Below are 144,179 nucleotides of genomic sequence, written 5' to 3'. Positions count from 1 at the left end.
AATCCCAAGCACACAGAGAAAGGCCGGTTCCTCGCACATATCACATTCCCTTCTCTTCCTTTCTTACCTCTGGCAAAGATGCTTTTTATTTGCCTTTCCCAACTCTGAGGGTATTTAGTTACTGGGAGCAAAAAGGTGGTTAAAACACTACTTTTGTTTAGTGCAGTGTGAGAACTGGCCTTTGGGCCCCAAGTTTGCAACAAAGAACAAAGACAGACAGACAAAGCTGCAGAGATCAATCCGTTGTTGTTTGCAATACATTCACGAGCAGGGGACGTGTACACGAGCTGCCAGCTACGAGTTTTATCGCAGCATCTGCCAAAGCAACCGGCATTTCCCCAGCACCGCATTTAGCGTTTCTGCTCAGAAATGAGCCGTACTTCTCCAGCCGTGTCGTCAGAACATCAAGATACCGTAAAAAAACATCTGAGAGATTCTGGAGGCAAATGTAACCGTTACAAATAGACCTTTAGAAGAAAGATCATTTTTGCCAGTGCTAGGCAGAAGGGGAAAGAGTGACAACAGTCGCCCATTTCGCCAGCGTGCCGGGATCTTAGCAAGATCGGTCTGGCTCTGCTCATCTGTTACTCCTTTTGTAAAATGTATGAGGAATAATTATATCCAGTTTTAAAACCAATTTGACATCTTCATATGAAAAGCACTATGGTAATGGCAAATATTTTTATTTTTAGAATGCTTAATCTCTGAAGATGCGTAGGCGTGCCAACAACAATAAAACCAGAAAATCTTATAAAAACCATAGCCAAAAGCAACATAGACCAATAAATAAATCTGTAAATAATTTGGTGTGGAAATAACATAATCTCTGTGCAGCATGCAAAGGCACACATCTTTGCATGGAGAAACTCAAAGAGTGGTTACTGCAATCTCCAGAATCATCCAAATGTTTTCAAAGTTGCTCTGAGTTTTGCAAACATTCTCCCTCTAATTTAAGCTATTGTTTTTCCAAGAGAATTTGAATTTAAAACATGGTTTTCTTAGCTAAATATAAGTCCATTGTGCACAAACAATGACAATCTCTTTTAAAAACAATCCTTATTCTACATGCCAAGGGTCATACAATCAACCTCAAATAGTGTGAATCCTTCTGCGTGGTTTCACTCAGTGAAAAGACTATTCTGACAATCTAAAAACCAGATAAGGATCAGATATGAAAAACTCCGGCTTTTATTCTATATCTTACCCGAATTCTTTCAGGAATAGAGCCTAAAAGTTACGATAGAGTGGGGGTTTTGGAGCTTGAGAATAAATTTAAAACTTTTGGAGAATATTCTCCTTTTTTATTATTACTGGAACCCATTCTCTCTGGACAGAGATTTCTGCACACAGTGAGACAAGTTTTGGTTAGAAGCACAAGAAGCCTGGGCTAGTGCATCAGAGATTTAGATTGAACCATGTTAGCAAAGGAACTAGAAATCGATTGGTCTGCTTCCAAGATGCAGTCTCAAACTGCTTTCACATTTGTTTTCAGCAACCAGAAGCCATCACAGCTGCCAAAAGAAGCAGTTCAACATTTCCTCCACCACTGGGCTTTCATTCCTGCCCCCACGCATCTCCTCTCTCGTGTCAGCACCAGCATCCGTACAAGCACATGGGAAACAGCTTTCCCAGTCTCTCCTCCCGCAGCAGCTGCTCCACGCCCATGGTCGGGTTTGGTGCCCAGCTCTGTGCCGCCGCAGCCCCCACTGTGTTTCTGAGATGCAGAGAACCGCATGCCGTAGCGGCAGTGGGGATGCTCTGAGCATTTATGTAAGCAGCAAAATCCTACCCTATGTCTCCTTCTCCATTCCCCTCCTGAGGACACCCAACATTTTGTTGGCTTTTTTTGCTGCTGTTGCACACTGAGCTGATGAGTGTGAACTGCCAGTGATGACGCCAAGGCCTCTTTCCTAATTTGTGAGTGCCACGTCCAAGTTCAGCGTCATTTAAGCATAGTTTATATTCTTTTTCTCTAGACCTTACATTTATCTAGACTAAAGCTCATCCATTGATTTTATGTGCCCTCACTCACTTTGCGAGGTCCTTCTGGAGTTCCTCAGCTCTGGCACAACATTTGGTTACCCAAAAGGACTTTAACTATTGTTTCTGGTGATTGTGTTGCCTCTCTTTTGTAGCAAGCCAGCAGATCTGTGTTCTTCTAGGAACGTCTTTGCTCATATACAATATTGTCCATGATCTTGCTTAACTTACCTGGCTTTTTTTCCTGGGCTGAAACTCCTCTGGCCACCTAGAAGCTGATAGATATATTACTGTTTGTTTTTATAGGAGGACTGTTCTGATGAATACTTTTATATTACTCACTAACACATGCTTTTAATAGCAAGTGGTAACAAAGGTTCCAACATCCTACACTTAGAGGCAGACAGCTACATACTGCTGCTGGCTAATCCCAAAATTTATAATGTGTCCAGCTCAATAACACATTTCAAAGTGCCCCGATAATTGACCACAAGATTTTGAGCATTTTCCTATACCTCCTCTCATTTTCCCTCTCCTTACAAAACTTCTGTGAGATTAAAGCACTCTGGTAATGAAATTTCCTGGAAAAGATTTTTCAGTGTTTGGGTGTTTGCAAAAATGTGGAAGCAAATTTACACTGGAAGATTTGAAAACCATTCACATAGGAGCCATGTCCCAAAAGACACATGACCTGGTGGCTCCCTCCCAGTACCATGAGCTGGGTCGCCCTCCAGACATTGTGTTCCACCTCTTCATCAGCTGACTGTCATGATGGTCAAAGTAATAGCACTTGGTGCTTAGGCAGCAACTCTGCACAAATACTGTTCCAGAAGTAGTTTTTAGAGGGCAAACAGAGCCTTAGAAAAGTGACACATCCATAAATCTTCTGAATCTTGTGCTTATTTCACTGGACTGCACCAAAGCTGGATTTTTCTAAAGCCCGTTCACACTCAGCACGTCCTCTGCGATGCTGGCGAGGAAATTGAGATCATTTGACAACCTGGGCCCCAGCGCTTTGGGGAGGGGTGGTAATCTAGAGACCTGCCCTGATTTCCCATCCTCTTGTGCTAGCTCGCAACTGTTCCCCTGGCATCTAAAACCTGCTGGGGAGAGCTCATGTGTGTGCTGTGACTGAAAGCAGCTGGGCAGATAAAGCCTTTTTGGTGGCTGCACCCTCTGTGTAATGAGCAGTGCCTACCTTCTGCCCGCTAGGAGTGTACAGAAGACAGGAAAAATCTGCATCCTCAGCTCTCCATGATCTGGGGGGGGGGATTAGCTGCGGTGCCACTTTCCGTTAATATCCATGGCTCCCACACAGCGTGACGGAGTACACGTCTCAGAAGTATGCTGCCTGCACCAGGCAGGCTCGCCTCGTCCCACTGCTGCCTAAAGCTGCTCCTGCCCCTTGCAGACCTCTTTTGAGAAGTTTTTTGAAGATGAATGCTCTAACTATGTTTTCTGTAGTTTAATTTACATCTGGTTTATATTATTTGCAGGTTTGCTTTATCTGGGTCATTCCCTCCCCACTGCTCTTCCTTTTTTCTTCCCTCCCCATTATCCTTGATAACTGAGAGTTGATTGTACCTAGTGTACGGTTACATGCTGTCATCCCAACAGACCTTGCAGCCGCCAGCTGTCTTAAAACTATGCTGGTTTTTCCTATAGAAGTCATTCTTTCTTCATTCCCTCTGTCTGGCTCGCCCCGTTGAAGGATACCAAGTCCTCCTCAGCCTTCCCAAGTCTGTCGCCAGCCCTAAATTCACTTTTCCATGTTTGGAGAAACTGCAGTGTCCCAACCCAATGCTAACCCACATTCCAGAGGGACATTAAGACTAACAACATGCATAAACCAGCAGATCAAATGTATCCTGGAGGTTACATATGTGAGCTAGTATTTTGGAATAACCCACAGCTGCCTGAAAACTGGGGGGGGGGGGAAAAATGTGTTTGTTTTCCTGAAGAGGAGTGTCCCATCAGCTTCAGCACACTGAAGGGGCCCAACTGCAGGACACAATAGGACAGGGAGAACAACAGAGCATGGAGTTGGAGCCAATTGAAAATGCAAAGAAACTAGGCAGGCAGAACGGGATTATTCAAAGTGGAGTTAGAGCAGAGCATGGGGGTGACTGTATCTCGCTGAAAACACTACCGTGATGACTGTAAAACAGAAGAATCTCTTTTTAGCAAAGAGCCAAGGGAGAGCACATAAAGCAGGCAGCAGGGAGATAAAGCGGGGAGAGCGAGCGAGGGAGCGTGGTCGGTGGAGGCACACGCTCTCGGTGCCCGGCTGGAGGAATGTCATGGTTTCACTTGTGATTGGCTGGGGAATGGAGGAGTCAGTTTTCACGGGGGCTGATCAAAACGTTCCCTTTTGCTTTCCAAAGTTGCTGGCTGAGCAGAGGCATTGGGAAGAGGAGGCCAGTCGCTCTAACATTCCTCAGGAAAGCTACTTAAATGAAATGAGAAGGATTCGCTATCCAAGGATATACAGCCAAGAACAGACGCCGAGAAGCTGTGTTCCTTCTTTTCTCCCCCAACTCCTACTGGAGTTGAACAGCTCTCATTTCTGGCATGCGTCTCATCTCTCAGGATACTATGTCACAGTATTCTACTAACTTTCTCTTGCTTCCCATACCAGAGTATCCTGTATTAGATTGCGTGCCCAACAAAATCATCAAGCTCGTGGTACTGGGTGGCAGTAGCGTTGGCAAGACAGGTAAGTCCACAGGTGTAGTTCTGTGGTTTTTCTTGCTGCTTTACTTAACGGGCTTGTTTGCAGCTCAGATAGACCCAAGGCTGTGAAAACTCTTAACTGTTGCAGCTTGAACATTTTAAGCTGTGGGGTTTTTTTGTTTGTTTGTTGTTTTTTTAAATGCACTGAATAATTTGGGAGGCAGATTTGCTGTAGGTCAGGGTGAGCAGCCACTGTGAGGTGGCAGTTAAGAGGAGAGGGCACTGTGTTGGGAGCTGCATACTCACAAATGATTCTACCTGGTCTTGTCCAAATTATTTCACCATGTCTAAATTTCCACACCCCAGAAATGGGAGTATTGGGTTTTATTCTCCTCTTGTAAATATTTTATGCTCTGCAGACAAATAACAGCATACAAGATGTGTCTTCCTGTATTATTCTCCAAAGAAGAGAAGAAAAGAGGGTAAAGCAAACATTATTGCTTTTGAATATATGGTTCGTGCTTTCAGAAATTATAAAGGTCAGATCTGGTTTACTTCATCTGAGGTTCCACAGCACTCAGTAAAGTGTCTGATTGTTTTTCATTTGAAGCAGCCACATTTTCATATTATTTTTAAGTAGTTTGTTGAAGTTAGCTGCACAGTAAATGTCATTTAAGAGCACTAAAGAAGTGACCCAGTATCCACTGTGAGAAAAAATATTATTTTAAATTAAATCTGTGATAGAGTTGTTTGCAGAATAAAACCTTTTTTTTAGCTATCAACTGGTTATGCAAATGATTAGGAGTCTGCTGTGATGAAAGCACCACAGGAATATATTACTGTTGCCATGACAGGATTTTAAGTGTTATTAAGTGATCAAGAAAAAGGAAAACATTCTAATCCAACAGTGTAAGAAAGCACCGCAGGTTAAGGTGAATAAGAAGGCCCAGGGCACCACAGCATGATCCATGTGTGCAGAGCACATGCAGTTTGTTTGCCGGATGTGATTAGATATCCCTAATGGGTTTCATGAGGTGGACTGAGGACTTTAAAGGCTGGGAAGAACCATTACATCCATCAGCCTCACCTTATATGACATAGAGGCCTTAAATTTGGTATTAGGATTAATTTCAGTTTACTGGCTTGTTACTCTTTTTCTAAATTATTACAAACCAAAGGTCAGATTGTTATACCTGCAATCACAACAAATAAACCTCCATATCCTACGTGGAATAGCCATGCTGTATCTAAGGGATAATTTCCAATACAAGTTGCTAAAAATTCTCCATTAGGTATCAAAGCCTGGCCCCAGGTCTTTTTCTGTGGGTGTTGAGAGAAGCATTTGCAGGATAATATGTGAGCAATTCAAAGATTAACTTGGTTTCATATTATACTGACTCTTCCAGTAAGATATTACATGTGTTCTGCAAAGACTGGTTTTGGTTCACATTAAAGACCCGTATTTTTTTCATTGTTTTATAGCCCTGGTTGTGCGCTTTCTCACAAAGAGATTTATTGGAGACTATGAAGCCAATACTGGTGAGTCTGCTTTTCTACTGCAGCTAGCTTAAAAAGAAATCTACTCTATTTTGTGACTGGTGCATATTACAGGAAAGCCAAGCAGTGTTAGATGTCCATAAGGTGCATATTTTCAGTTAATAGCCTCAAGCTATGAAAGCAATAAATCAAAAGCTCATTATTTATGATCCTTTTAGCTTTTTTTTTTTCCAACTTGATGGAAAAGGATCAGAGTACAAGGTTTGCTTAGGGACATACCTATACTAAAATGCAGACTCAAGGAACAACTTGCGTATCGACTAAACCGCGGAAACCCAATGCTGCTCGCTCTGCAACCCCAGGGAAGCCAGAGGAATTCCAAAGTGCGTAAAAGGCAGTTTTGAACTTTTCCTGTGTACTCCCTTTTTTCAGTGGCTTTTATGACAAGGGAGACTTCCAAATCGAAGTCTTCTTTCCATAAGATAAGCAAAGTGACCATGCAAACTGCTTCTACTGCATTTCTTGTTTAGTCCTGACACCGCAGAGGATGTGTTCATGTGAACTGTTTAATTCACAGCCTCTGTTCCAAGAAAGTGCCAACTGTATTTGCCAGTGTTGTAGAAAGGATCTATGTACACCGTGCGCAAACCTACTAGCACATCCCACACGTAGGCCATCTCACAGCTTTTGGATGGAGGACAGGATTCAAAGCAGTGATTGCTACACTTTGGAGATGCATGCTGAATTTAGAATGATGAGTTAGGAAAGGAGATGGCAGTACAAGACACCTTTGATCTCTGCCTGTCTGATGAAATACAACCTGAAAGCTCCTCCTTACAGCTCCCTCTCGCTGACCCTAAGTAACCTTGATGGTTGGCTGCACTATTTCTCTTTCTTTTCCTTCATCTCTTCTATGGGAGACTGTACATCAAGTTAGACTTCTGAGCTTTGCAATGGATTGCTGCCAGAGACATTGCTGAGAACCACATGCTTTTCTCATTAAGCTACCAGCCCAACAGCCATGCTGTAGAAGAGGCAAATATGCCAGAAATAAGAAACAGGTGGCAGTGTATTTGTGATCATTCAACCATGCTTCTCCTTCAGTGGGTATAAGGCAAAGCACAGTCAGTATCTGGAAGTACCTGCTCTTTTTTCTGCAATGATGTATTACAGGGTAGGAATAATATGTTGTCTGGTCTGGGTTCAGGGGTGCAGTATCTTCCCATGAAACAGTAACATCTTTTCAGCTTAAAATCTGATATGTTTTTTTAAAAAAAAATATCCCAGAAGGGCTGTATCACCTCACAGAGTCGGTATTAAAACATAGTATGATAATGTTGGATTCAGATGCAGCAAACTTTGCCATACTGAATTTCCTTATATTTTAAATGTTTTTATGAGCTCAGACTCTTTTCCACTGGAATAAAAACATCTGTTTCCTTGAACCAAAGATGATTTTCAGAAGTGTGGCATTGTTGTCACTAACTGACCTCCCTGTTAATCTGAATTCTTTACTCTCCAATAGATGGGATTTCTCTACATTTGAGATGAAGTGCAGTGTTTTGGAGGCAGCAGTGACAATTGTATTTGGATGAGACTGAAAGGTTCTACACAACAGCTGTGGATATAGCATTTCTTCACATGTCCATGTGACTTGTATTAAGTTCTAAAGTAAAATGATGATGACATCAATCTCTGAAGCTGTCCTTGTCACAACCATGGCTAGTTCGTAAGATCTAAAGATCAAAACTTAAATTTCATTGTCACTTAACCCACACTCCAGCAACAAAATAAAGCTCAAGCCCAGAATAGTGATGGTCTTATTAGAGCTGGCTCAATCCTAGATGGTTTGAACTAGCATTTGACCTTGAATACGTGTCATTCAGATTAACCAAAACTCAGATTCAAAGTGTCCGGTCTTTGAGGATTTCAACCAAACTCTGACTGCTAAGGCCACACAAATTCCAAAGAGCATCTAGGTGTTTTGTATACAGTCGCTTACTCTGTGTCCAACTTGAGAATACATTCCTTTTTTAAAAACTTTCAGAAAAATGCAATAGGAAACGGCTCACTTGTTTTGCAGACAACTCCTGGGTATATTGGTCTGAGATTAAAAATATATGCAGTGCACATTTGAAAAAGTTAATGATGTGGATTGAAAATCTGAATGGGATTTATGTGCCCACTTTAACTATTTGATTAAATACAAAGTGCCACCTTTTCCAGATACCATCCTAGGTATATATTCAAAACATCTGACCACATAGCAAATACAAAACCACTTTACTTAAGTAAACAGTCACACAACCACTCTGGTGCCATTCGCTTTTTCTATAAGCAGCTACATATCATAAGCCTCAAAAATCTGGATTTCACCAGTTCCATTTTGCCTTTATGTACTCTTTCTTCTTTGTTACAGACACTGATTCTTATGATCTTACTTTTCCACCAGGTGCTTTGTATTCAAGAAAGTTCACCATAGATGGGGAACAGATCTCTCTACAGGTGCAGGATACGCCCTTTGTTTCATTGGAGGTAAAACATCTGCTCAGTGCATCGGTACTTTACTGTCTCTTTTTTGTTGCCAGCACTTCCATCTGTAAGTAACTCCCCTTAGCAGAAATATACCTGGGCTCAAACCCAAATGAAGACTAACGGAGGTACCTTAAACCCTGCCAAAACGAGCCTTTGAAGAGGTTAAATCAGGCTTCTTTAAGAGTAACTCAGGATTGAAACAAATCTATTTCAAATGCATTACTGCATCCCAAGCTTAAATAGCAGTAAAATCATAGTCTGGCTCATTCCTGCCAACTCCGTGATTGTTTTATTTCCTGTCAAATGGTTTCTGTCCCTGCATGGCAGAAAACACCTGTAGAGGCCCAACTGGCTCAGCTTAGACCTTTACACACACCCAGAATCTCTCTTCTCTAAAAAGATGTTTCTTTCCAAGGGGACAGGCCTCACAGCAGTTGTCATTTCCAACTAGGGTACTTTTCGGTGCTTTCCTTACTTTAAAAAAAAAAATATTTTATTTATTGCTTATTTTTAAGGTGTTACCATTTATCTACACCCCTCTTTCTATCAGTGTTTTAGATATTCTAGATTTAATATTTGACTAGGAACCTGTTCCTAGAAATATTTTTCCAAGCAGGACCTAAAATTAAGATGCCTTTTTTTAAATACCTGCTTCACATGCAGGACAAGAGGCTGAAAACGGTGCCAAGGCAGCAGGAAATGCAATGAAATTTGGTTTTACATGAGCGGTGGAAATCTCATGAGAGTAATAATCCCTATAGAATTGCTGAGGTTTCATGATATAATTTGGTATCCTCTTGTCACCATCGAACCTAAACTTCTAGGTTTGGCCTTAACCTCAGTCTCTGACTTGGCCAAATATATGTCTGGATGGGAGCATGGGAACACCACCTTCTCTCATCCTCTTTCAGGCTAGTCCTGGACAGATTTATATACCTTGTTTTGTCTGCACAGACCCACGTGTGCATGGGTTCATTTCTGTGCTGTAGAACTGTTCCATCCTGAGCTTAAAGAACAGGATAAGCAAAGCTCCCCCAAGCTTCGGTTTCCATTTCCATTTTCTCTGATGACTGGAAGTAGATTTAGGCAGAAAGCTTTGACAAAGTTACACACTCTCTGCTGTGGCCGGGCGTGTGCAGAGCAGTGGAGAAACCCCTCATTTACTCTAGACACTAAAAAGCAAACAAAAGCTGCTATGGAAGTCCTCCAAATACTCAAGTGGAACTTTAATAGTACAAAGGCCCTCTGCCAGCTTGCTTAGAGAGGACCTGCTAAGAGACGCTGTGGGTGGTGATTAGGCACAACTGGGACTGCCTGATAAACACTTAACAACGGGAATCCCCTCTCTGTTCTATCCCATGGAGAAGGGAGGGAGCAAAGGAATTTAATTCCCTCTTTCACACCAGATATATGTTTATTTTCCGGTTTCCCTGTTTCAGTTAAGACTGTGCTCTAAAGTTCTCTGACTGTAGACACAGCTCCCCAAAATTTACTAATGCCAACAGTTGAGGTTTCTTAGTCATAAATGATTTTAATTTAGTTAGGAAGGAGTTTCATTTTCTTTGTCCCTGGCAAAGGTCTGCACTGTTTCAACAGTTCCCACAGACACGCTTATCTCAGGCTGTGTCTCTGTTTGCATCAAATGATGTATCTGCAATCATTTGAAGGGACTGTTCCTGACCAGGACTTGTTAAGACTGAGAATAGGTTGGACTTTCTGTTAAAATCCTTAAGGAAGAGTTTCTTGCACTCTGCAGAGCGAGTACAGTGTTTTGGGAGGAAGTCATGTGGAATCACTCAGGGTTTTAGCCACACCGGAAATGTTAATGTTTAAGAGAGAAACAGAAGCAAACAGATAACTGGGTTTGTTAGGTGATTCATTGCTGCTTGCTCTATACATGGCAAATGACTGTGTGTTTCAAAATTCATTCTGGAACAGAGATTTCCATTTAAAAAGTAGCCCATTAGCCTTTGATTTTCCTGAATAAAGCATTCCTTTGGGGATTATCCATCCATCTCACCACTGGGTGGGCCTAGCTGGAATAACTGAGAATTTCTGCTCATTAGGGCTCTCTGAATGTACACCTTCTCCAAAAACATTTTCAAATGCTTGCCAGAGCAATTAGTTCTTTTTCCCCCATGAAAGGATTTTGCTGGTGAAAAGAGGCTAGCAGGAGATGAAGGGTGGCTAATTATCTACAGATTGGATACAACCCAGACACCAACAGTCCAAATTGCCCTTCTTCCCACAGTCTGCCCTGTCCTGGCTTGAGTTCGCTCTCATTAACCTTTTAAACAAGGCTGCTAGGGAGGATCCCTCTTCATTCCATGTGCACCTCTGTTGGGCTTTTGGGTTTGAGGGTTTTGGGGAGGGAGAGGAGTGATAAGAGCATCTGTTAAACAATTTCACTGCTAACAGGATTTAGCGTTACTGTGAGCTGGCAAGGGCAAAGAACTACTAGGTATGATGAGCCAGTGCCTCTGTGGGCAATACTGAAGTATTTACAAAGGGCAGTTAGTTAGCAGAACTCCTGTTGGAAGTCGTAAGCCTAATTTATACTCTGAACCTTCAGAAATTATGCTTCCTTCCTCTCACAGAAGAGCCTTGTCAGTAGTCCTTTCTTTACTGTCTGATCTACCATGAAAGAACTGATCAGTTTTACTCATTGTTTTCCATCTCTGCTTCCTGAAGTTAGGCTTTGTAATTCATATTTAGGTGTCGAAATAAAAGTGATCTATTTGGGAGATTGCTGAGCACATGCAAATTCTATTAAAATGCGTGTGAATGGCAGATATATATTCTATAGATAAATAGATAATGGAACATATGTCTTACTGAAGTTGATGAAGATTTCTTGAATAGAATTTAGCAATAGTAATAAAAGTTTGGGCTCTGTATTCATGATATTGAACTCCTAATATACACAAAAGCCTCTAATTCCTACCACCTTCATCAAGAGCTGAATACTGAATATGCTTAGTGCCTCATTGGATATGAAATTACAAAGTTCCAGAAAGCCTGTAATATTGACAGGAATGTCAGTTTTTATAAACCAAGCATACTGGCAATAACTGCAGCAGTGGTCTCCCTTTCTGGTTGGGTTACACGCCAGCACAGATTACAAAGAGTGGAGGATTAGCTGAAAATAGTGAGCTGATCTTTTTTTCAAGCCCCACAGTATTGTATTCAGTTTTATACTCCCAGTCATGCCTGTCTGAGTAGGAGTGGTGATGGACTGAACAAATGTGTGACCAGCAAAACAATAATATAAACCCATTGCTGCTCTACAAGTGAGCAATGAGATTTCACCTCATTTTCAGTTACATGGGTTATTTGTAACAAATTGCTTCTTCAAAGTAACTTTGCCTTTGACTATCTGGAGATCTACATGGCAGAAAAACCTGTCAGGCTTCACCAAACAGAGTTAGTGAGAACTCCCATCCATGGAGACACTGAAAACAGAATTGGAAAAAGCCCTAAAAGAACACCTTGGGGGACAGCAGTTCACTTGCAGTAGTTATGATTAGCCTGCTGAATTCTATAATGCTCTTACCGTGCCCATCACAATTTTATTCACAATAAAAGTGCGGGTTTCTGTCACGCTGGTTTAGTACAATAGAATATAGACAAACTTTTCAATATCAGTATTTTGGCTGTTCTCTTATTTTCAACCAATTTGCTCTGACCTCTCTCCACTCCACATTACTGCTTACCTGTAATACGTTACTGACACAGTGGAAATTTCTCCTGCCCCTGCTACATTTCCTGGCAGTCAAGAGAGGTTTCTGCCTGTACACTGAGAGACAGCCACACATTAAAACAAAGTTCCGAGTAGCCAATAGTGCTGCATGACTGTTTGCTCTGTCTGCTCCCTGTTCTCAGTTTTCTAATCATCTCACACCTCTTGGTTTTGACGGCAGGATGACACTGACAGCATATGCTGCCAAGAGCAGATAAACCGTTCAATCTACTGGGCAGATGGCTTCGTTTTTGTTTACTCCATCACAGACTACGAGAGCTACCGAGTCATCCGTCCCCTGCACCAGCACATACGCAAGATTCACCCGAACGCTAACATCCCCCTGCTTCTGATGGCAAACAAAGGAGACCTCCTGCGAGCCAGGCAGGTGTCCTCCAAAGAAGGACTCCAGCTGGCCAGTGAACTGGGAGGTACTTACTATGAAGTCTCAGCCCGGGAGAACTGTGAGGGAGTGCACGAAGCCTTCCAGCAGCTTTGCCAGGAGGTCAGCAGGATAATCGGGAGCTGCAATGGAGAGAAACGAAGAGGCCTCCACCTTGTCCGACCCAAGTCTCCAAACATGCAGGACTTAAAGAGACGTTTGAAACAGGCTCTGACTTCCAAAGGGAAATCTGCCACTACACTTTGATATAGCCAACAGAAATTGTTTTCCACAGCCCTGAAAAAAAGGCAAGAAAATAAGCTGGCAATAAGGGGCATCGCTGAAATTGTGTGAGAGGCTCTTTCATTTTGTCTTTACATCTTCCTTAAAAATCCCTTGCTCATTCAGCAAAGGAACTTGCAGAATGTGCTCTTTGGGGCAAGAATTTAGAAACTGTGATTTAAGAAATAGATTGTCCCAAATTATTTCCTTCTTGAAAGGGACACAGTCAAATAGTTTAGGCTTAAAAATGTAGATTTTATTAATAAAAATAATTAAATCCTACTTTTAAGAAAAGCGGCTTCTCTTGGTAATGGTTGTATACCCAAACATAGGCAATAAGCTACAGCAAAACGTGAGGAGAGTAACGTGAGCTATACTGAGCAAGTAAAATTTACCACATTTGCTTAGTCACAAGACTGGAAAATAAAGGCAAAAAGTAAATGATGAGCATAAACAGTGAAAAGTAGTAATTGAAAGCTTTTAAATTGCAGTTTAGAAAGCATTCTTAGCAACTTGCTGAGAGATTTGTTCATATGCAAGCTTTAGCCTTACAGTATCTCTTTAAAGGAAGATTTTTCTATTTTTTGAGATTATTTTTCTTTAAAAGCATATTGGCCGTTTCTGAAATGGACAAAATACATACTTGTAGCAGCATTTTGTAGTCAGTTTCTCAATGGCGTACTTCTATTTTTTCTGTAGGTTTCCTACGTGTCAATGAGAGAGGGACAAGTAGAGCAGCGTGGTTTAAAACCTGCAAAAAACTGGACTGTATTAATCAAGAGCAAGGAGGTGACCTAAAACTGTTTAACTTTTTTTTTTTCCAAACTAGTTAGATTTCAAGTTCAAGATGCTGTTTTAAAAAAACAAGGCCTTCACATAAAGTATATTTAATTCATTAGATTTATTTTTTTTTTAAGAAGAAAATGTTTTATGATGCCTGAAATGTCCAGCTTCAGGAATTCATAATTTTGTTATTTGCCTTAAGACCAGACTTTACTCAATACCTCGCAATGCATCCAAATCACCAGTCTATCAGTACATATTTCACTGGCAGCATCTCACTGCACTGTGTCTCAGCATGTACAGAGGGATTTGAAGCTGTATCCCGTGAGCTGGCCTGTTTTATGGTTGTAATAACAACAATGTGAAGCATCCATCATCCTATTCTCAGTGAGAGTGGAAAGAAACTGGGTTGGACCACGTAAAAGTCATGATGCAACAATCTTTTCTTTAAACAGACCATATGAGCAATTCACAGGACCATGAAATGAACTAAAGCTCAATGATTTACACTCAGGAACACAGAAAGGAAAACCCTAGTTTGATGGATACAGAAAAATACTGCCAGCTGTGGTTTCAGCTGGCAATACTGAGCTAAATCAACCTTTTCCTCATTATGAGCAGCAGAAATGTAAATTAAGTCTGATGTGTATTTATGTAGCTCAGGGCTCGAAAATGTATTTTATATTTTTCTTGTCCCTCTATTAGACAACTCTAGTCATGATTTTCCTTATCACCTGGATTTGCCTATCTGCAGTTCACTTTCTGTTTTATTTATTGTTTTCCACAGCTGGTCATCTGACAATGTCTTGTGTTCTGATTAGTTTAAAATTCTTTTATTCACACAAAAGAACTGCACCTTTTTTAAAAATTAGTTTCAAGTGTTAGTAGGAGGGGAAAAGGAAAGGCAGGTCATCCAAACAGGGACTCAAAAAATATCAGAGGATTTCTACTTTAGAATCACAGAATGGTTTGGGTTGGAAGGGACCTTAAAGATCATCCAGTTCAACCCCCCTGCCCTGGGCAGGGACACCTCCCACCAGCCCAGGTTGCTCCAAGCCCCGTCCAACCTGGCCTTGAACCCCTCCAGGGATGGGGCAGCCACAGCTTCTCTGGGCAACCTGGGCCAGGGGCTCACCGCCCTCGTGGTGAAGAACTTCTTCCTAACGTCCAGTCTTCTTATGATTAATTAATAATGTATGTGATTAATTTGATGTTTGAGCAGTGCCATTATTCATTGAAGGCACCCTGGTATGACGTTTATTTGCACAGAATTTCAGTATTTTAAATTACTAATAGCATAGCTCAAATATCCAATCTATAGATTCAATAACATGAAGTAGAGCAAAAAGTTTGCAAGACACACACAAACTGAAAATTGTTTACATTGGAAAAATGATCACCAATTTTGAATAGCAATTAAATATTTTACTATCCCAGTACTGTATATAACAAGGGCTAAAATTGCTGAAGACAATTTGCTGACAACATTTGTTTTCATAAGAGCCTAAGACAATTAGGTGCTCTGGCTTGTTAAATTTCTTTGTAACTTACTCTTTCAGCTCTAATCCTTTCTTATTTGGGAAGACAGTTCAACAAATCTCAAACCTGTCAATGTTCTATTTTCAATAGTGATTAATAAAAACATGCAAGGTCTTTCCCGAGTAGTGTACAAAATGGCTCTTTTACGTCTCACGTCTTTAAATGTTCCTTGTTTATACTAGACTAAAAATATATTTTTTCCCTTCTTATAACCAAATACCCTGCTTTGGAAGTATACACAAGTATTGCTACTTTTGTACTCCTACATAATAAGTATTCCCACATTCCTGCAGCACTGGTGGGGAAAAAAGTACATTTTAGCTAAGGCCAAAAAATATTGAAACATTTAAGTCTTCTCCTAAATACTAACATGTGGCAAACATTTATTCTGCTACAGAAACTTGAGTATAGTATTTCCTTTGTTCATTGACCAGCAATACAAATCCTGTAATAGCTTTGATACTGGTTTTAAGCCAGAACATACCGTCTACAGAAGACAATAGAGCTCAGCATTTTGATTAGCAGTGCAGTACTTCTGCACCAGAACACACCGCTGTGCCACTGAAGCTAAGCAAGGCTGAGGAAGCAGGGAAAAGAGAACACTGTAGAATTAAGTGCCTAAAAATAATCATGCAAAATATCAAAAATTAGTCATGTAGAACCTGATCCTGAATTAGAATCTTTAGGCGGCCAGGGAAAAACACGTCTTCTACTGAAGGTTTAAAATGAAGCCTCTAGAGAGAAGGTACTTGACACAAAGTCAAGAGAGGAAAGGAAAAAAAAAAGATTTGAGAGTGAAGGGGGTTTTGGATATCAAGGCAAATTCTCTTCTCAGTTATACTGCTTAAGTCCAGATTAACTCCATTGGAAGCAATAGCAACAAGCTGTAAAATTCACTTTTTTCCATCCTTCTTCATTCTCCTGAGCAGTTTAAATCTTGTACACCATCTGGTTTTCAAGATGGTTTACAGCTGGGTTTATTTGGGCACAAAGCAGTTGAGTGATTTGCCCCAAGGTTACACAGCTGAGCAAGTACTTGAGAGGAACTAAAAAACTCTGTCCTTTGTAATTAATTCCCAACTCTTCACAACAACTACCAGACCATACCACCTCCCTCAAGGTATGAACAAAGCACAGTGAGTTGTATTACACAAGAATGTAATTAAAAGTTGGAAAAAATTACTTAAATTACAAGCTATGTTAGGAACTGACTGAGCAAAGTATTACTGACGTGCACAATTACAGTAATACTAAGACTGGCTTATGAGTTATTGAAGATATTTGTAAATGGTTATTTTCTGCAGTATTTCTGTCAGTTGCATTTCTCACACGTTTCCAGTGGTTCCCTGTGGAAATACAGTGAGACTGGGGAGATGAGAAAATCAGGCTCCATTTTTAACTTTTCCTATGACTTGCTTGATGATCTTGGCCAGATGTCTTAATCAAAATTACTGTGTCTGTAAATAAGAGGAAGGATACTGACACATATTTGCCATGCACTTTAGCATCCACAGGAGGGAATCACCAATGAGAAATAAAGGAATTGTCCGCGTTTGCAGTAGGGATGGCCTAAATCTTAATATCTGAATTCATATCTTGATTCCGGATTCCTTAAACTCGGAGTTGCTTGGATCCCGCCTTTACATTTGAAACATAGGAACGAAACAGAAAATTCAGATCTCGATTTCAAGGAACAGCTCAGACAGAAAGAGTTGTGTCTGGGTGTACAAATGAAGAGGTAGGAGTAACTTTCTGGGACATCGAAAGAAACTTAGCCTGTACCAGAAAACAGTTGTCTAATTGCTTTACAAGGCAAACTGGAAGGCTGCCAGCTTATTGTTACTGCTGGATTTCCCTCTGCCCACTGGCAAAGCTAGAAGACGGGGTCAAAATCACACTGACTCTCTAGAGCTGCAGCTATGTTTGCAGAGCCAGCACATGACCCTGAAGCAGCAGAACATAATGACATATTTGCTAATATTTAGTTGTTCATGTATTTTCAGAGTTCTCCTGAGCTGTCCCTGTCTCCTTTGGGGTAGCACAGGAAAGCCATGCAATTGAAAGTTAAAAAAGATCTCCAGTTTCACTCTAAAAACCTCAAAAGCAGGGACAATGGTGCAAGAAAAGACGATCCAATCTATCACCTCTGGAGACAAAGCAGGAGTCTTCCTTTGATAATTTTTCACCCCTGTTCTCACTGACTCTGCCCTTCCTTGTCCCTCTCCATTCATGCCTTTGTTCTCATTTAATTTAGCAAGAAAAAGCTTCTGTAATTGTTCTTCTGTAAGCTTAAAAATACATTTTTTGCTGTTTAGTTTTAAATTTATTTCCAAATATTTTAATTCCAAACATGGTTTATACCAAAAGAAGAGTGTCTACTTAGCCTTTTGACCTTATTTACCTAAAGCATTTTAAAGCACATCTAAAATGAAGTCAGTGCAATTCTGTATTTAGACAAACCTTTGAATTCATGCCATTTCTCCCCAAGTACTCTCACTGGCTTAGCCCAATATTTCCTTCCCTTGTTTTATCCTTACAGTGTTGAGCTCATTTGTTGCATAGTCATTGCTTGCTTAAACCTATTTAGTTCTTGTAAAGTTTTGCTGCTCTTCTCTGAAATCTCTTTGGTTTAACCAAGCATGTTCTCTCTTCTAAGAAGCTGTGCAAGTGGTAGATGAGCTCAGAACAGCTGGTGATTTTCTGCTCTGTCAGAATTTTGCCCATTATTGAAGATTTTGGAATAAACAGGAGCATGGAGAGCGATGCAGCAAACCCAGCTCTAGTCTGCCTTCATCTGTTAACCTCCTTTGGTGCCAATAATTTTATCCATCACAAAGTGGACAAAGTTGATCCTAAATTATAGTGTTTCAGCATGGGTTCCTACAGATGGGAAAAACACCAAATATGAAGCAGAGAGAGGAGCTGATAGGCTCTGTAAACCCTAGGATCCAATTCATTCAGGAGCTGTCATACCAATCTTCTTTTCTTTAGAAGATACATTTTTTACATTTTCCTTTTTATCCAAATGGGTTTCAAGACACAGCCTCTGGATCTCGTCACACAGACACTTACTGTCTCCTCTGTAGCAGGTCCAGGGGAAGCTGCACATTTTCTAAATATGATGGGTGAAAGTATGCATGCCTTGTGCTGTTATTATGGATGATTGTGGAGACTGTTCCTAAGGATAATGTTTTTCTTCTTTCTGGGCAATAATGCAGAACACTAGCAACCAGTAACTGGTCGTTTTGAAAAAATAATAGTTTTGTTTGCTGAATCTGGAGACACACTGTACCTTCTGTGCTGGTTAGAAAGCTCACCAGATAAGCAGGAGTTGGGCTTTTTCTGATGTAGCCTTTGAACTCTCACAGAGCGTGCTGAATTATGTCATTTTTTGACTGTGATCCAGGTTTCCAGACGCTTGCAGGAGCCACCACTCTTCACAGTGTTCTGCACTGTATTTCACTTCAAAAGTCTATATTTTCATATGCCACGATGAAAAAGAGAAACAACTTCGGAATATCACACTGAAGCGCAACAACCTATTCTCTTGCCTCACTATTTTTCGTTAAGATCATGGGTGTCTGAGCTGGTTTTACATTTCTCGGGGACTAGAACTCATACTCAAGCAAAGGTGTTTATCATTTCAAACGAACAAGACTCTTCATTATTTAACTAGCAGAACAAGGTATACTGTCGTACACCTCAGCAGTTCTGTGAACGTCAGTAAAGAGCAGTGGGATAGGGAAATGAAAGAGAGGCATAAAAACTTTAAATTATGCTCCTATGTGCATTTGATTTTCAGTAAGAGAGACGGACTCTCCCTCAAGCACTGGGAAAGGTGATGGGCTGGTGGCAGTGCTGAATATAGAGAAAGCAGTAATGGAGATTTTGGCTCAACAGTCTGTGCTCCAATCCCTCCGTTTGGGCATGATTGGAGAGGTCAACAAGTACCTTCCAAGTACACAAAAAGGGCTTACTGGGAAACTACGGGTTCTCTGAGGCAGAACCAAAATGACGTTTCTGTGAACTACACATCTGGAGGTGCTCTGCTGAAATGGAAAACCAGAATCCAGGCCCTGGAGATCCATTAGCATTTCCCATCTACATCCTTTCAGAGAAGTGGTGAAAACCCCACGTCTTTGTCACGTTCCAGCCCATGTGGTTACATTATGCCTATGTCAAAGTCACTTCTCCTAAAGGGCTACAGTAATATTGCTGGTGTCAGTGTAGATACTGGTACAGCTCCAGCAATGAACAGAGGGTTTGAGTCGCCATTCTTATCCAGCCTTTTAACTGCCAAGACCACCTATGAAGTCCAGAGTCCAAGAGCTAGTACCAAATATCAAATATATCTGACTAGTGTTCATCAGTCTGTGCTGGAGAGCAGTAACTGGCTCTCAGGAGAGCCATAATCTGCCAAAAGAGCAGCTTTTAAAACCCAGAAAACATATTTGTGTCAGGGCTGTGAAGTGATACATTTTGTATGTAAGTGCTATTCTGCTAGCATCATTTATTAGGCAGCTTTGAAGAAAGCAAGAAGTTTTGTTTCTAAATCCTGAGTGCTAATCATTGAGATTCCTCATTTTATCTATTTTTGTATTCTTAATTTTAGCCATTTGCACTTATGAACCTCACACTGGGGAATGAAGCGAAACAAATGGAGCCAAAGGTTCATCTCTTTATATCTTTGGCAACGCACATTTTCCCCACACTGCAAATACGTCTCAACACTGGAAGAACCAAGAATCATGAACAGGGCTGAGAGGGTACACTCAGTTTGCAAAGCCCAGGCCCCCCTCGGTCCCTGTGCTGTGGCTACTGGTAAGAGCCACTGGTAAGACAAGAATACACATCTAAAAAGCATCAGTGCTCACCACCCATTTACACATGGTTTGCAAGGAACTTTAAAACCAAGGCTTCACAGGACGAGGGGAGAAGGCTGTCAAAGGGTTAAATGTTTCCTGCCTTTAATCTAGAATCACGTAATGTGGAATGAATGTTTCAGCTCAAACTGTTTCCTCACGCTGTCAGTTTCATGGTGTGAGGTCAAAGTGTGGGAGAGATGGAGAGAAAAGAGGGGGAGCATGGAGCGGTGAGCTAGCAAACCCAGAGAAACACACAGACACCCAGAGAAATAAAAAGGATGGTTTCTCAAGCGGGTCAAGGGCTGTGATGGAGCCATAGGCAAAGTGTGTATGGCTTTAAGGACTTCCTGCTCTGGGCTGCCTCTGCTTCTCCCATGTGTGCTGCTTCTGCTCTGGGCACAGTTCCCACGCTACATTGCAAAACGCGCCTTGAGTTTCTCACAGTATCTCTGCCCAGACACAAACTGCAGCTTCAGTCCTGCCTGCACCCTGCAAATTCAGGAGGTGGGACCCCTCTGGGGGTACTGCTCACTATATTTACTTTTTCCTGCCTGTGTGGATCTTTTCCTATGCTCCTGGATCTGTTTCGTACACCAAAGGGCTCTACCCAACCCAGCAAACTTCCATTTAAAAACTCATCAGATTTGAAATTAGTTTGATTTTTTTGACCAACCTGATCTCAGATCACTTCTTACAGGAACAGAGACTGGCCTAGTTTGATTTCATTTGCCGGCCTTCCTACAAGGACAAAGTAATCACTCATTCATGACTATCACGATGTCAAAATATACTTCTGCAGTTCAGTGCATCATATGTCTGTCTGTTTCCCTTGTAGTTTCCACCTCCTCTGCTGTGGGCAAAAGTTTCCTTTTGGGGAATTTTTACTTATCTAATTTCTTGCCAATTAACATAAGCTTCTTATCACTTATACAGTGATTGAGAAAAAAGAAAACATAAACAAGTACACAAACACTTAAATAAATACATTTCGTTACCCCTTCCCCTTAAGCCAAGCACAAGTGTCTCGACCTTCTTGTTTTCACCCTGGGTTACACTCTGTCCACCCCAGTTCCTCGCTTCTCTTTCTCAAAGACATCTGAGCAAGAGCATCACATGCTCCTTTGGTGGGCTGATGTTTTGGCATGCAACGGGGTGTTGCACGGGTGTCAGAGCTTCTAGTGACAGGTACATGGGACTTCATGGTCGTCTCCCCCATGGGTCACCTCTGCAGCCCCTGGCATGCGCTAACCGGGCACTTACACACACATCGATGCAGTAAACACTACAATTTATGACAAATACACTCCTCCCAAGTAGCAAAGATAAGGACATCCCCCTTCCCAAATGATGGCAGTAACACAAAGAGGTTTGGTAGATCAGTCTGCTGCTGAGAATAGTAAATTCTGCATCTTCCCACCAAATGATAACAAACGTCTGAAGGGAATCAGCTGACAAATCCTCTTGCTCAACACCACTTGCCCCTAAGCTGCATGAAGAAAACAAACTCCTTTCATGGCAGGAAATCCTCAGGCCAGTTTGTCACCAGGATTCAGAAAGATTTAAATAACAGAGCTACAAACAGCAGATTTTGGCTGGTGAATGATACAGGCAGAAAAGCTGGTCAGCAAGCATTTCTGGGGGCTGAGAGGGACAAATCCTATTTTAAGGCTATCGGGCAAATGTGGGTTCTAATGCTTTCAGGATAAAGATGCAGGGTCCTCCAAGGAGGATGACTCTAGAACTCTTTTTAGGAGTTCTACATAAAAACAATTTCTTGTGATTTAGAATAAGGTCAAACTCCTACCCACAACTCCAAACATTTTCTTTCTAAAACGGTCCACATGGAAATTCCCTGGGTCAGACCTACCAGTGTCCAGCATGCAGTTTCAGCCTTTGAACTGAACTGCAAGATCATAATTTAAGTCTCTTCCTTAATGCTACTACGTGTATTTTCAAACATCCTCTGTGGGACACTACCAGTTCCTCTAATCCCGTATGTTCACACTCCCTGTCTCTCGGGCACGCTTTCCTGCTAGTGCAAGACGTAATGTAACCTACGGGACCAAGAACACTGCAGGGTGTTGCTCAGGTTGTCCCACCCTACGCTTCAGTTCCCATAAAATTAAAATTATACTTCCTTCCTTTGTAAAGTGTTTTGAGATCTACTGATTAAAACTGTGCGTAAACCAGGTGTCATACTGTTTTCAATATTCTGTTGCTGCACCCTTGTGTGGAGAAGAGCTGATGGTTTGTTATTAATAGAGCAGGAAGCAGGGATTAAACTTTGCTCTCTAATCACAAATAAAAGCTACGAGAGCTCTGTAGCTTCTGGGTAAACTTAGGAATGAACAACTGTTTCTAAGGAAAGTGAATCCCAGAAGTAGAAACCCAGATTGATGTCTCAGAGGGAGCTGAACTAAAACAAGGTCAGGCTTGGCAGCCTGCCTCCTCTTCACCTTGTGAATGTTCTCCAAGGGACGGATCTGGAACATAACTGTTTTGACACAGGGTTTCCTGTTGCAAATGCGGTGTGCAGGCTCCCCATCAAGCAGTTGGGATTTTTTTTAATATGTGCCTAAGCCACATTTTCAAGTCGTGTAAATTGCCATAGCACCATGAGAGTCTTGCGGATCAAAAGAAATCCAGCTGTCAGTTTTTATTAGCTGAGGATTCAACCCAGCCTCAAAATCACCCACAGAAAAACCCCAAATCCATTTCTGAGACTAGGAAGGTAGTTTCACATATACAGACCAAGTAGGACAGCCATCTTTTCAAAGCCCAGGTTACCTCTGCAATTGCAGAGAAAGCTTTGCAGAGTTAGCCTTTGTGTCTACTGGTTGTCTCCATTAAGTCATACGGAAAAAGTTTTGAGAGTTGTGTAAACAAAAGCTCTGCATATTTAGTGGCCCTCTGATTTGCTTTAAACTCCTCATGCATATTTTGCATTCACTTTCCAGGAATAGCCCAGTGAGATTCATCCTGGCACAAGAGTTCCTAGCGACTGGGATTGATGTCCTTAGGATATCAGTTACCCTGTTGTGCAGCATCAGACTACTACGATGCGTGTGGGAGTCCTGATCCACCTGTGGGCTACCGGATTATGATAAAACAAATATGATATTACAGCAACAACCAAATAGGTTATTTATAGATGCATCGGTACCTTCTAGCACAGTACAGAACATCATGAGCTACCACTGGCCATGCCGGTACATCCAGATAGCACAGCAATTGCCTCCGCAGCCAAACCAGACCCAGATGTGAAAGCAGCACAGCTCTGTTAGCACAAAGCTGCATTCTAGCTAATAATCCCTGCTTAACTGCAAAAATGCAGCACTATGCTAACACAGCCCTGCTGCTTCCAGTTTTGGAGCTGGTTTGGTCGGCATTAACTGAGGACTCACCGCCCCACACTCTATTGTGTGATGTGGACATGCCCTTAGAGTTATACAGCTGGGTATTTGTTCTGGAAATGCTCGTATGCTCACCCACTCAGCACAGAAACAATGCAATGTGGGGGGTTTTTTCTAAGTGGTCATAGTTAACAAAGCACAACCCATGTAATCATACGGCACTGCTCAACATCGTTGGAGAAACACACAGAAAAAGAATTACCACCCCACTGCTTTTGAATAGCACAAAAAACTAAATAACCTTACCACAAGAATTCAGCGAGCAAAACAAAGCCTAAATTCATCAGCAGTATCATCTCCACGCCTTTAAAGTTCAAGCAGTGTTTAATAAATGCTCTATGGTATGACCAGCCTTTACAATTGCTGCACACTTGCTGTGCTGTGAATTGGAGATGTGACAGACAGAGTGTTCTGTAAACATCTAAGCTCACCAAAGCATGTTCATTTATTATAACATCAGTGGTGGCAGCAGCTAAGCCATTGCAGTGCATGCCCAGAAATCCAGGTCTAAGAAAGAGCTATCACATAAAAATAAACAGGACTCTAGTCCAGTTATTTAGCAGGGCATAAAAGCAATTAAAGAGATACTGAGGAAACCAGTCATGGAAAAATCAGGTCAGACTATTTAAATTCAGTTTTATGGTTATTTTCCTTCTTTAGTGTGTTTTCCTCCCTGTGCTCTACTGTTGTTTCTAAAGATGATGGCAGCTACATAAGCATCAAGGTTTTTTAGTGCTCTTCTGACTATCAGTGTCCAATTTACCCTTCAATGTTCCAGTAAGTCCAGATGCCCCAGTAAAGATATCATCACTACCTGTAAAGTACGGAGCAGGAAATAAAATGAACTATAAGGAGCCACTCAGCATAGATCCACTATGTGAGTTTTATAAAGTCACACAATTTTAAATACAAAATGTAAATTTAGTATCAACATATTTCAAGCAAATTTAGAGCAAAAAAAGAGCCTTGCCACTGTAAACCCGTTTTACTAATACTAGTACTTCAGTATGCATGAGATTTTCCATTTGATTTCAATGGATCACCTTGTTGAATAACTTTTTTGCCTTGAAATTCTAGCCTCTTTTAAGGAAGATACTTTAACCTCAGTTCTGAGGGAAAAGGAACTTGAACATTATCTAGTGCTATAGCTGTGGTTCCCTGATCACTGATGGTTTACAAGGCCTGCAGCTGCCGTGCAGAATCACATCGTCTTTTTCAAATTCTCAACTGAAAATGCCGGGTGGGTGCATGGCAATCTGCAGTCATTTCCTCATGGCTAACAGCAGTCTACAGCCCCAAAAGTCTGGGAATTGGCACTCTAAACTAGATTAGATTTTAAAGGAAGGATGACAGCAAGTTATTTTTGCATTCTACTAAGCCAGTTAATACATTATGTAATAAATGATAATTCTTGGTTCTTCATTTGTACCTCATTTCTTTAACATACTCTTTATGTGCTCTATGGAGGCAGTTAGGTGCCATTGAAAACTTGGGTTTATATTATACCACTTTTGAGTGATGGAAGGGCTGTGTGGAGGAGTGTGCTTTATACCAGACTTTAGGGCCAACATTTTCCACTACCAAAGTCTCAAACTACATGCTTTAGCTGCCCCTACTCAGGCATCCAAATAAGCATCTGGGGATTTAATAAAAGAGGATGGCTGTTCACCACATGTCCGTGGACATAAAATTGATCTAGGCTATATGGACATTGGTGTAGAATTTGGCGAAATATCAGCTGGGAAATTAGTAGTTAAACCACAGAAAACAAGGCTTCGTATAAGGATTTTGCTGTAAATAGAAAACTATTTAAAAGAGAAATGTCAGAATGGACTGAAAAGGATTGGACTGGTATGGGTTAAATACTAGAATTTATGAAGAATCAGACTTGCAACCAGTCTTGTTAAATATTTTTATGAATGACTCCGGCACAAACCATCAGAACGTGCAAGTAAAACTTGATGATGTAAAGCTGGGAGGCAGCATCAATATACAGGAGTGCCCAACAGGAAGAATGGCATTCCTCTGAGGAATTGAATCATAGTAATAGGATGCAAGAGCAAACGCCTAGGGACCGAGAACAAGAATTTCTCCTCTAATCAGTCAGAAGCAACACAGGAAGAGAAAGGCCCAAGTATATTACAGTAGCATGTATGGATATCAGCGTGTTGCAGCTGTGAAACAGGAAATGTGATCTGAGGATGTGTCGGGCAAAATAATTACAGCAAAGGCCGGGCGTATGAGTGGCACCGTACATGGGCTGCCTGAGACCTTCCCCTGAGCACTGCACAGAGCCCTGGTCACTCATAGAGTACAGGCAGGCAGAGGAATTATGAGGGCAGGAAACCTGTCATAGTAGAGGAGGCAGAAACTGCGATTATATTTTTATATCTCTGACCTCCAAAGATCCTGGAGCAGCCTACAAATGTGGTTTTTATGTCCACATGGCATAGCACATTGCACGAGGAAATATTAGCTCAGATGTGACTGGGCGTTTGGTGGTAGGGCTACACACACAGTCCCCGTGCCCCTGCTGGAGGCTCCGTTTTCTTGTTCTTGTCCCCCAGGCTGCTTCTCTCCGTCGTGCTGACACAAACATTTCTGCAGTCACCTGGGAACTGAGTCAGAAAATTGATCCACCCAAAGAACAATGCGGCAACAATAAAAAGGTTATTTTTTGACATCAGGTCTCCAGACAGTCAAATATGTCTGGACTTCTTTGAAAACTGAGATTTGCTCAGTCAGTGGTGACTTGTGAATCTTGGGGAAATTGTATTTTCATTGTAGAGACAAGTCTTCACAAAGGTGCCTTATTTGGGCTTGTGGAAAGTATACTCCGAAGAGACAAAGTTACTCACTACACATCCATTACAGTGGTGAAGAAAAATTTATGAGCTAAGGAACAACACTGAGCAGCAGTTACTGAAGAAAGTGGCTGTGAATTCCCACTAGTCTGGGAATTAGAAGCTGGTTTCTATCCATTGGAGCAGGTGAAGATCTGAAAGATCCTTCCAGCTTTAACTGGTTTTAAGAGGACGTTTGTCCCTCAGGGACTGTACAAGGCAGCTTTAAAATAGTTGGAAGTGTTATTCATGTCCAAAGAGGTCCCTTCCAGTGACCTGGCACATACAGAGACAAAAGTTAAGTACCCTCCTCCAACAATCTCTGTCACGGGATACAGTAAAATGTGTGGCAAAGCACACTACGTTTGTCTACACAAATAAAAAAATCTTTGCCATTTCTTTCCACTTTGTACCTTTGCAATGCAGTGCAAATTTCACCACTATTGCTTATCAGCACTTTTCACTCAAATATCTCAAGAAAAATCAACCCACAATGTGCAAGACAGAAGAACAAGGCTTGAGAGACTTCCTTCTTGGAAGGAACAAGTCCTAAAGTAAGTGGGAGAAGGGCATATCCTAGTCTTTTATGCTGAACTGTTGCACAGAATTCATCCCCATACCATTCTTCACCTTAATATGAAAGTTTCCCATCCTGGGCAGGTTGACTCCAAGGGTTTTAAATACACAGAAAAGAAGAGCTGGACACTATGGCTAAAAAGAAATAGTTGTAATAGGCATGACTGATCCTAACAGAGAAAAATTCAACTCAAAATGATAGATGAAGCATAATTCTTCTGCATCACTCTGCAGCTGCAGCATAAAGTTGGAATGATGCAGGGGTTTCCTTTAGTGCATGCCTATCCAAGAAGCATGGCCACGGCTTGGGTGCATCTCACAAGTGCAATGAATTCCCATTGTCCGCAAACCTGCAATGACACCTACTGGTAACCAATCAAAGATGTTCCTGCTTACAAACAATGTGAGCCTGCATGTTTCCAAATGTAAAAGAGATTTATTTTTATATCCCGTCTTTCCATCATCAAGGTTCTCCACAGCGGTTATGTACCACTGTGCAGGAAGCTGGGCTCTGTTTAGCCTGGCTTATTTGCAAACCAGCATTTTATCATTTCTGTCTTCTGTTCTGAGCTGAATAATCCATGCTGGAACACGTCAGTGTGTGTGCCTAATGTGTGTGGGCATTGGGACCTCATTACTCCCCTCACCTTGGTCGAGGTCTATCAGGTGTGTATGGCATGGACCTTTCATGGACCACTCCTATACCTCCACACTAACAGTTCTGTTATCCTACAGGACAGTAGTTGCCCTTAAACTGCATTCCTTTGCACCCAGCACCTAATCAACTGCTCTCTGAAGGCCTTGGAAGGTGACCCTCTTTATATGCAGTTGTCAGCGATAACATCTAGAAGTTATCTAGGTTATAGATAACACCTAGAAGATCACTCATGAAGTGGTGAAATGAAGCAAGCATCATTTCAAATAAAATAGTCCCACTTCAGACAGCAAAGGAAACCAATGGTATTGGATAAACGTCTCATTTTAGAACCTAACACTGGAAAGTTTCAGGGCCAGTGATAGTACATTTCCTTCAAAAACCTTTGTTTTCTCAACTTAAAATTAAGACTTTGACAAAATACATCCAGCAAATCTGTGAAGGACTGATGGTATGCTAAGCACTTCACAAACCAAAGGAAGGCAGGAGACGTGACCAAACTATGAAAAGTCTCAACCCTCAGCTCAGAGTTATCATTAGGCTTCCTAATTTTGAAGAAATAACATGGCAGGAAAGGGAGGAGTGGGGAGGAAGAAACTGCATATATTCTGAAAGCTGGATGGGTTTTAATATGTATTCTCTCAGCCTGCTGGAACACCACGGAATGATTAACGCTTGTACAGGGTGCCATAAATTACAGGAAAAATACAAGCAAAGTAATTAGACTCAGAGATGAGTCTACACATGAGCTTTTCTTACTGAATTCCTCACATTTGTCCCAAATTTTAAACTGTCTCCTTTGTCTTTTTCTAACATATTTCTGTGTGGGACTACAGCTATGCGTAAATAATGAAAGTTCCCCAAATTATTTCTAAGACTATAACAGTTGATTGAAATTATTCATTTGCATTAAAGAAAATGCACAGTGAGAATGTTCTGTATTTGTAAATAAGTAAAGAGTTGGACAGACAGATTATCTGTTGGCATCCCTGAAGAGTGCACAGCCTAGATTAATCTCATTAACTCCAGATATCTCCAGAGTAGACATAAATATCTGAGGGCTAGTTTTCCAACTTCTCTCTACAACTATGAGAAACGAGTACTTGAAGGGCACACTTTGTCTCATCCTAGACATCTGGAAATATCTCTGCCAAGGTGAGGTGAATTGTGCCTCAGAGAACGTATTTTTCCCTTATATGGAGACACCATATATATCAACCTTATACAATACATATAAAAACCTTGTATAAAAGATCCTATAAGGAGAGTCCGGACAACTATCTGGTGTGGCAAATACCTGGCAAATATCTAGTGTGGAGAGATGAACTGTCTGCCCTCACGTTAAAAGACAGCCTTGCAACAGCCTTTGCTGTGCATCGCATGAACTTCTACCGCAAAGGCATAATGAGAGGCCTTGTCAATTCCTTTTATGAAGGATTTATGATTTTTTGATTAAATTTTCAACTGAAGTAGCTATTCTGTTGTGATATCTTATGATCACATTAGCCCACATATTTTAAGGCTTACCTTTACCTCTTTGATTAACACAAATGAGACAAATAACAGCCATAACAACGGATGGTCCAAGCCCTCAGTGTCTCTTGCAGTGGCACAAAACCGCTCAGCCAAGGGTGTACCAATGAGTTGTCAGAGTGGCAGCCCCAGTGCCTGATGAGGGGTGCAACTACTGCAGCCCATTTTGTTTACATCATACTTGTCTTTTTTTTTTTTTCCTATCAAATCACCCCATGGTTAAGGGTCACTTTTGTTTGAGACATCAGGAGCAAAGTCAACCGTAGGTGTAACTCCCTACAGCAGTTCCTACAAGTTTCCCCTTGCACTAAGCATAGTGCTTCTGGGAGCCATATAACTAGTCACTGAGGGGCAATTCCTACCCAGCGTGGAAAGCCAGCACAGACTGCAGAGCATCATCTGAGCCCTTAATTCGGGCATAAGTAGCATTTTGCTCATCCACAACCTTCTCTGGTAAAATGGCGTGTAGAACTCACTATCTTTTTATGTGTCTCTAGGAAACAATTATGTTCCAAATGGACTAGTTTGTCCATGGTTATAACAGACACTGAGAGCTAATACAGTATTTACTTAATTTGGCAAATTTTGAAATCTTCCTTTAATTAGAGCTAAATACAGTCTGTTCTTGAAATTCATTTATTTATACTACTAGGCGTCCCCACTGATATAATCAAATGAGAATTCTGCCTGCAAATATGTTTTTCCTCCTGCATTTAGAGCTCACGGCATTCCACAACACTTTGAGGCCAAAGTCTGCGACTTAAGAGAACCAATTCTTTGGCAGGAGTCACTTCTTGTGAAAATATTTTTGGCCCAGAATGACAAGGCTTATGTAGCTCCCCACAGTTCCCTATCACTAAAATACCAAGAGCTATTATGGAATGAAAAGGAGTCACAAGGTTAAGCCAATGTCCTCTGGATCACTGAAAGTTCGAGAAGCTGATCCAATTTAAGAGTCTGTCCTAAGAAAAGATGGATCTCTTTTCCCCCCAAATCACATTATCATTTAAACTTGACTAGCCACATAAGACGATAGCATCTTGAAGGGTGAAAGAATAACACTACCTATTACCTCACCTGATGAATTGCCAGAATTCAAATGCTTGTTTTCACAACAACAGTTAGCTTGAAAACGAGCAGTCAGCATCAAAAAACACTCAAGATACACAGTGGGGTTTAATTAGCTGTACAGAAAGACTGGATTAGCAGCCCTACTGAATTAGCAGCTGATGAGCTATTACAACTTGAGCTGGTGCATCCCACTGTGTGTAGCACTTGAGCTTGAATTCCCCTCTCCAACAGGCTAGCTGGTGCAAGCTTAAAGGATCAACTAATTTGGACTAGAGCTTAATGTGGGGACAGGGTGTGGGTTAGTATTACAGCCAGCTCAGGTGCCTGCACAAGCCACTACTGTCATTTCAGGGATCATAGGATAAATGTGAATGAAAACAAGAGTATGACAGGGAGGTAGCTGTGTCAGGGGGCTGAAAAGATCGTGGGTTTAGTCCTAATGTCACTTCAATGAGAGTTGAAGATCTTGAAAAGTTTTCTCCAGAGATCTACTAGATGTGAATTCAGTGTTCTCAGGGTTTAGGAGACAAATATCCTTCACACAGAACTCATCAGGACTAATGCTGTTAAAGAGTGAAAGCACCTATGTAAGGGAAAAACTCAGGGGGTTTGGGTTTTTTTTTTTAAAACTACTGCAGAGGTGTTTCTCTTCAAATCAGTTCCTGAAGCACGTAAATAGAGGGATGCCCAGCTACCAATCCTGCGCCTGACTGGGATAGCCAGGAGATGCCAATCTCATGAATTTACACATGGCACCAGCATTCTCACACATACACAAGGCCTGCAGGGAAAATGAGTATGTTTCTAACATTAGGCAACAGCCTAATGCCCTGGAATGTGGCAACACCTCCAAAGAAACTCTGTGAAAAGTCTTATTAGAGGCCATATAGCATAGCATCCTGAGGCAGACTACGAAAACAAACAAGTGATTCAGGAGAACCGGACATTATTTGGCAAAGGCCAGTAATTCACATAGCGCAGCACGTGCCTCCAATCTTTTTCAGGTATTTTTTTCCCCTGAGCATTATTCTTTTGCTTTGTTGTAGATAGAAGGATGGTGTCCCTTAATGCTGCCGTATACAAATATATGCAGTTTCTGGACTTTCTCAGGGTGCAAGACTTGGCACAGAAAAACCTAACATGCAGAAGTCCCCTTTCCTCCACCTTTTATAATCATTTATACCTGTATAAAGAAGGCAAAACAAATGAAATTTCATCAAAACAGCACTGTGTCATTTTATAGCCTTTTAGTGATGTAAGTAGCATCAGAAAGTTTTGGAAAACAGAGAATCAAAGCTGCTGGATGCCAATATGCAATTAATCTGTTTTCATTTGCCTCCTCACGTTTTATTAATATAACAGAAGAAGAATCAGGGGATTAGAGCTGAATCAAACACTTCACACCAAGAAGATTCAGAATTTTTTTCTGAAGTCTTGTAATTTCCGAGCATACAATAGAAACCAAATGTCTCCATCAGGATTAGGCCATAAACCACAAAAAAAAATAAGCATTACCAAATATAAACTGTCCCAATTCTTTTTTTTTTTTGTCAGCAAACAAAACACCATCAGCTTGTTTACACAGAACAGTAACTAGCTTTGCAATTAAGCGAGGCAAAAATTCAACAGCTGATTTGCATTATTTTCCATGCAAATGGAGCATTTATGAAGCCGGCAGAAAGGTAGGAACAGCTGATTCTCTCCAAGGAACAACGCATGGCATGTTAAATTGCATTGCTTGTTGATATATAAAGAGGAACCACAAGAAAAGAGCAACGCAATATGAAGGGCCAGCCATTTCCCTTTTACTCTGAGAAGCTATTAGTATAAATTAGAAACTGTTAGTCACCGTGATGTGTGGGTGCGGGACCCAGAGAATAATCAAGATCACTTTGAGTGAGAGCTTTTCTGAATCCGTAAACAAATGTATTAAAAAGTCAGCTCCTTACCCAACACTGGAACTGCAGTGCGAAGAATAACTGCTTTGCATGTAAGTGACCCTGATGCCAGCCCTGGGTGAGGCACGGTGATTTATTCTCTTTTTAAGCTACTACCTGTTGAAGCCAGGGTTTGTCTTGATCCCTGTCTCAGAATGCATCAAGCACAGTGTTGGCATTCATGTAATAGAGAATGATGGTTAAAATCCCAGAAAACTACTATAAATATTGGGGAAAACCCATTTGATGTCAGGACAACTGGGTACTCCCATCAAAGGTAGATCAGCCAATATAGGAAATGACAGCTCAGGGTCAAAGACTCTCTACTTCTGAAATGTGATGCATTAGGATTTAGCTTATTAAGGAGAGATTTCAACTGCAGGCTAAGATGTAAGCACAGTTTGCTTAGGGATCAAACTGTTGGATTAGAAGTGTTTCAATTATTTCTAGCCATTTTTTCATAAAGCCTCAGTTCTATGGGCATTTGTTCTGTGTGTTTTTATGTGGAATCAGGACCAATTTAAGATTATGACACATAGTTAAGCTTTGTAGTAAGGGCATATTGCTATTGTTTGGAGAAATGCTTGCTCACCCAATTTAAAGAAATCCAACATTAAGTAAATCAATATGGTGTTAAGAAAATTTCAGTTTCAAAAGATGAGATCATGTAACCTTAACTTTTCTGTCTGTTATTTACAGTGGGTAGGCAGAATTCTCGCAGTTGTGCTTTTCGACAGCCTTCATATATTTAGTCAGAAATCTTTGTTTCTGGAATCTCTCTGTGTTGTCATGGAAATTATCACCATGTCCTTAAGACTAGGATAACAATTTTATGACAAATTACAGGAGATAGGGAAGGAGAATATTTTGGCATAAGACAATACTTACAAGGAAAAAAAATTCACACAACATTTTTGCACCCTTAAAAGGCATCCAATTAAAGATTACACTCTAATCTCTGCCCATTCTTTACAACTAGGCAAGTACAAAATCTAGCAATCTGCAGAAGATACTTTTTTACAGCATTCACTATCGGGCAGCCTGTGCAGTCCAGGGAGGATTGGCCAGGCCATCTCAGGCTGCTTCCAACCATTCGTCCTAAGCATCATGCACCAAAATCTAAGAACAAAGCATAGCAGAACATAAAGATCTCTTTCTGACCATTTTAATATCTGAATCTTGCAGACTGTGTCTGTCATAGACACCTTGTGCAATCACCAGGTGTCTAAAAATGTATTAAATTGTTCCTACACAAAAAATCATCTGAATGGTACCCAACATAGATTTTTAACAGGGGAAACTTACTACATAAGGAAAGGGATGTGGAAACCGATTGTAGCAGAGGAGAGAAAGATGCTTTCCCCCCTTATTGCTGCACTATAAATTTTGCAGAGGTGTCCAAGGCATCTGGCAAGCAAAGAAGAAAGATCTAGAAGGCAGAAACCTGTTGTTCAGGGCTGTATTCTAGACCATATATGCTGCCCTGCTAGCTCTAAAGAGACAAATGTCGGAGGATTCATTACAGACACATTTTCTCAAGGAAGGTGATTCCTCTTCTATGAAGGAACCATGTCCACAAGCAACTTCCAAAGCAAAGCACGACAATTTTTGTCTTGCCACTGTAAGTTAGATAAATAGATCGTTTGGGCTAAGAATGGCTTTCAGGGGGTCATTTTGAGTTGCCAGATCTAAAGCAGGTTTCTGCTGCTCCACAAGACAAGCTCCAGAAGCCAGAGCACAAAGAGAGCCGAAAGCCAGCTTTGCCTTCACCAGGTCTATCAGATATGGGAACCAAAATGTTGATTGCGATAAGATACAAAACTATCTATCTCTTTCTAAAACTTCAACCCTGCTGCGTTTCACAGTTACCTGGACTCACTGACTGCAATACTAAAGAATGCAAAATTTCTGCTACTTCCCATTTAGGGCACAATTAATTGACCTACAAACAAAAATATCAGTTCTGCAGCTGTCTAGAAAACAAAAATACCTAAGATGATTCATATAAACAGAATCGATATTTCTGATATTTTTTAAGTGAAAAACAAACATGAAAAATGGAACTTGGAAAAATGTCCAGATTTTTTTTTGTTGTCTTTTTCCTTTCTTTTCTTGAGAGACATTGTTGATTATTTCGGTTTTCAGACTATTTTTTAAAATTAAATTAATCTCAAATTATTTCTTATTTTGCAGATAGCACAACACAGCAGTATGTGTAATCAAAGTAAAGGTATTTCAACCTTTTGCTGGTGGCATATAGCCAGAGGACAACTTCGTGTAATATGCACTGGAACACGCTGTCCAGGGAAGTGGTTGAGTCCCCATTCCTGGAGGTATTTAAAAGATGTCTAGATGTGGCACTTAGGGACATGGTTTATTGGTGGACTTGGCAGTGGTAGGTTAACAGTTGGACTCTATGATCTTACGGGCCTTTTCCAAACTGAACTATTCTGTGCTTCTATGTCTGAGCTGCTTTCAGTGCAGTTCTTGGAAAACCTATAAACAGACTCGATGAATGACATCCTGGATAAAAAAAGCTCTTAGTAATGAATTGAAAATATTTTTCTTGTTGTTTTTTCTAATATTGGTATTCAAAACTGTAACTACTTCGAGAATTTGGAGTTTCAAAATTTGATTTTCCTCACTACTTTCTAATTAACAAAAACACTTCTTCCATTTATAAAAGGAAAGATTTTTCACATTAAAAGAGATTTGCCAAAGTCAGACTGTCTTAAAATAAAACACAAAAAATCCCAGGTGCTTTGCGTTTCTGCTTTCAAGACGTGATGACGTGCTCCAGTAGCAATTTCAACCATTTACCAGTAGAGGGCAGACGCTGACAATAATTTGAGGACACAGCCCTACCGCCACAGCAAGCTTTTGGTTAATTAAAGCGCTAAAGCCGAGAAAAGGAGTAGGAAGCAGTTTAAGACCATCACTTACTAATGCGTAAGTATGATAAAAGCTCTCCAAAGGGCAATCATTGCAGCTGACATAAAAGAAGGAAGCTCACTGCTGGGGGACGAAACCTCCTTCTTAAAAAACAAAACAAATCCCTTATTTTCTTCCTGTTGGAGAGTAACTAATTTCAGTCCAATTATTGATTTCAAAAGAATAAAGAAACCTCCATGTCTGAAAACCACACAGAAAAGTGGTTCAACACAAAACACCCTAGCCCTGGTAATGGTGCCAGCTCCAAAGAAGAACCGTTGGGGTTAGGGTGGCTTTGAAGATCCGAATGGCTGGTTAAAGGCCTGCACAGAAGGACCAGGGAAAGACAAACAAGCCTCAAAGGCACAACACACACCCCCAGACCTGATAGCATCCTTTAGCCACTTCAAAAGAGTGCAGGTCTGTTTGATATTCACTTTTCCTCCTTGAATTTGGAAACATGTAAACAGAGAGCCCGGCCAGCAGCCTTGAGCTGAATGCAGGAGCCGCAGAGGGAAGTGGGAGGGGTCCACAGCACAGCTGGCCAGGCCTGGCAGTTGTCAAACGGGAAGGTCTATCTGGTGCTGGCCCCTGGAGATCAAACAAAAGACACAACCCCTTTGAGAATATATTACTATATACATTTGGGAACTTCCTGGCCTGGCACAAGGTTACTGTATAGGATTTCGCGCCAGACCTCCTTTGCTGCTTGTCGGGATTTTGTTGCAATTCTTGAGAGTCGTCCAGCTTCTCTGGATGACCCTACTCCTGGAATTTGCTGTGCATGTGCAGTCCTCAGCCTTTGTAATACGGAGTACACTTTAAACAGCCGAAGAAGAAAAATGAAAAACTGTAACCCTAAAGGATGCAAATCCAGGAAGAAAGCAAAAATAACGCAGTGTTTATTATTTTTAGGTTAGTGAGAATTTTATGAAACATCTCGTAGTTGGGTGCCTGACTCATGATACTTAAAAGCTTGAGGATGTCAAACCTATAATTATTTACCACTGGAAAATCAAAGAGAAACACCAATTTTCATAAACCTCGAGCTTCAGAACGCAAGCCAATCTCTGCACCAAGAGCCTCTTTTTGAAGTAGGTTATTTTAGAAAGGCTCTTTATGGAAATTCCTCTGAAACACCCTGTCCTGACGTTTGCTGGAGATGGCAAACAAGAGTAAATGAGCCACCGGTCAGATGGGTTAGCAGTTCCTCAAGCAGTAAGGTGCCTGCTGACCAAAATATGCGGTCAGCAAAACATTGTGAATAATTCCTCAACAGGCTCACTCAAGCCACCCTTGTCAATCCTCTGGTGCCACCGCTTCTGTTGCTACTCTGTTAGAAAACAAGGGGTGAAAAAAACACTTTGTCTGAGCTTCCATGAGTTGATATTCCTCCCCAAAGCCCTTCACCAAGAGAAATTTCTCATCATGCCACCAACACTCTCCGCAGCCCTCACTCGGGCGGCCAGCCTACCTTTAAAGTACCTTTTTACAGGTCCCACAGAACTTTTGGAAGAGTTCTTACTCTGGAGAACAAATTCCTGTTGCCCTCTCGCCCTTGCTCTGCTCTCCAATCAGATCCCACCTCCTTTCTCGCTTAAAATTGGGGTCACTTTGCCCATTTCCCGATAGTGACATTGCAGAGCAGGGCTTCTAAATCCCATCACTGGCATCAAAAAGATTCCAGGGACCAAACAGCTAAGGGAAAAGGCATCTTAGGTTAGTGAAGTTTTTCCCTTCCCCCAGTTTTTGAAATTCAGGTGGGATGAGCTTCCAGGCTCATCGCTGAATGCAGTGACTTGTGCAAACAGGGCTCTACTGCAAAGCAAAGGAGAAGGATAGAAACAAGAGATCTAAAGGCTCCTGTCTGTATGTTCTCAAGCTTCTTCCCTTTGCTTTATCAGGGTGCCTGACATTAAAAGGAATCTTGCAGTTTAAAGGTCTTGTCGGTCTGCAGCTGGCTATGAAAAGCTCACCATGAAAATACTTCAACAGTGAGTGAGTGACTGGGTGGAGATGGCCTATGCACAGCCCCTCTGCAGCTATTGTTTGGCAGCTTGTCTGAATAGGTTTGGAAGCCTCTTCCATGAAGAGCTGATCTTTTCTCCTCCTCTGCTACTTACTTCTCCCACTTTCATGTTTTGTACTTCAGAGCTGTGCTGCTTTGCTAGCCAGGGTCAGCACAAGGTCATGACTTGTGACATGAGGTTAATGTAGTTGTTAAGTAACAACATGAGTCTTTTCAATGGCATGAATATTCCACCCCACCCTCTCCCAGACACACACACGCTTTCTGTCTCCCGGCTGAAGCCTCAGTTGCATACTTGCTTAATGTAAGGGTGATCACGCGACTCTCTTGGACAATATGCAGTGCAGTTATACTTCTTTCAATTACCACATACCCAGCAAAACAAGGTATTTAATATGGAGCATTGAAAGATTTCACATCACTTTTAAAAAGTTGGGCAAATATTGTGACTGCCTTTTGATAGCTGAAAATGAATGATGAATTTTGACTGTACTGTTGACACCACATTGTGAACAAGAACAGAAAAGTGCAGGTTGATCCAAATCTCTAAATTTGCTGAACATCCACAGTACTCATTTACTTTAAAGGGGCTGCATATGCTTAGGAAACAGCTTAGGTGATCCGTCTGAGACTTTTGGAGCTGGAGATGTGAAAATCATGGAATTGTATTTCAAGCTTGCAAATTTTTGCAGTCAAAGCACTTTGATGTGAGGGTTGTCTTTAGGGGGATGAGAAGAAAGAGGGAGATGAAAGAAGGTTTTAGAAAGTGTCAAGCCAAGATGCACCAAATTTTTTTTCTACCCTCTTCTGACAAACCACTAACAAATGCATTATTGGACCAATATCTTAATAGATATTTCCTCTTTCTATTTTCTGTACTTCAGTTGAACATACTCCATGTAGTCTGTAAGTGTCCAACATAAATGACAGCAGGATACTGGATCAGATATTAGCATCATAATATGGTACAAGGCCCCTGTTCGATAACCACATGCAAGTGTGAAAGGGGCAATAGTTAGGGCTGGAGAGGAGAAATCCCACGACTGTCTGCTTTGCTAATGACACAGCTTTGTCTGTGTGTCTGAATTCTGAAAGCGGACTCAGAATAGATATTTACCTACCTCCCTTAATCTGATGGGAACCTTTTGATCTCAGCTGGATCTGACCACTCACTTTACAAAGTACAATTAAAGACAGATAAAGCCTCTTGAAAACAAATCATTCAAATAAGAAGACCCTAGAAAAGAAGCCGAATGATCTAAAGTCAGAAACCTGCAACTTTAGTGACTGATTTTGAATCCAAGATCACCCCTGAAAGAGAAAAGAGCTGAGGCGAGCTATATTTGATGTCTGGCTCTAAATATGAATGAGAGCAGCAAGGCAAAGCAAACCAAACAGTACAACTTCCCTCCAGGAAAGAGAAATGAAATATCCAAATCTACTAGTTTAACAGACTTCTCTATCTTCAATAATCACACAGCTGCAGACTTGCAAACTCTCACTACTGTGTTGGATTTGTAAACCACCAGGTACTTCACAGCTACATTTCACAGTTTGACAAGGCTATCAGGAAAAGAAAGCAGATCTCGTTTCTCCAGAAAAGTAGATGTAAAAGCATTTTGAAATGGTTATTATTGCCAAAATTGGGAATACAATGCAATTTTGAACTGCAGTGTAAATTGCAAAGCTATAACTTAGCGTTTATAGCCAATACTAACCAGTAGAAACACAGACATTCAGAACTGAATTCCTCTTTGATGCAAGTCCCTCTGGAGGTGCTGTACTCAAGAACTGCTGTCTCTTAAGGTGACACATCCAAGCAGGGCCATGCTAGTCATCAGAGATCTCCCAGGTGTCAAGGACAGGAAAGGAAATCAAGCTGTGTTGTTTTTCTCTTCAGTTCAGTTATTACCCAATTGATGGGTGCAGTGGTGAAGCTATGGAATAAGTCCCGAAGGACTGGCATCTCTCAAGCACTGCCTTGCTTTTTTTTTCAGACCTCCAAAGGACTACTTGAGATGAACACAGAAAATAAATACATTAATCTAATATTTTGTGTACAGCCTAAAATGTTATGTCATAATCTCTTCTGTGTTGCTTGCTCAGTGATAGCTTTATTGTTCTAGATGGGTCTGATGTTTTACGGAAACCAGAGGTACCAGGTTTTGCTTTAGACAATTGTCACTAAAGTAGCTTTAAAAGCAACTGTCATGGTTTTATGTGGGTTTCCATGAACTCACGACAGCTGTCCAGTTATAAAGCAACCTACAAAACATCTGTGAGAGGCCCCAGAGAAGGCAATTGGCTCCTATATACCACACACAAGTAGACAGCAGGCGAGTTCACAGAATCACAGAATCTTCATGGTTGGAAAGGACCCTTAAGATCATCGAGTCCAACCAAACAACCTACAATCTCTGCCCTTCAGAGCATGCCCTGAAGTGCCACATCTAGACGTTTCTTAAATACCTCTAGGGATGGTGACTCAACCCCCTCCCTGGGCAGGCTGTTCCAGTGCCTGACCACTCTTTTAGTAAAGTCATTCTTCCTAATATCTAATCTAAACCTCCCCTGCCGCAGCTTCAGACCATTTCCTCTGGTCCTGTCATTATTACCTTGGGAGAAGAGGCCAACACCCACCTCTCTCCAACCTCCTTTCAGGTAGTTGTAGAGGGCAATGAGGTCTCCCCTCAGCCTCCTCTTCTCCAAGCTAAACATGCCCAGCTAAACATGCCAGTTAAACACAGCAGGACAATTAGGGGTGCAAGGGAACTTGGGCTTTTCTTTCTTAAAGATGTAGTGAACTGTTTATGAGAGGGAACAGCTAGAACCAGATCTGGGGCAAACTACAGCCAGCACAACCTCTGTCTCCTTCTCTGGTGCTCTGCAGGGGATTTCTAGCCTTGACTTGCAGCTACTCCTTTCCTCCAGCTATGTTAACTTTCCATTGTATTCAAGACTCACCAAAGGGCTCGGACCCCAGGGTCTCCTCTCTGAATTCAAGCTAAGAAGGACTAAAGAGGGCCTGGATCCATCAGCTGAATATTACCTCTAGCTCATGACAATTTTTTCTTCCCAACCTTTTCTCCAGAAGAGCAATTTTTCTTTGCCATTTACTTTCTTGGTAGAAAGTAAGACAATGCTTATCCCCCTCCCCCTTATATTTCTCTTGCCAGATTCTTCCTCAAGACTCTTACTGTTGATCTGTGATCCCTGCAAACTATCAGCATTGCATGTAACATGCATGGTATCGAGTATATCAGTACTTAAAAACAAATGATAATATGTTTTGTCCAAGTGCTGATTGTTGGGGAAAATATTTATGTCAAGGATCTAAACACCAAGCAAGGAAAGAAATTACTTACAATGACCTATATGCATCACACTATGATAAAAAAAAAACATTAAAAATTAGGAAAAAAAGGAAAGTTTATGATCTTTTGAAAAGAGGCTTGGCTAATTAGGAAAAATACCAAGATGTAGTGAAGCTATGCAGGGCGAAAATTAGAAGGGCCAAAGTTCAAGCAGAACTCATCTTGGCCACCACAGTTAAGGATAACAAGAGGTTCTTTCAGTATATCAATAGAAAAAAAGAAGACTAGGGAAAATGTAGGCCCACTAATGAATGAGATGGGCGCCCTAGTGGTGGAAGACACAGAGAAGGCAGAGCTACTGAGTGCCTTCTTTGCTTCAGTCTTCACTGCTAAAGCTGTCCCTCATGAATCTCAGACCCTGGAGGCAAGGGGGAAGGTCTGGAGAGAAGAAGAGTTTTCCCCAGTAGAGGAAGATCAGGTTAGAGACCACTTGGCCAAACTAGACATCCATAAGTCCATGGGCCTCATGGGAGATGCACCCGTGAGTGCTGAGAGAGCTGGCAGATGTTATTGCTTGGCCACTCTCCATCATCTTCGAAAGGTCATGGAGAACAGGAGAGGTGCCTGAGGACTGGAGGAAGGCCAATATCACTCCAGTCTTCAAAAAGGGTAAGAAGGAGGACCCAGGGAACTACAGATCAGTTAGTCTCACCTCTGTCCCTGGGAAGGTAATGGAGTGACTCATTCTGGATATCATATCCAAGCACATTCAGGAGCAGGAAGTTATTGGAAGTGGTCAACATGGATTTACCAAGGGTAAATCACACTTGACCAATCTCATAGCCTTCTATGATGTTATAACTGGTTGGCTGGATGAGGGTAGAGCAGCAGATGTCATCTACCTTGACTTCAGCAAGGCTTTTGACACTGTCTCCCATAACATCCTCCTTAGGAAACTGAGGAAGTGTGGACTAGATGAGGGGACAGTGAGGTGGATTGAGAGCTGGCTGTGTGACAGGACTCAGAGGGTTGTAATTAATGGAGCAGGCTCGAGTTGGAGGCCTGTAACCAGTGGTGTCCCCCAGGGGTCAATACTTGGACCAGTATTGTTTAACATATTCATCAACGACCTGAACAAGGGGACAGAGCGTATCCTCAGCAAGTTCGCTGATGATACCAACTGGGTGGGGTGGCTGACACCCCAGAGGGCCATGCTGCCATCCAGCATGACCTAGATAGGCTGGAGAGCTGGGCAGAGAAGAACCTAATGAGGTTCAACACGGACAAGCGTAGGGTCCTGCACCTGGGGAGGAAGAATGTCAGGCACCGACACAGGTTAGGGGTGGACCTGCTGGAAAGCAGCTCTGAAGAAAAGGACCTGGGGGTCTTGGTAGACAGTAAATTGTCCATGAGCAAGCAATGTGCCCTTGTCGCCAAGGCCAACAGAATTCTGGGCTGCATAGGGAAGAGTGTGGCCAGCAGGTCAAGGGAGGTCATTCTCCCCCTCTACTCTACACTGGTGAGGCCACACTTGGAATACTGTGTCCAGTTCTGGGCTCCCCAGTTCAAGAGAGACAGGGAACTCCTGGAGAGAGTCCAGTGTAGGGCAACAAAGATGACTGAGGGACTGGAGCATCTCCCTTACGAGGAAAGGCTGAGAGAGCTGGGACTCTTTAGCTTGGAGAAGAGAAGGCTGAGGGGAGACCTTATTAATGTTTACAAGCATCTAAAGGGCGGATTTAAGGAGGATGGAGACAGACTCTTTTCAGTGGTTCCCAGTAACAGGACAAGGGGTAACGGGCACAAGTGGAACATAAGAAGTTCCAATCAAATATGAGAAAAAACTTCTTTACGGTGAGGGTGATGGAGCACTGGAACAGGCTGCCCAGGGAGGGTGTGGAGTCCCCTTCTCTGGAGACTTTCAAGACCCACCTGGATGCAGTCCTGAGTAACGTGCTCTGGGCAATCCTACTTTAGCAGGGGAGTTGGACTAGGTGATCTCTAGGGGTCCCTTCCAACTCTGAAATTCCATGATTCCATGAATAGTAAAACTTACTAAAGTACAAAAATGCCTCCAAAGTGTCCAAACACTGATGTTATTTTGAATAGCATCTTTCATAATATAGTAGGACATCACCAAACTTTTGAACAAATACATTAAAATACTTGTGTTTGTTGGTTGTTTTTTTTTAAATAATGAAGAGAAATGAAGACAGAAAATAGCTTTTCATGGTGAATACTTTAAGTAAAGATAAAATTTTGTTACTGAACTAAATTTCCAAAAGTAATATATAAAGATAAGGGTAACTGGGTAATGTACTATGCATTAATGCAACCAGGCAGAAGAGCTCCAGGACAGAGCCCAGTACAAAAACATGCCAGCAGAGGGTACTCATACTTTGAACATCCCAGCGCCCGGTGCACTGTAATGCTCCTGAGGGCTGGAGGGAGAGCTCTGGAGGACAGTAGGGGACCTTCAAGAATAAGGAAAGTCCTGAAGTGAATGAAAGAATGCCCACGGCTGCTTACCACTCTCCTGTCACTAAAGAGCTTCATTAGGAGCAGCTGTGAGTAATGTAGCACGAAAAAGAACATAAATCAAACTTTGAAAATGTTGCCAAAGACCATGATTTATAGGTTGTTTCCAAAAAGCTGCTCTTTAACCCTCAGTCTTCTAGGACAAGCAGAAGGTCGTAACTATTACAAAGCAGCTAGATCAATTAAACTATCAATCATACACATATTTGTTACGCTACTGTAGCTAAAATGTTACAGCTAAGGGAATACAAGTCCAAGTGTAAGTAATATTATCAGTGTATACGTGCTTATACCAATACAGGACTGGAAAATAAACAACAGAATATAAGCACGCTTTACCTGTATATGCTTGTATGCATTAATTGACATGAAAAAAACCAACCAAACCCCACAAATCTTTTCGCTGAAGCAGTGACACCACTATGAAACCTGGGTTTGAGCAGGGCTTATTCTCCAGAAGACCCTAACTTCCATGACACGGATAGGTATGGAGCTAGGAGTAGCCAGGATATTCAGCAAAAAGACAGCCATTCCTCAGGGAAAAGGGAAATTAAGCACTGAGATTTTTTTATTATAAAGGCAGTTTGAGAGCAGAGAGTAATAAGAAAAGTTCATGCTTCAACTATCACATGATCTATACCTTTAAGACCAACTTGGAATTTAGCTGCCACATTTAAAGTGCTTAATTTGTTGTAGTCTGACCACACATGGTAAGAGCTCGAGGACTCTTTCTAACTTAGCTTGGTGTCATATAAGGACAGGTATTTAACCTGCTCCTTAACTTACTACACAGACTTATTTGCAATGTTGTTTTAGTCAAGCAGAGAACATATCAGTTGCAGAGGTACCACTGTATTGGACAATTTAGCAAATTCTAATTTAAAAGTAGCAGAAATTTGTTGAACATCCAGTACTGGAAAGAAGAGGAGGGAAGTCTATTAGTATCAGCATTTTTGTGTGTGCATAGACAACTAACCATAATTAATATAGTTGTCCCTGCTTTTATTTTATTATTATCTGATTTGAACCAAAATACTGTTCGGATTCCTACTCCCCACCTTTGTTTTTACTTTGGACTGCAAAAAGATGGAAGACACACACTGGTCTGTGCTGAGATAAATGAAAGAACACCTTGACACCAAGATTCCTTGTAAAAAGGAGTTTCCCTATGATGTATTTACAAGATAGCCTTTTAAGAAATGAACTTTCATAACCAATATTTAATAATACAAAATTGCTGAGCACCAAGTTGCCTTTTACCTTGTTTTGAACCCTGAGCACCAAATTAGCTGCTACTATAACATCAGTACTGCAACTTAGAGTCATATCAGAGATAAATATAGCATGCCTGTCTTTGACTTGGGGCCTTATCTGGCAAACTCTTCAAAAAATTCCTCACATGAGCCTTCCTCTCCCCAGCAGCAAATTAGGAAGCCTTCCTTTTTGTAGACAGACAGACGACTGCTGTACCAATTTTCACAATTATCAAAAGAATAAAGAAATATACAAGCTGATGTAAATAAGAATAAAAGCAGCCCCTTGAGTTTTAATAAACACAGACTTTCCTTGTAGTGCTATAGTGACTAAACTTGTATGTGCCTCAGTTTCTAAATCGGTAGTATGAATTATAAACTAGGAGACTGCCAGGAGGCAAATCTGCAAATTAATATCTGCAAAGTGCTTTTTGATGATTAGGTAAAAAGAAATTAAGAAGGACCAAATACTATGAGTAGAGAAGGCAAACTTGCTAGTGGACTCATCAGCAGAGGGGAACTGCCATGGAAGATGAGGAATGTAGTTAGACCAGAAATCAAAAGATGTCATGTGAGCTGCAAAACTGAAAGAAAAGCACCTTCAGCCACAGGAGAGAATTGCTGTATCCATGAGATGGAGCAGCCAGTGGAAAATATTGTTTCTGCTAATATATTCTGGTAATATTCTGAGTTATATTTCAGCCCTACAGTTGAAGAAGTTCTTAACTAGTTAAAACTTAGTATAGAGATAAATAATTTGGATGTCCCACACTCAAGCAGGGATGCAGCATTTATAGCTTTGCCTTTTTTTTTTTTAATATACAAGGATCGTTACTTTGACCATTGAATCTTCTGAAAAATGTAAAAGGATAGTACTAGAAGTGAGTGCTGCTTTCTGGTCTCGATAGTTGAATAGATTCAATATGAGTTCCCTTCATGTCAGAAAACACAGTAGGATATATACCAGACAACATTCCCAGAGCAGCTAGTTCTTAAATGCATCTTCTTTGAGGAGGACCAACAGTGTAGCTATTGCATTTCTTATGAACTCAGAGCAGGGCTACAGATTTCAAACAAAAGTGAATCTTAAAGTGGGCTATGACCAAAAGAGCAGTTTTAATTTCGATGCAAGGTATGTATTTCAATGAATATTATATGATAGATCTGTGTTCTGTTTCACCTGACTTCTCTCAAGTTTCTATTAAAATGCTTATTAAAGGTATTGCTTGAGTACAGGTAGCAAGATTTGTCTTACTGTATACACTAATGAATCTCATTCAGGAGAGAAGGACTGTTTTCGCCAACTGGCATGGAGCAGCCTCCTTTCAGAGTTAGGTCCATCATAGGAACATGGTAGTCAAAATGCAAATGAAAGCTCTTCCAGTGAAGGTCTATTTAAAATATCTGACTGCACTCACAGATACATTCTATTTCTTAAAGTAACTGATTCATATCAGATTCCTTCATTTTTTTCTGGTAAAAGTATTTTTACTTCTTTCAGTATTTTGAAGCTCATACAAGCATGGGTGACTGAGCTGAAGGGAGTCATGCCTTACCCAAAACTCTTTTATTATGTTCAGACTGCAGAGTCTTACTAACTTGAGCCAAGCAAATTATTCATAGTAAAAAACCACCTGACTTAGTAGCATTTTTACTAACATTCTATAGATGTGTGTTTTCTTATGTTAACTCACCACTGGAATGTATTTAACAAGGTCCTTCTCCCTAAGTCATGCATAGCTTAAATTCAAGGCAGGCTGCTAAAACTGGTCAGAACAGTCTCTTGGGGCTGCTTACGTTGTTTGACAAGATGAGCCTATAAAATACCGGTCAGTATTCTTGTGTACAGAAACACAAAACAGTTGGTTTCTGCAAATCATGACTTGAGTGCTCAGGGAGAGAACTGGCTGGAAGAGAATTAGTATTGGAATATTACGTGTCAAATGGAGGTACTTTATATTTACTGAACTTAGGACCTGCATCAGAATTCAGCTTAATGGAGAAGTACAACAGAGGACTTCCGTTACTGCAAAGATTCATAATTAGGTCAAGAAACTCATGTACCACATCCATAAAAACTCTCAGAAAATCTGAGGCATCTGGTCTAGAATTTAAGGTGGCAACTCTGCAGAATTACATTTCTCCAGAAAAGAGCCTAAAGTACATGTTACAAAAGCATGTAGCACTGTAGGACTTAACAACTGGGTCTGCAAAAAAACCAGCCTGGTAACCGTTCCAAGTTGTGGCAGAATTATTTTAAAAAATAAAGTATTCCTAGGAAAGGTGTGTACTATTTTCATAGCTGTATTATTGTTGTGACACTTTAGATTTCTATTCTAGAGTTCACCCAAAAACCGAGAAGTATTCTACAAGCACAAATAGTATGGAAAGGCCTATGGTCAGGGTTGTGGTGTCCTTTCCAAGCCAGCATCAGGGATGCAACCATCAAAGTTGTGTGTGCTGACCATAAGCTCTCCTTCCCACATTATCTCCAGTGGCACTGCAACAAGCGGAAGAAAACAGCTAGAGTTGCATGTCCCCTGGGAGGGTCTGCAGAGTTCCTAACTGTCAGCTAAAAAAATGTAACCTCATGATTTGGATATGGAGTAGCTTGGTCTAGGAATGTGAGAAATAACTCACACTAGATGCCACAATGGCATTTTCAGAAAAGTCTGATTAATGGTATAATTGTATTTTAAGCAGCTATATTGCTTATTTCTCTGATCTCTTTCTCAGTGCTGTGGCACTGTGAATTCTTGTGGATTAGCTTGTTAATAGGTAATCCTATTTAGTGGGTATCTTTGCTGCAAGGCAAACGGCTTCCCACCCATTCAGTTAGGAATGTTTATATTTAGCTATTTTCTGGAAACAGAGCTCCAGCTGCAGCACATAGCAATTACTTTAGATAGATCTTGTTTTTCCTCAGGACGTGTCTTTTTCTTGGTGTAGGCTGAGCAGTCTCACTAGAAATATGTCATTTTGCTTGAACAGAGGTTTGAAGAACAAATACGTTTAACTAGTATGGGTCCAGCTTTGTGTTAGATCTTGATGAGACTTGCAGCCATCCCACATTCTTCTTTTCAGTCCTTTTGGGTGTATATTGTTGTTATTAAAAATTGATTGTTGTAAATACCAAAGGTATTCTAAGGCAATTTTAGTAACTAACAGCTCCAGGAAGAAGAAAAATTCCAAGGTATCTCAGTACATTTGCCTCCTTAACGTAGAATCATAGAATTGTCTAGGTTGGAAGGGACCTTTAAGATCATTGACCCCAACCATCAACATAACAAGACCACCACTGAACCATGTCCCTCAGCACCACATCTACCTGTTTTTAAATAGCCCCAGGGATGGGGACTCCACCACTTCCCAGGGCAGCCTGCTCCAGTGCTTGACAACCTTTTAAGTAAAGAATTTTTTCCTAATATTCAATCTTAACCTCCCCTGGAACAACTTGAGGCCTGATGTTGAGATGCGTCACTCTCTTGTAGGATGGATACTGTTAAATAGAGGAACACTGAGTCTCATCTTCCATTCCAGAAGCGGGTGCAAATCAGGCAACAATGCAGTAATCCCTATGGAGATATTTTCTACATACACACTTAAATTGCTTTGGCACCTGCTGTGCTGAACAGCTTGCAGCAGGCTGGCAATAGAGAGCTGATGAATGTAACCTGCCAGTTTTTATGAGTTTTAGAATCTTCATTTTTATTCTTCAACATTCTTTGCATAGCTATCAAAGTACACCGTCCCACTGATGATGGCTAGTTTGACATGTAGGATTTGATGCACCACTTTCACGAACCCAGGTGCAGATCACATCTGTATGGCCAGGTGAAATACAACCAAAAATAGACACTTTTTGAAATACACTGCTCTTCAAAAATATTTGAAAGGTGTTGTGGTGGCATGAACCAAGGGGATCTCTGGTTTAGTTTGCTAGCAAGATATCTGTATTTGGAGAAAAACATTGTATGGCCAAGCAGAATATAAAAGGCCTTTGTTCTAGAAGTAACCTTGCTGAAGCAGACAGCACACCTTGTAAGACTGGAAGGGGACTGGTCCTATGCTTATCCGAAGAGTAGCCACTAGCAGACAATTCAACATAAAAGGTGATTAAAATCCCCAAACTCCTATCTACCAAGTCTTTTACACTTATGCTGGAGAAATAAAAAGGCTCCATTCAAGATCCACCTTGAAATAATTAATGAACAAGACCCAAACGTACTCCAGAAAGACCACACCATGCTCTGTATTCCATAACTCAGACATACTCACTGCTGCTGCTACTAAACCCTTGTGGCAGAGAGTTTATGTACACTTGGAGTAGAGCTGCAGACTTCCTGTGGCTCCTGCTTCTCCAGGAAAACTGCAGCAAGCTGCTGCAGTCTCACTTGGGACTTTTAAGGGGAAGAGTTTCCTGTTAGGGACAGGATAATACCCCTTGACATATACAGCCTTTTCCTCTGACCCAACTGTCCAAGAAGCAGTGTTCATAAACACAGACGGCAGAAAGTCAGCATTTGTTTTTGAACAGTTAACAGAACAAAAGCGTCTAGAGGTCAAATTCTAAACCCTGCAGAAACACATTATTTAGTTAATACTCTATATCAGAGAGCAGCAGTACCTCCCAGGCACAAAATTATGCAGATTATACTCCTGAATTGGATCAGGTTTACTTAGTATCTGTTATCAGTTTTAACTAAGAGAACAGTGTTGCAATTACAGGCTATAAAGTAAATTGAACATCATACTTGCTTTATGAAAATAATTGCTAGAAACTTGAAGGTACCTTATCTCTTTTCTTCAATAAGTTAGTAAGGCAGGGGAGTCAAGGTATTTGGGCTCAGCATCAAAAGAGATCAAATCCAATCCTGTAAAATAATAACGGAAAATTCAGTGGGACCTGAAATTGGCCTAATGAAACATTATTTTATCTATTGTTACAATATCTTTCCTGGTAGGTGTTATCTTTCTGAAGTCTCATTTAAAATACTGCAACAGAAGCATTGTGATAAAAAGAAATCTGTGTTGGTTATAGAGCAACTGCCACATTTCAACAATATCATTTAAAAATTATGAAATAGCGATTGATATCACTCACAACAGCAAATCAGGAAAGCTATTTTCTTCATGTAACTTATTTATTTTTCTTATATTTTCATATCTGCTCCACTGTAAAAAGCCAGATAGGTTATGCCCCTCCTCAGAAAAGCCAGATGCCCTCTTTATTTCGCCAACATACTGTTTTCTATAAGCACAGAATCAAGATGTTTATTTCTAATGAAAACATTCAACAGATCCATCAAATAAAGTACTCCAGCATTAATAACTGACCACTGTTAATAAAACACCACAAGGAAAGATAATGTAACATAGTCCTAATTCATTACTAACATATACAAGATTCTTAAGCTATATTTCTTAATATTCTGTTTGATCCCATTTACCAAACACTGGGAATCTGACTACTTCCTATAAATATACAATATGCAATGCATATGTAGAAATAATTTGCAGCAAACATAACAAAATACTGCAGAAGGAAAACAGAAGTACTATAAAATATGGCAGAATGAATCCAAACAATGTGCTTAGGGTCTGAGATTTATCAGAATCCACTGTGTCTTCATGTATGCGTACTTCCATTGCTCTGCTTTCCACAAAAGGGAGATTCCAGGCCATTTAATCATAAATTCCTGGGATGACTCTCTCTCCTTGTTTGTGGGATTTGTTTTTTAATTGTGTTTACATTCTTGTGTGTGGGTTGGGAATTTAGGTTTGTTTGTGATGAAACATCAAAGTTGAGTCCCAAATTAATACCGTGCAGTCATATATTCTTTGCACCTTCCCACAAGAGGACAACAGAAACACACACGGTTACCAAATTGTATGCAACATTAATGGGATTAAACTAATCTGCAAACCTTTGTGTGATGTGATTTTACTTCCCCATTCAATTTTCCTACTGTTATTTTTCCTATTGTTTTCTTATTGATTTTCTATTTTCTTTTCAAGATTTTACAAAAAAAAAGCTTTCTTAATCTTCATGTGAAAAAAAAATTATTAATATTCTGTAAACATGAAAGTATTTTTAATTGATATATCTAATTCTGTTTGTCAGAAAGTGGCATTTTAATCGTGACATATACATTGCACAGGTATGTGGCCCATAATCTTTCTCCACATAGTATCACAGCTGTTACTGTAGGAATTACACCATCACACGCAGGAAATTATCAGCAGTTAGAGCAGATAAAAGCTCAAACTGAGATTGCTGTATTTTTTTATAGAGTTGTCTTGGTTATCAAAAGCTACACAAGTAATGTAGCAGAACTGCTAGTAAATAAAAAGCCCTTGAGTTCCGCAGAATTTTGGTGTTTCAAAGTCAATAGAGAGTGAAGACCAACAGATTGTGGGCTTTGCAAGAGGTGCCAGTGAAGAGACAGCAGACTGAGATTCTCTTCAACATAAAGTCAACCGAAGTTATAATTTGAGTGTTACACCAGAAACTATTTCTCTCCCAAATGTTGAGATGTTTTTCAGGCAAAATGTTTAGGTCTGAAACCGCATGAGCTGCTATTCAGATTTACACAAGACATTAACTGCTAGCGCAACAACAGAGTGGAGCAATCCATTTATGCCTTGCAGACTTAATATTTAGCTGTGGTTTGGGATCCTTCTTCACCAGGATCAGTTTCATATTTAGCCACTTTGCTCTTCTGACTGCTTGCTTCTGTACTAGCAGAGAAGAATACCATCCATCCATAACCTCTGAATTATAAACTAGATTGGGGAACTGATCTATCTGGCTTTAAAAAATAATGCATCTACTTTAAATATGTTTATATATTTTAAATAGAATATATTTATAGAAATTTTCACCTGGTTTATTTTTCAGATGAATCAGTATCCTGATGTGGTTCACAGTTCATCCACACAAAGAGCTGCAGACACAGCTAAGGCTTGGTGTGCTGTGTTGCAAGGGCAGGAACAAGGAGCGGGTAGGAACCAGTAATACAGCAAAGGCTTCGTGTCATCAAGCCACAACCTTATTTACGATGTGGCTGCTTTTGCCTAGACTAGGAAAGAAATTAATTTCAGTTCTTTACATTTGTGTTAGCTCTGCAGAAGAGACCTGTATCCTCCATAAGTCCATTTAGTAACCATGACTCAGTGTGATTCCTTTATTGCAAAGCCAAACCAAAATTCCAGCACACTTATACAATAAACTTTCACCATATCTTAATTATATATGGGCACACTGTCCACTCAGAAAAACAGGTCAACATACGTGATAAAAATCTCCAGCGAGTGCTAACTAGACAGAATTCCTAATTTTAGAGATTTGCATCCATTTGAAATTTCCCTGGGGTTTGTCTTCCTAATACCCCAGGTTCGCCCACACATTTCCTGTCCTCACCGATGGAGCTGCAGGCTGCACGAAGGAGAGACTGGTTCCATGCGAAGGTTTAAACCTCCACCCTCAAGAGTGCTCCAGCTCCACAGAGCTTAGCCTAAGCCTTTGCCTTTTTACACGCAAGCCAGTGTTCAAGATAAATGAGGTCGGGCTTAATGAGTACAGGCTCTGGTGTGAGGTTGGGCTGTCAGTGCAGACACAGCTTGATGTCTCTGCACCAGACTCTAGCACTTGTGTCTGAGCTGGCAATGCCTTTCCAGCTGTTACACAGCTATGGCCTGTCGCTGACTGCTACTCCTTCCCCAAACAAGAGCTTAATTACAGTCTCAGACCAGTAAAACACTTTGTTGCTAAAATATTCTTTTGTTCAGAATGGTCTGAGAATATGATACTATCTATTCTTCTCAGCAATCTCAGCCGTGGTGCTTCAGAGGAAATCCTATCAAACAATTAATTTAGTCTAGCCAAAATCAATGGTTTTGCAAGTCTAGATCCCAGATCTCAGCCAAGCCCTACAAAAATACCTTACATTTCATGTCCTGTAGTAACATGGATCTCATTGAGCAAAGATGCGTTGCTGGCGTGCCTTGGATTTTCAACAATGTTCTGAATGAAAAGAAGAAAAGACCTTGCTGCATTTTCAGTACATGATGCATCTCCTACAGTCTCACCTTTGCAACACAAAGATCCTCTCACACACTAACAAATACAGCCCCTCACTGAAAGACTTCAACAGACAGAAATAGGGAACAGAAGGATTTTCTGAGGTAGCAAAGACCCAAAAAGATTACATAAGAAATTTAACACAGGATGGGTAGATTGAGCCAAATCAGTCCACATCTGAAATAAGAGACAATCTCTCCCCTCTGCACCAACATTTCTTGAGTAGTCTTACTTGAATAACACAGATCCCTAGCCCTACTAAAGCTGAGAAGGTGTTTTCAAGGCATTGAAAGCACATCCTCCTCTCTCCATTTAGGTCTACTTCAGCAACCACGGGGCATGCCTGAATGATCAGATGCAGACAGGTGTGTGCTAGTTCCATCTGCAATACGTATTACCTACGTTAATGTACAAAGGTTTCCTTCCTAATAGATCCTCCTCTAAAACTATGGTTTAATGTTCTTTTTTTTTTATTGTCAGAAATGTCATCTTCTTTATTACTTCATGACCTTCTTGACTCAGTAAGAGTAATTCCAAGGCTGTGCAATGAACCAGAGAAGGAAATTATAACCCAGAAAATACAATGGGTTGGTTTTTTGAGGATTGTTTTTTTTGGTTGCTTTTTTTTGGCCTGAAAGAGTTCTAGTTCACTGTGTGGACCTGAATGGGACCTGGCACAAAGAAAGTCACGATACACATCCAGGAAGATCTCTTCCTTTGGGAGAAGTTCCTAGCTTGGACCTAGTGCCAACAGAGCTTGCCAACTTTCAGACCCCACCTGGTATGGCATTTGGCTGGTTTGAAGCATAAGAGTTACAGGGAGCTGCCTAAATCTGTACACTGGCAACTGGACCTATTAACAGTTTATAGTAACAGCAGAGAAATTATCACTCTGTGGTCTCCAGTGCCATCCCTTCCCTGGCTCTTCCTGGCCACAAAGCAGCGCAAAGCGCCCCATAGCCCCACAGCACCAGGGACTCCTCCCGTGGCATGACAGCCGGCTAACTAATTTCCTAGACTTTTACCTTGCCTCGCCAACAAATTAAAATGCAATCAATCACAAGCTGAATACTTCCGAATTGTCAGTATTTCTGTTTATCGCCCAGAAGAGCGGGCAGAATGTAAACACAGAAAATAATCTCCCCTCAATTTCTGTGGGTTTTGTTTTTGGTTTTTTTTCATCCGGCTGAACTACAATTTGCTCCTTGCACTCAGAACAGCATCAGGTTTTGCTCTTTATTCTATTTGACAGGGGGTTTTTGGTGAGGCAGAGGCCTAAGGCCACTGGTAGGAGGGGAAATGTGCCCAGGGGTCAGCAGAATCACCTCAGAAAGCAGGTGGAGAGACCTGCTTTGCTCTTTATTCCATTTTACAGGTTTTTTTGGTGAGGCAGAGGCCTAAGGACACTGGTAGGAGAGGGGGTGAGCAGGATCACCTCAGAAAGCAAGCGGAGAGATCTGCTTTGCTCTTCATTCAATTTTACAGGGTTTTTTTGGTGAGGCAGAAGCCTAAGGCCACTGGTAGGAGAGAAAACATGCTTGGGTGTGAGCAGGATCACCTCAGAAAGCAAGCGGAGAAATTCCCAAAGGAGCAGAGAGACCGTTCCCCTCAGGGCCGAGGGAGCCGGGATGAGCAGCCGGGGACGGGGGTCCTTCTCCTCAGGTGAGTCCCCGGCCCCGCCACCCGCTGAGGCGACCCGGGGCGGGCGGCCCCTAAGGGGAGCGAGAGGCCTCGAGGCGGGCGGCCCCTGAGGGGAGCGGGAGATCCGGGGCGGGCGGCCCCCGAAGGGAAGAAGGTGCCCCGCGACGCCGCGGCGCCCTCTGTCAGGGCGGGAACGGGGCCGCCGGGGGTGTGGGCGGCCCGGGGCCGGCCCGAGGAGGAGGAGGGGAGCGCGGCGGTGGGGAGGGGAGGGCCGGGTTGAGGCCGTGCCGGGCGGGCGACACCTGGGCGGCTGCGCTGCCTCCTCCTCCCTCTCACGTAGGTTTCGACTTTCTTCCCCGCCCGGAAACTTGGTGGAGGAACCCGCGTTATTGCCGCCGTCGCAGGCCGAGTTGGCGCTGGGCTTCCCTCGCCTCCTCCCTCCCCTTCCTGGGGGCCAGCGAGCCCCCCTTCCCGGCGCTACAGGTGAGCGGTGCGGGGCGGGGGAAGGCGGGAGGGGAGCGCGGTTCCCGCCGCCGCTGCTGCTGCTGAGGCGGCCGCTGAGGGGCGGGAGGCCGCGGAGGGGGGGGTCGGGGATCAGCTGTGGAAGCGGCTGAGGGCGGCAGCTCCTGCCCAGGCGTCCCGTTCCCTCAGCTGAGGGTTTCTCGGCCATGACCGAGCCGGGCTGGAGAGCGTTTTATCGTGACACAGGGCAGTAAGTAGGGCTGGGCAGGTGAAGGCTGACTGACTGCCTACCCCAAGGGTTTAACTCTTCAAAGGTCGCTCTCTGAGGCTTGCAGCACTGGGGCCTGCGCAGGGCACCCCAGACTCGGCGCTTTTCGCCGCTTGTGTGGGTCGGAGGGAGGCTGCGGGGGCAACATTTTTGTGCTCGGAGATGGGGAAGTACTAAGTTGGCAAGTTTCTGGTGCTGTGCTGGTAATTAATGCGGAAAAAAGCCTATAAATAGAAGTTGAGATAACAGGCAAAGGAGAGCAATGTGACTCTCTGGATGTTTTGGAAATGCCTTAAAGGTAAGAAATACAGGTGATGTTAAATATGAGGTAATGCTCTGGAGAGGTTTCTAAAAGGCTTGGAAAGAAGTGTTTAAGGGATGCTATGTCACTGGAATGCTTTCATTTTATTTCAGAAGTTTTTCATGAGGGGTTTAAAGCAGGGTGAGGGTGTGTGCTGCTGAAGGGGCAGTCCCGCTCTGGCTCGCTGCTTGGTTGTGTGCGCTTGACATCGCTCTACTTCTGACATTAGCCTCATTATCTGATTGAAAACGAAGAGAACAGGCAGCAGCCAGCTGATGCCAGCATCAGAGGTGGCAGGGAGAGTGGGAGTGCCCCTTTCGGTGGCAGTGCAGGCTTAGTTTGCTTTAAGCCATGCTTGAAACTACACTTTCAATTCATTGAGCGATTTTTTTTTTTTTTTTTTTTTTTGGTCCTACTTTACCTTGGTAAAGTAAGGAATGCCAAATGAGTATTTCCCTGTTGCTTAACCCAAAAAAGGTTATATTTTCACTGTCTACTCCTGTTTTTTAGCCAAGGTGAAAGGACCAGAACTGTATAAGGGCTCTGTAGGAAACAGGACTCCAGCTAAAGCACAGATAATAAGTGTTAGGGGAGGTCTCTGCTGTGCAAAAAGTATATCAGGCCAGGGTCACAGCATATAAACCTATGGAGATAACAGGCAGCCCAGGGAAGTTTCTGTCACACGGCCCCAGAATTGTCCAGTCTAGTCTTTTAGCCTCTAGAGACTCCAGAGCAGCCCAAGGAGGCATTGTGTAGTTTAAAGAACTGTAGTTATCCTCCCGCAGCAATGCCAGTTGTGTGCTCAGCCTTTCAGGGACTGGGCTGATATTTGTCCTTGATGCTTGAAGGCCAAAGCACTTTTGGCAGTTCTCCAGCAGAGAGAAAGCAGATTGTGCACATGGCTCTTTCAAAACAAAACTTCTTTCTCTTAAGTTACACACTCAAACTCTTCTTTTAGAATATAACTAAGCAGATGGAGTGTGTCTGCTATTGAAAGAGGCTGAGGTAGTGGTAATATTTATTTCCTCCCCCAAAGGGATTTGCTCCCTGAACCAGCTCATGAAGTCAGAACAGCACCAGCGCTCGTGCAGGGAAAAACGAAGGGGTCATATGGCTGAGGATTGAGCAGAGAAATGATAAACAGAAGGCGAACCTTTTATGGGGTTCACTAGCTCCTGGAAAACTCAACTGTGCTGTAAATTCACACCTTCATTCACCATATTTATGTGTCTAATATGCAAGCTTGATGCATATGTAACTCATTTAAATAACGGACATGCATTAACGTAAAACTCCAATGAAATGAAGTGGGAGAGAGGGACCTGTGGTGCGCAGCAAAAAGGAACCTTGTCTGTTGAAAGACAAGTTTCTTTTAAAGTTTCTAGCCAAATGTATAGAGCAAGAGTTAAGAAACAAACCCAACCATATGGCCTGGGGAATGAGAGCTGTAAAAGGTGGAAGAAACAGCTCCAGAAGGGACCTGGCCACGTAATGACCTCCAAAAAACCCCATGAGGTTCAAAGATACCTGGTGAAACAGGTTGAGGATTATTCTGGATAACCTGAATGGCGATTCCAGTAACTTCAATTAGGAATTGTAATTAATGGTTTCATAAACCATGGTAGTGCTGTAGTGAAGTATGGTTAATAGGTGAATTTTCACGTTTATGAGATTGTAGAGTCTTAGACTTGATAGACTAAAAGTCTAAGACTTTTTATCCTAAAAAGGATAAACTTAAAAGAATAAATATAACTGCAGAATAAAATATCTATAGTTCACAATGCATCCCCTGCTGTATTTTGTTACTCTTCAATATATTTCTTGTTTTCTGCATTTAAAAAAAAACCCTGCTGCAACTGCTATATTGATTTCACTTTGAAAATTAAGCTGCATCATTTCATTCTGATCGTGTATATGTTGCCAGAGTAGTTGCAGCTGTTGTCTTACTCACAGGCCTGAGTATGTTTTGCTGGTTTAATACAAAACCCTCTTGTTTGGCTTTTCCTTCTCAGCTTACTTTAGTGGTGCTGTTCATACAGTTGTTAGGAATTGTAATTGACAGTCCCTCGTCAGTTTGTGTTCCCTGATTTATAACACATAAAACATTGCTCTTGGCTTAGATATTTCTTGACATGAATTGAGTTTGAAAATCTGAAAATATCTGGCAATTTTTTTGATACTTTGGATAAGAAATTGCCCATGAGCCAGAATCTCACAAACCATCTAAAGTGTTAGAGGGGATTTAGATGAACACGAGTAGTAGGAATTACTGTGCTGGTCCAGGAAAAAGCACTCAAGGCTGGAAGGAGGGAAATGGAATAAAGCTGGAGTAATTTGGAGAGACAATCAGCAGCTTACAGGCGAAGGCTGGTTTTATGTATATGTAGTGGCCCCCTGAGCTTAGAGGGTCTCTGTGCAAATTTTGTTTGGAGAATGTCGTGTTCTTCATTTGGAATATTCTGGAAGAGAAGTACTGGAAGGGATTATGCATTTTAAAAAAAGTGTTGTCTAGGTTTATCTATTCATTGCCTGGACCTTAACTCATGCAAGTTTTGTAAACAGCTGCAGCAGACTCTCTTTAAAAGCACATTTTCTAACAGTTTTTTTAACTGGGGTTGAGATAAAACTTGACCTGCTCCTCTGAGAGTTTAGGGGGCTTACCTGCGACATGAGTTGTGTTGCCATTGTTGAAAATCCAGTGAATCATGAGCAGCCCTGTTTGTAAAGTTCTCAGACTTACTAACCTCCCACCCCTAGACTAATAAATAACAGATAAATTCTGCTCACCTAGTAAGCACTGTTGCAGGTCCCTAAATAGACAATAAATAAAGCAGTCCCTGCCCTGGGAACCTTAGATCTCAGGATATCCTCTTCTATGCGATCTCAATTGGTAGTGAACAAAAATTGTCCTATGATTATTTCAAGTAGGATACATAAAAATAAACATAATGGGTCTTCTGGGCCTTTTTGTACTTAGGATAAAAAAAACCTAAGTTCCCTGTGAAGTTAACACCTGGGGCTACTTGGCTACTTTACTAGTAATCTCAACAGGCTGAAAACTGAACAGGGAAAGGAGATTGCCTCCCCATTCCTATGTGTACTGGGACTAGAGGTCATTCACGAGTGGCTAAGGAAGAACGTAGCTGCTGCATTGATTTGTGGATAGTGGAAGGACTTTGGTCTGTTGTTCCAGCTCTTTTAACTGGTGAGACAGCAACGCCCATTTTAAAATTATTTTTAGAACAGGGGAAAATATAACGTAATTATCAATTTATGTATACTGTAAATATGTGCCCGATAAGGTAACAGTGGTTCTTAAAGACCTGTTTCTGATACCAGCTTGGACGTAGCTTTAAATCAGGATAAGATTTGAGAAGAAAAAAAGGAAAACAAACAAAAAAAGCTTCTTGCAGTAGTTTGTTTCTCCCCTAGCTGTGAGGGTTGTTTGTTTTAAGTCTAAAGTCAACAAGATACACCAGGAGAAATTCTATGATGAAAAGGCATCTTAAATTACATGTGCAACTGTACTTAAGCTCATAAACCTGAAATACAGATATCCTAAGCAGCAGAATGTGTCTCGAGTCTTTTAAAAATGTGCCATAATACTATTCTGTAAATCTCTAGGGGAATGTAATTCTTAATCCAGAGATTTTTTTTTTATATATATTATTTTTAACTTCTACTATAGGGCTTATTTACTTATGAGCTACCATCTGTGGTGAAGGGCATTTCAGCTACTGGTTGCAGCAGCTCTGCCTGCCCACGGGCACTGGCGGGAGTTTAAGGCAACTTCAAACTTAGCTGCACTCCACCCTGAGGAGCCACAGTTTGAGAAGACGTGGTGTAGGGAATTAGGTGTTGGTTTTTTTTGTTTAAATGAAGATAGCTTGTTTTCTTTCTTTTCCCTTTACCATGATCTGCTGGTAAGATGGGATGTAAAGGGGAATTACAGACTTAATTATCTTTTAATTCAGCTTTTTTAGTTAGTGGGAACAAGCTTGGGCTAGAAAGTACTTTGCACTGGTTTTGATAAAATGCCTTCTTACCCTGTGAAAGGAAGTCTGGGGTATTGTATACTGAGTGGAGTGATACGCCCTGCTCTTGTTGATGGCATCAAGGACGAGCTGGGGCAGTCCGGAGCCGTTGAGGAAAAAAGAGCCAAGACTGGTGGAAACTTGATGGTCCCTCTAGAATAGCACTCTCAGCCATTCTGCATGTTTGTCACTGATCATTGATTTTATTTTGCAGAGTTTAGATTCTCAGTGCCTGTTGATGTAAAGGGCTGCTGTTGTAGATTGTGCCAAACTCTTTAACTTAAAATAGAGCACCATAAAAAAAAAAATAACTGGGGCCAGAATTTGGCTTGGTGTGGGTAATGAAGAGGTCTGTGCTACTTCATGCTGCAGTAAAGCCCTAATCTGATGTTTCTGATATTAACTGCTGTGACTATCTGTCTGTTGATAGGAAATAATTCATTACCAGGTGCAAAACTCTGCTTTCATGCTGGTGGATTGCTTATGGTAAAGTTATGTAGAAAACAGTATTTGCAAAAGTGGTGTTTGCTTGTTTTTAACTAACCTAGAAAACAAATGCTTTCATCCTTAAGGTTGATTAGTTGTTTTTTTTAAACTGAAATTAATTTCATTTGATTTTAAAGTAACACTGACAGAGTGTGATAGAGATTAAAGCTTTGTAGGACTTTCTCACAAGACAGGCAAGGCTTAGAGCTATAAAAACACCATACGTCTACCAAAAGCAACAGTCTCTCGCTTCCCCCATCCACCCTTCTCACATTACTTTTAAATATATATGATGATAACTGCCTTGGTAAGGATATTCAAACAGTGACTTTTAAAAACATACAGTTATATAATGCCGTGTCTGCTTCTTCCCTTGTATGCATCAGAAATTCTGTGATAAAAAAGCATCTGCTTTTTTCTGACCTATATTACAAGTACAACAACCAGATCACAGATGGACAATGATGTACAGGTTTTCTTTTGCCAGGCTACTGCAAGAGTAATAGCTATCAGGGCTGGCTAATTGTGAAGGCTTATACCCAAGACAAGCCTCTGCACATTACCTGCTTATTTCAGATTCTGTAAACCATGGTGCTGTTTTCTTTCTACAGACAAGGAATTTACAGGTAGATACACAGACAATGATGTGGTAAGAGCAGCTGGTATTCATATATAGCCAATAGACACGTGATCTTTACCTCCTGTCCTCAAAAGCAAACCCAGCTCTTTGGAAAGCAAGTGTGCTACCAGATATTTAGATGAACCTAAATCTTAACATCAAATCTCCTAATCCCTCTTTGTTTTGGTTTTGGGCTTTTTGCTTTAATTGCATGAGAACTTTGGTTATTAATTACAGATTAGGTCCTTTATCCTTAAATTATAGCATTGTATTCCTCCTTTGTCTATAGAAAACTTCTCCCACAAACATCAAACTGATTTTTAGGGATGGAATTGCAGATAGCTGCCAAATTCAAAATGTAGGTGAGGTGAGGGTGGAGGTAGGGGTATTTAATTTCCTAGAGAGAGGTGACTAGACACAACAGAAAAAAAGAACACACAAAGAAAATTCACACATGCTGCAAATGGTGAAGCTTTCATAGGAGTCTTTGGGTCAAATTCTGTGAAGAAGCAAATTGATTTAAGCAAGTGATACAACAGAAGAATTCCTGCGAGCAACTTGCACATTTGTGTGGAAAACAGAGTGTAGAAAGGATGGTGGGTATAGCGGAAACATCTAGCAAAGGTGAAAAAGCAGGAAGAAATAGAAATAAAGCAGCTTTTTCTGCAGCACTTCACTTCTACTTGATAGCATTTAATTTATCCATTTTTCAGAGCAGTATGGTAAAATAGTCACTGTTTAATCCCGTTGGAAAAAAAGTGTAGGTGGAAAGCATTTTACACACTACTTAATTCCTTAAGAAAAAGGGAGGAAAGATGAAATTTTTTGGTTCTTGTTACCCAGATAATATAAATTGAATGATAATACCAGAATCTCCTGCTCTGTAGAAAGAATTAGGATTAATTGTTGAAATTCCATTTGTGTAGTCCTGCTACTTAAGCATGCTGAGTCCCTGGCATGACAGTTACTGTTCTGTGGTATCATTAACTGAGCTGAGAAGGAAATGATAAGAGCATATGGTAGCAAGAGAAATGAATTATAAGCGCCAACTTCTTAATTTTTCATGTCAGCTTTTCTTCGTCCTAAAACTAAGTGTATATGTTTGCAGTTTGAACTTTTGATTGCTAGTATGATTTCTAAAATAAGTAATACATGGCTAAGATCTTATGTTGAACTTTCATATATACTAACAAAACAGTTGTGTTTGTTTTTTTTTAAATCTATCTTGAAGCGTGTTATGTTAAAAATGGAAACCCATGTACCATGCTGGAAAGCTGATATTGCGCAAGTTGCTCAGGAGAAAACTCCTTGGGATAGTCTTGCTCTAGTTAACCAAACCTTTTAGCACATCCCCCAGAACAGAGTTTCCTGGAATAATAAGTCTTTTCTAATCTAACAGGACAATGATTCTGATTATAATTGATGAAAATACAATTGGCTTTCTGTTTTCTGGTTGAGAAAACAGATACTGGCCTAGGAGTTCAAGCAGATTAAATACAAAATTGTCCAATGAGCACAGAAACACCAGGGAGTTAGAATACAACTTAATTTCAAATTTGTGGTTGAAGAATGGGCATAAATGATGGGAACGATGAAAACTTCCTTTATGATGAGTACAGTAAAGCAGCTTTGATTTAGAGTTTCTCAATCGAAGTGTTCATATACATGCTGAGCAGTTACTCTTGGAGGTGGCTTATTAGAAACCCTTTGGCTTGAAGGGAAGGTTAATTAGTGAAAGGGTTTCTTCTTATTTAGCTATAAATTTACTATTTACAGAAGCTTTGATTTCTTACTTTTACATTCAGTGGCCTGATCTTCAGCAATATCAGAAAGTAAAAAAGAAAGATAATAGGACGTTGTATCACCACCTGAAACTATTCTTGGGTTCAGTATTGCGGTTTTTCTAAAAGTTGACCTACTTCAAGTATTGCTTATAAAATTCATTTCAACACTATTTTCAGTGCCACTACTGTAAACTAAGGACAGTTTACTCATGGTTGTGAAACACTGCAGCAGCACACTGGAAGTGGTCAGTCAGGACTAGTGTGTTTCATATAAAAAACTCTCCCATTTCACATACGATTTCAAAGTAGCGATGAAATTCAGGGGGGAAAAAAACCCAACCCTGTTACAGAACACTTTCACAATGTACTTCTCTCTGTCTCTAGAATGAAAAAAAAAAAAATTGCCATTCTGTGAAACACAAAACTTCTTAACTGAGTGAAAACTGTTTGAAGAGAGTTTAGCAAAAGTTCTGCCGCTTTTTCTTATGGTTAGACCACTGGGTTTGCTATGTTAGAATCCATCTTGAACTTGCTTTTATATAAGCAGATGGGTCTGGGTTTAGTGCCCTAGTGGTGTGTGCCCTCAGTCATCTTAATCCAGAATGTGCTGGCTTTGTTTTGTCCACCCCAAAAAAATTAATTAATTGTTTAGCCTTTAGTTGGAATGTTGCATTTCCAGTCTCCCAGGGAAATGTAGCTATAAATATAATAACTGGCATAATTATTGCAGTGAACTATTACATAGCAGTATACGTGGGGCACGCGCCCTGCAGTCTTAAAGCTGACTTTTATATTGGGGTTTTCAATAACACAAGTCTATATCAACACATAAGTGCTAACCTACAGGTGCATAAAAACATAAACCCATTTTATTCCAAAACATTTTCCATGGTACAAATAGTTGTTTAATATTGAGAACTAGTTATTTAACAGATATTTTTTTAAAATTATTTTTTAACTAAAGCAGCAGGAGACATTCCTCTGGTCATCCTAATCTGTTAGCAGAAGTTTTACTCTTCTGTTTTGTGTCCTTACAGCAGACTGGTTGTATGTTTCTTTCTTTTGCAATATGGAGCGTGCTCTGGCTCACTCACTATACTTGTGGTTTTATAAATCAGTTGGTTAATAGCAACAGTCTTGATTTTCTTTTTTTTCCTTCTTTTTTTCTTTTCTTTTTTAGTTGTTTTTTGCCTCTTTTTTTTTCCTCAGGAGCTTCCTCTGTGATCTTAGGTAGGTCACTTGAGATCATATTCAGAGACTTACCGAAGCGTTAAATTCCCATGAATGGATGCCTCTGTGGGTCTGTATGTCAGTCTTTCCTGATGTCATTTCTCAGTCTTTAAATGGGAATAGCAACAATGTCATACCTCACAGAGATGTCATTAAGGTAAATATGTTCATGACTGAAAGTGATTTGTATCGAATGCTGGAATTATATGAACAGACAGGCCTGGGCTGAACTGTGCCATACTTTGTGCTCCACATCAGCAGTGGCAGAGTGAAATGCCTTAAAGACAAGGAGCGAGAGTTGTATTTGGAAATTTGGAGACGTCAAAGGATAAGATTGGAAGGAGGGATGTTGCTCTTGGGGTAGCCAGGTACCACAGCCACCATTCCTTTTCAGTCACTGTAGTGCAAGTGGAGGCATGATGTTGGAAAGGTTTCTTAGATAATTATGGTTTTTTCAAAGGATTTTTAAAAAAAGCTATAGAAGTAATTCATCAGTTCTGTTTAAAAGTCTGGGGTGCTTGAGAGAACTAAAGAACTTGGAGAACTGAACAAAGTTTGTCCATCAGGAATGGTGCTGGGTGGTGCGCTGTCGGTGTGGTTCTTGGCATACTCACTCCTAGAGCTATTAACAGCATTGTAGATGTGGAGAGGGGGTGTATATCTGAGGCTCTGTGCCCTAGCAGAGTTAAAACAAGAATAGGCAATGTGCTAATATTGTCAGGAATAGTCTTGCTTTGGCAGGGAAACAGATTAGACAACCTGATAAGTCTTCCTTCAAAAAAAAAAAAAGAAATTCTATTCTTTGAGTCAGTGTTACAGTGCAAGAAATCGTACTTTAAAAAAAAAAGCCAACAGTGTTTGGTTTTTTTAAAAAATACAGTATAGGTAAAGGTGATCCCAAAGAAATCTTTTCTCTAGCCCATACAGGGCAAGAAATGGAAATATAAAGAGATTTCTGCTGGTTTATTTCCTTCAATTATTTGTCATGTATAGGAATGGGGTGTATTACTTAATAATTGAGACTCCAGAGGCAGAGCCCATTAGAGCAGAAACATATGTATATGTCAGGCTTTAACATTTTCATGTAGGCAACAAGTAGTGACTTAGGATCAAGCTAGATCCTTATTTTTGATTCCCTCATATTTTGTGCATTGTGTGTAAGCTAAAACACGTGAGGCCTAGGGAGAGATCCCAGTACTACAGAGCAAGGCACGAGCAGGGAATGTGCCACTCGGGATGGCATTGTTGGAAGGAAGATGGAGAGGGGGAATGGTATAACAAAAAGAGCAACACAAGAACAAAGGGGGTTGTTGGGGTTAGCCTGACCTTCAGAGGTTGGAACAAGTAACTGGAATTTGATGGAAATTGTAAAAGATTGACTATATTTCAAACTTCACTTCCAAAGCTAGATGGACTCTCCTGAAATTGATCTATTTAAGCTGAGGGGAACCATGCTTGTTATGTTGAAACAGTGCATTTTCTAGACACTTAAAGTCTGTCTTGTTGCGCTGAATTAGTCATCTTGCTGAATAAGATGTTAGCAATTTTCCTCTTACAGAACATCTGCTTTCTGACTGAATCAGTGAACAAGCGGCAGGCTTGTTTGAGCCTGCTGTCCTCCCTGTGCTGCTCACTAACTCCTGCCTTGCCGAAGGGTGTGGGCTGGGTTTCATCATGGAGGTGTCAGGCTTAGGTTCCCTGGTGTCTGCAGGAGTGTCCTCCTTGTTGAAAGGACAGTAGTGTAAAAGTAAAATTCACTTTGGCACTTTAGAATGAAATCTTCACACCTTGTTTTCGAGGACATAGAATTGAGCGAGCAGAAAAGCTTAGAGTTACAGGGAAGAAAAAAGCAGCAAGATTGTGGTGATACTTTTATCTTCCACAAATTTTGAAATGACTCATAAATGGAATTCATCTTGTATAACCTTCAAACACAGAACAGAGAATTAATTTGGTAAATAATCTGAAAAAAACCCATATAAAAGTAGTTATCAGCAAAATTACCGTGGGGTTTGTTTTCGCTGAGAAAGTAGATTTGTTTAATCACCTGCCAAAGTTTTATGCAAATACTACAACCCGAAGCACAAGTATTTCTTATTGGTAGATGTTTGCCTTGGAAGCTTGGTGTTTTGTTAACTTCTGGTGCTGAGATGATTGATTAGAATTGGTAGGTGATGTTAAGTGATTGTCTGATGTTGAAATGTTTCCGTTTCGCCTGTAAGATAATTTAAGATCAAATGGAGGCTTTTTATAAAGCAGACAGTAGGGATGCCTGCTTCAGATGGAGGTAAGTACCAAAGAACAGGGGTATTTCTAAGAGAGGAGGGCATGGATACATTTACTTTGCTTTGCTTGTGTGCTGTCTGTGAACTGTGCTTTCTCTTTTGGGGAGCACTGAGTCAGTCATGCAAGAGTTAAGGAGTAATCGCAAACAGAAGAGCTAGGTCTGTACATCCAGCCTAAGTGCTTTCCTCAGGGGGAAGATGCTTTCTGGCACTGCAACAGCAGCAGGAGAAGCAAACAACTCATGCCCTGTACCCACCTGGAACCGTGACAGTAATGTTTTAATCTTTTGAAGTGAACAAGTTTCTATGGCTAGGTAAAAATTCGCCTGTAAAATGGCTTGATTCTGCTGGTGATATGTTATCCCTTTAATTAAACAGCTGACTTATGCTTGACAATTAATTGGAGTGATGTATGATTTTTATTAGAAACCCATGACTAATTTTTTCTTGCCGTTCTTGCTATCTTATTGTTCTTGCCTACCCTCCTCCAAAGTTGCTGCTGCATGCCAGCCGTGTCCTCCAGGCACTGGTGCAGACCAGTGTTCACTCTTGCTTAGGCTTTTACCTGTTCCAGATAAAGCAATTGTTTTCAGGTGTTTTCCATGTTGTCTTTCAGAAATTTTCCATTTCATCACAGTTCTGCAATTTTTTTGTTTTAAAAGACTCTGGGAGTTTTTACATGAAGTTCTAAAAACCAAAAAACAACCAACAAACAAAAAACTCCCCCAAAAAACTCACCACAACAACAACACCCCCCCCACTGTATAATACAGAGTGTTAGCTTCGTCTAGTACCACATTTCCTGCTTCATTAAAATAACTGCCAGGTTAAAAAAAAAATTCCTTCCTGCAGTAGTCTCTGTGCCTGTAGAGTAACCTGCTAGTAAAGTCGCGTGAATTTTATATTTAATTACAATAGGCAAGATTCAAAATGGATGTGACTGGGGACATCTCTGTTAAAATCAGTAGAGCAGCAGCTGCAAAGAACTCAGTTTGCCCCTTATCTTATTCTCCCTAACTGTAAGAAGCTGAAGATCAAGCCTTTGAGTTACATTACAACAAACTGTGATGTGGACAATTTTTTATGTTTTTTGCACTTAGGAAGCCTTAGGCTTTTTATAGAAAATTTGTTTCAATGGGTGAACGTAGGCATGGATGAGTGGGGAACAATGCATTGTTTGTTAAAACAAACTTTTTTGAAGGGAGTGGGCTTAAAAGGAAGGAAATGTGGTTTACATTTAAGTTTCTTCTGAAATTTCTTCCTCTTCTTTTTCCTCATTCCCCCTCAAAACACAGAACAAAAATCCTAACAACTAGGAAGTCCCCAAACTGGTGTTTCACCATACATATCTTTAAAATGTTCAGTATAATCTGGAAAGCCAGAGAGAAAAATTGTTGGTTTAAAATCACTATCTTGGTTATCCTTTCTTCCCATTCTATTCCCTCTCTGGGTTTTCTCCCTCAAGAACGTGCAGCTTTTGTCTCTGCTTTTCCAGTTCATATGTTTGGCAGAGTTTTACCTAGTCTGTGTCAGTGGTGTGTGTAAAGTAATGCAAGCTTCAATTTATCAATGTGCTTAAGCATTTTGATGAATGAGGTCTGTGCATTCTCTGATCCCTGGGTTGATCATTCACAGGGTCACTCTGGAAGAAAGCACCCTAAGGGGGAGTAGGTGGGGGTGAAGTTACAGGGGGGGAACTTAAGGCAGGAATACGATTTAATTTTTAATTGGCTAGATCTAGAGTGGACAGTTGCCTGGAAATTGCTCTTTCTCTTCCTTTCATTAGAGGTCCTCTGTGAGACAGCGACTACGTGACAAGTTTCCTTGCTGCTGGGCCGAGAGTGCCTGATGCTGGCTACCATGGCTGATCCCACAGCAGAAGAACATGCATCCCAAGTTAGTGAACTCTGCTGCGAATGTGGCCAGTTCCACCTCTTGCTGGACAATCATCTCTACAACTTCCAGGATGAAGTGGACGATGAACTCATCTGCCATATCTGCCTTCAGCCTCTGCTCCAACCCATGGACACCCCCTGTGGACATACGTACTGTTTCAAGTGCCTTGAAAACTTTATGCAGGAGTATAACTTTTGTCCTATGGATCGGAAAAAGCTCTCTTTCCAGCAGTGCCACAAGTCCAGCCTTCTAGTACGAAACCTCTTGGATAAGCTGATTGTCTTCTGTCCTTTCAAGGCAGAGTGTCAGCAGACAATGCAGCGGTGTGAACTAGAAGCTCATCTGCAGAACAGGTGCCTTCCCATTTACATTCTATTATTGCTCCTTGTATAATACCATCTGTCTGTTGTGCTTCTCACCAGAAAGATCCATTCTCAGAACAGTTCTTAAACTGGGGCAGGATGGGACACCAGAAATGACAGAGGGTGAGGCCAGAAAGGTGGGTGGGTGAAGACAGTGTAATTGTGCATGTGTGTTAGGGAGGCCGGCTCACCTACACTACAGAGGCAAAGGGCGAGGTGCTTGCCTGCTTGCATGTGAGTTGTCCGCAGACCCAGAACCTATCAAATGTATAAAAATCTGTGTGTCCTGAGCTGGGGCACCTGACTCTGAAAATTATTATAAACATGTTTATTCTTGTTTCACTTGTGCAGAGAAGAAAGACAGGCGCAAAGTCAACACTTTGGAAGCAAGGGATCATGCATTGTTGCTAGTTTAATTGGTCCAATTAAGATGTGCAATACATGTCTTTGATCCAAATAATGTAAGTCCCTCCAAGCTGCGCTTTATGCAGTTGCTGAATCACCTACTTATAATTTCATTATCTTCTCTCGTTCTTTTTCTGAGAAAGAGAAGCGAATGAAAAATACTACTTTTTTTTCTACCCCTCCCCCCTTTCACAGGGGAAGGTAGACTTTTTATTTTTCTTGCACTTGCAATCAGAATCAGAGATGCGTTTTGGAGCTTCCACTGCTGGTTGAGCTGGGGACAGGCAGAATATTGTAGCTTTAAAAGAAGTGCAGGTGGCAAAGATCTCTTGCCATGGCGCTTGAAGAACGCTTGTTCCTACCTAGTTAATGATTGCAGGAAAGGGAGCTAAAAGGGAGCTAAGTACAAGCCCTGCTGCAGGCGGGAGCAGACCTTTATTGCAGTGTGCATTTTGTCAGTGGGCAATGAGAAATGCAACAGGCTTGGGTTCCCTTCAGCTATGTTGTAGCATTTTGTGGCAATGCCATATTTTAAAAATAGGTCAGCCAGTGTACAGGGAACGGTTACGCTTATGGTACCTTTGTAGTTCCTGCTGAGGATGAATCCTTGCGGTTCTTGCTTGTCTTTGGTACCCACGAGTTGAGAGCTTGTTTTAGAGCCAGGGGAAGTGACAGAGGATGCTTGTGTGCCCCTTTCCCTCAATCTGAACGTTTATAATCCCCTTTTTCTTTAACTAACTCTTTATAGTGCTTTCTTGTTATCATCTTGTTATCCCTACTTAGACTGCAGGGACAGGGCTGTGCAGCTGGAGTGTAACTGGGGCCATGGCCCATACCAGGGCTGGGCCTTCCTCTCTGCTCTGTAAATCTATCCCGGTATCAGTAAACTTCTGTCACTTGCTAATCCCTTTGGCACAGGAGTTAAACACAGAAGAGGGAGGCACCCTTAAACGTTTATGTTAGAGACCTGTCTGGAAACTGTATCATTCTGTTACACATTTCATAGCTCTTTGTATCTTCCTTGCGGAGAGTGTGCTCTAAAAAATTCAATCTAAAAAATTTCACCTGGGCTGTAAGCATAGTTAGAAAAATGATTAAAAAAAAAAAAAGAGAGAGAAAAATCACACCGGGATTTGGGTGTTCCTGTTTTTTAGTTTTAAGTGAGATTAACTGATAGCAGGAGGCTTAAGGAAATAAGAAGCATCTAGGAATTCGTTTTCTTGGGGGATTTCTCTGCCCTTTGCAAAATGAATTTGTTTCTTGACATCTTGAGAGGGACATGTGCACAAGTGGTTCAATTAGCTTCTGTCTTTAAATTTCAGAGTCATCTTACAGCGTGGAGAATAAATGACTAGGGATAAACCAGAGGATGTAATACTGGGATGAGACTTGTTTAGCCAGAATGTAAATAGTTGAGTTTAATTTGAAAAGTGACTCTGGTAAACACCCAATACCACTCATGTCTCTGAAAGTGATGCTTTTGCATTCGTCACCCTCGGCACCTGCTACCTTGTTTATAAGTACTCTTGATAAAAGAGCTTCTTTTTCCTCATTCATTTTTGCTGAGATAGGCTGGCTGAGGTGTAGCTGCATACAGAGCGCATTTTGTTGAACCTTGGTGTGGGGAGCAGTCAGTGGGATTGTAAACTCCTCTAAATTGCTCCCATTCCAGTAGAGCCATCACCTGCGTGTACTGGAGCTGGAGTGCTGTCTGAGGGTCAGTTCTCATCCATCAAAAAAAAAAAAAAAGGCAAGCCTTGCTGCTCTTGCATGTTACTGGTTTGTTAAAAACAAAGCCTAATTCAAAGCTGAGCTTGAAACTTGAGCCAGTTCCTTTGCATAAAGATACGATTCATAGTCATCTCTAAAATGTCAGAGCTTATATTTTAAGAGGTATTGTTTTCTTCATCAAATGTTTGCCAGGTAAATATTTAGCAAGGGAGACTCCTGTTGCTATTACATTCTCCTTTTTAAAATAAATTGCTTAATAATTTTGAAAGTTGTAAAATAACAAGCCTGCTCTGAAGCTGATACCAGTACAAGTAGAAGCTGGAGTCCAAATGAGAATAAATATTAGCATCTGTGATACAAGCTTTGCAGCTGATGAGATCTTGAACATGCTGCCTCACCTACCTTTGTCAGTCAGAGCTTGCATGTGCTAGGTTAACCATGCAGGCAGAGACTAGTGACTTACAGTCCCTGACAATCTCTCTCTAGGTGTCCTGGTTTCAAGAAATACAAATCTGAACTACAGCGGAAAAAGAATCCCATTTCCAAAGGGAAGGAGGATCCCCCTACCAAGGTGGAGACAAACACGCCCAAGGATCCAGAGGTACCAAGTGGAGGATCATCACTTGTGGCAGAAAGCTCTGCAGCTGCCGTGGTATCACTAGGGACTGCAGAGCCTGGACTGGTTAATCCAGCTTTTGAGGAGACTGAAGAAGGTGAGAGTTTGATACAGAAAGGTAATTATGTAATTACCGTTTATAATATAAAAATGAGGTAATTATCTTGACAATTCAGTTTTTAAAGTGTCCCCAACATTCTTAGATATCCTCAATGCTATTCAGCCACTAGTCATTATCAGAGTACTCTTTCTCCTCAGCTTGTCCTTGAGCAGAGGGAGATGCTTTCATGTGCATCAGGTGTGGCAGGATCTGCTCACAAGCACAGAACTGTCTCTGCAAAACAATTCTGAGAATCTGTTAGACTGCAGTGAATATTTGCAGTATTTGCAGAAACAAAGGCAGCCCCTGTCAATGTGAACACGGAGCACTTCGTGCACTTGCAGAAACCAAATCATTAGTAGTTAGGAAATGTTCCAGCTTCTTCTTAATCTTGTTAAAAAAGTTAAATATACAGTCAGTTTCCTGGAGTGGTCAGTACCTCCCTAATGGCGTGCAGCAAGTGTGTTTTTATAGTGTAACTCAGTTTTTGGATTAATAGTCAGTTATGAAACTCTTGCAGATAAAAGTAACCATCTCCACTTCAGTATAGAACCGCTTGTCTCAACCCCTGTTAGAAGGCAGCAGCGTGGAAATCTCTGTGCCTTGTTTCAGAGTTAGTCTGAGTTTCCAAGTGCAGGCGCTGGAGCTGTGCTGTGCCTGTGCCAGAGTTAATACACAGGTCAGTTTACTTCTCTGTTGGCTTTTTCCCGAGGTACACTTGGGGCAGGTTTTGCATCTCTTGTGTGACAACTGCAGTTCACCCTGACAGGCAGTGCGCTTGGTTTCATTAGTGTGGGGCCTGCCGAAATGTTGCAGCGCTGGTAGATTTAATGCCACTTGCTAACAACAACTTTCATCTTCAAAGTGTCTGAGAAGCATTGCTTAGTCTTCAGCATGCTGTAAATAGGTAAACATTACTCCTGTTTTACAGGGGGTGGGAAAAGAGGAGGAAAGGAAATTAGAGGAGTGAAGTTGCAGTGAGCTACTTGTGGTAAAGTCACCACAACAGCAGGCCAGTAATTACAGCTCAGTAGTCCCCTTTTCTAATGGGCATCGTGGAAATCGGCATTTGTCATGTGTGCGCTTCTAGTACGACAGCAGAAAAATAAATCTCTAAATGGCAAGTGAAACATACTGAATGCCCTTTAATAAAAAGAAATAACGAAAGAGTTTAAATTTGCCATAAACTAGGAGATTATAGGAAACATTATGGAGAAACTGTAAAGAAACAGGGTCTTTTAAAGTTGTTTTTTTTTATCTGACCTATTGTTCCCTCTCCTGATAGCTGCTTTCCCCCTCCAGACACTACTTTGGACACAGCCTGCCAGTGTTACAAATCTTGTGGTGCTATGTGAAGGAAAATTCTATTAATGTGTTGGTTTTTGTCTTCAATTTCCACAATCAGATCTTCCTCAGAGAACTAGTCTTGTGGCTGAAACGACCACAATTGAAATTCATCGAGAAGACCCAGAGGAAGAGCTGGGGATGAGGATAGTTGGGGGTAAAGACACCCCACTAGGAAACATTGTTGTTCAGGAAGTCTTGCGGGATTCTGTCATTGCTGCAGATGGAAGGATAGCACCTGGCGACCATATTCTTGAGGTAGGTGAAACCCCACTGGTAGTCCGATTGCTTCCCTTGACTGAGGGGAGGGCTGGGGCAGGAAAGTTACCTAGAAAAACTGGGAAATCTCTACAGCTGAGAGTTTAAAAGCACTGATCAGACTTGCGTGTCAGTTGCTCTGTGTATCTTTTGGGGCTGAGAAGCAGGCTTTTGAGTTTCCTTCCAGTCATACTCATATTTACTTTACATATTTGACAGCTTTTTGAAACTTGGACCGTTTTGGATAAATTAAAAAGATTTCTATTTGATAAATTTCACCCAGTAGCACCATTTATCTCCAAAGGACTGGGCTCTAGTTAGGAAGTCATATAATTGCTTGCTCTGCTATGTGTTGCTTAAGCTGCATATTCTCAATGGGCAGGTCCAAAGTTTAAGACTTTACAACTTGAAGTAAGCATCAGATATGTAATGTGAGTAATCAAGTGCACCAGCCTCATACCATGCTGACCCACGGCCAGGTGTAGTTTCCAGATTAATCATGTTGCATGGCAGTGGGCTGATCAAGGTGACAGAAGCTTGTATGCAGCAGTAAAGCCTAGATGCAGCGAGAACTGTTAGCGCCTCCCGGCTATGGCTGCCCAACCATTTGACAAGCCATAGAGACCTAATTATCCTGTTGGACTTCAGTATGGACTGGCAGCCCCACATGCACAAGTGGCTGATACGATCTGCAAGTTGGTTTCTTAGAACAATAGAGTAACTTCTTTTTTATCCAGTTGTGTTGCACATGTCTCAGTCTTGACTGGGTTGTAAATAGGACAGATCCCCTTTCAATATCCTAAAAGAAGACTGCACAGAGTGACAACAGACAAAGCAAAAACTAGCTTCTCAGAGTTGCCTTGGTAAAGCCATGATTAGACTGATAATTCCAGAAGCTTGCAGACTCTGGACCACTCTTTAACTTAAGAGCGAGGATGGGTAGTCTCCAGTTTGAGGGTTCTACCTCCAAGTGTGTATCGAATGCTGGAAGTTAAGGGTAGGCAGTTCTGCATTGCCATGGGATGGATGTAACAATTCAATATTTTGCAGTTTCAGATTTGTTAATTACGTGAATTGTCCTGTCTTGTCTATGTCCTCAGCTATTCACCATCAACTATGGTCTAATTTCATCTGCTTTCTTCTGCATACTTTTTTTAGAAACTCTGCTCTCTAATGTGCATCAGAAGCAGCTGCTTCAGTCACAGCATTGCACAGGGAGTTGTCTCCAACTTTGTGATATTCTGCACTGTGGACAGTGCCTAAATTATGTAGGTTCTGATTAGTGACTCTGGTTTGTTTGTCTTTCTAGGTGAATGGCGTCAACATCAGCAGTGTGACTCACTGCCAAGCTGTCTCCTTCCTGCGCCACCCAGGTCCTGTTCTCCACCTCATGGTCTTGCAGGAGAAGGGTTTTTCCAATAAGACTGCACAGCAGGATTCCACTTCTGCTACGAATCGGGAAGTGATCCACGTTACCTTGATAAAGAGAGACCGATCTGAACCCTTGGGAATCAAACTGATCAGGAAGACAGATGAGGCAGGGATTTTTATTCTAGATCTGTTAGAGGGAGGTTTGGCAGCCAAAAATGGAAAACTGAGTCGGAATGACAGAGTCCTGTCAATAAACGGCCAGGATTTGAGGCAAGGAACACCTGAGGCTGCTGCGCAGATAATCCAGGTAATTTATGACGTGGTGAGGTTGTATGGCTAATAACTGCAGCTGTCTGCATTGATGGCAGGGCTCCTGTTCTGACCCAAGGGCTAACAGAACACTAGAGCAAACTGCGTTCCCTGAAATATCTCTTTGGGAAAGTGACTTCCCTGCGGGTGTGTGGGAAGCACTGCTTCCAAATGAAGATAAACATGAAGAGTGGGAATCCATTGTGAGTCACCTCTGACAAGTCTGAAGTGAGGCAGTTGCTCATGGCACTTCAGTTCAGCTAAGGCAGTTGGATCTCCTTTGTGGTGTGGTGTTCGGAGCCTTTTTTGCAGAGTGAATGTTTGTATGCGCTGTGTGGATGTGTGCAGCAGAGACAAGGAGAGATTAGGAGAGCCTCTCCTGTGTCAAAAAGGCAAACTGAAGGTGGTGGGAGATGTGATAGACTGGCAGCACAGAACAGAAGAATGCTTTTGACTGATTTTAAGCCCTCTCCCCATTTTACCTGTATTTGGGAAGGGAGGCGCTTCAGGCTAAAAACATTCTAAAATCCTAAATGGGTAGAAGAGAGGTGGTTCTTTCCCTGTGCAATAGGAATGTGCTCCTGTTGCAGCATGCCAAATGTTTTGGTGAAAGAAGTGGGCAAGGGATTTTGGTTAAGGATTAAGGATTGCTATGTGTGCAGCAGATGTCGTGTAGATCAGTTTAAATTCTTTATCTCCCTAGGCGATGACCTCCAGTTTCTGTTTTTATCTAAAGATCCTGACACAATACATCTCATCACATATTGTTTATATCCCGGAAAGGATCTGAGGTCAGCAGCGAGGGAGAGCCAGTTCTCTTCCTGGTAATCAGCAGAGGAGTGCAGTGGCATGGGAGAAGAGAAAGAGCAGAGTTCCAGTACTGAGATCCTTTTCTATGTTATATACATGTGATTCCATTCTACGGCCTCTTAGAATTTTGTTTGCATCCCACAAGTGCTGCTGTATTTCTGTTGTAATGTGCAAACATAACTCCCATGAGAACTCTTTCTTGATCCACTGAAATCAGTAACCAAAGACTCAGAACTGGCTTCATTAGGTTTGGGGATTGAATTCCTTTTGAAGTGACATTTGTGGAAAACTGTGACAGTCTTCCAAACGTTATCTGTTCTTCTGAGGGCTAATTCAAACTCTTCATTAAATGTAATTTTAATTTTCATGGTAAACCGTTTGCAGAAAAGTCCTTCTACCTGTAAAGTACCATTTACAGCTATAGATATAGATGCTCAGCTATACGTACTGTACGCAGGCTAGTACCCATGGTTGAATGGGAGGGCAAATCCCCATCTTAGGATGTGATGTTTACAATATATTTTATGAAGACATGGAGGTGTGCCAACTTGTCTGGAAAAAAAATTGCTCTATCTGCAGTGACTTTGGAGACAAGAGGCATTTAAATTTCAGAAAAGAAAATCTCTCCTGTACTAGTTGAAAAAGAAAACAAACAAACAAACAAAAAACCCAAAAACCCACAAACAAACAAACAAAAAAAACCAAACAAAAAATCCAAAGCAGTTGATGCAGTCCCTCTTCCGAGGCCAGGGAATTTACTGCTGCCAGGGTGCTGTGGCACCAGGGAAACAGAGTGCCAAGTCAAGAAGTGAGAGTGGCAACCGTTTTTCTCTCATCCGTTGCAGGAAATGCCCAAAGTAAGCACATACGCCTTACCCCAATGGAGTCCTTCACAATGAGGTTTTGTCAAACTATCTGAAAGAACAAACCAAATTAGAAGAGCAGTAACAATAGTGAATACTTTCCCTGTAGTTCTGCCAAGGCCAGACTTACAGCTGGTTAAGTGTTTAATTGGCAGCAACCTTAGACAAAGGGTCATGCCTTCAGGTACTCTGGGGAAAAAAATGGGTGGAAGATGTTGAACAATAGACATGGTACATAAGCTGGGAGGGAAGGAGTTTCAACGAGTTTCTTCACAATAAAAGAAAAAGCATCCAGTACTTGTATCACGGTCGTCCATCATGTGGACCAGTCAGCGTTCTAGCTCTGTTCATTTTGTATCACAACACAATATGCTATTTTGGTTATTTATAGTGAAGTGGGGGAATTAATCATCCTTTTCCATTTTCTTGTTTGGCATTTGTGGGGGAGGGAGGCATGAGCGAAGCCTGCCTCTACTCCTGTTCCTTCTGACTAACACTTGCTAATTCCTTTTTTTCTTTTCACCATAGGATTCTGTGACTCTTCACAAAAAGCACTGCATCATGTTGCATAGCCCCGTTTCAGACTCTTTGTAGAAACTAATGCCAATCCTCCTCTTTCCCCAAGAAAATCACAGGAGCCATCCCTAATTTCTAATTTATTTTTCTATCTATTTTCTTTACATTCTTTTTGTTTCTCCTGGCAGACTACTGAATCAAGAGTGAACTTTGTCGTTTTGAGGCAGCCAGGCGTACAGCTGTCGGACCTGGTAGAAGATGGCAGCACATCGAATAACAGCAGCAGCAGCAGCAGTAGCAATGGAGGAAGCCCTGTGCACCATCGGAGACGACTGGACCAGAATCACTATAGACGAAAATCTACCTACCAGAAGGTAAGTTTTGCAAATAATGGGAAGAGCGCTGCTTATTCTCGATCTAGCAGATCTGTTATGTTTGCTCTGTGATGGCGATTTATCATATAAGACTGATCAGCTCCATTTCTTCTTGAGCTATTGCAAAGCAGCCAATTTGTGACTTTTGGTACTGGAGAACCGTACATGGGTCATCTACTGGGAAACACAGTTTTTTAGGGAAATGTCTCTAATGTTGATGCAGAACCAGTATTTAATCCTTTCTTGTCTGGAAAGGGCAATGGGAAATTTACCATCCATGAGATGCTTGGGATTTGCTTCTTGGCATCCATCAGGCACAAGATGTTGAGGGTATTGCACAATGACACTAGGTTATGCTTCTGGTCTGGAGCTAGAGGGCTTTATGGTACAGAAGTAGGAACTACACAAATTACCCTGTAGTGCTCCTATGACTTCAGTGCTGCATCTGCCAGCCGTTTGCATATTCTAGGAAACAGTATGAGCAAGAGGCGAATCACCAGCCTGCTGTACTGAGAGATTTGCTCTATGTTTAGAACGTCCATTTGAGTGAGAGAACTTGCTGCAACGGTGTAGACTTCTGTGTTTAAATGTTTCTGGAGTAAGTAGCTGTCATAAATCGTTGGAGTGTGGTTCCTTGATTTAAATCCTAGTATTATTTCTACAGCGTATGCTAGAATGTGTGCTTTCGCTGCAACCTAAACATTTAGTAGTAGTCAGAGAGAGGTTGATTGCTTTGTATGAACGGCCTTTAAATGAGTTCATAGCTTGTTCCTTAGTGCAAAATTGTTCTCCTCAGAGCGAGCATCTCTCTACAGCAAATGAATGTGGGATCATTAGGAGAGCAGTGCCTCAATCGTGCTGGTATCACTTTGGAAATACAGGGTAGTATTTCTAGCCACAGCAAGTACATGAGAAGCTGACACTGACAGCCAGTAACATTGCTGAAATGCTCTGGATTAAAGATATAAGATGTTCTGTTATCTTCTTCCAGAGCTGGGCTTCTCATGTTAATTGCATTAATGAAGCTGCGTTTTCTACTGTCATTATTTTGTAGGATTTACCTCAGGGATACGTAAATCACGAAAAGACAGTTGCAATAAAAAAGGAACCAAAGGAATCTTTAGGAATAACAATCGGAGGCGGAAGGGACAACAAAAACAAGCTCCCTATATACGTAACGAGTGTGCAGCCCATCGGATGCCTCTTCAGGGATGGCAGAATCAAGCGAGGTAAGGAGGCTCTCAGACCCTTTATCCTTTAGGAACTGTGGGGTTTTTTTCAGTGAAAGTTGCACGTGGACACTAAAGTGAGGCTGGAAACAGGGTTCCACGTGAGACCTTGAGGCAGAATGTGCTTCATAGGATTATTACAGACGTTTTGCTATCTTATTTAATCAACAGGAGATGTACTTCTGAGCATAAATGGCATTGATTTGACTCATCTGAACTACTATGAAGCTGTCTCGGCATTGAAATCTAATGCAGCTTCCCACTCAGTCGTACTGAAAGCCTTGGAAATCCTTTCATTGAACTCGACAGAGCCATCTCTGGACATCAAGGAGCAAGGATTCAGCTGGTCTCCCCTCTGGATCACATGGCTTGGATTGCCTAGGTACGTTTGTTTGGTGACTGTAGAGACACCTCTTTAATCACAGAATGGACTTTCTGGATCGCGTAACAGCAGCCAACAGACACCTGTGCTGTTTTATACTTTCTAATCTGATCATCTGAGTTAGGGACAGGCATTCTTTCAGTCTAATTCCTCTTGGCTGTTGTAATTGTGTCATCTTTAGCATGAAGCAGAAATGATTCTGAATAGTTGAGTTTTTCTTCTGCAACGCTTTGGACCATAGACTTAGCACAGATTTTAGCAGCAACGTGGTAAATTCCAGATGACAGGATTGAGGCTTTGAAAGCTTGAATTTCTATCTCCTTCCTGGAAAGGTGAACCTCTGGTTTGCTTACTTTTGCAGTTTCATCAAAATACATTCACCTGTGAAAGGTAGAGTCTGTTCTCATTCCAGCTGTCTATAGAAGGATCATGCAGGAGATGCACGTGGAACAGGAAAGCCAAACCCTTCTGTGGGAAGCCCGGATTATTTATAGCCTTGTTTCTTGAGGCACCTGAAAGAAGAAATACTAACAAAGCCTCTGTGACGTTACCCTTGTGTTACTTAGCAGCCAGTAAATGCTAAACAAAACAGCCCAAGGAAGGTAGCTTTTGTGTCTCGAGTGACTGTAACTTGGCTTGTACTCAGCACCGTCCTACCAGTTTCCTCTGCTCTCCCGGGGAATCAGCCTGTCTGCTCTGTGCAGGCCTAGGATGAACTAGCCTGAGCTGCACCTGGGTAGCCCAAACCTGAATGCAAACCCTCAGATGCCGGCTGGTGGTTGTTCCTCGTGGGTGCTCCTGCAGTGAAGTACAGCAAGGCAAAACCTGGCAGTACTTTCTCCCTTCTTCCTTTTCCAATTTTTTTGGATGTCTGGTGGTTTGCAGCTCCACCACACTTTCTGCTGCAGGGACTGGAGTCCACTCTTTGCTCGTTGGTCACCTGCATTTCAAGAGTATACTGACGTTACCTGCCACTTAATACACTGCTCGAAATTCTTTTGCTGCTGGTATTAATGTTGGCTCCTCTTCATTTGACTGTTACTGTACCTTGCTACTGAAGCAAGGAGCAACGATTTCAGATGCCCTTTCTGCTCTTCAGTCTTCCTTTCTTACTCCAACATGAGTTCAGGCATCTGAATTTGTCTGACGATCTTCTATGGGTGTGAGGGTGGTTAGGAGTCATAAAGCAAGGTTATTTCACTTCAGGATCTGACACAATCTTCCTCCTTGTTTCCAGTAATAAAAATACCTGTGGTTCTAATATACTATCTGTCATCTCGGCACACGTGGTGATGTGCCATTTCTGAAACGTGGAGCCCCTGTAGCCCATCCTGCAGAACTTACGTTATGTGCCAGACTTCTGTTGCGGAAGTGTTTGAGGAGAGACCTGACAGCCCTGGTCCTGTGCCTTTCTTGGGACCCTGGGTAACAGAGGGAATAACATGGGCATCTTGGGCACGTTCTTCCTAAAAGAAAACCACTCTTGTGCTCCTTAGGCTGGTTTCACGTCTCAGCACTTGGTGTGTAAGCTTGGAGCATCTTCCACCTCTGACCATGGCCAGTGCTGCACACTTCCAATGAAGATACAAACACCTCTGTAAGCGGGACAGTGTTGTAATATTTTTCCAGTATTTTCCAACTGAGGTATTGGCTGTACTGAACCAGCTGGCTGGTATCTTTCTTGCATTTTTTGTCTTGCAGTACAACTGTGGGTACCTCTACTACCCTTGTAAATTTACTCCTTCTCCGTTCTTTGTTAGCAATTAGCGGCAGTGAGTGTTCCAGGTTAATTGAATGCTGCTACTTATTGCTTCTGAATGTTTATCATCGTCACTGTATATGTCATGGAAGACAGCACAGGAACTTTACTTGATTTCTTCATAGTATTATGTTAAATCAATACCAGCTACTGATAGTATAAAATACCATCTCAAAATGCTGGTTTGGAGTGGGTGGGTGCCCTAATTATTGCACACCAAATCCTGAAGATACTAGAAATACCAAGTTTACAGGTGGACTTACTTTTTTCGCTGTAAAAGCTTTGACTCTTGAAAACGATCACTCCCACCTTCTTCCTCGAGGTATGTCTGAAGCCAGTCACCGTGAAGTCTGAGCTCTTTCTGCAACAGCTGTCAGGTCTCGCTGCCGTGGCCCCACTGGAGCAGCACACTCCACCAACTCTGAAAGTCTGCAGAACCGCAAACTCAGCAGGGTGTTTGTCAGAATAAAACTCAACGCCTTTACTTTCTGCACAGTCTAGCGTTCATTTCCCACAGTCATTTTTCCATTATAGTAAATTAATGTTTCTCTTCCTAAAACCCCTTTTTTGTATGGTAAACTGATTTCTAGCAAACAGCCTTTTCCAGCTCTTGGAGAATGTGTCTAATGTCTTTATTTATGTTCTATGGTGACGGTGCTCTTGCTCTCTGGGCTATTCATTTGCACTGGCTGCCACATGCGTTACTCACAGCTGTGTTTTTGCACTTGTGTGGGACCAGTAGAAGAAAACCATCAGTAAGCTGGAGCTGGGTCTTCCAGCGTTTGTGTGCGAAGAACTCGTACAAAAGTAAATTACAGTTTGAAAGTAGATAATTGGATCTTTCTTCTAGTGAGAAGTTAACTGGGAAGGCTTTTGAAATCTGAAACTCATCTGCAAGCTGCTCAAGCAAAGCCCTTGAGGCAAAAACGTTTATTAGGAAAAGTTTAGCTGCTGGAATACTTCAGTGGGACGATCAGCGGCAGTTTCACAGAGTGTAGCTCTGGCAGCGCCTCGGTGCCAGAATGTAACCTGACTGTGAGCCAGAGTGCACGAGCTGCTTGCCCGCGCGCCTGCCACACCTTTTCAGACGCCTCGCAAAGGCTTTGCGTGTCTCTGCTACAAACTCAAAGAGCAAGTGCTGTTAGCACTTAAGAGACCGCGTTCCCTGAGGCAGCGTACCCCAGGCTTACTGAGAAGACATACCTCCGTGGCTGGCAGTCAGCAACAGTGGCCTGCGATCTCTCTGAGGAGTCCGATATCTTTCTGTACACAGCAGTCCTGGGTGTAGGTGCTGCAGGAAAGACCTTTCATGTTCCGATGTGGTAGTTAGTAGAAGAAAGGCTGCCATAGCTCACATGTTTGCTTTCCCATCAGTGATGCACAGCTAGTGAATGCCTTCATTGTACCAAGCGCGTAAGATACACATGGAATACAAAAAGCTCGATTCTCATATATCGCATGGGTGTAACTGCTGTTCTTGATTAATTTGTTTTTGTCACTAGTACTGTGCATGTCCATTAGTAGAATTCATTAAGTTATTAATGAATCTTTCGGGTCACAAACCCCTTTTGAGAATGGTCATTGTCCGCTAACTCTTAAACTAGCACTGACAATACTTAGAAAATATTTCTAAAGGACTGGCATCTTCAGATTTGAGAATTAGGAGTCGTTCAGATGTGGTGTTAGGGGATAGGGTGCAGGGAGAACTTTGTAGAGTGGGGCTGATGGTTGGACTCGATGATCCCAAGGGTCTTTTCCAACCTAAATGATTCTGTGATTCTATGAATTATCCCTGTAACATGCACTGAAAAGGGGTTGCCTCAAGTCCTTAAATAAATAAAATAAATATGAGGCTGTTACGTAGCTGTGCTTTCCATGAGGGAAAATATCATTTTCTAGGTGGTGGTTTTCCTTGAAACACACTCAACTTTCTCTGGTTTTGACTGTGCCTGTCTTCACAGCTACCTTCACTTCTGTCAAGATATTGTCCTTAGTAAAGGTAACCTGGAAAGCTGGGGCTTCAGCATTGTTGGAGGCTTTGAGGAAAGCAAAGGAAACCAGCCATTCTTCATCAAAACCATAGTGCCCGGGACTCCCGCCTTCCGAGACAGGAAACTGAAGTACGTACGAGCTGCCCTGCGGGTCTCTGGTGTGTGTGTCGGAAACACTATCGGTACTTATGTCAGCGCGCACTGTGTTACTGGGGGCTGGCTTTTACCCTTTTAACTAGCTGAGCTGAAAGTTACTGACTTCCAATTCTTAGACACTCATTTGGGCAGTTAACACTCTTACGAAAGTTGTAACAAACCAAGTCCTATATTAATGAGTGGTTTAGTTTCTCTAGAAAGGTGCAACTAGAAGGAATTAACAGTTACGTTTTAAAAGGCTGTAACAATTTTAATTGAGTAATTAGATAAAAGTAGAAAAGGGATGTTTGAGATAAATCTTGCAGGCTCCAGAGTATAAAACCTCCTGGATTAGGAAAAGTATCCCAGTGGCAGCGACAAAAGCCCTCCTGTGCAGGAAACTTAAAACAAGCTTTGCTGACCTGTTTGTTAGCGATTGCAGCCCGTGGAGGAGCAAACAGTGGAGCCGGAGGACCCCGCAGAACTTTCTTGCAGCGTTCTCTCTGGGAACCAACAGAGCTGGCCTCTCGGCAAGCGTGCAGCAGGCCGCAAGTGCAGGACTGTAACAACTAAAAGTGAGGCTGCTGTCTTGCAGGGGACGTAGTTTCGGGGCAGGGAGCTGGGCTCTGCTGCCTGAAAACAGCGTGAAGAGCAGAGCTGGGTCAGAGCCCTGGGGGGAGGACTGGGGTCAGCTGGGCTCCTGTTTGAGGGCTAGGACAGCAACGCACTTTCCCCGTTAGACACGAGGAAGGGAGCTGACTGGCTTCAGCGCCTCAGCTGAGGGCCACCACTCAGAGAGCCTGGTGTGCCATAGCGGTGGGCAGGTCAGGCAGGACTCTGAAACCTCTATTGTATCGAGCATGCGTGTGACAGCACGCTTCAGCGTCATGAGTGCTTCATCGTAGTCATTGCTAGTTGAGTAGCTGTAGGAGCAACCTTGCTGATGAGTGTGTTTATCAGCACAAATATGTTTTCTGTAACTTTTCCCTCTGCTGACTGGCCAGCTGGTCGCGCTGCTGGTGACCTTCACTGCTGTGTCACTCAAGTACCATCAGTGTCCTCCTTTTCCCTTGCACTTTGTCTCAGAAGCGAGTCTCTGACAGCAATCACCATGTGAATCCATTCCTTGCCCCTAATCTTTCATCTAGTGAAAAAGTTGCTTCAACAAAGAGTTGAACATCTTGGCTCAGGGTGGGCTAGATGACCTTGGGGGTCCTAGGGTGCAGTGTTAACAATAATTAAATACTGACGTGCATGTTTCCTGTTTTCTGATTAGGTGTGGAGATGAAATAGTGGCAGTAAATGGAGTGCCAGCGATAGGAATGAGCAACTCTGAACTAATCCCGATGCTGAAGGAACAAAAGAACAAAGTCACACTTACTGTGGTGTCCTGGCCAGGAAGCCTCGTGTGAAAGCTCCACCGAAACACTCAACAGCTTTAGGTATCAGACATCAGTTGGCCATCATACAAAGCTAAACATGTGACAAATAAACCAAGGGAATGCTGAACTCTTGCTACACACTGTATTGCCGTGGAAGACTTTTAGCTTTCATCTTGGAGAAAACATCTCTTTACTTGTGCTATCAACAAATCGGGTTGTTGGATTCCAAGTAATGGTTAATCCAAACAATTGTTGTAGCTTCCTGGGCTCATTAAAGCTCCTTAGAATCGGTGTTACAGAGAAAGCTCTTTTTCCAGCGTTTCTCTACAAATCACCTTTTGAGGTGCTTGCCTCAATTTTAAACCTCTGTCTTCCAATTAATATTTTGAACAGGTTAAAACAGGCACGACAGTCTGGTTTCCCCTGCTGGTTTAATACAGTCCTGCTACTGATCTCTGACCATCGTTCTTGGACATTGAGTCATTTTATACACGCTTTTTAAAGCCACTAATAAAAGCATGAGGATGTGGACCTAATTAAGCAGTTCCTGTAGCCCCCGGTCTTGATACTTTTAGGTTACTGAAACCTAAAGAATGTTAAAAAACCAATTGTAACTGTCAGCCGCCAGCTGAAGAGCTGCTGGGTTAGCGTGCTGGAGCCGTGCTGGCTTGTATGAAGGCCCTATCACCAGGGAGCTGTTGCGAATCCTGATTTAGGATCCTACGGAATGTACCTATTTGTCACAAATCCTGATTTAGGATCCTGCCGCCTATGCTGAGTTGTTGCGAATGGGCAATTTAGATGGCTTAAAGAACCCCTGTCAAAGGTATCAGCGAAAGTGATTTCATGGAAAATATGATGTAAAAGTGCATCTTTAACAGAGTTTGAGGGCAAGGTTCGCTCTTACTTACTAGGCAAACGATAGAACAATGATTCAAAGTTCTCAAGACACAAATGGAAGTTACCATAATACGAAGTTATGCACAATATGGGTCACTTACCAAAGACCTGCCATTAGCAAAAGGTGTCTCTGCCTCAAGGAGCAACCTTGAGGTGCGTCCCAGTTCAAGGGGAGACCACTCCACGCAGCCATGGAGAAGGTACGCACGAGACTCCTTGTACACACAACTGTCTTTGTTCCGTGATAAATGAGTTGTGGAAAAGCTGCCGGCTGCTCACGTGCTAACGGCGTGATGGGTGTGCCAGGCTCACACGCAGGGATGCTCGCTGTGGCACTGCTCCCTTGTGGGTTTTCACAGAACAGATGGGAACCAGAGGAGTTCTTGGGCCCAGTTAGGGCGTAGGCCTTTACCCTCTCTGGAGCCTGACTCAAACTACCACTGGTTTGGTTAAGGAGTCGAGCGCATCCATTGCAGTAGCCAGAGATAAGGAATTTATTTCATTTTCATCTCCTTCCTCAGCTTGGTTTCCCTGGTTTTATGACGTGGTAAAATGACCAGCTTGTCCTGCAGAAGGCAGATGATTAAGTAACAGGCTTGTGACAAGAAACCTCTGTCCCAGGATGCTCATTTTTATCAGTTTCCCACTGATCCGATGCGGAGTTAAGGCAAGGAGGGGAGGAGGTACCTGACAGAGCACCTGTCCTGGGAGGCACGTGAGACGAGCTCCTGCAGTTCTGTCCATGTCCCTCTGGCAGCTGGAGCAAACTGTCAGCTCCCCGGATCAGGGCAAGCTCAGGGGCCCCAGTTTGGCTTCGGTTCAAATCCAGTGTGTGGTTACAATTTGGAATAAAAGAACCGAAGCCAAGGCAGGGTGGTTTGATCTGTGACACCTCGCCACGTTCCCACCTGGAGACTCCATGTGAAGACTCCTTTTTTAGAATGCTGTTAATCAGCAGTGGAAAGGACAGATCTTCCTCACCCTGGGTTACATGGAGAGACATTGTCTCTTACGCCGTTTCTCCTGTACCTTTTATGGGGCCAGTTCTGCTTACGAGAATCAAAGGAGTTTCTCTCCTCTGTCAAAACGCTACCTAGAACGAATGGTTAATTCCTTGTAGTAAACTGGCTGCAGGTAAGTGCCCAGCATTGTCTTAAGCAGTGCTTTTCTTAGGGCTGGCTACTTCCTAATTAGCGCTGACTGCCGTGTAGGATCGTTCCTTGCTCGATGACTTAGTTGTGGACATACAGAGTGACGTCGCGTCCTTCGGCTGTTAGCTGACAGCAGGCTGTAGCAGGGCCTGTTACCACAGCCCACGGTACAGAAACAGCTTAGGATTCCGTCCTCCCAACAGGTTCCCTGGCACACGCTGTGGCCGCTTTGGTTGATAAACACCGCTGGGGACTCGACAGAACACCAGAAACTGGGTGGCCAGCTGGGCTCTGGGGCCTTTTTTCCCCCCGTTGTTTCCTACTGAACGCTGACAGCAAAAGGCGTGAAAGGGCAGAAAGGTGCCTGTGGAAAACCCGTCACTCGCCCTCCGTCTGACGCAGAGGAACAGAAAAACCCAAAGCAGTTTTTGTCTCTTTCCAATCAATGTGCAGAATCCGTGCCTGGTATGGGACGGTAACTACTCGTGTAGATAGAGAGAGGGCGATTCCTGCCCAGGAGCCCCAAACGGCGCCTGTCTGGAGTCCAGCAGGAAAAAGCCACGCGCTGGGGTCAGAGGGTGCAAGTGAAGAGGCGGCTGCAGACGGCAGCGTGATTCCTACTCCTGCTCCGGCTGGTTTCAAGGTGCCTTCAGCTTCACCAAGATGTCCTAGTAATTTAAATATTGTCTCCAAGATCAGCTTGTTAATAGATGTTTGATTTGTTTTGATGACTTTATAAATTATTGTGATATTACTGAAAAACATGTATTACGGGTGCTTTTTTTAACCTTTCCTTTCAGTGTATCATCGGCTAACGCCACCAGAATAGGTCGCCTCAACAGCGGACACTTCTCCAGGAAATTGATGTTGTGAGGCAGGAAATAGGGTCAATGTCTTCCGTTTCTCCCAGGAAAGGAGCCGGACTATCCTGAAATACACTATGGCCGTGAACGGGGAAAAGAACCTGAACCAAAGTAAATTCCCCCCACCCTTCCCCTCAGCTGTGCCCCCGCTGCTCTCCCCCGTGCTGCCCCCAGCCCACTAAGGCCTGGGGGGCTCAGCATTGCCCGGACTGAAAAGCCAACCCAGGGAACGGATACAGCGTTATTCAACGGGGCTTAACTCTGCGATTGAGCGGAGCCGCTGCACGGCTCAGTGACTGAGGCAGGGCCGGGGCTGCCGCTCCTGCTCCGGAGGAACCGCCTGGGGGCTGGCGGAGCTTTGGGGGTTTCTGCTACTGAAACATCCCTGCACTGGGAGAAGGGCAGCGTTGCCATTAACTATATGCTGCACCACCATCATGAAGTTAGCCTCTCTCCTCCTCACGGCTGTGCCCGTTTCAGTGCCGGGGAACCTCTGGCAGCTCCTTCAGCTGAACACGCAGCACCTTCTCCCCACACGAAGCCGGCCGGCACTTGCGGGATGAGGCTTGTGCAAGCGCTCAGCTCTGGCTGGGAAGTTCAGCCTCTCGGCAATACTCGGCACCTGGGGCGCTCAGTAACACACAGGCCCGTTTCTCACCTCCAGCTTTGGTCCAGCCCAAGTACTGATGCCACCAGCCCAAGAACTGGCCTCTTTTCTAAGAATTATGAGTCACCATTCAGTATTCCCCAAGGAACATGGCCACGAGACATGCAGCAGTTACCTGACGCAAGTAAAGGTTATTACTAAAGCCTTACCTTTAGACTTCTCAACGCATTAAAGGCAAACATTTCACCTCTATTTATTTCATTAAAATAAAACCATTTCAAACTATTTCCCTTAAATTCACAGCTGCTTCTGGCAGTGTAAGCCTGCTCACATCAGTGAGGAACTTGGGTCCATCTCTAAAAACATTCAAAAAACACAAGGAGGGAGTTGCAGCCCTGACGCATCAGCCCAGGCCTCTCCATCCCCCCTCCCACACCACCATCGAGGAGCCCAGGTGCAGGGGGACCCCGGCTGGATGTGAACACCATTAATTACGCCTGTTTACAGGTTGAGTAGCTTCTGTCACCTCCACAGAGCACGAGACTAGGGGGGGAGTGGATGCAGAACAGCCCTGTCCACCCTTGGAGAGGCACCACGTACACCTGGGCATGCAAAAACAGCAGGAGGAGTGCTGACTGGGGGCCAAACCCTACACTTACCTTGGTGTAAAACTTTATTGCCAGCATTTTCCCCCCATTCAAGACAAAAAGCCCACTCAGACTGGTCTGGGGGGCACTGCCTGGCTTTCCTTTGCTGCTAGCTGCCCTGGCGATTTCAGAGTTCATGTTCTGGAAAAAAATAAAATACCAGATTTTGCAATTACAGAATAGAGGCTCTGTAGGGAGGCAGAGGAAGGATGCTTGGCCCCTCTCCTGTGCTCTGCGAGCGGAGGATGCGCACGTTTGCCACTGCGCTGCAGAAACGTGTGCTTCCAGGAGACACGTACCAAACACTCTTGATCCTTCCCACCAGTTTTGATTTGATTTCTCCTCCGCCCACACCACGCCACAACTGGATAAAAGCAAGTCCATCCCAAGTTCCTGAAAGCTCCCGGGTGATCACAGCCAAAACCCACCACCCTGACCCCAGGAGAAGCGCGCCAGGAGGTTTCCCCTCGCTCCACTGGGATTCCTCCAGCGAATCCGATGCCCGCACAGGCGACTGACGAGAGATGCTGTAATTCCTCCATCGTGGTGTTCTACAGAGCTCTGCCGTGGCTGCAGAGGGAGGGATACTTTGAAGGCTGATTCCAGGCCCTGCCCTTCAGCTCCGGTTCAGTGAACGCGCCTCCCCACGGCACACACGTTTCCCATGAACTCAAAGCACATTTAAAGCGCTACATTAAAAACCAAAAACAAAATCCCCACTTTTTTCTTCTCCCCACAGGTTTTGCAGTAATGACTCATCACATGCACCGTCAGAGCATATGAACTGTTTCCATAGTGCTAAACTGGCTCAAGTCTCTAAGGTCGTCAGCTTCACTTAACACTCAGGCTTGCAAGATTACAATACAAAAAAAATATATAACATTTCGGAACCATATGATTTTAGGGCAAAGATTTAAGAAAGTTTTAAATAACAAGTCAAAGTAGTGGAAGATACTTAAAAACACGACACTTGTGGACTCACACAAACAGAAGCGCAGCATCCTAAGTACTACACATCCCAAAACCCCTCAAAACGATCTCCCCTGTTCTTTCCACTCGGAAACATCTCTGCTGCCACCCTCCCCAACCAATACTAAATCCAAACAAACTCTAGAATTTGACTGAATTTATTGTGAGATCCAGGGGGAAGGAATGCATTGCACAGGAGTGTTGGTGATAACCAAATAGAAATAAGCCAACCCCATGAGGGCAAACTGCTAGGTGGGACTTCACATCCTCTACGGGGATGGATTATTCAGCTCAACTCTTAGTAAAAAATAAAATAAAATAGTTAAGTCAAAACTAATTAAAGAGAAACTCATGCTCTTACTATGGGTCTTCCATTGATTTCCCACTTAAAGGTGTAACAAACGACAGAACTATTTTTGTGATGGATAAAAAAAAAAAAAGCTCGGTTTGAAGTCTCTGCACGCCCTGTGCAAACACACATGATGGCTTCTCAAAGCCCTCAGACGAAAGCAGGATCTCGTGACCCACCAGTAAAAGCGGTTCCTCCTCACACGCTGCCCGGCTGGCCACAGAGAAATCAGAAGATATTTTTCGTAGCTATAAAGAAATTTATTTGGGGATGAGACTTTTCACTACTAGAAGCCAGGCCCTAAGCTGGCTCTCAGGATCTAAATCACACTTTTCTTTGGACAATAAATTTCAAGTAGCACTTACTGTCCTATTTCTCAAAAAGGAATGATGATGACAAAAAAAATAGACAAAACCTATTACCTAAATGCTTTAGTTTCAGCTGAAGCCATCTTCCATCAGAAACCATAGGATCTGATACGACAAAGTTCTCCCTAGGGATGTTTATGAGTAGAGTAGCTCAGTGCTTTTGTACTAGTACTGCTGTAGTTTGTCTTGTATAAAAAAAAAAAAAAAAAAAAAAAGAAAAGACATTTAACTGCATGTGCAGCCTCAGCTCCCAAACCACTGCCACATGCTCCACTGCTCACCCAGAGTCAGCCTCTCTTCCCTTGGAAAAAATAGAAATACAAATCAACCCCCCCAAAGAAAACATCACCAATGCCACGCTGGTTCAAACGGAGCAAGTTCCTCCCGAGGGCTGGGTTACTCCTTGGCGTCCTGCTCCTCTCCCTCGGGGGCACCATCCTCGCTGGCCTCCTTCTCCTCTTTGCTACGCTTGTTCTTTTTGTGCTTGTGACGCCGGTGACTCTCCCCCTCCTCGCTCTCGTGCTGCTTGCTGCGGTGGGAGAGAAAGGGGAGAAGAAAGTGCCATCAGAGCCTGCATCGGCACAGCTCTGCCACGGGAGAGACCCACAGGCAGCGACTCTACGGCACGCGGGGGACAGAGCGCTTTGATCTAGAACGAACATCTAGGATGACACATCCGAAGCGCTGTGGGCACCACCGTGCTGCTGAAAGGCTTCGTCATGTTTATTTGGGACGATCTGATACCACACGTGGCTGAACCAAGGGTTCAGGTTATGCAAACCGCTGGAGGTGGCTGCTTTACACCACACGCTGCATCAGCACAGGGCCAGGCAGGCAGCGCCCTGGCAGAATGATTTTTGGATAGTCTTTATAAGCAACATCTCTGCGTCCTTCCCACTCCTAAGGGAGCTCTAACAATTTTGACACATCTCAAAAGCTTCAATGTGAAGCACCAAGGCTGCTGAGAAAAGGAAGAGTCCTAAATCTGAGAGGTGTTTGAAACTTTCACTCCTCTAAACTTCTTGGGGAAACCCCTGGACCAGAGGCAAGAGAGGGATGAACACAGCTAGAGAAACGTGGGTTTCCTGATGGGAGGCAGATCCTGCTTCTACTTCTGCTTACTCAGAAATGACCTGGCACTTCACTGGTTTTGTGCTTTAGAACTCTATCTCCTCACCCAGAACGGTTTTCCAGATGCAGCTGGATGGCTGTGGGCGTTTAGACAGGAATTCTGTGACGTGGGAGAAATCCCAGCCAGAAATAGCTCTGACTGGGTTGTGGATGCCTCTAAGCCCTGCACCACTGACCCCGGCAGCCGCACCGCGTCCACACCGTGTACACAACCCACGCACCCCGAGGTCCGCCTCTGACTCCCATCAGGGGGACGGGGAAGGTCGCAGCTCTGGTTTTGCCCACTCTCCTTCCTGGCCCCTCCTGGGAGGGGATTTTCTGCTGCTTCTCAAACATGTAATTATTTCTCCTCACAGGCTGAAACCCAAGTGAGCTCTCTAGAGCTGACCGTGCCGTGAAGGTGGCAGAATTAAAACACAGCACAGAGCAGGAAAAAGCAGATCAAAATTATCACAGGAAGACGTACGGTCACACTACACTCACACAGTAGAGACACTCAGCTCCGCGAGTGGGGACAGTCAGGTGTAGAGACAAATTCTCACCACAGCTGGAACAGCAGCTTAGCAGCAGACACTGGCTGAACCACTGAAGCCCTGGCTGAAAAGCTCCTGGCTTCCAGTAATTTTCTGACTTGTATAATAAATGGTTTCATAGTCATTAAAAGGAGGGGGAAGAAAAAAAAAAAAAAGGAAAAGAAAAGAGAAAAGAGAAGAGAAAAGAGAAGAGAAAGAGAAGAGAAAAGAGAAGAGAAAAGAGAAGAGAAAAGAGAAGAGAAAAGAGAAGAGAAAAGAGAAGAGAAAAGAGAAGAGAAAAGAGAAGAGAAAAGAGAAGAGAAAAGAGAAGAGAAAAGAGAAGAGAAAAGAGAAGAGAAAAGAGAAGAGAAAAGAGAAGAGAAAAGAGAAGAGAAAAGAGAAGAGAAAAGAGAAGAGAAAAGAGAAGAGAAAAGAGAAGAGAAAAGAGAAGAGAAAAGAGAAGAAAAAGAGAAGAGAAAAGAGAAGAGAAAAGAGAAGAGAAAAGAGAAGAGAAAAGAGAAGAGAAAGAGAAGAGAAAAGAGAAGAGAAAAGAGAAGAGAAAAGAGAAGAGAAAAGAGAAGAGAAAAGAGAAGAGAAAAGAGAAGAGAAAAGAGAAGAGAAAAGAGAAGAGAAAAGAGAAGAGAAAAGAGAAGAGAAAAGAGAAGAGAAAAGAGAAGAGAAAAGAGAAGAGAAAAGAGAAGAGAAAAGAGAAGAGAAAAGAGAAGAGAAAAGAGAAGAGAAAAGAGAAGAGAAAAGAGAAGAGAAAAGAGAAGAGAAAAGAAAAGGCTGCTGCCTCTTCTCAACACTTCTTCAGCCACCTGGTGGACAGCAGCGTGGCAGTGGTTTCTGATTGAACAATGCGACTGTCCTTTAATATTTAAACGAGCCTGAGTGATTTCCTTCAGACCGGTCAATTTGCAGTAAATTGGAAACTACAATGAAACCCTTTCATCTTCCTGCAAATGCTTGGAACAGGCTCAAATCTCAAAGTGCCTCGAGCAGGGACTCCGACACGCACTCGGAGTGGCCTTAAGCAGAAAGTATTCCTCCATTTGCTTTAGGGAACAAACACTTCCCATCCTCCCGCTTTGAGCAAGACAGAGAGCATCTGTGCGTGGTTTCAGGAGCAGAGAAGTCACTCCATTCCCACCTCGCGCAGCAGCCCAGTTCTGTAAGTCGAGCTCTGCAGCAGACCCTGACGCTGCTTGGGCAAGTTCCACCCTGTTCGTGCAGTCGGGCACCTGACACTAGATTCCAGTTCTGAGTAGAGGAAGCTGAGAAATAACCCTTAAAGCTACTGGCTTGTTAGTCTGGTATCAGCTCAGCTTCCATTTGTTTTGTATTCAATTTTCATTAAGGTTCTGGTCTTTCGTCCCATCGCTTTGTTTCCAACCCTTCAGCAATCGGTCCTTTCTTGAAAACTTATTCATCTCCTTAAGGACGAGAACAGCCTTTTGCCTCCAGTCACTATGTAGGAGTTTTTCTGATACCAATTTCAAAATAAGGGTAATTACCTCCAGAGCTGACATGAATTTCATCTAAAAGAAGGAAGCAAGTTGAAGCGCCAGAAAAAAAAAAAAAGAGCAAGTCTGCTCAAGTCATTACCAGGCTGTAAACTGGCACAGGAACCGAGCACTGCCTCAGACCAGAGCGCAGACCCGTCACTGCGCTAGAAGAACCCTGCTCCAACAGGAAGATCAGCTGTAGCAAATACACTTTGCTCCAGAAAAGCTGGGATTTTAGGACATCCTGCTCTGCTCCAAAAGCATTTCACCTTTATCCAGATCATCGCCGACCTCACTAGGAGAAGCAGCGGGCACAGAGCTCTGATCGTGCAGTGCTCAGCCCCCTGCTCCACGAGGGAATGTCAGATTACAGGCTGAAGAAAGCTCTTCTCTTCTGCACGGAACGCATAATCCTGAAAGCTGATGCTTCTGTTATGGTTTTGCTTTTTCCTTTGTGTGTACTTTCTGACCAGTGGGAGTTCTGCTGTTCTGAGGTGACGTTTAGCACAGGCTAACCTCTCCTTTGTCAATCAGTGCTGCAGTTTCCCTGGCAGTGATTCCACATCCCGCCAGCTGCCCTGCTGAGAACTTACAGACACCAAGGACTCCTCTCCCTATCACAGACAGTTCTGCCTCCTGCCCGGGTACATGCCCGAAAGCACTCTCTCTTGCCTGTGTGTCACATCTCAGGACATCGGCAGGTCACAGGAAGCCAGTATGACCCAGGGCGACAGTTCACTCATCAAGCTTTTTGTCTGCAGCTAAGGTGTGTTCCCATCAACAGCCCAGTTCAGCCCTGCACAGCTCTTACCGTCTCGAAGACTTATGCTTGCTGCTCTCCTCTTTGTCTCTGTGCCTGCGCTCTCGGTGACGGTCCTCTCGCTCCCTGCTGCGATCTCGACTCCGGCGGTAGTCACGCTCAAAGTCATAGCTGCGCTCTCGGCTGTAGTAGCGGTATCGCTCATCATCGCTTAAGAAGAGAAAGGAGAAGTGAGGCAGAGGAACACAACACTCGTGGATCTGAAAATCAGAAGCCATGTTTACAGGATGGTAGAAGTCCATCCTCACCACCAAAATTTGTCATCTCTTACTCTATCAACAGGCTGAGGTATTTGCGATGCTCCTGAGAAAACCTATAACAATAAAGTGCTGCTGCTTATCAAACCCAAGCGGCAACCCAATCCCAGTTTCTAAGCACAGCGAAATAACTTTCCCCATTTGCCTATTACACAGCTCATAAGCCCAAGCAGTTGAACATCATGGCTTTCTCCTGGCCTCTCAAGGCAAAGTGTTTACAGAATTTGTTCTCTGGATTTGCCAGGGGAGCACCTCAGCAGCAGGCACGTGGCCAACGTCTCAGGGATTTTGCCCTCACAATCCTTCTGGCGTGTCCGAGACATCCAGCTACCGTGTTCAAAACCACCAGAAACACACCCCTCTCATCATTCCGCCTCCCCCTGGTGCTGGGTTTTACCTCACAACGTTGTCCCAGATAACCTGTAATTCTTCTGTGTGAGTTAGACTAAGGGACTATTTTCTTCCCCATAAGTTAAAAAACTCAAATTGTGAGTATGGCTGACACGGACTTTGTGTCTACACCTTGCTCTCTGCTTAAGGCATCACGTATCCCAAATTCAGACACATCCCACGCTCCCCTTCCCTCTGCATCTCACTGTCCCTGTTCAACTTCTGAAAGCCAAAAATCTAAAGGGTTAACAAGTCCCACTGCGGGAAACAGTATTCAGACTCTGAGAGAAAGGAAGTCTGAAATATCGTCCTAACGCTCATGGAAACAAGCTAGACTAATAAATGTCCAGTATCAATCATCTCTAAAGGACTCCGCTGAGCACGACTGCTTGCCCTGCTTTGGCACGCGTGATCTGAGAGGTCAGCACGCTCCAAAGCACCCAGAAATGCTAACAATGTGCTCGGGAGTGCTGATCGCAGGACTTGGCTGCGGCATGAACCTGCTCAAGAAGTGTGGGAGTCCCAGCTCTTCAAACCGTAGCAAGTTTGTCTTCTGTTCTGTTCCTCCCCCTTCCACCCACAGTGCCCACAAGCTTGGAAGGAAAAAAGGTGAGAGGAAAAAAAAAAGAAAAAACAAAGGTTAGGAAAACATTGCCCTGTTTGCTCACCCCCTGGGCCGGAAAGTTCCCCGGCGGGCAACACCCCTCTGCCAGGAATGTGCATTCTGATCATGTTTTTAATGATTATTGGTATTTCTGAGCCTGAAGCCTGCAAAACACTGATGCTGCCTGTGACAGAACACAAAAGTGATGGGTTTAGAGAGAGGATTTGCAGCCCAGCCTCCACTTTAGCTCTCTAGATCAACGCTGGGAGGCTGGAAGCCTCCTTCCCCAAGTGCTCCCAGCATTGCTGTCGCCTGAGATCACATCAGTTCCCACCAAGGCGGCTGTCTCCAGCACTGCTCGCAGAAACGCCTGGTTAAGGATTTACATTTCCCAGCCGAGTCCTGGTGAACGGCACTCCTTGCCCTGAAAGCCTCTACAGGAGAGCTGAGCAAAGCACGGGTGGTTCTTCCTTTGATCTGACAGTTGCATTTAGATGACAAGAAGCAGCAGCTTCTATGGCCAGCTTCGCACTGAGCTGTGAAATACCAAGTAAACAGAGAGGGGCTATTTCATTTACTGGCCTCACATTACAGGTGGGAGAGCAAGTGTAACTGGTTCTGCTGGATTTAAACAAAAAAACAGACACAGGCAATCAGTCAGTGACACTGGCTCCTAGTTTGTCCTCTAGTTATTGATCCAATGTGTCTCTTCCTCAGACGTTTCAGAAAATTAAGCTGGTATGATCTGTAATTCCATCCCTTGACCAAACACCTTCTTGTGCTCCAGGGCAAGACCAGAGCTCCCTACTGGGTAGCTGTGAGCAGAAGCTGCTGAAACCCGGCACTCACTTGTTGTATTCACTAGTGGTCGGAGTGCGGTCTCTGTCTCTCTCCCTTTCCCTTTCCCGCTCACGCTCTCGCTCCCTCTCGCGCCTTGAACCCGAGTATTCCCAATGGCTGCTGCTGGAACTGCTTGTGCCTTTGTCCACCGTCGTCACCCAGGGCGTGTGGGACGTGGAGATGGGTGGGTAGCTGATGAAACCTGAATCTGCAGCAAGAGAACAGAATCCTTGTTCACCTGAAGCATTCACAGCATCCTCTCTGTCCCTCCAAAGACATCCTCTGGAGGTACAGCCAAATGCAAGCAGACAATGGCCCAGCTCCCTCCTGTCCTCACTCTCCCATTTTACTTTCAGCAATTTGCTAAGGACATGTCAACACCTTTTCCCTGAGGAAGATGTGAGCAAGATCAAACATTTACAGACGTTGCTGCAAAATCTCCCCAGGCCCTTACACAGCACATTATTGCAAGGGCTACGTGCTCCCCCAGCTCTTGCTCTCTATAGGCCCTGCTATATAGGACACGCCATAAGGTCTCAGCTGAGGAAAAGTTGCGATCCGTTCCTCCCAGCCATCCTGGCTTAGAGCACAAAGGCACCTGCAACGCTGAGGCACCCCTCTCCCGCTGCCGAGCCAGCTAAGTTAGTAGCCCATGGCTCTTGGCCACCTTACAAGGTCTCACTTCTCACCAGGTACCTTCTCACCTAAGGTGGCAGGCTGGGGAGGGCCAGGGACACCAGCTGTTAACAAAGGATGTCACCTGATGAGCCCAGAGCCACCAGCACTTCCCCATCCAGATGCTGGCCTGCTGGGGCCTGCTCAGCTGGACCAGTGAGGTCACATCCCAAAGCAGGAACAGCTGCTGAGAAGCTGGATGTACAACAGCACTTGAGGCTCCTGTTTCTCAGGCCGGCCTCACCCCGTCTGCTCCTCCAACACCTCCTGCAGAGGAGACAATGTGGTGCTGCCCATGGTGCCACCCATCTGCTCACCACACTGAGGAGGTGCCACTCCAAGCACTGGTCACTAAAGAAATGGGAGAGGACATGGGCATTGCTGGCAGGGCAGCAACAGGGAAGGGAATATTGAGCTGAGATTCTGGCACTGCCTCTTCCATTACAAAACAAAAAGACAGATGGCTGCAACACGTGCCTGTAGGCAAGGAAGATGATGAAGTGGGGGAGGAGGGCATTCAAGAGCTCAGGGAGATGCGAAGCTGATGCTTGTGCTTGTCCCTGAGGGCTGGGGAAAAGGAAGAGAGTGCGAGTGAGCGTGAGCAAGTATGTGTGCAAACAAGCACAGGAACATGGGGAGGCACATGGGGAAGCTTTGCTGTTGCTGGGTATCTGCACTGAAAACAGTGATCTGAAGCTCGGCGCTCAACTACAAAATTGTATTCACCATTGCTGCAAACCATTCAGCTTTCCAAATGCTTCCAAACTCAGCACGTGTGCCTATGACTGGGACAGTCTGAGGCACAAGCAAGACCCTGACGTTAAAGCAAGCATGATGTCCATCAGGCTAAGAAAAGCCTAAACTACCAAATAGCAGAGAACAGAACTATCCGCAGTCTGACTGTTGTCTTCTTGTGCTCACCTGCAGAGTTGTAGCCAAAGGGAGGAGGCTGCCTGTTATTGTAGCTGGCTGGCTGGCTTTGGAGAGAGAGAGAAAAGGATGCAAGTTATTAACATCAGTGACCCCTGGCAGCAAGTTTACCCAAATTTTTCTGAAGGTCTGTGGAACATGGTCATGGGAAACCCAGGGTTTCAGTGAATCCCTTTCACTTTGCATGGCAAACTATCAGGAATGCATCCAGGTGAAGCTGCTTTGCCACAGGTTCCGAAACTGCTGTAACTCAACCGCTTGCCATGCTTTACCCCTCCCTTCTGTAAATCAGGCAGCTTCCTGGGAAATAACCAGTGCTTACAAAGCACCTGGAGAATCTTTACAGAAAACGTCTGGAGTAACATAACATGCTATCAACTACTCTGCACTGGACCTAAGCACACACCTAGATTTTATTGACTCCCTCCTGTGTCATGAATATGACGAATCCAGGTAAATGCACCGACGGACTCTGCTCTCACCCCCACCCCAATCCCAGACCAGACTGAGAATTACTAGCACTGAGTTTAGACCTCTCCTCCCATGCTCAGCCCAGGTGTGGTCTTACCCATCCAAGGTTGGAATGAGGAGAGCTGGTGGTGGTGCCAGCGGCGGCGGGAACAACCCTAGACACAGAAGCATACATCATCACAAAGATCTCACAGCTTGCCATGAGGAACAAGACTTCACTGCTGTTTACAGTTAAAAGCTGTTAAAGCATCGTTTTACTCTAAACAAGGCCCTGTTTGAAATGGAATAATTTTCCTTCAGGGCTGTACCTCCTACCAAAAGTAAAACCCTCCAGCTATGTTAGTTCTGTAGGGGTATGGAAAGAAAAACAAAGGAAGAACTACCTTCTATTTTGGCTTATTCATCTTAAACAGAAGATTCATTAAGGAGTAAACATTAACCCTTACAGTCCTGTGGAAGACAGAAAAGTCTGATTTTTGGGATGCAGACACATCCCAAAGGTTTTATTGCTCCACTGATCAACATGAGTAACTTTGTCTCTTACAAAGCAGGTAACACAGAATTCACTTGGTTTTGTTTGTTTTTAAAGAAAGCCAATTTTCTGAGCACGTATACATTTAAAAATCATGAGAAGAGTATGATGCAGAGAGCGCTGTCTGACAGGCCTGACACTTCAAAAATGGGCCCAATATCGAACACATGAAGAGTTATTATCCAAAAATCACAAGGCAGTATCTTCAAGAAAGCAGAACTAAACAGCAGTTTATGAAGGTCACTTCCAGAAGTGACATAAGCCTTGGAAGCCGAAGTCCTCAACCTTGACCAGCCTGAAGGTGAGGAGGTGCTGACTGCACCTAAAGGAGCTTCTTAAACTTGTATCTGTAACTACAAGCAACCATTATTTCTGCAGGCAGTTACCAATCCAACAAGAACACACTAACCACCCATTAGCTTGACTTGCATAAAAATTCCTGTTTATTATTAAACAAACAAAAAAAAAAGGAGCAAACTGTACTGATACAAAGGATAGGAATCATCTGACTAACTGCTCCAGGTTCCTTTTCAAGCCAATGGCAATTGAGCCAGCAAAGTCAATGAAACCAGGGGACAATTCATCAGCTCTTACTGTGAACACCTGAAATGGGTCAGGAGAAGCCCACCCCAGAAGCATCTCACTGCAAACAGAGGTAGCCTGAAGTCTCCAGCTGAGCTAGTGGAGATCTACACTGCAAACAAGTTGGGGGACACATCCCACTCTTAGATGCTTTTTTTTCCCCCTCCTTTTCCTAAGATCTTCCAATAAAATGCAATGCCTAGAGCACTTCAGGCACACTTGCCCACCAAGTGCAAATATTCTGAAGTACTACCGTTACAACTACCTAAATCGAAAGGTGGTGGATCATCATCACTATCATAATTAGCAGGTATTCCCCCTCATCTCCCTTTCCAACCCAGTTACCTGAAGTGGAAGTTCTTTGCAACAGCCTGGTCATTTTGTCCACCTCCGTCCTCCCAAAAAGCTTTAATCTACGTGCACTTGAGTAGCAACTGGGCTGCAATGTGTACAACCAAGACCAGTTTGCATCTAGTTTCGCTACAGTGTAGTTCTTCTAAATCCAAGCTTACTATGAGCTGGTTCCTTCTATTACCTCAACGAAAACCAGCTCCACAATGCTCTCGTACATTGAGAGGAGTACGAAAAGTGACATTCTGAGGGACAGCCCAGCTAGTGTAAGTTTTCTGTGTTTCCATTTGGGAAGCCCAGGGCAGAGCACAAATACAAAAGCACAGACAAAAGCTGTGAATCAAGTCCAAGGTGTCTGACAGATAGTGAGGACAAGCACATCAAGTCCAAAGTGCTCTGGGTGCAGACCTGATGTAAGTACGTTAATTGAGTACACAGCAGAACAGAGGCAGTGGCCTGACTGCATACACACTGTCACCATCAGCCTGGGGTTTTCAAATGTACAGCATCTGGTCAGAACTGTTGCTCCAAAGGGTCTACAATACAGACAGCTGCATTTGTTTTCCCTGGACGAGGCAAAATTTCTAGTAGAGGAAAATTTCCAGTAGAAGAAAAAAAATACAGCTAGAGGAAACTCAGTTTTATGGTCACTCTGAATTAGTGGGGTTCTTAACTTATGCATGAGATTGGTTGTTACGTTTCTTTATTAGTATTCACCATCTCGACTGCACACCAGGGAGCAAAGGCTTCTGATGGAAATGGCATTTGTTCTGCTCAGTCTCACATGCCAAATTCCTACACAAAGTACCAATTTGTCACTTAGAGTTTTGCTGTGCAAATGCCGTAACAAGAACTAAAACATTTCAAATTTAACTAAGTGGCTTTTGCCATCTGGAGTTCTCCATTTCATTTTCTAGATTGGTCTTCAGAGACAAAACAAGATAGTATTAAGAAGCCCTACAGATTATTATTTAGGTCCAGGATACAAGATAACCAGCTACAGTTCGACGCTGCATTGGAGTTTATTAGCCTTAAATTAACTGTGCTCTAAAATGGGTCTTGGTGTCAACCTATCTCCTGTTACTTAATCCAAATGCTCAGACGGGGCCATCTGCGTGTTCAGAATCTGCTGTTACTAAGAGCAAGCGACCACCTACCTGGAATAGGGCCGGGTGGTGGCAGACCTACGGAAATAAGCAAGCAAAACAAGTGAGGACAACAGGTAAAGCATGTCATCTCTGTACCTCAAGCTAAAGATAAAAGCACACTTTTGAGTAATTTTCACATTCTTGAGCAAACAGACCAGCAGAAAAATTGGTGCTACTAAGCAGTAACTAGCCTACAAACTTTATCATTTTCCCAAATTATGATCTCTTTACCTTTATAATTTTAAACATTCCTGCTCTCTTACACTGGAGAATTCCTTTTTTCAAGCGTCAACGCACAAACAATTGATCTGGCCTTTAGAACAACTGAAGAAACTGGAGAGAAGAACCTGCTGCAGACGCCAGTGAGTCCTTCGGTTTGTTTGTTGTTGGTTGGATTTTTTTAAACTTTTTGTGCAGAGTGTGGCCTTTGCTTCAATCTTGATGCACTATTTAAGCCAGAAGCAACAGGGGCACAGACTCACGTTGGATCAGAAGATGGACAGACTTAGAAGGAAGTGAAGACAGAAAAATGTCTCTTATGCCATGGCCAGTATGTCTGTAAACTTGCACTGAAAAGGGTCAACAGAAAAATGACCCTAAGCCCTCTGGAAAATGCTGCATGAATACGCATATTTGGCCTTTTTAGTTGCAAAGTTCTTTGTTCTCTCCACCAGTATTGCCCCATTTTGCCTGGTGCCCAGAAAGAGTACTACTGGCCTCCGCACTGCAGATGCATTAAGAAACTTTGTGGAAACTGAGTTACGACACGCACAGAAGAGACAGTGAAACTGTTCTGTATTGTGATGCTCAAGTCAACAAAGCAGAAAAAAAATAGAAATTTGACCTCCGCTATCTTAATAGGTTTCAGGACATGGAAAGATACAAGTCTCGGTATTTCAAGGCATAAACCAACCAAGAACTGACCTGGATTAGGAGGAACGCTGTTTGTTAAGAGCTGCTGTTGCAGAATTGCCAATTCCAGCATCACTCTCGAAACATTTGGAATCAGTCATAGCCAGACAGGAACCTGAACTAAATAGCCTGCTGATCTGAGACACGATAGCAATTCCTTTGTTCTCAGCTTCCTCCGCTGATAAAGAGGAACCCATTTATTCACATTTATCAATAAAGCAAATGGATCAGTAGCACCCAAAGGCTCTCATGGAAACAAAGCCGAGCGTTTTTTTTAAAGAACAGCTGCCATTTTTTAAGTATTCAAGGGCAAATGTTACATAGGCTCATGGAGACACTGAACAAAGACTGGCCAGGTCTAAGGACCTGTTACCTGGTTGCTTGACTGTCCCATAGCATTTAACAGTTAAACCTTTGATTTGCTCCAAGTCTGGGACGTCCTAACTTGCAGCCTCAGACCGACATGTATCGCTGTGTGAACACATACCTGGAGGATGCAGGGGAGGTGGAACAGAAGTAACTGGTGGAGGAGGGTGGAGGAAGTGTGGAGGAGGTGGCCCAGCGAGCGGGGGAGGCGGTGGGCCTGCTGGTGGTGCAAACGGCTGTTGTTGAGGTGGCTGTTGGGGCTGTGATGGCTGCTGGGGCTGCTGTGGGGGTTGTGGCTTACTTCCGTGGTCTCCAAGGACCTTAGAAGGCAGAGGAACGAGAAGACAGCATTTTAGTCTCTTTGCTCCTGCAGCTAGGACCTCACTGTGCTGGCATAAAGGGAACATACCACGAAAAAAAAAGGGAACACTGTGATACCTGGGAAGACCAGGCTATGCTATAGCCAGAGGATAACATCTTTTGGGGAGGAAGGAAGGTTGATAAAGCAATCATAGAATAGTTTGGGTTGGCAGGGACCTTTAAAGGTCATCTAGCCCAACTTCCCCTGCAATGAGGAGGGACGTCTTCAACGGTTTCAATATGCTTCGCAAAGTACCTTCTCTCACACAGGACAGCAGTGAGCCTAGACTCTAGCTGTGTACACAACTGTGCAAGACAGCTGATGTTTCAGTGCTACCAACACCTCTTGTTCATGGGAACTGCCGCTCATACGGGCTTCACATTAAAAGCTGACACATTTGAAGGTGACACAGTAGTGCCTCTTTTTTTTCATTTTTTTTTAACCCAGTTTATCTTTCCTCAGGGCAACAAGAGGCCAAATTCTGCTCTAGATTGTGCCCACGTAGGTGAAAGGAAGACTGGATTCACATCTGTCTGACAAAAGCAGGTCACATACCCACTGTTGCTGAAAGAATGATCAATACGCAGAGATACCAGAATGACCTGGAAATACAGGTATCAATGCTTTTAAGTTGAGGGAACAACCATTTCCCAGCAAATTCTTTCTCTTCGGCAAACTCTTTTTTGGGCCATTGTTGGCAAAATTTGGAAAACTGACCACTAAAAAAAATAAACAGACAACAAAAACACATGTAAAAACAAAACCAGGAAATGCATCTAGACAAGGGAAAGGTTCCATATTTGGGGTTTTTTTTGTGAGTTAGGAGTAGTTGGTAGGAGGAAGGTAGTTAAGACAGAAGAGTTCTCAGCAGATGGTCCTCAAACCCTACGTCCGGCACCTTTCTATGCAGAAGCCAACTAGAACATTATGGTCATAGACTGGACATGCAAGATCAGAACTGAGCCCAGTTTTAAACCCCAGGCTTTTATTTCTTTTAAGGGACAAGATCCGGTAACACAGGCCCACCCTAAGTCTGAACTGTGGGCTGCATCTAATGATGCTTAGTCTAAATGTTACTTCAAAGTAAAGAGAAACACGAGCCCCAAGTAGAAGTCCTCCACTGCAGAACTGGAGATTCACACCCAAAGGTGGAGGGGAAGGGAATAATCCACACAAAGCCTCCCAGCTACGCATCACAAGGAATACTTTGGGAGAGACGATGAAAAAAGGAACTTGGGCCTTACCATTCAGCTGGGAAGGTTAGTCTTCAAAGGACAAGCCCTAGCTCCTAGCAAGATAAAGCTTTTAACACAGAAGTTAATTCAACCTGCAGAAGGGAATGATATATGCATATGCCTCAACAGGGTTGATATACTACCTACTGCTTTGCAGACAGAAACAGGGACATGGGAGGTCAGGAATGCACAGACATTTGCTCAGGGTTCACTAGAAGTGCAGTAAAACCAGAAGTTTGTCAAGACTACACAAAACATTTACCTGAATTGGGTTTTCCTCGGAGGCGTGCTTATCACGACGTCTTCCTTCTACTCTCCTAATTGTGCCTGCCTGGCCACCGATCACATCGATTGTCCCACCCAGCTTCCTGGTACAAAGTAGATGCATCTTTTTAGGCTTAAAGACATTAGAAGGAGCAGTTTTCCCCACTGTTAGGCAGGCTTCTCTTGTACTTTCTTTTCCACCAGGGAAAAAACTCTAGAGGCAACACTCAAATTGGACACGAGGTGAACGAGAAGTCCTTTTTTGCTTTTGAGCAATTTGAGCTTTGCATGCAGGGGTGAGTTAGGTCTCTCTGAACAGCCAGAGATGTGATCCAAAAAATGACCCCATACAAGTGTAATAACATGAGTTACGCACTGTGGTTCAGAGCTGCAATCCTTTACTCACTCTCCAGATTTGAGTAATCATTCCCAGATCAGGCTCAGAGAAAGTGGAGAGTATTTATCAGAAGGAGCCTTTAATGTTATCAGCCCAGATTTTTTCTACTTTCTGTCTGATCTTCCAAGTGTTGCTGATACCACTGAAGTTATTTACAAATTGGATTCTCAGACACTGTCTGGCCCACCTCCCTGGGGTTTACTCTGTTTCTGTTAAAGACAAAAGTTTTGCCACTGCCTTCAATGAAATCAAGGCTAGATCCTTGGAAAAAAAATAAATACTGACGTAGCCAAGAAACAGTGCTGTCTGTGCACTGGGGGAAATCAGTCACAGAACCTACAATTTTCCATGTTCTTTTATCTCCATACCCAGGTCACTCTTAGGAAAAGAATATTTTTATAGGACCTCGCTGTAAGGTCATCACAAGTAAAGGTTTGCAAGAGAGAAGTACCCGCAAATGAAGTTTAAGAATCCCTCGTCCATTCATGCAACAATTGATTTAAGTATGGCCTTAGGCACGTTTTCCTGCAGTTAGGACAGAAAAACGTCAGCACTTTTCCAAGTTAGACTACAGAATTTTCTGTCTCAGTAGGAAATTTAGACAAAGTGGATATAAAAATGCTGGCTAATTGGTGAGATAAAGTTTTCTCACTGAAATCTGATCACTTTGTTTAAGAAAAAAACCAACCAAACAACTCACTACTAAGCCCATGGTTTTAATGCTGCTGCAGCATATGAAAATACTTGTTCTGGCCCCGACTTAAAGCTCTACTGCAGGAACACCAGCAGTGTTTCAAAAATCTTATAAGATACGCATAGCAGCTGGAAATGAACCTGACTGATTTGATGGCACTACGAAGGGGGACAGAAATGCCAGCAAAGTGCTTAAATGCAAACAGACTAAGTACAGCTTTAAAGCTTATACTTCAAGCATATAGTTGGTTCTCTTCTCAGACAAAGTGGAAAGTTGGAATGCAAGACTGATTTCTACAAGGCAGGTGTGCAAAAGATGTAATGTGAATAAAGCACCAGAAACACCCAGATCCCAAAGCTCTGGCTCTTCTGGTTTCACATAGCTTTGTTTTTATGAAGCTTTTGATAAAAAAACCATCAACCTCATAAAGTCAAAGCAGTTTTCCCAGCAGAGGCTGCCAATCAAAATGACTCAATTGTTTTGCTTTGTCCAGCCTTGTGGATCCTCTCTCTCATTGGAGAAAATAACTAATTAGCACACATCAAGCAGCGTAGCATACAGGTTCAGAAACCAATAGCTCCTCTTATCAGCTGCCAAACATATAACCCATTTCAATTTAAGGAGACAAAGATTAACATCGTGGGAGTAAGAATAAGCCAAGTAGGCAGCAGCAGCCAGCAATGTAAGCCCTCAAAGCTGAGGTATTTGCCTTGTTTTCTCTACTGCCAGAAATGTGTCCTTTCAAGCTGGGATATCGGTTTCCTTCCCTGTGCACCACTATGCTGAGGATATCACCAGTGAGAGGTAAGTGGCAGAGCACTGCTGAAGACCATAGTTAACGAGTGACCACAGCAGCTGCCTGTAAAGTTTAAAAGCTTCTTCTGTTTCAGGATTGAGGAGATTCAGATATGGCTCAGGTGGATCCCAGCTACCCCTATAAAGAACATGGTGCACCCAGGTCTATGCCTGCATCATCTCTTACCTATTGGGAGGAGGCCCAGCCTTCATGCGTCCTCCCACCAGAGCCAAGAAGTCTGTTTTGAATTCTGTTTTGATGATGTTATTTTCCACTTCTTTTTCAGCATTTCCTGTTCTTCCTTGCTGAACCTATGGAAGGCAATGTATAACACACGGTTAATGCCCCTACTTTCAACTGAATGTAGCATCAGAGATTAACCCTCAGCAAAGGAAGAGGCTTCTTCCCTCTCCTCCTCCCTTAAGGAACAATCACAGGGCTCCTGCAAACAAAAAACCTATTCTTCAGTCAAGGTGGCAGACACTTCTGTAAACTAGTTGGCAATTCCAGCCTCAGCCCGCTGTCCACTGTCTCCCGTTAGAAGTCCAAAAGTTCAATAACCTCATATCCTTTTTCACATTGTCCTTAAGTCAAAACTGGAAATAGTAACGCTTGCTGTATTGTCTCTTTGAGTGAAATTCTGATTAACAGCTGTTGGCCACCTAATGGACTTCTGCAAAGGATAATCAATGGCCAAAGCAGTCTCCAAACACAAAAGGCAGCCACACAATTGCAACAGTCAACAGCAACAAGCAAAACAGCCATGGACACCCAGCGCCCCTCTCTACACCTCTCACATCCGCAGGATCTTCCAACCAGGCACCCCTATAGCTGGGAAGCCTCAAAGACAACTGGGAATTCACTCAAGTCTTGCTGCTGTAGTGGTTCAAACCCGCCAGGCAGCTGGAACTGTTCATTCCATAGAGAAAAGATTTTTAGCAGCCAGATTTAATCTTTAAAGATATATTTTTTATATTTCCCATCACCAAAAGGAACACAGAACAGTTAGGTATTAAGGTATCTTCTACTCGTACACTCTCATCTCTGTGATTACAAAAACAAGCCCTAGTTTTATTGTAGCCATATGCAGGAGTGACATGTCACCTACTGTGATCTTATTTTCAGTGCTGATGGGAGGAGCAGGATCCAGTCCAAGCTGAAGCCGTCGCTGCTTTTCACAATAAGCTTTCCATGTTTCTTCATTGAATCCGTAATTAAAGTAATCAGAAAGATCAGCACCTGACAAAGGGAGTAGAAGTTAACATTGGGATTCTAGCAGACTTGCATTCTCAAACTGTCCTTTATCTGCTTAAATGAAGAGTTAAGAAAACAATAATCTTCTAGAGAGCACAGCTTACTCTCCACTTCATTCTGTCAGAAGCCCTCTGCGTGTCACAGTGGAGATGGCTGCATCTTTTCGTGGGAGGGCGACTACAGCCTGAACAGCAGTGGGACCATTTGGGGCACAGAACATAGCACACGTGCAGACTATCAAGAGACGCCTGCAACCACTTATTCACCAACCATATTTTTCCAGAATAGTTTATTGCAATTGCCCAAATGAGTTGAGTGCTGGGCAGAGCACAGGAATGACGGTTCCAGCTACCACCACAAAAATGGGATGGTGCCACAGAACCTTCTTCTTGGCAGACCTAAGCCAACACATTCTGTTCCTGACCATCATTGCCTTTGCTGTTTTAAGAAGAGATTCTGGGACTTGCCCATTTTGTGAAACAGGGCTACAGCTTGTTTCACAGGCTGGAAACATTGGAATTTTTTTATTGATACATCTCAGACTACACACGTAATTACAGTTCACTCACAATCCTAACTACAGCCTTCCAAGACTGTTATCTTACTTTGACAGTCTTCTGTGAAATGTGCCAATTCAGCATGAGCCCTTCTGAGTAAGAGAGGTGGCCGCAAACTGCTTGCCAAGAAAACATAGATGCTGAGGGACAAACTTAGCTGCAACTAACTCCGTCAGGCAAACCTCCCAACAGGAAGCATTACAAAGCACCTCCTAGCCCTGCTGAGGTGTCCCTCAAACAACCCCCTCACAAAGGTATTCCTAGACAGACCAATTCTAAAACAAGGAGCTGCTCCATAAGGGCTAGGCAAAACACTTTGACCATGCTGAGCTTGGATCTATACAGCGAGGTTTAAGTTTATCTTCTAGGGAGGCCGCTCTTCCTGTTGTACCACCCAAATATGCAAATTTCACCAACACAGACTCAGCAACATGACATTTACATATCTATTTTATCAGCCTATATTTCAGGCCTCTATCAGTTCCTCCACACCGTATTTCTTCCTCTCACTCATTAAAAGAGATACCAACTTGCTGAACAATTAGCTGCAAAGGATATACACCCAAAAGGCTGTTGAGTAACAAGCTACTCGCCATCTAAAATAAACTTACAGGCCACACCTCTGCAGATATCTTCCCTCTATTTGTACCTAAACACAGTTTTAAGGCTAGCTGGCTTCATTTTGGTCCAGGGATGTCACCACAATGATTTCCACGCTTTATCTCTGAACTTCACTTCACTGTTTTCCTTCTAACTTATTTTCTTCCTAGCCCCTCTTTCTCACTTCACAATCCATGGGAAACCCCCTGCAGAAGAAAGGCTGTTTTCTATTATGTCTGTACTCCTTACTATTCATCACTGGGTGCTTTAGTGCTGGATTGATACCATGACACATCAATGTAGCTATTAGCACTCTTATGTACTCAGATGCCCTTCATTTCAGGTGGGCAAGAGATACCAAAACCACACCAGACAACCTTATAAAAGCACTACTTAATTAGCATAGCAATATTTCTGAAAGATAAATAAAGTACAGGGGTTGGTAGGAAGAAGAATTATTTCTGGGAAAAGGCAAATGGATTTTTCACTTCAGTTAGCATTTCATCATAGCAAGTTTTATGAGGATAGCACAGCAAAAATTTGGGTATCTTTGGTTCCTTCATTTACTTTTCTAACAAATTCAGATGAAAACCAGAAGTTTATTGTAGCATCCTACAGCTGTCATGCAAGAGTTGCTTTCAAGTACAAACCTCCCTATTACTAATCAGGAAGACAAAAGAGACTGCACATATTAAAACCTGCTGTGCAAAGTACTATTTGTCTGGATGGTCTAGATAACATTGTCCAGAAGAAATAAGTGGGGACTACTCACTCATAGTGATGCACCTAAGGCCAGAACCTAGGAAAGCATTAGGTAATACAGCTTTTCTACAAGAAAAATCCTAGCTTTTCTTGTCAGAGTAGACAGTGTTTGTCTTCCTTTTATTCAATTGTTTGCAGCAGACAAACAAAAAGATGGCTTTCCTATCATGATGTGCTCACGTGGTAACTCTCACCATTGCTGCCCTCTGCAAGGGGTACTTCCCTGCAGAAGCGTGGACCTCCCCAGGACCCAAATGAGAAGGGTGCATGGGGATGACGCTGAGCTTGGCCATGGCGAGACAGAATAAGCAAGGCGCTGCACATGAAGAGGAGACCACACATAACCAACAGCCAAATCTTGATCCTACTCAATGGACTTTAAGGCCAACAAACATTATCGTATTGATAGCAGTGCAATATTTTCTGGAATTTTATAAAATAGAACATAAAAAAAAAAATAGTTGCTCCCTTTAGGGAAGTTAAATAGAGTAAGAGTAAATGCAACACAATTTCAGGTAGAAGCATGGCTTGATCAATCAGTAAATGTCACTGATTGTCTATGCAGGCATCAGAGACTGAGCAAGATGCATTGTTCTGACTTCCCTGTTCCCCGGCAGCAATACATGGACAGAAATTGCATGTGAAATTAAAGAGAGACAACTAAAACTGCAGAAAATATTTACCACAAGAAACTGTGAGGCCCCACCTGGTTTCCTCCACGGTTTGTCTTCAAATGAATCTAAATCCACTTCTATAACAGGCAATCCATTTATATTCCCTGCGGCATCTAAGTCAATACCTTTGGGCTGCAACTTGGCTTTGGAGAGAGAGAAACCGTTACTACTTTTAATGCAATGCCTTTAATCCACTGATTTGCTGAGCAAATTACTCCAGTCAAAAACAAAGCGCTCCTGTGAATTCATTGCTGGCTTTACAGCACGTAGGTAACCACAATCAAGTTTTTAATAAAAATTACTGCAGTCACTCTATAAATAAATAGCGAGAGTATACAGCACTTGCAGTTGAACAGCAGAGAAGCAAATTCAACCTGGACTGTTACTACAGACAGAATAAATTATTAGAGCATGCATGAAATTTACCCCAAATAAAAACAAAAATTCTCCCCAGGCAAAATATTTATTTTTCCCTCCCAAGATACACACATTTTCTCATAACAAGAGACTTTTTCAGGATCAGTCTTATGTGGACTGTGTACTAACTGGAGTCAGAAAAATCTGTTGGGTACAGAATCTTTAAGGGGAATTTGTTCTTATTTTCTCAATCAGAAGATAAGTCATTTGCATAAAGAAATGAATGGAAGGAAGTATATGAAGCCCATGAAACGACAGTCTCGCATATGAGGAAGGACAGAATCCCAGTCTCAATATATAGTATAAATCAAACTGAATGCTGGGGAAAATTTCATCTGCAGAAATATGCACAGCTGATACTCAAGGCCAGAATTTGTTTCTTTTAGTATCTTACGCTGCAAGTAGCTCAGTATAGTGACCATATAGTTAAAGTCATCCAGGCAATTTAGAATGTTTGGTCCCAGTGCAACAAAATAGTTTAGAAACACTTTTTTTTTTTTAACTTTAAAAGTAATAAGCAATGTATTTTTTTTTCTCATTTAAATAGAATTATAATCAGTGATGGGTAATTAAATCACTCCATTGCACCCTGGACCCTCAAAGCCTAAGTCCTAGGAACACTTATCTTTAAGAAACACATTTACTATTCCTAGTTGAAATAAGATGCACTAATTTTATATCCTTCCAGAGACTAAGATTTGCAGCTGCTCCAGCCGTCAGTGCCACATAAGTGAAATACTGCAAGAGGTGAAGGATAAAAATAACAGCAATACCTGAAGCAGATGCTCCATAGCCTCTACCCGTTTTTAAGTTCAGATTCATAGGAGTTCCCCTATATGGAAAAGAATCACTACATTGCTATTTGAACAAATTACTTGGGTGAAGATTTTCATGCAAAATATATTCAAGCCCTGACACTCTTCAGAAGATGCTTAGTTCACTTGGGTTTATTCATGTCTCTTTATGACTTTTAGCACTAAGTCTCAACATCTTAAAAGTGAGATCCATTTGCCACGTATGTTTCTCTAACCCTACAGAAACGCAGCAAACATACTTACTGGCCAACCACAGAACACGTGAGGATTGTCTTGAACATGAAGGGAAAGGTTATTTCAAAGAGCGGTAGTTATGATTCTGCCCAGGAACATACTTTAAGTATTTAAATGAAATTGAACAACATGGAAATCAGAGCTGCACGTAGATCACAGAATGACAAGGGAAAAGTAGATGCAGCAGATTTCAAAAAAGGACGTCTGCAAAATCTAGCGAGCTGCTAATGGATGGAACATTGCTATCCAGAGTAATCCATCAGACTGAAACCACCTCTACTACAAGAGGAGGAAGTTATCCATAAAGTGGAAAAACTGCAACATGCTGCAAAGCACATAAGTCATTTCCTTAAGAGGAAGGCTCCTAGCAGCAAGCAAAAATGCTGTCTTATTATTTTTATTCAATGCAAATTAGGCAGACTTGTAAGTCAGTGACATAATTTCCTGGTTTGCAAATCCAGCCTCGCCATTTCTGAATCATAAGAAATCAGAAATTAGTTAATTCACAGGTTACACAAATTCTTATCAATACAGATTTTGGTTCTTGAAGTTTTCACAGATGATGAGTTAAATGTAACTTCCCACCTTTGATTTTGCCCGATGAAGCACAGTAATTATTTGGTTAATTTTCCAACAGCAGATCCATGAATTATCATTCCTATTTTACAGATGGATTCTCCAACAAGCAATTGCAGGACAGAGCTGCCCATCAGCTTCTAATCCCATCCCAGTTTTCTAGCCATCACTCCCATGTCTCCCAGAAGACAGATCAGCTCTCATCACCACTTTCAATCCCAATCAACGCACTAGAGCTACCTCAGATCAAAAATCGACGCCATAATCAGCAATACATACATGTACGATGGTGCTCCCGTTTTAATGTTGCCAATAGTAACTTTCACGTCGTCATCATCACTGTCACTATCGCTGTCATCTTCATCATCTTCGCCACTTGGAAGGGCCTAGCAACAAAAGCACAGAGGAGCTCATTAATACATAAAACTGATAAATTCCCCAGGACAGTAATCCAAATCTTACAAAGCTTGTACAATGAAGGACTATCAGAAAGTATGACTCTAATATAAAGACATAACTTTCTACTGCACTCCAAGGCTATACAAAGTTGTCTCTGGAGGCAAAAACCATGGCAGTAACCAGCTTCAACATAAGTAGACAAGTGCCCACAAAGAAACTGCTTTCTCCTTTGAAGAAGCAACCCTACATGAGAATCGGGATAAAATTCCTGAATGTGGGGAAGCTTTAGTTCGGTTCTAAGAATTTCATCATGTCCCTCTTTTTGAAAGAGCTAGGGCTTTTCTGACACATCTCCTTCACAGGAGAAGAGTGAAAGTGTCCAATCACAAATAAAAACCACCAAAATATATTCACCAGGCTTCACCCAAGAACTTCGGAGTTAATATTCTCTGACCACAACTTTTGTGGTAGGAAGGTGCTGAAGAGCTCGGCTTGGCTTATTTAGCACAACCAGTCCCCAAGTCACTTAACTTTACATAAGAACTTCACCGCTGTGGATTCGGCTCCAGCGCAGCACCACCAAAGCAAAGGATATTTTTCCAGATATCCAGCAGCGCAGCTATGCAAGATGCATGAGCTGAATTAACACCTCACCACTAGAAAACAGTATGAGGAAGGTGTTCCTAACCCCCCGTCCCTTTCCATGGCACACGGGTTTGTCAGAACTCCGTGTAAGCCCTCTTGACATACCACAGTGGCAGACAATAAACCCATCAAAAAGAGTCGAGGAAGAGGGGGTGGAGAAGCAAGCCTTCTACTACACTTTCATCACTGAGCCACTAAATTGCATTCTATGAGGTCAGCGACTGAATCAAAACTGATTCCCAGCATTTTGGGCTTTCTATCCTAGCATCTCCCGTATTTCACTGACTCTTCAGAAGTCATATTAAATATTGAGTTGGAGGCAATATCACATTCTGCTTTTCCTGCCAGGCTGCAGCATCAGAGGCCCTCCCCTGCCTCTTCAGTGGGCATAAGCAACACTCAGATCAGGATTCACTACCCACCGCACAAGGCAGGCTGAGAAGAGAAGCCCATTGCTGTAGTCAGCATTGGGAACTGATTATCAGTACACTCCTACGCTACAAGTGTGACATATTATGCAGTACCAGCATCTTTATGCTTACATCTTTTTATCCATGAGTATTGAGAAGCACAAAAATAACTGCGTCTACCGTTTGTAGTGGAACACGTACATGTTGCGACATCTCTCTGTCTTCGTTGCTGACAGGTCGGTTCTCCTGAGGAGCATCTTGCAAAGGATGAGAAGATTCTGCATGTCTAGAAAAAGTGACAGATAAAAGAAAGCCCAACATAGAGGTTCACCTATAAATATTTCTAAAGCTTTCATCCAGGTGACTTTCATATAATGGCTTTATTCATGTAGCGTGTTTATTCTGCTGGCAGTTAGCTCAACTATATGACAAAAAATTAATCATCCTTGCTTGGCTTTGCTTTTGTTGGAAAGAATCAGTTTAGTGCTTCCAAAGAGCAGCTGAGAGACAGCACATCTGCCCAGCCATACACTTCTCAGCAGCTAACACAGAAGTGACAGCTATAAAAACTTCCACCTGTGGTTCCGCACAATCACAACTGATAGGAATAAGACCATAACAAGGAAAACTTCACCTTGTCCTTAAGGATGCTAATAATTATATTTAGTAAGCAGTAAGGGCACCTGTCCCACAGGAATTAAGGAAAAAGTTATTTTACTGTTTCTACAAATAGCTTACGTTAACAAGGAGTTAAAATTGATATTAGAAAAGACAGATAATTACCCACACAATCTTCTCATTCATTACAAATTAGTCATAATGCAACAATGGTCAGGTTCAGATTTACCTCCAGTTAAAGAGTTTGTACAAATGTTAATATTGTTTATTGCATTAGCCAAGCAAGAAAGTCAAACTGGTATACACATGCTAGAAAAGAGTATGCCAAGTGTTACAAAACTGAAATACAAAGAGAGATCTTTGTATGTCTTTGATGTCATAGGTAAAACCCAGTAGAACTTCAAAATAATTCTGGCTTTTCCAAAGAGACAATTTTAATAGCTCAGGCAACTCAATTCTCCACCAGTACTTTGTGGAGACGTTGCCATTAATTTAAAACCCCATGTTGGATAATAAACATACAGAAGATTATCTTTAAAAAGAAACATACATAACACCTAACAGAATCCAAACACTGGTCAGATTAAAGCCATTTCAAGAGGCGGCAGGAAAGGAAATACCAAACAAGTAAGCCAAAATATCATACAAACACAACTCGGAAAGCAGCTACTGAGCATAAAAAAAAGAACAAACGAACAAGAACAATTTGAGCAGTTACTGAAGCTCCCACATTAGAAAAGCCCCATATACAAAGAAATTCAACCATCAAGCCAAGATCAAAAAGAAGGGATGAAGGTTCGGCAGCTAACCGAGGAAACACAGGTCCCATTTTCACCAAGTTCCTGAGGTGACAACTGAAGAGACTTTAAGTTATGAGGAGGAGCAGGATGTTGAAGGGAAAATCAGCCTCTAAAAGTACTTTAAAGTTGCAGACATAAGCTATTACATAAGGACCAAAAGACGTATCACTGGAGAAAACCTCACAGATGGCTCCAAAACTTTTTGCGCTTTGTTTGCCAAATCCAAGCAACTCTTAATATTGACCTCAACCCCAGAATTTTCTTAAGAATCCAAGATGACTGAATTAAGGAAGAGTGACAAGTATTACCTTCAGCTTCAAGTCACATGAAGTTATCTGTGGGTGTGCATTAAAATTTATGAATCGGGAGTTCAAATAAACATTTGCTAAGTAACAGCCTTTCCCTAACCTGTTTGCTTCCCAGGAATGAATAATCTGACAAGTCCACAGCCATCATCTGCATGCATAAAAATGTCGCAGCCATTTAATTTCCCCAGAATGCCAATATAACCCCTGCGTTGTTGACATAACAGGATCCTGCACAGTCTGATGGCATTTAATGCATCCTTTAGGCTAAGGAATGATAAAGGATGCTGCATCCTGCACAATACTGATTTCTGCTTCATGGGTAAAGACAAATCCTCTAGACAAGCCAGCAATGTATCCCTGGAGCTGCAGGCGTCAACAACATAGCAAACAAAGAGTCATTTTTCTTAAAACACCCCACAGCTCTTCATTCAGGAAGATTCTCATTGTACAACAAAGAAAAGGAAAAAAAACAAGAGGGAAAAGAAAAAAAAATAAAAAAGGAAACCTAGCATGAGTACTAATGCTTTTCCTTTACACATCTTGCAGTTATTTGAGATAGTTGCTGGAAATTCAGATTTTTAATCCTTCTTGTAAAGTAAAACTACATTCAGATGAAAGTGACAAGGAACAGGAGATTTATGCAAGTTAGCAGTAAATTTCTATCTAAACTAGACGTTCCTTCTCACAAAGCTCATTTGATGTTTTTAGGTAACAATTTACCAAGTCTGCCTAAAACTTGTTTTTGAACAAGTTTTCATATTCCCTGAGCAGAGGATACTTACTACAGAAGCAGGACAGTATCCAGAACAACCTCAGAAATTCCAGATACTGAATTCACAACGACCTTATAACGACAATAAATATTAAACTGAACTTTTGAAGGTGCTGAGCACACAGAAGTCCAGTGAAGATCAAGTCTTCTGAAAACCACGTTATATTTAAAAATGGCAAACAGATAATATTCCTGCTGAGAGGAAACTCTGCTGGTGCAAAACACAATGCTACCAATGTAGGGGAGTTATGATCAAGGACAGGCAACAAAATCAAAACTGACCATTGAGTTGTCCCCAAAGCTTCTATCTGTAAGTCTTACCCAAACCACACACTTCATAGATCCCATATAATTAGTTGATTTGATCTTGTCAAGATTTTAACCTAGGATCAGGTTTTTAGCTTTTCCAGGCCAAAGCACAGGCCATAGTTAACCAATGCCAGGCCAGCACAAAGGCCAGTCCTCGAGGAACCATTTTTCCTAGGGAATTAAGCTGAAAAAGAGATCTGATTTAAAAATAAGTGAGGAGGGGGGGAAAAGAGTTAAAAATTAGTTTTGAGTCAAATCAGTTGACTGATCCAGTTCACCTTCTGAATTCACAAATGCTGTGCCAGCCCAAGCACAGTGTGATGGCTGGGGATGAGCCCATGGGATGGCAAAAGGAGAAGCTGCTGGTTCCGGCAACAGCATTAGTCTAAAGCATTGACAAAGGTGTCCTCAACGTGGCTCAATGTCCTACACAGTACATACTATTACAATGAATAAACAGTCTCTGGACTTACCCAGAAATTGGTCCATCTTCTTGCTTACCAGTGGTGTCATCTGCAAAAACAATAATAATAATAGAAAGTTATTCAAGTGAAAGAAAAAAAGCTAAATTTAAGCACAAAACGCGTCACAGATACAGAAATACCTAGAAGTGCCAAGGCACCATAAACCCAATGTTCTCTTTTCAACAAAGTTCAAACAGAAATAGAGCAACTAAAAAAACCAAACCCTACAAACACAACCTGCCTGGAGAAGTGAAGTCTCACCACCACTGACAGGGAATAAAATTCAAAACACGCATCCAAAGTCTCGGAGCAGAAGGAGTAAAGGCAAACATCACGTAAGGACTGTAGTCAGTTGTGAAGGGCTTTATATAGACTTTTAACATACCAGAAACATAGAAGTAGAAATATAGATTTCAGTTGGGAAGTCTACGAGGAGGACAAAGAGGTTTAAATACAGCCCTACGCTTTTTCCTAGACACGCCCCCCCAGTCCCCCGTTAGCCCGGGGGTTCACCCGCAACAATCAGGTTAGTAAGATCTGGACGATTAGGAAACTGAGATTGTAACAAAGCATCCCGTTAACCTCTCTGCCTCACGGTGGTGTTGTTAAAGGGACGATAACCCTTCCCCACCCCCCAATAAAAAGGCATCTGAAGCGCCTGCCCACGCTCACCGGGGAGCCGCCGGCACCCTCCCCATCGCGTCCCGCACCGGGCCCCGCACAGTGGGGAGGGAGGGGACACCCCGCCGCCAGCCCCTCAGGCGGGCCCGGGGGAGATGCCGGGGCGGGTGGCCGGCTGCTTCGCCTTGCCCCCCCCACCCGCGGCCCGGGGCGAGGCCTGAGGCGGTACCTACCCCCGTAGAGCCAGTGCTCCTCGTCCTCCTCCGCCTCCAGCGGCGCCGCGCCCGCCACGGCACCGGCCGCCGGCGGCTCCAGCTCGGTGGCCATGGCCGCCGCGGGGCTGAGGGGAGCGGGGCGCCCCGAGCTGCCCGCGCCCACAGCAGCAGGAGATGGAGGAGGAGGAGAAGAAGCGGCGGCGGCCGCCGGGGCCCCGCTAGGCTGCCGCCGGGGCCTGAGGCGAGGCGCGCATCCGCTGCGGTCGGCACGGGGCGGGGAGGTCGGCAGCCGCGGGGCCGGGCCGCGCCGGGGCTAACGCGCCGCCATTGCTCTTTCTTTGGCTGCGGCGGGCGGGGAGGGAGGCGCGGAGGAGGGCGAGACCCCCCGGCCTGGGCGCGGGGGCCGCCGCCGGGCCTTAGCGCCGCCCGCCCCGCCGGTACAAAAGGCAGCGGGCCCTGGGCGGCCGCCGCGGCGCAGCACGGGCCGGCGGCAGCGCATGCGCGGCGCTGAGGGCGCACGCGCAGAGGGGAGCGGCGGCGGCTGAGGCGGGAAGGGCGGGAGGGAGCGGAGCGGGGCCCGGCCCGGCCCGGCCCGGCGGCCTCGGCCTCCCTCAGAGATGAGGCGGGATGAGCGGAGCGGCGGCTGCCCCGCTGCCACACCAGCTGCACAAGCAGGTTTCCATCTCCCAGTCACACTGGAGCCACGTCCCGAGAGCCCGGCGGCAGGTGAACGGCGCTGCGTTCCACCATCACCAACAGCCAAATCTGTAAGGCAGTCACCTTGGCAGCACAGGCCTCGCTGAGAGGATCTGGTGCCATGTGGTGGTGCCCCAGCCCAGACAGGACACAACCCACACCACAGGTTTGGCTTAACAACCGCTTCCCAAGAGGAGCCATTTTGCAATGGTGCAGTCTGGCAAAGTGGACATCAGCTTTCTAAAATACCAATATTTTCTTCAACCTTTCACACCGAGTCTGGTGAGAATGAGTGCGGCGAATTACAGCTACTGAAATTAGCTCAACGTGGAGAGCGGATGAGCACAAACAGCCATGGCAGCTCTCGTGCCCGCCAGGCTCCAGCCCGAAGGGCTGCAGGAGTCGCACAGGATTTCCAAAGAGGTTTCTGGAAGTGACTGGAGGCAAATAATGCTAAATGTGTGTTCAGTTCACAAGGCCCAACAGCTGTTCCACCTGTACAGTGGTATTCACAAAATGGCTGGTGACGCTATGAAAGAGTTCAGTACTTTTTGGGAGGGATTTTCATGACCCATTTCTGGCTTTGCAGCTCGTAAGTGAATTTCACGTTTTGCACCCTGAAGATGTAGCGCCTGATGCTTATTCTTCTGCCATTCAAAGCCATCTGGTAGCAATGTGATTTTCAGCACTACTCAGTGCTGACAAAAATCATAAAGAATCATAAAGCCAGTTAACTTTCCATGCACTCAACAATGACAAAAAATACTGTATCAAAAAGTTACCTTGGAAGCATCCCATCTCTTTGTGGTTCAAGTGTGGCTACGATCCGTTCCTCCTCATTGCTTTCTGCTACAGGCAGAAAGAAATGCTGCACAAATGCTCACCGAAGCAACTGGAATAGGAATTAGGCAAGTCTTCCACAGGAGCCCCAAAATATATTGAGTCGATCTCTGAGATCCCCTGGTTATACACTACCAACAGTCAAATCTCGGGTCGTATTTGTTATGAGTTAACTTAGACATATAGACCTATTTCCTGTAGAAATTTTAATTTACTGTTCAAAAGAAGGCTACTATGGATCATATGGTTTATACAAAGAATGTGAAATAAAATGTGAATATACTAAAAGGATAACCCTCTAAACAGATCCAGTGATTACAGAAAATACAGGAAATGCAGTAGTTTAGCCTAGATCCAAATCTGCCCCATGCACACGTTCACAAAATAAACAGGTGTAAATCCACAAAGTCCAGATAGGTTAGCTCTATCAGATAAACTCCAACAGGGAAACTACTGGTTCAGCTGGATGGAGAAATAACAGAAAAATTTTAATCAGATAAGGGACTAAATAAAAGGCGTTTAGGAAATTACAAGCAGAATTCAGGCATCAATCTTGGAACTGATCTTTTTAGTAAGATTTTTGTTAACTTTGCAGATGGAATCAGTGAGTGACAAACATTTTTTTTACAGGAAGAATGGGTGTGGATAAACACGGAGTTGGAGTATCGGGAGGACGACTGTAATACAGATATCGAGAAATTCAACAGTACGAAGTGAGTCTGGACTGATGGGACTAGTAATGAGAGTGGCTGTGGGGAGCCTGTATAAACTAGAAGTGACTGAAGAAGAGTCCCAAATTTATCACAGAATGGCTATGAATCAGAAATACAATACAGCCATTAGGGAGACAAATGCGATCCTTTAAATACAATGGATCACGTTATTTTCACAGAAGAGCGGGAACTATCTACATTGAAATACCTGGTACCTTTGCCATGAGCCGTTCTCTGGAATATCCGATTGTTTCTGATCACGCCTATTCAAGGAAAATTAATTCAAACCGGAAGAAACATAAGCAGGAAGATCAGAAACAGAGAACTTCACTTTTGAGAGGAGACTAGTGTTTCATTTTGTCTAGTGAATGAAGACTAAAGGGTTTAAGTCTCTATAAACTTAACTAGAACATTAAACTCAGCTGGAATAGTTCAGCTATTTATGCTGAAGAACAATACTGACATATGTATAGCATTATAAATACACTGGCACTACTGAACAGTTCTCAAACTGCCTTCCAATAGTAGAAGTTGGGGCCAAATCACAAATATTCTTAAAAATGGACCTTTGCTAGTAGCCTAGGCAATTACATCTCATAAACCCTACCAGGGGATTAACTTCATGACTCAGCCCAACGTTCCTACATTTGGCCTAAAACCACAGTAACATTCTCTAAATTTCTCAAACAACATCCAGCAAGAGTTGCATGCTCAAACAGCTTGTCAACCCAGATGCTGCTGTATTTGTCCAAAACAACTGAGGACACCAACTTTCAACAAAAACATTGCACGTGCCCATTTCAGGAATGCAGTATTTTTCCCTCAGGGATGAGCCAAAGGCTTTAAGTCCTGCTTTCACAGCTACAACTGCTGGCCTGTTAGCACACGCACAAAAGGCTGCATTGTCCTGCGTTCACAATCCTCTGTACGAGCCAATGATTTATTTCACTATCACGCACTATCCATGCTCAGGGTAAGCTCCTCTTGAGGTGCAACTACAACAGCAGAGAGAAAACTGCTTTTCAGAGAGGAACGCTGCAGCAAGAGACTCCTACAAGGACTCTTTACAACAGAGGGTCTGTAAGCCAACCAAAAAAAAAAAAAATTATCTGGAAGGCTAGATGTGATGATCATTCTGCAGTTTTCTTTTTTGGAAAACCTTCCTAAGCTTCCAAAGTCGTCTTCTTTAAGCCAGCTAAACCATACTTAAAGTCCCAATACAAGCACCTGATCTGGCCGTATCAGAAGTGTCTCTCATTTAAAGAAAACCCACCACTATTGCCATTCCATTCCTAGCCGATCAGCACACTGCTGCTGGGAGAGACACGAAAGATTTTTTTTTTTTTCCCCCCCAGAAACACACTGCACTATTCAAAGGTTTTCATCTTTAAATTTAATTAAAGAAAAAGTCTCAAAATGAAGAAAAGCATGTCTGACTTCCAGCTTCTTTTAATGGCACAAGCCAGTGCAGTAAATTGTAGAAAGCGAGCTCAGTTAGAATTTTACTTTAATTAAAAAAAAAAAAAAAGAGAAAATTCTCAAGGTGTGAGGTGCTATCAAAAAAGTGGCTGTTCACTTGTAAACAGAATAAAAGTGTTAAGAACACAAAGTTTCATACAGCTTAAACAGAACCACTTTTCTTAAGCAGTACAAGTAATGTAACAACACTGTCAGAACACCAAAAGCAGAAAACAAAAAAAATGGCAGAAGAATCACATAACATTACTTACTAAAATGATAAATTATTTACATTGATTATTAATAGCTTGACATTTTTATTGCTCCAATGGTAGTGTGTTGACAAGTAAATGTAGTAAACTGTCATAGCGAGACAATACTAAACATATGTTTTTTGCATACGGAGTTTTGCACCTATCAAGGAAAGCATAGGAACTTTTTTAATTTATGAAGACCACACCAGATTGAGCAAAAATGTTTTCTGTTTTAAAGTCACCCATCTACAACTGAATCCACACTTCCTAGACTTGTCTGTACAGGTCTTGTAAAACTTTTTGTTTCCTCCCACAGTAAAACAACTTCACAGATGCAGGTGGGGAATCGGTAGGTAAGAGCTTTGATGCTCTGCCAGTATTCTTAATACTTCAATACTCTTTAGATACAAAACTCACTAGTTACAAACCCAAATATTTCCTATGTAAAAACTTGAAATAGTATCAACATGTTTATATGAAAAATTAAACATTGGTTTGGCAGACAGTAACTGCTCTTAAAAATCTGCTGCAAACTCACACTGCTGATAGTTACTAGTTCCCTTTTCCCCTTACTCTCTGCACAATGTTTTCTCTTTTGATGAACCAGTCAAGGCACTTTCTTCACCACTTCCACTACACTTTGCTAACATTAATCTCTGTTACATTGCTACAACTTCTTTATCCAATTAACAAGTATCCTCCATAAAGAGGTTTACAAATTCATTCTGACTTCTCATTGTCAAAAATGAGATTTTCAGTCTTGTGAGATATAATTACCTGCTGAATGTTTTTATAGTAAAGCAAAGGATAGCCCAGGCAAAAAAGAACCTGTAGGCAGAACAAGGTGCAGAGAGTTCACAACAATACTTACAGCTGCCTTCATCTTTGAATGAGCTATGGAACCTGTGTCTTTCAGATGCAAATATAATACTGCGTGCTGGTTTTGCATTTCAATGCAAATTTATCTACTTATTAAAACATGGAGCTTACTGTAAATGGCAGGTTTGGCTCTCATACTCTTTACTGTTGCTTTATGGCCACATATATAAATGTCTATTAAAAACACAAAAAGAGACCCTTTCATGGTTTGAAGACTATACAACTAACAATGAAGGAAAAAGTAAAATGTATAGAATTTACATACTTAAAATGTAAACTTAATATTCTGTGCTGAAGTCCCTCGCGGTGCCCATAGAGACCCAGGGGCAGACAATCTGCTGCGGGCAGAGCAGCCTGTGGCAGGCCCACGGGGAGAGGACAGAGGGATGAGGGTGGGAAAGCAAAGCCCAGATCTGGTTCTGGCTTGGCTCCCCGGTCATAGCGCAGCATGGGGTGGCCAGGGAGGAGCAGCCCAGAGGGACTGGGGGCTTCTGTAGCTCAGGGTACTCTCAGCTTGGCACAGCACTTCACACAAGCGAGACAAATCAGGTGGAGAAATCCTGAACTGAATGCGATGAAGTCAGCACAGACTGCAGAGGATTTCTGATAGCAGCGAGACTGAAGACTGCTTAGCATTCACCGCTGGCAATTACCAAAACTCTCATTCGGCTTGCCTGTTCTCTCAGTTGGAAAAGAACATTTTGAAAATACAGTCACGTGAAGAAGAAAATAAGAACCCGCTGAGATTTCTTGGGTTTCTTACACACAAAAAAAGAAAATTACTAACACAGTTTTGGCATAACAGTAAGAAACTTCCATTGTTCTTTTAATTAAGCTAAGCTCCCTTCCTTTGCTCCAGAAACTTATTTTTAAGGAAAATACATAGAATTGGCTGTGCTATTTCAGTTTTGGTTTACACTGCATTTTTCTGCCATTAAGTATTTTCTCTGCGTCCAGTGAACATATCCTAAAAAAATAAATTGGGAGAGAGCACTTCGCTTGGTTCTGTGATAGAAATCCGAGTTGCAAGGTGTAGCTCACGCTAAATGCAAACAACACAGTAGGGTTTTTTTATTCATTACGTTACAAATGCAATTACACAGTTAGTTGTCACCAATCTACCAGTCAAGTGAGACCTCTGCACTAAGTACACCGATTTCAGAATCTGAAGCATCAGTCTGTGATTGGAAACTACTGCAAGCGCTGGAGTCTGACACTCCTCAGCTGTACAGTAAGAATAGCACAAAATTTGATTTGAAGTAACAACTTGCATAAAACTGGCCCTTTGTAAACATTGCGTACAAGAAATCTGGCCTACTACAGTTATTAGAATGCAATGGTCTTACAAATACTATCTTTTAATACAATATTGCATACTGAAAAGATACTAATACATTCAGAGGAATTCCCAAGTTACCCTGAAACTAAAAAGCAACTTGGGATGATGTCGCAAGGAGTCAAGTTGCTGCAAAGAAATGTCTGGACACTTCCGATGATATTCATCGCAACTCGCAGATACTCAGTCATCTGCTGGTTTTTCTCTGATTTCTTATTCTGAGTGAGGAAAGGGAGGGAACTTGCATCAATTTTCATTTGCTTACTATTATCAAGCGGTCTTGCTTAGGCCAGCCATTACAGGAAGTTTTTCTACAATTACTTCCCTTCCTGAGATCAGGCAAACAGGGAAGAATCCAAAAATACCTGTGAATTCCACAAGGCATGTGCGGCTCTTCAGACTGTGTGCCCCAACACCAGAACACATCCATGGACCCTTTCAACTGATCCACTTCCTCCCAGCACGTTTTGAAACACTACTGATTTAGTTAAAATTTATTTCCCCTGGAAAGGATGCCGTGTCACTTAACTGTTAAGATGTTGCAGTAGTGTCACACTACAAAAATAATGAAAGTGTTACCTCAGCTTTGCTTTGGCTGTTCCAAAATTTTCTTCCTTAGTAGAAAGTCTCCAACTAAGAAACATTTTTTTTCTTTAATTAAAACCAAAACAAAACCTGACATCCACATATTCCTAACTGAAAAAGAGGCTGTAGGATATTTTGCTAATAGCAGCCGCCATCAACCCCACAATCAAAGGTGAACAATATTTAAGCTTCCTATTTCAGGTGCTACAAACAACACCTGAAATACTTTAAAAAAAACCCAACAAAACCAGAAATGCTATGCATTTTTCATCCATTTACTAAACAAAGTGCAACTGAGCCCTACACATCTGACAGTATGTACAAACTCATTATGGCTTTACCATAAAACAGCATGTGAATGGGTCTATACAGTCAGAGGGATACTAGCAAATGTAATGATGAATAAAATGATGTTGGACCGTTGGCAATAGAATAAAAGCTATATTACATTCTGTAAACCTTGGCATACCACACTTTACATTATGCAAAGAGTCAATATTTACAAATCCATAGTGGGTAAAACAATTAACCCCCTAACGTAAATGATGATTTTGCAAAGTGCAGGACAAAACCAGTGCTGTTGATAGCAAGTCCTATGCAAGCAAGTTATACTAAAATCATTACTACTAGACGCTTACCTGGACATTTCTACTGAGGGATTATAGGATTGCGACATTTAGAATGAAATATAGTATGACACAGCATTCAGATGCATGTTTGAGGACAGCAAATATAGAAATTAATAAGGCAGCATGCTCAGAACAAGTTTAAGCAGCACTGATGTTAGATCCCTAGTGGCAACTATATCAGTTATTGTCAATGTTAAAAATTCAGAGTGCAACATAGAAGCCTCATTTAACATAAAAAAATGTGCAAATTGTTCTCTTCTTAACAAAAGAAAGTAACATAGCAAGGAAGATATTCTACTGAAGAACGTTTTTAAGTCACAGCAAAGTAGACCATCTTCTTTCCAAAATCATCTACAAGGCACTAAGGGTAGAAAATGACAGGTAACATGAAAGACCAAATGCTGTTCCTCAGTCAGGTCGAAATATGGGATATTTTGGTAAGAACTCTATTAGTATTACCTGTTGAAGAAGGGAAAAAGACAAGAACAGAACACAGTAACCAAGAAATTCAAACCTTCAGCACAATTTCCACGCAACATTAGCTAGTACATAAGACTAAATGTATCCGAGAGATTCTGTAAGGAGGGAATGTTTCCCTGAGTAACAAAGCAGAGATTTCAGTAATTTCAAAGTACAGGGATTCTGGACGCTTGATTTTTTTGGGGGTGACTATCTCTTTTCTTCAAGCTTACACAATCTTCATGGCTATACATGAAAGTGGACGGGGGAGTAGTAGGACCGCAGAAATATTTCAAATTCTGCTTTCCTAAATGGGCTGCCTTGGTTATAACTTTATGAAACTCAGAGCTAGCAAAAACGAAAAAAAGAAAAAAAATCCAGACAAAACCCACACTACTATCAAAATGCAATATTTCTGCACAAAGAATTGGAATCAAAGTAATTATGAATACCAATGGAAAAGCTGGATAAGCATTAAAAAAAACTATGGGCTGGTGTGGGAATCACACCAACGCACAAAGTCCCAGTGGGTCTCCCTGATTACAAATCACAGACCAAAACAAGTGTATCTGCCGTGCAAACGTAGAATTGTGAAGAGAAAAAACATGTTTAAGGGTGACAATTTCTAAGTCCCAACATATGCCATGGCTGCTCTTGTTAAAAGTGGCCTTCACAGGTGTATGTCAAACACAACAGCACATTTTTCTGAGATTTTTTGGGGATGTGTGACAGTCCGGTAAGTTAAGGATTTTCCCTATAAAATCATAGTTATGTTGAATACCAAAGAAGTTACAGAAGCAATACTTACATATTCCATCATATTGCTAGTTTCGCATTTCCTTTTACTCAGCTTCCAGTGCAAACCAAGCTAAGAAAATAATTATCAAAGGATTAATGCATACCACAGCATGGTTTTGATGAGCGGCATAACACGCATTAGCAATATCAAATTATTAGGATCTGGAACACTTCAGACACAGGTTTAAGATCAGTATAAAGTATGGAGTTATAACAAGACTGTAAAATTCCTACATGCAAAATTCCTTATGCAAAAAACCTTACTCTTCTTAAAGATTAAAAAAAAAAGCACTCTAACTTTTCTTACCTTATGATATAGTCTGTTATTTTCCCATTCTAATAACTTCTGAATTGATCTTCTAGTCTAAAAAGTAAGTCAAAACCATATTATAAATGGTTCAGTAGCCAGCCTCATCCAGAAGCAGCTTACAATTGCATTTCTGGCTTAAGATTAATTTAAAATAAATCATTTTTTATAAAAATAGAACCAAGCAAAAGAGGAATTATAAATGGAAGCCCTACCACTTGAACTCCCCATTCCTCAGCATCCGAGCTTCTTCAGAAAAAGAAGACAAAAAAAGAAAATACCCACAGGTTTTTTGTTAACTCAGGACTGCAACTTTCTCAGAATTTACTTACTTCATAAGAAATCCTTTTGAATTTAGTATTTTTGCCTACCATAGCCAAGGCAAACAAAAGAGAGTCTCCGACATTCTTTTGGCCAAATACTGCCTGTGGATCTCCTAATGCCTTTTGTTGCTGGATGAGTGTACGGGGACTGGCTGGGCTGAGGTACATTTTCTTCATAACAGCTTGTATGGTGCTGTAGTTTAGATCTATGATTAGAATAGTGTTGATACCACATCAGTGTTTTAGCTATTGATGAACAGCATTGACTAAAGGGATATTCCATGCCAGGTAACGTCGTGCTCAGCACTAAAACTGGGGGCTATTCTTTCCAAAGTAGCCTATTGCCCAGAGACAGGCTGCGCATCTGTCTGCTGGTGGTGAGCAATTTGCCTTTGCATCACTTGGGTTTCCTTCCCTTTTTCTCCTTCATTTATTAAACTGTCTTTAGCTCAATACATGAGTTTTTCTTCCTTTTGCTCTTCTGATTCTCTCCCCCATCCTGCTTGGGGTGGGGTGGAGGGGGTAAGCAAGCAAGTGGCTGGAGGGTGTTTAGTTGCTGTCTAGGTTCAACTCACCACAAGAGAAAATTAAGAACATCTTGAAATTATTTGAGTGATCAAAACGCTCTGTATACACACAGACACCCACAGAAGTAACAAGATCTTCCGTACTTGGTACGTATTATTTGTACCCTTCAGAATTACATTAACACTACAACATCACACGGGCGTTTATTTAGATTTTCAGAAGTACAAGAATATTAAATATGGTTTTAAATCTGCAAATACTACATCTGTATATCTCAAACATATTCCTCCAAGAACATTTCTAAAGGCAGTTAAAATGAGCTAAAACAAGTCCTGCCACTTCTTAGTGACACAGGCTTCAGTTATTGGCAGTCCAACAAGTTCACATATTATGCCTTTAGCACAGTTAATTATTTTTTTTATACCAAAATCTCAATGCCAGTCAATGCAACTTATTTTCTTGAGCAAGTTGGAAACTTTGGCAAAACAGTTTTGTTTTCTCTGAAAGCAATGCATATTCCATGGTTTTGCTTTCAGTTTGTTTTATTAAAGATCGTAAACTCTCAAAAGCTAGAAGTATTACTCTTTAACAGATTTTTACTTAAGGTCCTTTCCTCTAACTAAATTCACAAGTGTGAAAGTTTTGTTTCCTAGTGCACCTACCTGCTATTTATATTTGTGGATAATAAGATTTTATGGCTACAAGACTTACAAACTATGCAGCTGTGAAGAATATCATTACACTGTGCCTATTTATGTATTTACTGCTGTGATAAATCAATTCTAAGTGTAAAGCATAGAGGTAATTAGGATCATGTTTACTTGATATTGCTAAAGTGCTTTTCGGAATTATTACTTTGGATCTGATTACAAGAATCATCAACTTTCTGTTGAAAATAAATAAATAAATGGAAGTCTTTAAACTTCCCTAAAAGAAAACAAATTTGTGTTTGTTCTTAGTAGAAACAGCACAGTAAAATATGTCAAATAAGCTATGGCTCGGAAAAGTTATGGGAACTATTACATACAAAAAAAAGTGACTTTTAATTTAAAAAAAAAAAAAATTATTCTAGGGTGTGGAGGGGTGTGCGTGAAGAGGAAAAGCAATTTTCACTCCAGTTCAGGCAGTCTTTGAAGGTCAATGTCCAGTTCTGCACTCATTTAATTCAATTCTTAGACCTTTAGAAATCTTGGAAATTTAGGTTATCATATACCCCATCCTGTCCTTCGGCCTGAGATGGGATTAGCTATTCCTAAAACTATTAATTCAGGTGGTAATTTGGTATACTTTACTTCATTAACAAACATATTTTTTCTATTTTCTAAGGAATGGAAAAGAGAATAACCTTTTGAATGCAAGTGAGACCAAAAAAAAGGATTTTGAAATAACGACGATACTATTCAACATTATTTAATATTATCAGTAATTGCAAAATAGAGTAAGAAGAATGAAATATGCACTTACTCTTTTGTTAAGACAGACTACAGGCCACAGGCTACAGCCCAGCGTGCAGCAGCAGCACAGACAGCCACAAAGCAGCCATTTGACATTGACGGGGAGATTCTTTCTTAAACAGGCATTCACACGACTGATGCTGGTCTTGAATTCCTCCGGGGCAACCTGCAATAGAAGTGCTCAACTTCAGTGGAAAACCATTACAGGTGTATTTACTCAATAATTGCCTCTACAGGTTAAAATATAATGGTGTTATGTTTCATTTATACCATACGACTCTGTCTTCTAAAACACTGGTCACCCAGCGAGCATCAAAAGTCACTTTCCTGTAACAAATTAATTTATGTGCATGCTTTGTTAAAACTTGCATTAAAAAGCTAAACATTGCTTAGATTAACAGCCTCATCCTTATTTATTCCACCATTAATAAATTGTCCTGATAACACAATGGCCCCAAACAAAACTAGAAGTGGGCCACAGCTGTGCAACCTATGCATGGGCTATGCTGACCAAAAAAATGGAAGAATGACAGGTAACTGGTTTCCAAGGGAATGCAGGGCAGCTTCGTAGTAAAAACACTTGTGTGTCACATAGAAAAAAGGATAATATTGTCCAAATTAGTTTCATACCAATGCAAGTCTACACTGTGCCTCTGACGTCTGTGAAGGTGGACCTCTGTCCACAAATAAATCCTGAAGTCATCCATATCGACATGAGGCCACAACTGCATTTGTGGCTGCTTCCTAAACCAGGGAAGCCTGGGGAGACATATTCTAGATTATATTCAAGGCAAAGAAATGCATCTTGTACAGAGTTATGAATAGAGCCTAGCTGTTCAAAAAGAACATATTTAAACTAAGGAATATTCAGCAGAGCTTACTCAAAGTAATATTTTCTATATATTGCCACCAGAGTCACCATGGAAAACCACTTTTTCTATCAGAAATAAGCTCCTTTCTCTGATAGCAGCATGTTTCTTACAAAACTTGTGAGAGCCCTTACCTATTTACGTACCCCAAAATCCCTCATCTTTCAACAGAATCTAAATAACTTTATCTGACAAGTCAAATACGGATTTGTGGTATTGACTCCAAGATAGCACTCTTAACTGTCACACAATCCAGCATTCGAACGCACAAAGCGGAATCATCAGATATAACTTCAATAGACTTGGCCAGTCGGGCCAGGCACAACTCCTCAAAAAAAAAAAAAAAAATTAACTATTTGCCATATTGAAGAAAAAAACCCTATAATTAGTCTGCATACAAAGCTGTGCAGCTACGACATAATCCTTCCAACCAAGCAAGCCCAACTCCCTTCATTTGATTCTGCAAACAAGGGCAACAACAAAAGCATTAATTTAATGACAAAGACTCCTTTCACCAAAGGAGCAAAACTAAGGGACAGGAAATGGAGAGGACCCGATTCTGCGACCTCTGCCTATTCACAAGAGCTAAATTCATTAAAACATTGCAGGAAAGGGAGTAAATAAATACAACATCTGTTTCCTGGCCATTCAGATCACCATGCAGTATAGTCAGAGGTCATCAGGGTTTGCACACAAGCCAGGCCTACAGTTAGTAATATAAGAGCATAATTTAACATTGAGATTATTTCAGAGCTGGAATTAATAAGTACACAGAAAGTATTTCTTCTGCAATTATACAGGCTCCTCCCCATATTAAATAGACTGTCTTAAAATTCTTTTTACATATACAAATGGAGAAAATAAAACAATTTTCTTTTGACAGACTTGAACACCAACATTTAAATATAATTTTGCAATAGACACCTTAGTTGAAAAAAAAAAAAAAAAGAAAGAACATGGAAAAAAGGAGAAATCCCACGTATTGGGACATCTTTAATGAACAGAAAAGAAAATAATCACTTTGTAATGTGGAAAACTAGCCTGTACTTAATGTATCTGAAACAGAAGGTTTTACAGATCTCTTTGCCAATGCTGCCTTTTATTTTGGACGTAACAAATATCAGATGCACACGAGTAAGGCCATTTCATCTTCAATGTGGGAGCCTGTTTTGTAGCAAAGCACAACTGGGTTGGTTGCATGCACTACGGGTAACATTGTACAGCTTCTGCAGTCAGACATGCTTCAAAGTAAATTGAGACTACGTATATTAACAAATTGGCATTCTCAGCTCTTAAGGAACCTTACATGTTCCTAACGTTTCAATACATACAAATGGTACTTTCTTTGATAAGTCTTTTGCAATTTGTACACATATCATTCTAGCTGTTTATCTGAAATACAAAAATAAGTATGTTTTTTTCTTGACCCCATTAGGACTTTTCCAATGAATCCCAATAAGAAAAGAGAATGTTTCCTTTAGTATTAGACACAGAGTTTACTGGACCTTAACGTCACACCCCAACCCCAAAATACAAATGTACAAACCTACCAAAGACAATGGAATCGCATGGTCTAGAATTTAGTTTAACATGAAGAAACCTTATCATCAGTGCTACCATCCAACACGAAAAGAAGTCAACCAGATTCCTAGATCACAGCTGGCAGAAAAAATTGGGAACTAATAAAAAAAAGCACTGGGATGGTGAGATTCCCTACTTTCGTGCTACTTTTAAGGGAGTCACTGTTCACATCAGGTTAATGGTTTGATGCTACTTTGTAAGACCAATGTTGAAGTACTCGCCTTCCTGTAGAGCTCTGCAAAAGGATAAACTAGAAACCAACTTCAGGTGCCACCAAGAAACAGAGAAAATTTCTATTTCAGGAATTTTAGTATGATGCTTAACTTAATATAGTATTATGAAAGCACTACTACTCCCTGCTAACGCACCAAATACTTTCATGTAAAGGTGAATCTCATAGCTGTAACATAAGATGAAATTACTTAAGATGGTTTTGGCTAACCCAAAGATTGGATATATTTCTCCCTTTAGGAAATGTAATCACAATAATTATTTCTGTCAGTCAGTTACATCTTCATTTGAAACTAAAAGAAGTGGTGACCAGGATAAGCCTCATTCTGGGATAAACAGGGAGAAAAACACAATTTTGTTGCTCTCAGTTTACAGCTCAGTAACAGTTAAGCACCATGACACAAAGAACAAAGTATCTATAAATAAAATAATTATTCTAATTTAATAATAGAATCGTATCCAAATGAAACAGTCACCAAAGAATTTTGTTGATTTTTCTGGCATAATTTTCAATTTCGCCTTTCTTGCAAGTATAGATACTGAAAGGTTAAGATGAAATGATGAAGGTGTTTCAAACAACTGGAGAATTAACGGCGCCTGCTGCACAAAGAAAGCTCCCTAAGACAGACTAGTTTTGACTAATTTTTGAAAGTCTCTGGGAGAGTTTCTGTCTGTGCCTTGAAAAGAACGAGATAAGTACATAGCTCCTGGCTGTGCAGTACACCTTGTAAAGAGACATTAGGTCCTTTCAGGTCTTTAAGGGAGGGGAAAAAAAAACATAAAAGGAAAGAAGGGGGTGTCATAATATTTTACAACAGGATGCAAGAGAATCTACAAACACAGGAAGAGAGCAAGTAAAGCCCAGCAGGCCTGATCTTTCTCCTTCAATCACGATGATCACAAACCCTATCAATCACATGTTGCAATGGGATCACAATACCAAGAGCACGTTTTATGGCTTACATTTCCCTGCATTGCACAGTAATCTCTGTATAGGACCCTTATTGTTTTAAGATCAGGGCAGGAAACTCCACTTTCTTCCTTAAGGTTCACTGACTCCATCATTTTCTTGTCACCTGGAGCAGCATGTGCCATATATCACAAAGAGTATTTTGTTAAAAGCTTTTAAATGCTTGTTTTAAAAGAATTAATAATCCTATAAAACTCTAGCACAGAGAATTTAAATTTAGCTAGAATTTAAATTTAAATTTTGGACAAAGTCAAATCACATTATTAAAAGTTAAATATCGCCACTGCATTAAGTGCAGTCAAATCTTTTCTTACAATATTCCATTGAAAAGAATGCACTGTTTGAAAGCCTAACTCGGGATTTATAGACCAGCTGAAGCTTGTGTCTCATTCTGCAAGATAAATATTAAATCAATCTAGCTGAATTAGCTAGGCCCAACATCTGACCTACCTGATATCATCCTTTCCTTTATTGTTTTATTATCTATGTGTTGTCCTCAAACATATACATTCACGTCTCCCAAAAAAAGCAACAAACATGTCTCAATTAAATATTTAAGATGTAATTATATGCATCTTAGCTCTAGGCTAATTTACAATAACTATCCAGACTCTGTAAAAACTGGGAGACGAGGAGGTAGGGGAGATAGGTGAAGAAGGTGGGGTATTTAAGGTTTTTAAAAAAAGAAGATTAGCGGAATCATCCTTAGGTAGATGGATAAAGTGAGGGTGAGGAAGATTCAGTAAATTCCTAAGATGACACAGTGGCATAAATCCAAAAAGTTAGTGCTTCTGGGAGAAAGGTGTAACTAGATAGTTTTATCTATTTAGGATTTTTATTGTGCGTTGGCTAGATTTTCATCCTTTGTTTAAAAACCTAGATCTTCATCTGTATTCATTAAAATGAAAACCACCACCATAGAGAAATCTATCAAGACCACTGAATGGTTTCATCTTTTACACTCCATTAGCAGATGGAATATGTTATTAACATCAATTCACAGTGAACAACAAAGCCATTAAATTTAATGTAACACAGACATTCTGAATAAAGTATGACGTTGCCTTATACTAGCTCTGTACTAATGCAAGTTCATAGTAAACATTTTAATTGCAAACTGTTAATATGAACAGTCACTGTGCTATTCATAAATTGTGATTTCATAAAAAGTAAAAATTTGTATTTTAAGAACAGTAAAAGATCTTAAAGTGGTGTATCAATTGACTACAATGCTTGTTATTGTGAATTATTTATCAGGGTATTTGAAGAAAACCTTCTTTCTGGAAAAAGCTGAATGAGATTTCATTTTCAATAAGGATAAAGGTGATTGACTACCACAATCAGAGGAAGAAGCAGATTATTTATTTCTTGCAATTCATGAAAGTATTAAAAACCAAAAAACCCACAACTGTGGTTTTTAATGTCTTTCATGGCAGCATGTGGCAGGCAGTAGGAAAAGCCTGTTTACTATCTCTTTTGTGAGGGGAAAACACCAATCAAATGAGAACTAATTTATTTTCAAGGTTTTCTTATTCAGAAAGCCCCTCAAATCCACATATGAGAAAAAGATAACGGGATATCAAGATTCTCAAGAGAAGAAGCATATCTGTATACAGCAAATCCCCACTCATGTGATTTATGTTGTCAGTAATTAGATCTATAGAACAAGATGGGTAAATGCCAAGTAAAACTTCCTCTTTCCTCTCTTTGCTAAATTAATTCCAAGCAGTCAACTGAACTTTAGATTAAATTTTTGTTCATTGTCTATTTAACAAGAGGAGGGCAATGAAGTGGCAAATGTGACAGGCATTGACGCTCATATTAAAAGGTGTCAGTTTGGGAAGTTGGGTTGGGTTTGTTTTTCCAATACACACAAATGTAGTTTAGAGAGACAGAAAGAGATGAAACTATATAATCAGATTAGTTTTTCACATTTCCCGCTAGGTATAAGCTTATTTATAACAAACTCCAAGTTGACTAAAAGAACATAAAAATTGTTATTTCCAAGAAGTATTTTGTTGCTTTTCAGTGCTCAGAAAGAGCTTTGCAGAAAAGAATAAGCCTTAACCACGCAAGGTAGTGCAATGCAAATGATGTAAGCGACAGCCCTCACATCAGATGCTCCGGAATCAGTAAGATTTTTCCTTTTGAGCTCAGTGAGATTCTGAAGCAAGGCCAGAGTTCTCAGGCTGTCTTTTAACAACCAAAAACTCCAAATAGCAACCTGCTTTCGACTGTACTGCTGTCAAAAAAGCTGGACAACTCAACACAAGTATTTTATTCATTATACTCTGGGGTGAAAATGAAGGAGAAAAACCCCAGATGGATTTGGCAGAACTAGGAGACACCATCCAGCTGCATTTTAGTGTATTGTTAACATGACTCAACAGCTACTGCGAGAGGCTGCAGAGGTAGTGTAGCTATATGGTGTGACATTAGAGAAAGTAGGAAGAGCCAAATACATTTTTTCCTCCCAAATTCCAGAATATAAAATGAAGCAAAAGAAGAACACCAGAGAGAAACAGCAGAAAGGAAAAAAAAAATCAAAGAGAAAAATAATTCAAAATTTAAAAGTCTGAAAAAACCCCTACAATTATGAAAATAATTTAAAACCATAACCAATTTTGTTACAAGATTTCATTAATTAATAGCTGCAAAGGAATATTTATTAAACTTGCGTTTAGTAAGAAGACGGAACTCTGGACAAAGCAAGAGACTTGTCACCACTAATTTTCAGAACTAAACAATTATTATATTTCTGAAAATATACTAAAAACCTACCTAATTTGTAGATTTAGCACTATAACATTTTGTTGCTTAAAGCTTCAGATAGAACAGATTCTCCTCTAGAGAAACTCAAGGCTTTAAGAAACTCAAGACATTAAAAACAGAAGTCTAGTATTTGAAATAATTTAATTCACACAGGAGGTAGCACAAACTCCAGACACCCATAAAGCAAGGTTAAATGAGTCTTGCTTTCAGGTAGATTGTCTGCATGAAAACCAGTATGATGCCATGTTGAGCTTTTCTGTGTTTAGAATGTCAATAATGATAGCAACCACTGCAAATAATTTTTTCTTGTTTCAAAGAACACTGTAGGGACTGGTCATCAACCAGCTGTTCACACAGGGCAGTTATTTCAACAGCCTGCAGTGCAGCGCTGGCCTGCGCTGCCCTGTGGATTCACAAGCACGTACGTGTAACACAGAAGCCACTGGATGCACTGCATCTTTCCATTTAAAAGAACAGTTTAATCTCACACTTACCTTCCCTGTCAGAACAGAAGGAAATTCTGTATCAAACTTGTTGCTCAAGCCAAACCTTGAAAACAAAAGAGACAAACAAAATATATTCCACCTAACTTATTTTGTTTCCCTTAATAAAAAATGTAATATTTTCTACTTTTCAAAAAAAGAAAACTATTAATTTCTTTTGCCCTTACATTGAAATTATTTCATGAGCTGTCAATCTAAGTTTATATAAGGTCTTGCGTATCATTCATAAGGTCAGTTACAAGACAGAGTAACATAGCTTGTTGCCTTACTTCAATACCTTCAAGTTGCTAAATGCACAAAAATTATGATTGGATGGCAGTAAGTTTCAATCTTTGCTTTCTTTAAGGAGAAGACCTCCAGCTATTAAATTCCAGTTTTACTAGACTCAATAACCCTTTTACTGCTATTTTTCTTACTCATGCAATTTATTCACATGCAACAGATAAAGCTAGTTACAAGGAACCCATTCATCATCATCTTAGAAACTTAGAACCATATAGTTTTAAAAAATTGCTTTGGGCTAAATTAAATTATCTCATGCAAAACATGTTAAGAGGCGACACAAAGAACAGGTTTAAAACAACTATGAACTTCAAGAAAATTAAGTCTTGGGTATCACTGTGGCTATTCTTCACTGAAGTGTTCTTGGTTTTGTGCAAGAGGTAAGTCTTCATTCCAACCAAAGAAAACCTACAGGGAGCGAGACTTTGCATGTAAACCTGTGTTACCAAAGCTCCAAAACTACTGAACCAACTGAAATTTCCAAAAAGCTGATGTTGGAGATCAGCAGGATACTGACAGTGCAGGCTGACTTGACTTTTTGATTTTATTTAAAGCATGTAAGTAGGCAAGAAGTTAACTAAGCTTTGATGCTAAACCTGCAAGTTTATGCAGAACAAGAACTCTGATCTTCCATCCCCTCTACCTTAATTGAAATCTTTAACCTTTGCAATTCAGTTAATTTAACAAAATACAACAGCAGCTGATCTCTCAGCTACAATATTTACATTTGAACAGAGCTTAATGTTAAGTTTGTAAAGTTAAATATACTGTACATCAAGTTCATTGTCAGCTCAGCCAAACTACCTCCTGAGTATTTTTGTTCAAAAAAAGCAAAAAACCACAAAGGATCACAGCCAAGTAGAGGAGCACAAATACATCTGGTATTGTAATATTTATTGTAGAAACAAACCTTCTGAAGAGAGAGTATTTGCTTTGAGTCACACTGACACCTGAAGTACTCCTTACTGGTGACTGGACAAACATTAGCATTGCTGGAACATCATCAGTCCCCTATGATTTTATAATACATACATCTTCATGCGCACAGTGTGATAATTCAGATACCCAAACCTGGCAGTGTAACTTGTTTGTAAGTACATAAAAATGTAAAATAAACCTTAAAAAAAAAAAAAGAGAGAGAGAAGCATAATAAAAGAACTTACATTGTCTTTAGAAATCCAGTAAGCTAATTAAAATGTTTGTCAACAATATTGAAGTCCAATCAAGTTCTTCAATGGCTAATTTCAGTTAGAGCCTTGAGTAAAAAGCAGCGTATTGGAGCACTAGCTGTGTAAAACATTAAAACAATCCCCAAAGAGCAGATCTTAATTGAAGTGTTTCTCCTGCTTTGTCTCTTAAGCTATCCTAAGCACTACAACCAATTGCCACCTATTTGTGTTTGTTTCATTCAAGGTATTTTCACCTAAAAGTTTCTAGCAGTGAATGTGAGTGAACTGAACACCAGCACAGCAATAGCTACCGCACAGTCAAGTGAACTGGAAAGCCATGATGTTAAATTAGTGCTACAAAAAACAAACAGTACAACCAGTAAGATTTTAGGCAAGCACAAAGGTTACTAATATAAGCACATTTCCATCCTCTGTGAATGTAATCTGGCAAGTCAGTCTCCACATTTTGTAGCTTTTCTTTTTAAACTGAAATATTCCATGTTTTGTTACCCTATATATTTATTTTTAAGGAAGCCTGGAGAGCAATAAGGTAGTCTTTAAAACAATACAGAAAAGACTAATGATACGAAGCACAGACACAAGCTTGTTTTGAGGAATGCGAACTTTTTTTGTATAGCAGCAATGAAACTACCTGAAACTATCACAAAGTTGTAGCAATCAGACAACATAATAAATGAACTACTGGAAAGTTCAGGTAATACTGCAGAATTATTCACTCTACTCATATAACAGACTAATTCCACTAAATCATGCCAAAGGTCCACCTAGCCCAGAACTCTTGACTCTTACCGTGGCCACTAGCAGATACCTAGGAAACAGCAGAATTAAAAAAAAATTGCAAACATGTACTCTTCTGACCCTCAACAATTCGCAGTTCAAAAGCTTCCTAGGCCATAGGTAGTGTCTTCTATGTCATTGGTCACATAGACTCATTAAAATTCCTGTTGCACCACCAATTTCCATAAAGAATAAAATAAATTAGTGCTTTCTGATTTAGATCTAATAAGAATACAAGACCACAGTATATTTTCTTATGTTAAATTTTAAGCCTGATAATGTCATGAAACATATTTAAAACCCAAAACTTATCAGTTGCCAGAACATTCCATTCCATTATAACACATCCAGGAAACCTCAGTTACAGAAATGCATATCTTTTACACTGACACCTGCAAATGGCTAAAAGAATATAAAAGGTTTTAACTATACTGAGAACAGGACTATGCTACATTATAACACTACATTTAGTCAGCATCACTGATGGCCTTTAGCACAATTTTACTGAAGTCTTTCGGCAAGTTTTACAGACTATCCTCATGATTATTTACCACATAGTTCAGAAACACTAAACTCCTATTAGACGAGTCTGGGGGAATTAAAGGACCAAATAAAAAACCCATCTATTTTTTTAGAAGCGTTAAAGGAGAATGTTACACAGTTCTATAGCTCTGCAAGCAACTTCGTAAAATTATTGATGTATTATTAGAATATTTTATGTAAAAAAATTAAGACCTAGAGTCTTGATTAAGAGATAAATAACTTCATTAGACCTTCCACAACAGACTAATGATCTAGCATTATTTGGTCTATGAAGTCTTCTAAAATTCAGTATGTTTAAAAATCACTATGTAAAAGGAATTTCAGTACCTGTCCTCTAAATCATATAGAATATCAGTTGGTGGCAACTTATTTCTGGGCTAGTTCTCTGGATCCTCAGTGAAAGCTGCCCAAACACTAATACTTTGAAATTCATATAAGTCACCCATATACTTTGGTTGCAATTTTCTTGCTGCATGACAAATATCTCTAAAAGCAAGGCACTCTTTACTACAGGCAGCAACACTGGAATAGAACTAGGATAACCTCACTTTCTAGTTCTTCTGTCTCTCTTTCCCTGTTTTAATGTTTGGCATCAGCCAAGTCCCATCATCTCATTTTCCCCCATTTGTAAAGTGGGCAGAATGCAACTTCTCATAGGGAGCTGTAAGAAGATGTATTCCTAAATCCCTTAAATGAAAGACTGAAATGAACACACTGAATCATCAGTGGCAAATCCCACCTGCAACACTTATCACGTTATAAAATTCTTTTCATCAGTTTCCAAAGCACAAGGAAGTGAGGTTTCCTGTCCCCAGAACTGAAACAGGAAAATTTTGGGAAACACTTTCTCATATCTAGAACAGACACATAAAATGGTGCTTTACCTTTTTTTTTTTTTTGCTTTTGACTTAAATAACACTTCATTCTCATTTATCCCACTACTGTATTTATAGATAGTAATCAGTCTTACTAGACTACACAAGCTAAACCCGTTTAGTAAACTCTCCTACAATAGGCTCTCCAACCTCCTTTCAGCATCACTCCTTTCCCCGCGCCTAATCCAGGCTACGATTAACCTATCTTGAGCAGATAAACTCAGATCCTACATACTATTCTTTCTGAGGTATCATCTAAGCTTTGTCCAGCATTAAAGAATAAATATGACATTCATCAAGAGTCCTGAGCAGAAATCTCCTTGAACACTAAACATTTCCTAGTCTAGGACCTTTTCCTATGAAGCCAAGAGAACTACCAAAGAGCACCCTTACCCACGGATGTTGTTTTGGAAAACTAAACTAGTGGATAACTAGTGAAAGGCTAAGGTCATTTGCTATTTTAAATATGTGGAATCTGCTATTTTAAATATGCGGAAGATGCAGTAGTATCAGACAATAACCAAATGTCATCTTATCACAACTGAGAGCACCTGGCTCTTCCCTGCCTTCCCCGATTGATGGCAATGTGCTTTTTATCAGCACCTGGATTGTGGGTCCCTGGGGCACTCCTACAGAAAACATAATGGAATAACAAAAGTTAACTTGTATCCCAAACTAGGAGGTCTGCAGGCTTAAGCGGGAATCACAAACCGCACACTAAGGGCAAAACGATGCTCAATGGCTATTTCATTATCTCATTAGGATCTGTCCACATGGACTTAATGATACGGAAAAATTACACCAAATAAATAATGACTTATAACCATGTTAAAGTTTGTTTACTGTTCTGTTTTTGAAAGCTATTGCCATTGCTTTGGAAGGCATATGACTCAGTCTTCACTAAAAATGTTTATGTTGACATATTTGGATACACCAACCAGAGTCACACTGACTATGCAAGAAACAATGAGCAATGGGTTTATAACACATTAAAATGGAATTTCAGAAGCAAAGAAAAGGCATTTACTAGGTCCTAGTAATTTCACTGTGCTAAAATTCAAAGGCTTTCTGAAAACAGTAAATATGACTGATAATTCATTTTTTCAAAGTAAGAATTTTCTAGCATGAAAGAGCATTGAACAAGATGAGCATAAATTTTGCTAACCACTTTCACATACATTCTCTCTATCTGTGAGTAAAATAAAACAAATACACTTTACATGATCAGTCTTACCATGCACAGAGGTAAAAGGGTTAGCAGAACAGTCAGTGGAAAAAGCAAGATCCTGCTAAAAATCCTCAGAAGAATCTCGGAATTTGTATTTAGTACTGTTGGATACTGCAGTAGAACTCTGTTAGGGTCAGCAGCTCACTGACAAGGTCATCAGAATAAAACCTCTCATGCAAGAAACTAACACGTAGTTTGAATCTACTAACTTGGGAGTTTTACTGTACATGAAAAGCTGGACCAGAAGATGACCCTGGAATTAGAGAATTATCCCTTCTCTACACACCACAAGTATCCAAGAAGGCCAGTGTCAGATGAGGAACAGAAGGAATCTGAAACAAAAATCCAAGGAAAACAATGGCTTTTTAAAAATAACTGATTTTCTTTTCTTTTTTTCTTTTAATACAGTATCTGACTTGTCAGGATAGAAATTTTTATCAGCAATGTTCCAGACAGGTTCAGAAAACAAACACAAGTTTTACTCGATGACATATCTCACTTCAGTAATTAGAGCACGCTGCTTCTGAAGCCAACTGATTTCAAAAGCAGCAGCATCTGTGTGATCAAAAAGTGACAGAATTTCAGAGCTGATACATACTAACCAGAAACTCTTTAGGAAGCAAAATATTTCCCATTTATTAAAGAGATGAGAATTACACACTACAATGTCCAGGGTTTATTCGCATTGCATTGATAAGATCCACTAACTTTTTATTAATATAAAGGAGATTTTAAAATATATCGTGAACTCATAAAAGCTGCCTTCTACTATTCAGGCAGGTATACTTGTTACAAGAAGAAAGCTGGGAGGAGTGGAAGAAAGGGAAAATAAGGTGGATGGGAAATCAGTTCAGGGCATGTATGCTAGCTCGTGATTTCTGCATCACTTACAAGTATTGATTTCTTTTGATGTAGACATCACTAGTTGACAGCGTTCTTGGAGATGCTCCTGCCCACCCCCAAAAGATGCTGGAGCCAAGAAGGAACTTTAAGGAACATCACTAATACACAAAAAGCATCACAGCTGACAAAGCAAATAAGCGAGTAACATTTTTTCCAGTTTAGTGATTAAAACCAGATAACTAATAGGATGGGTATGCGGCATTCTGATCATTTTGCTTGTGTTAATCCCTCCTTTAGTCAGGCCACAAACTATTTGGGTTCAAGACAGAAAGAAATCCCATCAACACAAGCAAGTACACTGCGGTGCAGCAGAGCAACTATTTGCTGGCACTAGCTCAACGCAAACCTGATTTAGACTTACATGAGGGACACAGTATTAAATCCAAATTAGTTCTCTTAGGATGAGAGAATTCCCCACCCAGTGTTTCTGCGGCAGATAGCTAGATCACACTGCACCTATTTACAGAGAGAAATGTGCATTCTTTTATGCAACCCAAAGACAGACCCAAAGCAAAACAGGCTTGATGGATCTCTGCGATATGAAAATTTCATTACCTCCCTCCCTGTCATGAAAATGAACGTAACAACCAACAACTTGTTATGGATGTACTTTGTTATATTAATTCCTCCACTTGCAGGACTGGGAACATTAAGAACATCCCTACCAGTAAACATTACATACAAGGCCACGCTGTTTGCTCATCTTCTGTTCCAGCTGTTTAAACGACCGGCAAAAATTCTGGCTCATGTTGTGTTCTAATGATAAAAAACACCTAACCTAAACCAAACTCACAACTTAGTTTGGAGCAGATGAACTCCAGCACAGCCATGTGCCTCCTCTGCAGTGCAGCGTGGGGCTGAGGCAGAGGAGTGCCACAGGGAAACCCTTTGAACAGGCTGCTCGTCCTGGCATCGTGTGGCCTTTACTTTTTATCTAACAGATAGTTTGGAATAAGAAGCCCACCCGGGGCTGTCAGGGTTGATTTGCTGCTGCACCGAGCAGCCAGCTGAACTTCAGTTGTTCATTCATGACTTTGGCTTGCCTGGAGCTACTGGGAAATACGAAGTTTCCTCGTTTGAAGGCGTTAAGAGCAAAATTCCCCTCACAAAACAGGGGGTGGTGGGGGGAGTAGGGAGGGGAAGCAGGGCTACAGATCGCGGTAAGGCTGGCAGCTACCTCCGCGGGGGAGGGCAAAAAGGGTCGGGGCTCAATCCTCCCGGTGTCCTTACCCCCTTCCCGGCACCGCCAGCGGGGCGACCCTGCCCCCGGGGCAGCACTGAGCTACCCCGGGGCCTCCACCACCCCCCGCCCCGCCACACCGGCCTGTCACGCTGCCTCCTGCCCACCGCCACCACCGCCCCCCCCCCCCCCAACTCCTTACACGGTGATGTGCCCGGCGCCCCGTACCGCTACGGGATCCGGCGCATCGCGGGGCCGGGGCAGCTCCTGGCTCCGTACCACCGGTTCGGACTCCTCCTCCTCTTCCTCCTCCTCCTCCAGCTCATAGATCGTGTCGAAGTCCGCCATATTGGGGAGTAATACGCTCATCTCAAGCCCTCCCCCCCCACGCGCGCCGCCTCGGCCCCCACTGCGCACGCGCGCCGGCCTCCCGCCGCCGCCGGCCGGCGGCGGCGGGAGGCCGGCGCGCGTGCGCAGTGGGGGCCGAGGCGGCGTGTGCGCGCGCCTGTGGGGAGCCGAGTCCCTCAGCTTTCCCGCCCACCACTTGAGGGGACGCGGGTGTCCCCTGCTGCTGTCGCCGTTTCTCCGGAGGCTGTGCCCTCAGGGGAGGGGGGGAAGGTATGAGGGGGAAGCCTCAGGTGTGCTACCCCCTTCCCCCCGCACCGCGGGGGGTGGTCCTCACCTCACCCCCCCCCCCCCCCCCCGGGGTTACTGAGGGGAGGAAGGGGCTTCCCGCCTGGCTGTGGGCGCGGCGGGTGGTGCTCCTGTCGGTTTTAGCCCTTTTCCGGGTGTATTTCTGCGAGGTTTTTAATAGAAACAGACGGGTAGATATTTTCCCTTCTCGTTTTTCGTCGTTTGCTTGCTCAGGTTTTGCTCGGCACCCCTCGCCTCGCCCTCACCGGTGAGGGAGGAGGAGGAGGGGGTTGAGTTTTCCCCAGGCTTTGAGATGTTTGTCAGGGCTTTGTTGATCGGTTTGGAAGTTGAGTTCCGTGCAGGGTAGTAGGGTGGTGACAGGGAAGAAAATCCACCTAGGAGGAATACCAAAATTGGGGAAGAAAAATCTCTCAGAATAGTTGAAAGCAGAGGAATGCCCCTTCCCCCTGTGCACAGGTGTGAATTATTATTGATGTGAGTTTAAGCACTTCATTAGTCACCTACTGTCAAATGGAATGTAAGCCCAAAAAATAACGGTGTTCATAATTGCAATATAGGAATCAGAAATAAAATTCTGAGACTGTATGTGGGTTGTTTGGTGTTTTTTTAATAATAGTCTAGCTACCATAAAGTGATGTGTTAGGCCTGGTTTGTGGCTAATTCTGAACTCATGACCCATAGCTACTGTGAGGAAGGTAGCTCACCTTCTCCTACAAGAGGAAGAAGGGGTCTCCATCCCCGTCTACTGTTCTTAGGAAAAGACTTCCCTCATAAACCACCTTTGCTGTTTTTCAGGACTTTCTAGACAGCAGCAAATGAAAATTTTTGCTACTTCCGAAAGCAAAACTGTATGAGCTACTGTTGTATCACTGCCGCATACTCTTACTTCAGCACGTTATCCATTTTATGTGGAGTTGCAGGTAAATCACACTCTTAATGACTTGAGAAAAAAATTGTAACTAAGGGTGAAAATGTCATTATAAAATTAAATTAAAATATATGTTCAATGTTCTCCCATTTATGTAAAAAAAAATAATTCTTGTTTAGTGATGAATATTGATAAAATGCAGAGAAGGTGAGTATGGGACGGAACATGTCTTACTATGATTGACTAGATTTTAAAAAGATGTCCTATTTAGAAACATGTCAAAGAAGTGAAAATAATTCTATAATTTAGGATCTAATATTTTTTCCCACTCATCTTCAGTTGTGTATACATGATTGTCATTCATAACCCATGGAAAGAAAGTCTTGGAACCATTGAAATAAAGCTATATATGGGGTTACTAATAAGGTACTGGTCTTTATTTTACTCTCAGTCAAATACAGGATGTCTGCTTTACCTGATGTGAAAGTCAAAAATGTGAAACTTACAACTGAGAATGCTTTAAGAAATGATTGGTCTGATGCCGTGCATTTACATTACAAGCTTTAATATTTAGTTGAGATTATCTTAGTTCTTGGCAGCTTTGGAGAACCGTCCATGAGAAGGTTAATTATATTTAAAATACAACCACAGAGTATGTAAGTTGATGTCCCTTTGGCCAGCGTTGCCTATGAGAAAGAGCTAAATGCAAGCTTTTGGGCTCAAGACTGTGTGCTGTTGCTGAGCAGAAGTCAGACATCTCTGGGTCTACTTCAGAGCAATCCATGGAACATGTTCTTAGATTTTTTTGGAAGCATTTTCTAGCACTGTCCTTGTGATACCACACTTCCTGTTTTCTCAAAGCTTTTTTTCACCACTTGTAACAGCATCTCTGGACCCTTATGAATTGAGAGATCCCATCCCTATTTGCTAAAGTATGTGTGGTTTTGTGTGTGTATTTTTATAAAACTAAAATGACACTGGTGGCGATTCCATCGATATAAAGTATTTGGATTTCAGAATAGT

At 42.0% G+C, this 144,179-nt stretch overlaps 4 protein-coding genes across 7 annotated transcripts; 2 read left to right on the top strand and 2 right to left on the bottom strand.

Annotated features, from left to right (window-relative positions):
* Window positions 1-4,229: 4,229 nt before the first annotated feature.
* On the top strand, window positions 4,230-15,522 carry LOC134521136 (ras-like protein family member 11A-like). The gene is made up of 4 exons (XM_063347269.1): window positions 4,230-4,696; window positions 6,136-6,192; window positions 8,603-8,685; window positions 12,606-15,522. Exons 1-4 carry the CDS (start codon window positions 4,552-4,554, stop codon window positions 13,071-13,073), a joined length of 753 nt encoding a protein of 250 aa, XP_063203339.1. The 5' UTR covers window positions 4,230-4,551; the 3' UTR covers window positions 13,074-15,522.
* Window positions 15,523-54,358: 38,836 nt separating this feature from the next.
* On the top strand, window positions 54,359-86,207 carry LOC134520958 (ligand of Numb protein X 2-like). Its single transcript, XM_063346884.1, has 10 exons — window positions 54,359-54,575; window positions 67,348-67,810; window positions 70,442-70,668; window positions 72,077-72,273; window positions 73,583-73,951; window positions 76,331-76,516; window positions 77,571-77,745; window positions 77,917-78,127; window positions 81,848-82,006; window positions 83,289-86,207. Exons 2-10 carry the CDS (start codon window positions 67,410-67,412, stop codon window positions 83,422-83,424), a joined length of 2,061 nt encoding a protein of 686 aa, XP_063202954.1. The 5' UTR covers window positions 54,359-54,575; window positions 67,348-67,409; the 3' UTR covers window positions 83,425-86,207.
* A 2,125-nt stretch (window positions 86,208-88,332) lies between these two features.
* On the bottom strand, window positions 88,333-116,956 carry LOC134520573 (pre-mRNA 3'-end-processing factor FIP1-like). Its single transcript, XM_063346138.1, has 16 exons — window positions 116,490-116,956; window positions 115,645-115,684; window positions 112,566-112,650; window positions 111,190-111,296; window positions 110,059-110,117; window positions 108,901-109,011; window positions 106,130-106,260; window positions 105,208-105,332; window positions 103,133-103,238; window positions 101,396-101,594; window positions 100,006-100,032; window positions 97,481-97,538; window positions 96,904-96,959; window positions 95,317-95,515; window positions 93,208-93,366; window positions 88,333-89,777 (listed from the first exon to the last, which is right to left on the bottom strand). Exons 1-16 carry the CDS (start codon window positions 116,581-116,583, stop codon window positions 89,645-89,647), a joined length of 1,689 nt encoding a protein of 562 aa, XP_063202208.1. The 5' UTR covers window positions 116,584-116,956; the 3' UTR covers window positions 88,333-89,644.
* Window positions 116,957-120,094: 3,138 nt separating this feature from the next.
* CHIC1 (cysteine rich hydrophobic domain 1) lies at window positions 120,095-142,025 on the bottom strand. Of its 4 annotated transcripts, XM_063346926.1 has the most exons (6): window positions 141,837-142,025; window positions 134,648-134,702; window positions 127,741-127,896; window positions 125,426-125,482; window positions 125,129-125,188; window positions 120,095-124,320 (listed from the first exon to the last, which is right to left on the bottom strand). In XM_063346926.1, the coding sequence occupies exons 1-6, from the start codon at window positions 142,001-142,003 to the stop codon at window positions 124,270-124,272; spliced, it is 546 nt and encodes a 181-aa protein (XP_063202996.1). In that variant the 5' UTR covers window positions 142,004-142,025; the 3' UTR covers window positions 120,095-124,269. The 4 variants fall into 4 exon arrangements, with proteins under 4 accessions (XP_063202996.1, XP_063202997.1, XP_063202998.1 ...); XM_063346927.1 differs by lacking the exon at window positions 125,426-125,482; XM_063346928.1 differs by lacking the exon at window positions 134,648-134,702 and having other exon boundaries at window positions 141,863-142,025.
* Window positions 142,026-144,179: the final 2,154 nt, after the last annotated feature.

Source organism: Chroicocephalus ridibundus, chromosome 9, assembly GCF_963924245.1.
Source record: "Chroicocephalus ridibundus chromosome 9, bChrRid1.1, whole genome shotgun sequence".
NCBI classification, from domain to species: Eukaryota; Metazoa; Chordata; class Aves; order Charadriiformes; family Laridae; genus Chroicocephalus; species Chroicocephalus ridibundus.
The sequence above is the reverse complement of the archived record's forward strand: the minus strand, read 5'-3'. Positions and strand labels throughout refer to the sequence as shown.

Bases quoted from the DNA above. Each gene is read 5' to 3' on its own strand.
- LOC134520958 (XM_063346884.1), top strand. From the start codon at position 67,410: ATGCTGGCTACCATGGCTGATCCCACAGCAGAAGAACATGCATCCCAA. The intron at 67,811-70,441 runs GTGCCTTCCCAT...ATCTCTCTCTAG, and splicing joins GAAGCTCATCTGCAGAACAG to GTGTCCTGGTTTCAAGAAAT. The intron at 72,274-73,582 runs GTAGGTGAAACC...TTGTCTTTCTAG, and splicing joins CTGGCGACCATATTCTTGAG to GTGAATGGCGTCAACATCAG.
- LOC134520573 (XM_063346138.1), bottom strand. From the start codon at position 116,583: ATGGCCACCGAGCTGGAGCCGCCGGCGGCCGGTGCCGTGGCGGGCGCG. The intron at 106,261-108,900 runs GTGGGGCCTCAC...TCCCTTTGTCAG, and splicing joins CAAACCGTGGAGGAAACCAG to GTGCTGATCTTTCTGATTAC. The intron at 97,539-100,005 runs GTAGGTGGTCGC...TTCTGTGTCTAG, and splicing joins ACCACCCGGCCCTATTCCAG to GGTTGTTCCCGCCGCCGCTG.
- CHIC1 (XM_063346925.1), bottom strand. From the start codon at position 142,003: ATGAGCGTATTACTCCCCAATATGGCGGACTTCGACACGATCTATGAG. The intron at 134,703-141,836 runs GTAAGGAGTTGG...TTTGTTTTCAAG, and splicing joins GGCGCCGGGCACATCACCGT to GTTTGGCTTGAGCAACAAGT. The intron at 125,189-125,425 runs GTAAGAAAAGTT...TTATTTTCTTAG, and splicing joins ATAACAGACTATATCATAAG to CTTGGTTTGCACTGGAAGCT.
- LOC134521136 (XM_063347269.1), top strand. From the start codon at position 4,552: ATGCGTCTCATCTCTCAGGATACTATGTCACAGTATTCTACTAACTTT. The intron at 4,697-6,135 runs GTAAGTCCACAG...ATTGTTTTATAG, and splicing joins CAGTAGCGTTGGCAAGACAG to CCCTGGTTGTGCGCTTTCTC. The intron at 6,193-8,602 runs GTGAGTCTGCTT...CTTTTCCACCAG, and splicing joins AGACTATGAAGCCAATACTG to GTGCTTTGTATTCAAGAAAG.